Source organism: Monocercomonoides exilis, assembly GCF_001643675.1.
Source record: "Monocercomonoides exilis strain PA203 chromosome Unknown scaffold34-1095894, whole genome shotgun sequence".
Classification (NCBI taxonomy): Eukaryota; Preaxostyla; order Oxymonadida; family Polymastigidae; genus Monocercomonoides; species Monocercomonoides exilis.
The window spans coordinates 1-115060 of NW_027150579.1; the positions used below are offsets into that span (position 1 = coordinate 1).

The 115060-nt window shown below is 39.3% G+C and overlaps 24 protein-coding genes across 24 annotated transcripts; 16 read left to right on the top strand and 8 right to left on the bottom strand.

Moving 5' to 3' along the window:
• Positions 1-2154: 2154 nt before the first annotated feature.
• Positions 2155-14478, bottom strand: MONOS_17845 (uncharacterized protein; the record flags this gene model as incomplete). The annotated part of the gene is made up of 12 exons (XM_067870805.1): positions 2155-2461; positions 2569-4175; positions 4301-4786; positions 4977-5139; positions 5199-5642; positions 5684-6028; positions 6103-6589; positions 6640-8765; positions 8825-10086; positions 10137-12298; positions 12366-13504; positions 13727-14478. The coding sequence occupies 12 exons, from the start codon at positions 14476-14478 to the stop codon at positions 2155-2157; spliced, it is 11280 nt and encodes a 3759-aa protein (XP_067724034.1).
• Positions 14479-15077: 599 nt separating this feature from the next.
• Positions 15078-17118, top strand: MONOS_16225 (uncharacterized protein). Its single transcript, XM_067869138.1, has 4 exons — positions 15078-15276; positions 15374-15572; positions 15623-15711; positions 15782-17118. The coding sequence occupies exons 1-4, from the start codon at positions 15111-15113 to the stop codon at positions 16936-16938; spliced, it is 1611 nt and encodes a 536-aa protein (XP_067724035.1). The 5' UTR covers positions 15078-15110; the 3' UTR covers positions 16939-17118.
• Positions 17119-20572: 3454 nt separating this feature from the next.
• MONOS_6059 (putative [4Fe-4S]ferredoxin) lies at positions 20573-21084 on the top strand. The gene is made up of 3 exons (XM_067876261.1): positions 20573-20620; positions 20674-20844; positions 20922-21084. Exons 1-3 carry the CDS (start codon positions 20617-20619, stop codon positions 20948-20950), a joined length of 204 nt encoding a protein of 67 aa, XP_067724036.1. The 5' UTR covers positions 20573-20616; the 3' UTR covers positions 20951-21084.
• Positions 21085-21579: 495 nt separating this feature from the next.
• Positions 21580-25073, top strand: MONOS_17846 (uncharacterized protein). Its single transcript, XM_067870806.1, has 2 exons — positions 21580-22816; positions 23106-25073. The coding sequence occupies exons 1-2, from the start codon at positions 21607-21609 to the stop codon at positions 24833-24835; spliced, it is 2940 nt and encodes a 979-aa protein (XP_067724037.1). The 5' UTR covers positions 21580-21606; the 3' UTR covers positions 24836-25073.
• On the bottom strand, positions 25010-28207 carry MONOS_6060 (uncharacterized protein; the record flags this gene model as incomplete). The annotated part of the gene is made up of 2 exons (XM_067876263.1): positions 25010-27929; positions 27994-28207. The coding sequence occupies 2 exons, from the start codon at positions 28205-28207 to the stop codon at positions 25678-25680; spliced, it is 2466 nt and encodes an 821-aa protein (XP_067724038.1). The 3' UTR covers positions 25010-25677.
• Positions 28208-28390: 183 nt separating this feature from the next.
• MONOS_6061 (uncharacterized protein) lies at positions 28391-31916 on the top strand. The gene is made up of 3 exons (XM_067876264.1): positions 28391-28855; positions 28944-31022; positions 31197-31916. The coding sequence occupies exons 1-3, from the start codon at positions 28637-28639 to the stop codon at positions 31617-31619; spliced, it is 2721 nt and encodes a 906-aa protein (XP_067724039.1). The 5' UTR covers positions 28391-28636; the 3' UTR covers positions 31620-31916.
• MONOS_6062 (uncharacterized protein) lies at positions 31915-36217 on the bottom strand. Its single transcript, XM_067876265.1, has 6 exons — positions 36205-36217; positions 36016-36108; positions 35689-35950; positions 35481-35625; positions 34544-35420; positions 31915-34468 (listed from the first exon to the last, which is right to left on the bottom strand). Exons 1-6 carry the CDS (start codon positions 36208-36210, stop codon positions 32240-32242), a joined length of 3612 nt encoding a protein of 1203 aa, XP_067724040.1. The 5' UTR covers positions 36211-36217; the 3' UTR covers positions 31915-32239.
• A 40-nt stretch (positions 36218-36257) lies between these two features.
• On the bottom strand, positions 36258-37275 carry MONOS_6063 (putative 40S ribosomal protein S2-1). Its single transcript, XM_067876266.1, has 2 exons — positions 37248-37275; positions 36258-37176 (listed from the first exon to the last, which is right to left on the bottom strand). The coding sequence occupies exon 2, from the start codon at positions 37171-37173 to the stop codon at positions 36352-36354; it is 822 nt and encodes a 273-aa protein (XP_067724041.1). The 5' UTR covers positions 37174-37176; positions 37248-37275; the 3' UTR covers positions 36258-36351.
• Positions 37276-37991: 716 nt separating this feature from the next.
• Positions 37992-41283, top strand: MONOS_6064 (uncharacterized protein; the record flags this gene model as incomplete). The annotated part of the gene is made up of 12 exons (XM_067876267.1): positions 37992-38067; positions 38142-38270; positions 38329-38438; positions 38543-38671; positions 38795-38881; positions 39026-39376; positions 39641-39733; positions 39925-39981; positions 40066-40191; positions 40392-40469; positions 40602-40814; positions 40915-41283. The coding sequence occupies 12 exons, from the start codon at positions 37992-37994 to the stop codon at positions 40948-40950; spliced, it is 1485 nt and encodes a 494-aa protein (XP_067724042.1). The 3' UTR covers positions 40951-41283.
• A 103-nt stretch (positions 41284-41386) lies between these two features.
• Positions 41387-42350, top strand: MONOS_6065 (Translation initiation factor eIF3-like domain-containing protein). Its single transcript, XM_067876268.1, has 4 exons — positions 41387-41431; positions 41489-41650; positions 41769-42062; positions 42119-42350. The coding sequence occupies exons 1-4, from the start codon at positions 41407-41409 to the stop codon at positions 42190-42192; spliced, it is 555 nt and encodes a 184-aa protein (XP_067724043.1). The 5' UTR covers positions 41387-41406; the 3' UTR covers positions 42193-42350.
• Positions 42351-43848: 1498 nt separating this feature from the next.
• MONOS_17847 (uncharacterized protein) lies at positions 43849-44509 on the bottom strand (the record flags this gene model as incomplete). Its single annotated transcript, XM_067870807.1, has 4 exons — positions 43849-43877; positions 43952-44027; positions 44131-44240; positions 44470-44509. The coding sequence occupies 4 exons, from the start codon at positions 44507-44509 to the stop codon at positions 43849-43851; spliced, it is 255 nt and encodes an 84-aa protein (XP_067724044.1).
• A 3887-nt stretch (positions 44510-48396) lies between these two features.
• Positions 48397-50871, top strand: MONOS_6066 (uncharacterized protein; the record flags this gene model as incomplete). Its single annotated transcript, XM_067876269.1, has 4 exons — positions 48397-48691; positions 48968-50205; positions 50328-50445; positions 50576-50871. The coding sequence occupies 4 exons, from the start codon at positions 48397-48399 to the stop codon at positions 50869-50871; spliced, it is 1947 nt and encodes a 648-aa protein (XP_067724045.1).
• Positions 50872-52425: 1554 nt separating this feature from the next.
• Positions 52426-53121, bottom strand: MONOS_6067 (Translation initiation factor 1; the record flags this gene model as incomplete). The annotated part of the gene is made up of 5 exons (XM_067876270.1): positions 52426-52601; positions 52700-52750; positions 52803-52832; positions 52893-53050; positions 53103-53121. The coding sequence occupies 5 exons, from the start codon at positions 53119-53121 to the stop codon at positions 52536-52538; spliced, it is 324 nt and encodes a 107-aa protein (XP_067724046.1). The 3' UTR covers positions 52426-52535.
• Positions 53122-53171: 50 nt separating this feature from the next.
• Positions 53172-54595, top strand: MONOS_6068 (putative Grap2 and cyclin-D-interacting). The gene is made up of 2 exons (XM_067876271.1): positions 53172-53582; positions 53639-54595. The coding sequence occupies exons 1-2, from the start codon at positions 53177-53179 to the stop codon at positions 54535-54537; spliced, it is 1305 nt and encodes a 434-aa protein (XP_067724047.1). The 5' UTR covers positions 53172-53176; the 3' UTR covers positions 54538-54595.
• Positions 54596-54598: 3 nt separating this feature from the next.
• MONOS_6069 (putative beta-amylase) lies at positions 54599-56178 on the top strand. The gene has a single exon (XM_067876272.1). The coding sequence runs from the start codon at positions 54635-54637 to the stop codon at positions 55979-55981; it is 1347 nt and encodes a 448-aa protein (XP_067724048.1). The 5' UTR covers positions 54599-54634; the 3' UTR covers positions 55982-56178.
• Positions 56066-57114, top strand: MONOS_6070 (uncharacterized protein). The gene is made up of 2 exons (XM_067876274.1): positions 56066-56183; positions 56243-57114. The coding sequence occupies exons 1-2, from the start codon at positions 56181-56183 to the stop codon at positions 57017-57019; spliced, it is 780 nt and encodes a 259-aa protein (XP_067724049.1). The 5' UTR covers positions 56066-56180; the 3' UTR covers positions 57020-57114.
• Positions 57114-60934, top strand: MONOS_6071 (uncharacterized protein). The gene has a single exon (XM_067876275.1). The coding sequence runs from the start codon at positions 57145-57147 to the stop codon at positions 60805-60807; it is 3663 nt and encodes a 1220-aa protein (XP_067724050.1). The 5' UTR covers positions 57114-57144; the 3' UTR covers positions 60808-60934.
• Positions 60935-61346: 412 nt separating this feature from the next.
• On the top strand, positions 61347-63266 carry MONOS_6072 (uncharacterized protein; the record flags this gene model as incomplete). Its single annotated transcript, XM_067876276.1, has 1 exon — positions 61347-63266. The coding sequence occupies one exon, from the start codon at positions 61347-61349 to the stop codon at positions 63264-63266; it is 1920 nt and encodes a 639-aa protein (XP_067724051.1).
• A 942-nt stretch (positions 63267-64208) lies between these two features.
• MONOS_6073 (Thioredoxin) lies at positions 64209-65087 on the top strand (the record flags this gene model as incomplete). The annotated part of the gene is made up of 2 exons (XM_067876277.1): positions 64209-64431; positions 64774-65087. The coding sequence occupies 2 exons, from the start codon at positions 64209-64211 to the stop codon at positions 65085-65087; spliced, it is 537 nt and encodes a 178-aa protein (XP_067724052.1).
• Positions 65088-65591: 504 nt separating this feature from the next.
• MONOS_6074 (putative NEK protein kinase) lies at positions 65592-69863 on the top strand (the record flags this gene model as incomplete). Its single annotated transcript, XM_067876278.1, has 8 exons — positions 65592-65637; positions 65712-66022; positions 66083-66309; positions 66389-66578; positions 67097-67472; positions 67795-68623; positions 68885-69062; positions 69310-69863. 8 exons carry the CDS (start codon positions 65592-65594, stop codon positions 69433-69435), a joined length of 2283 nt encoding a protein of 760 aa, XP_067724053.1. The 3' UTR covers positions 69436-69863.
• A 290-nt stretch (positions 69864-70153) lies between these two features.
• On the top strand, positions 70154-71582 carry MONOS_6075 (uncharacterized protein; the record flags this gene model as incomplete). The annotated part of the gene is made up of 1 exon (XM_067876279.1): positions 70154-71582. One exon carries the CDS (start codon positions 70154-70156, stop codon positions 71354-71356), a length of 1203 nt encoding a protein of 400 aa, XP_067724054.1. The 3' UTR covers positions 71357-71582.
• Positions 71583-71813: 231 nt separating this feature from the next.
• Positions 71814-93076, bottom strand: MONOS_6076 (dynein heavy chain, unidentified; the record flags this gene model as incomplete). Its single annotated transcript, XM_067876280.1, has 3 exons — positions 71814-83599; positions 83663-92844; positions 92948-93076. The coding sequence occupies 3 exons, from the start codon at positions 93074-93076 to the stop codon at positions 72160-72162; spliced, it is 20751 nt and encodes a 6916-aa protein (XP_067724055.1). The 3' UTR covers positions 71814-72159.
• Positions 93077-95281: 2205 nt separating this feature from the next.
• MONOS_6077 (uncharacterized protein) lies at positions 95282-104843 on the top strand (the record flags this gene model as incomplete). Its single annotated transcript, XM_067876281.1, has 2 exons — positions 95282-101894; positions 102702-104843. 2 exons carry the CDS (start codon positions 95282-95284, stop codon positions 104363-104365), a joined length of 8277 nt encoding a protein of 2758 aa, XP_067724056.1. The 3' UTR covers positions 104366-104843.
• Positions 104844-107730: 2887 nt separating this feature from the next.
• Positions 107731-114778, bottom strand: MONOS_6078 (uncharacterized protein; the record flags this gene model as incomplete). Its single annotated transcript, XM_067876282.1, has 2 exons — positions 107731-107744; positions 107806-114778. The coding sequence occupies 2 exons, from the start codon at positions 114776-114778 to the stop codon at positions 107731-107733; spliced, it is 6987 nt and encodes a 2328-aa protein (XP_067724057.1).
• Positions 114779-115060: the final 282 nt, after the last annotated feature.

A 115060-nucleotide genomic window follows, 5' to 3' on the forward strand; every position in this document is an offset into this window, starting at 1 on the left:
ATGATTTCAAAACCAATCACCAAACATGAAAAGAATCAAGCGAAGAATAACAAAAAAACAGTGTGAAAAAGAAAAACACAACAACAAATATGTTGAAAAAGGAAATGGATTTTCAAGCTTCTTTTCTTGATGCATAAATATGTCATTTCCTTCAATAAAATGGCAACACCAACAAATTGCAGTGAATCAATCAAAATTTGTCCCATTTGTTTGAAAACTCCATTGATGCAGTAATTTTGTTGATTTGTCTCATTCATTATATATTTTATAAAAATCAATCCATCAAACAGGTATTTTTTATTTATTGTAAATTAACCAAAAAGTTTATCCACAGTGCAGTTAATTTTGAAGAAAATGATTGAAGTGCTATGTTTTTGTCTCAGACGTTCTTCGAAAAGAAAAAAAAAATAAACAAGAAAATCATCGTCAAAAAACAAAGAGTGGAAAATTTTCAGTTATTTCTTCAAAGAGGTATTTTCGTCTTTTTTGAAAATAAAAAGATTTTGTCGAAGTCCAGCTTTTATTAAAAAATCACAAATAATTTATAAAAATATTTTTTTATTGTTTGAATCGGTTTGAATAAAAAAATAAATTAGAACAAGGGCCCCAATGAAAAAAGAAGACAAATAAAAGTACTACACATATTGGTGATTGCCCTCAAACAGTTGAGATCGAAGTTCAACTGCACTTCCCTGTTGTGGGCGCGGAAGCAAAATGTGGTGTTTTTTTGAATGTTTCCATTGACAAATGCTGCCATTGGAAGAACATTTTTCAGCCAATTAATGCTATGACATTATAACAAACACATTGACTGTTGAGGAAGATGTTCTTATCCCATTGAAAACGCTTTGTCAAATTGTCTCTTCAGTTGAAGAAATGGAATAACAAAATTTTGCCAATGTTTTTTCCCTCAGAAGCGATAAAAGAAATTGGAACAAAAATCAATATCATTGGGAACCATCACAAATCCTTAATATTTCAATCCATATTTTTTGTGTGTGCTAATTTTGCTTGGTCATGAGTATTTGTTCCATGGTGTTAGCGATGCAACTCCCACAAAATCAACAAACGCAGCAATCATTCACCTTCATCTGGCATTCCAACGCTCAGTGGCCTTTGACAAGAATCTCATGCAGACAAACACAATCAACCACAGATTCAACAACTCACAATTTTGTGTGTATGTGTGTGTGTGCAATGGCACAAACAACAAGATGTTTTCCTGCTCTGGAAAAAGAATATCCTCTCTCAGCTGGGAAAAGAAGAAGAAGAAATGCCAATAAGAGCATTTCTTTCTTTCTCATGTTAATTCGATTGCATTCTTGATTGGAGCTGCATTTGAAGCAGTTGGATGACTGATGATGGCCATTCATCAGGAGGAGACAAGATGCAGAAAATATCTTTCCCAACTTTTGTGGGAATGTGTTGAGCCTTGCCTGGCTACTCAGAAACAGACTTGGCTGACAGCACCGAAACAGCAGCACGACAGCTCTCCGGCAAATACATCCAAGTCTTTTACCCTCCCTGTGCTTCTTTCGTGGTCAATGGGCACTCCAGACACCAAGCACCACAAAATCATGAATGACTTCGGATGCTTTTACAGATGCTGAATATCGAGTTTTCTTCTTGTTTTTCTTTGAAAAGGAAAAAAAGAGAAATGAAACAGCAGCAACTGGGCAGTACTTGTCCCATCCTGCAAATGCTTCATATTGTGAAGATGGATACAACCATACAAAAATACACATAAAATAAATAAAATTATTCCAACAACAACTGAAAATGGAATATGAAATGTTTTGTCTGAAGCGATGCTGTGCTGATCAGAGTTCGGCCATGTGGGCATTGCCGCTTTTCCCAGCATGCACCATGCAGCATGCACCTGGCCAAGCATCCACAACACAATGGGCAACAACCAATCATTGCTCCCACGGGTTCAGAGAAGCCTTCTGGCTTCACTCGTCCTCCAATGGCCATTGTGTTGTCTGCACCAGGGTTTCTTTTTTCTTTTCATTTTTCTGTTCAAAACCAACTCTGTTTCTGTGCTGTTCAAAAATGTTGAACACATTCAAAGTTTTCCAATGAATGCTCCAACTTCCCTTGTCTGATTTTTTATTTCATTATTCTGCTCTGCTCTGTTCTGCTCTGCTCTCCTCATCATTTGCCATTCGCCTCATCCTTCACTTCCTCTTGCTTCTTCATGTCTCTGGATCTGTTGCCAATGTCTGTCATGCTGGTCATGCTGGCTCCGCTGGCCATGATGGCCATGCTGGTGCTGCAGGCCTCCTCCGACTCCTCTTCGTACCCGATCGCATCTGTCATCGTGAGCACTGCTGCACCCGGAGGAAACAGCTTGATCAGCTCCCGCTTCACATCTCCCAGCGTCATCCGATCCTCTGCCTCATAACGCAGGCACCCACCCACAACCCCTCTCACGCGACCCCTTCGCAACACCCATCCCCACCTTCTCTCCTCGCACAATCATGCTCCCTGCTGCCTCTCCCGAATACTCCCCAAACGGGATCTGCAGCGTCACACACTCCACACCATCATCCCAACAGAAAACACAACCGTCTTTTCGTCGCATGCTTCGTTGTTCCATTCAGCAGCTCTGGCGCCTTCCACCTCATGCACTCCTTCCTGTTGTCTTCCTCATCCTCAAATGCCGATGAGGGCAGAGAGTCTCTGTCATCATCATCATCACTTGTTGATGTGACAACAGTTGATGAAGAGATGGAGGATGAATCAGAATCTGAAGAAGAGCAGTCCGAGTGCATCGCAATGCAGATGACCATATGTTCTGAGAACAACACAATGTGGGGACTCAGATTGGTAAGAGATTGAAGTGGATTGTTCATTTCATCAAACGAGTGGAGTGCAAGATTGGCCACCCAGAACAGGATCTGAGCAGCCGTCACCTCCCTCTCCTGGAGAGTTCCGATTGCCATCTCTTTCTTCTCATTCTTTCCATGAAGAAGCATGAACAGCGAATCCCTCAAGTCGACAATCAGCTTCTCATGGGGAGACGAGCAGGCCATTGCATCCACCAGATTCGACATCGACGATGTGGTTGGGTACAGACTTTCCGATCGAACAAATGTGGATTCTGTGTCTGATGTGTCTGTGGTAGAAGTGGATGAAATGGATGGTGATGGTGTTCGCTTTCTCGATATATCATCTTCTTCCTCATCAACCTTCTCCAGCATCCATTGAGGGATCTTGTCTGAGTCTCTTCCCAAAATGTATTCTGTTGATCCACTCTCGCTCAATAAATGTTCTGATGACTCAGAATGCCCCAAGCTTTTCTCATATACCCTCTTCTTGATCCTTTCATCGTTCTTCTTCTCAGCCTCCCTCTCGGCTCTCCTCCACTGCTCCTCAGGAGACATCTCCATCGTCACCATCTCAAACGCCTTCGGATCCTTTCTGATGTTATCGTTCACAATCTCTCTCAAGTCTTCTGCTTCATTCTTCACATTCCTCCATCTGACTATTGAAATTACTGCAATAATAAGAATGACAAACAGAACAATTCCCATAACAATCACAATAATTGGCCAAAATGATTTTCCATCTTTTCCTCCTTCAACAGTCCTTTCGTCTCCGTTTCCTTTCGGCTCGCTTCTGTTCTGCAAAATGAATGCCTCTGTGTGCGACGGCGCAGACATGTTCCCAAACAGAATGCTCACCCTCACCTCTGCCTCCTCTCCTCCCCATCCCACCTTCTCCATTTCTGCCCAGCGCCTCACCTCCCTTTCGCTCTCGAAATCCCCTTCCTCAAACATGTGCTTCTCCACAAACTCCACATCCCCCACAACCCCTACCACCTCAAACCCCATGGAGCACGGCAGCAGCACCCGTCCCTTGAACCTCAGCTTCACCATGCCTCCCACATCCTCTGTCTCCTCTGTTTCCACCTCGCTCAGATGCGGGATGAAGAATGCCGACTTCCTTTCCGAGGCAAGCCCTCCCATCTGGCACCCCTCTTCCACCATCCACAGCGAGTCATCTTCCTTCCACCCATCTCCTCCTTTCAGACTCACCACATCCACTCTCCCACCTTCTGTGCACACCACATTCCGCCGAGCTGACACATATTTCGCAGAACTCCCCTTATTGTTCCAAAACTCCCTCTTTCGATCGTTGCACTTCCCCTGCAACAGACAGTGCCCCAGCCTCTGAGTTGCAGATTGTCGAATCCTTCACCACAACTGTGCTGTTGACCCCACAAATCTGCGATCCGTTCCACCAGCAGACCTCCTCCCCTTGCTCAAGAGGATTCCCTGTGTTTCGTTGCTCCAACCCCATCAACAACACAACTCGAGCACACAATGTTTGTGCATGATACAAATGACATCACTGTTCCAATATTTGAAGTCGATGAAGAAACTTCCGAAACAAATGATGATGATGAGCATGAATCGAACAAGCAGTTGTCCACACAGATGCAATTGTTGCTGTATGATATGGACAGAATGCTCGGCTTGTGGGCAGCACTGGAAATGTTGCTGAACGATGAGAAAAGGACCGAGAAGTTGTGAGCTGCATCATTGCTCTGCTCACCTTGTATTTGTCCTTGCCCTTGCCCTTGCACCTGGCTGTCCATCACCATCATGCATCCACTTCTCAGTCGCACATGCGATGCCGAATAATTGAACAGCATCATCGAAACATCGTCTGCCACGCTTATCCCATCTGCCTCGATGTCTGTGTTTTGCACAGCAAGATGCGACACATTCAGCGAGCTGTTCCGGCATGCAATCAGCTTTTGCGCCCTCGTGTTTCTTATCTTGCATTGATCAAAAGTGCATCTCGTATTTTCGCACTCCATCAAAGTCATGCATCTCCCTCTGAGATACCACTGCTCGACTCAAAACTGCACAACACCAAAGACACAGTCCCCATCCCTATCCGCATCAGGGTTTCGTGTGCCGACGGGAATGGCACGGGATACGAAAACAGGATGAGCTTCACCCCACTCTCCCATCGATGCTGAGCACATGCTCGCGCGTTTGCGTTGCGATGCTGTCAAATGATATCGTCGAATGCGTCTCCCACCTGGACTTCAGCTCCACATCCCTCAGGTCGCATTCCCCACCTGCTGCACTTTCTTCGTCCACAACAGCCGTCAAGAACATGCCCCTGACAAGTGGCCCAGCCCATAGTCCAGCGAACGGCATGGCAGCTCTGCTGCGCCACACTGCCTTGTGTTTGCCCCTTTGCCGCTGCTCGACGACACAACCACAGTCGAAGAGTAGTGCACAGTAATCAGCGACACCAAATCCACCGGGCTCGTGCTCACTGTGTCGATCCCGTAGATCGCGTTGATCCGGTTGTACACCCCTTCCTGCACATCCATCTTGAACTGGCTCTCGTTGATCTGCTTGTCGATCCGATAGCACTCGATAAACACATCGTTCCCCACATGTGCTGCATTGCCCTTGAACACCACCCGCGAAAACAAAAACGGAAGATCCCCGTGGTTCTTCGTTCTGATGCACACGCCACCGCCCCTCCCGCTGTCCAGGCTGCAGCTGCACTGAAGCAGCGTGCTGTCCCTTATCGTCAGCCTCCCTTCTTCGTTCAGCCCAAACAGCACTGCCCCTCCGTTTTGCGAGCCGCTTGCTTTGCACAGCTCAAACACACTTTCATACACCTCCACACTCCACACCCCTGCCCTCCACACCACACCACACTGCTTTTCTCTCCCTCTGCCCCCACCGACGACACTTTCGATCCGTTCACTCTCACCCCTATCTTGCTGTTCATGCTGACTCCTGCTCCTGCCCCATCAACCGCGCTGAGCACACACCCACTTTGCATCCCAATCGAGTTCACAACTACATTCTCCAGAACACAATCACACCCACCGCCAACCTGCACAACACACCCTTCGAACTTCACTTCGCACACCTCGAGCCCTGCCACATTCAGTGTCCCTCTCGCATCGCCACATAGTTGAACCGGCTCTTGTGCTGGCCTTCTCCCGCGCTCGCCGAAGTCATCTTGCATCTGCGAATCCAAAGGCTGCCTTGCTCGTTCACAACCACATTTGCTTCCCTTTCCTCGCCCATCTTCTGCACACTCATGCATATTCCATCAAACACCAGCTCTCCCTTGTTGCACATGACACCATCCCGCTCGCTGTCTCCCTCCATGTCGAATACCATGTTGCATGCTGCATCTTCCCCTGCCGCGCTGCCCTCGCATTCGACACTGCAGTTCGTCAGATCAAATCCATCTGCAATCCTCAGCTCTCCCTGCACCCTCACCGATCTCATTTTCGTCTCCTTCTCCAACTTCTGCATCCCCATCCAGAATGTGCTGCACGGCTCTGCTGCACTCCCACACCGCATCACATCGTATCCCCCAACTGACGAGATGTGCATCACTGTGCTCATGTACTCCCTCACAAACCGATACAGATCCGTCTCCCCAAACACCCCATCCCTCCCCACAAAGTCATTCCCTTCTTCTTCCCCTCTGCTGCTCTTAAACCCGAACGTTGCTCTCGTTATCGAGCTGTTCAGGTCTCTTGCAACAACAAACGCATTCACACCCATGTGTGCAGCATTCAGGGACACTTCAACATCTGTGAACAAAAACGGCTCATCCTCCTCCGATTCGCTTCCATCCACAAACAGCCCACCCCTTTTCCTTCCTCCGCTGAGCAGCTGCAACTGCTCATCTTGCACTCGCTCATCACAAGTCTCCAGTCTCCTTTCAGAACCGCATGCACAGCCCCTCCTTCCTTGCTCTCGCTGCACTTGATCTCCTTTATTGTGCACTTCAACATTGCCGTGTCGCCACACGAAACAATCGGCGGTGCTGCTCCGGTCACGCGCTCCATTGTGCAGTTGCTCATCGTCATGTGCCCGCCGTTCACTGTGATCAACGAAAACGATATGCACTTTGCATGCTCTGCAGAAAACGAGCAATGACTGATGTTCAATGCGCCAGATGGTGCCGCGCAGCATATCAGTGTTCTGTGGGGCTCACTTAGCGATTGTGGCACACACAAGTGCAACAGGCTCAGAACAGTTTTGCTGCTTGTCCCCAGGACCCATTCCACCTGGCCGTCTGCCCACTGCTCCGAAAACGATAAGGCAGCCTCCACTTCTGCGCTGGCTGATTCCACTGTCATCGCCGAAACATCAAACTCGCCTGCAATCTCGCACCCGTTCTCAACAACCATCTTCCGCTCTTCATAATCTGCTCCCAAGTTCCGATACCCTTGCCAGAACGAAAAACACGGATGCTGCTCCCCTCCGCACCCAATCATGTCGTATCCTGCATTCGACACAGCAACCACACAGCCATCGTATCTGACCAGAAACAGCTCCAGCGTGATCAGCTCAAATGTGCTGTCTGCCCCAACATATCCGTTCCCATCATCTTCCGCTGAGCCCCACCTCAACACCATTCGGTCTGCTGTGACACTCTCGTTCAGGCTCAAGCACTCCACAAACACATTTCTCCCAAAGCATGCATCGTTTCCCTCAAAACTGACATCCCGCACCAGATACTTCTGCACCCGCCCGCTCCTCATGTCCATCAACATCCCACCCCCTTTTCCTTCTCCTTCCTTTGTGCATCGGCATCCGCTCATTTCCGTCTCTTCAACACAAAACTCCATGTCCCCTCCTATCTTTCCGCTCACACATGCACCATCCGACATCGACGAGCAATCTGTGAATGTGCAGTTTGATATCGTTGCATTCCCAATCCCGCTCCAAATTGTCGCAACATGCCCGCTCTCAAAATCGCATTCGGCAATGCTCACATTCAACATCTCCACAATCCTTCCTTCCTTCCCAGCAATCATCCCATTCCCTCTCCCACACACCCCACTCGCACAGCTGTCCTCCATCTTCAGCGACCCTCCACACACCAAAAACAATTCCCCTTCTCCAATCACATCCATCTTCCCGATGTTCACCCTGCTCATATCCAGCTCTCCCCCATGTATCGACGCGATCCTCCACCCGCCTCCCTGCCCTGCTGCGCTCTCATCCACAATCGCGCTGTCAATCACCACAGCCATCCCACACCTCAGCTCCACCAATTCTGCCTCTGCCAGCCCTTCCCCAAGGGCAACAACAACATTCGACAGCATCAGTGTTGTTCGTGCCACACCCTCTGTCACCTCCAGGTGCGCCCCGCTCCCAACGCTCATCTTCCCCTTCTCGCTGTTCCCTCGGATCGTCAGCGGCTCGCTCCCTCTGTTCACTGTCCCGTTCAGCGGCGCCTCCTTCTTGATGTGGATGATCGACTGCGCTGCTTCCATCTGCCCAAGCCCCGTTTCGACACTGCTGCACGGCGTGTCCTCGAACCCGCATTCGCTTTCGCTCCACCCGTCCTTGTTCACAAACACAATTTCTGCAACACTCGCAAACAAGTACTCAAACAGGCTTGTGCTCACATATTCGTGAGGCTCCTTGTCCACCACCCACAGCCGCTTCTGCTCCTCGCTGCTCTCCTCGCTCGACGCCGTCCCGCTCCAGTATATCGCATTCATCATCAGCCGCGGCTTTTCGCACACCACATACACATCCCGCCCTTGGTACGCACTGTTCTCGCTGAACTCCAAATCCTTCATCGAGTACACCGCCTCCAGCCCTCCAAACCACAAATACACCCCTCCCCCAACTCCGCTCGCTCCCGGCGTCTTGCACCACCCCACCTTGTTCTTCTCAAAAATCATCGTGCTCCTTCCGCTTGTCTTCACCCACACCCCGCCTCCCTTCGACCCGCTTTCCTCGCAGCTGCTGTTCCAGAACGTGCAGTTCCGCATTCTCCTTGTCTCCCCTTCCCCAACCATGCACACCACAACCCCGCCATTCCCCTCGTCCTCTGCAGCTCCTCAACCGTCACATTCCACACCTCAACCAGCGTCCCTCCACTTATCTTCAGCCCACTGCTGTCCTCCTGCATACACCCGCTCATTCTCCAGTGCTTCAGCTCCACCTTCTTTGTGTGCTTTATCTCCACCAGGCTGCCTCCTCCTCCTTCTTCTTCGTTTTTCGATCCATATATCTCCAGCCCCTCCATCACCCCTGCACACTCATCTCCGTCAATCACCACAAGCGGCTCTCTTGTGGTCACCGAACTCATGCTCAGCCCGCTGATGCTCAGTGTGCCCCCAACACATCTGATCAGCTGTGCATCCAGCACTGCATCTGCTGTTTTCATCCGAACCGAGCAGCTGCATATTGTCAGCGAAGACCCCGCACACACAAACACACATTTGTGGCCACCTGTGTTGGGCGTCCCTTCGTGTTCCGCTCTTTCTGCTGCAACATCGGTGTGCTGATTCAGCCCCGCACTCGAGCAACGGGCACCTGAAGAACTCACCGAGAAGTGTATTCGCGAGAATGATATGGTGCTGCTCGTCTCGACCAACCACCCCTCTGCCCCAATCCCAGATGTGTCTATCTGGATGGCCTCTTCCGCCACAGCTGCTTCAAACTCGATGCTCCGCTCAGCCAGCGTGAGCTTGCTGTTGAAGACAAACGTGGGCATCAGCCTCACCGATGCCTGTGCTGCCCCAAACCTCAGCGCGCACCCATACCCGATTGTCGAGCATGGATACACCTCCAGCCCGCACATCCGATAATCCACTCCGCTCTCTCCCCCAACATGCACACTTCCTCTGAACTCCACCACAAACACAGCCAGCGGCACAAAAGCGCTCACCTCCCCTCCCTCCCCCACCTCCTCCCCTTCCAGTTCCCTGAACGTGGCCTTCGTCTCTCGGTCAAACTCAAACTGCATCGACTCGTCTGTTATCAGCCGCGACAGATTCTCTCCCCGGACAAACACATTGTCCCCGCCTTTCGATGCGTGGTTTGCCTTTTCGTTCACCCCAAACACAACATCGGCAACAACAAACGACGACAGGTTCCCCTTGCTGACCAGCGCCACCCCGCCTCCATATCCCCCAATCTCATTCCCATCCCTTGCACAGCACCCTTCGAACAATGTCTTCATCCCCACTTTCCCCACTTTCCCAACTTGCACACAGCCGTCTCCCTCCATTTCCACATGAATTCCTCCGCCATTCCCACGCTCTGTCCAGCACCCCACCACCTGCACATCAAACATCTCCAGGGCACAGCCCCCGACACCACTCCTCGCACACAGCATCCGTTCCCCTTTGTTGTTGTCACCTCGCTCATCGTGCAATTCCTCACAACCATGTTTTTCCCCCCACGGTCACATATCCCGCACCCCTCTGAAAGAGACAGCCCCGACATCGTCGTGTTGCTCACTTCACACACACCCTGTGCATCACACAAAATCAGCCCATCAGCATGTGCCTTGCCCACCCCACTGAACAGACACTGCTCAATCGTCCCACATCCTGAATCCTCAACAACAACAACTGGCACCGATGCTGCGGCAATGGCTGTGAGCTCGAACTCCTCCAGCACCAGCCGGCCACCCGAGACGCGCAGGAACGTGTGCTTCAGCTCTCTGCTCTGCTCGCTGCTCCCGCCACTGCAGACACCCACCGAGCACAACCGGATGTTGATCTCCCCACCCGTCGTGTGGATCAGCGCATCCTTCGCCTTTTTCTGCGCTGGAGCCACAAACACCACTTTTTCGATTGTCACTTGTGCGCTGCTCTCCACAGTGCCCTCTGCCCCAGTACCCTCGCTCTGCATCATTTCCACCTCACTGCCCATTCCCATTCCTCGTATTCTGTATTCTCCTTCTTCCAGAACCATCTCTCCTTTCACACATGAAGGCGATGTCACCACGCAATTCACACCTGCTCCTCTGCCCCACAGCCCCACCCCATAGTCCACTGACTGGCACTCAAACCCTTCATACCCACATCGGCCAAAGTCCCTGCTCCTCTCGCCCCCCACCCGTATTTCCTCTGGGGCATCCCGCAAGTACAGAACAACCGGAACCACCCATGTCTCGTCCCCGTCTTCATAACCCCCAATCTCTTCTGTGTTCTCATACGATTCCACAAAACCAAACTTTGCTCTTTCAATCTCCCGCGAAAAGTCTTCCCCACACACAAACACATTCCTTCCCCCAACACTCGCCTGGCACCCGCTGAACCTCAGTCTCTCCAGCTTGAAGTCTCCATCCGACCCTTCCATTCTCATCATCAACCCTCCTCCATGCCCTCCTGCCCCGTCCTTCCTCTGTGCACTGCACCCCTCAAAACCCACACTCTCGCTCTTCCCCACCTCCACACGCCCCCCGCCTTCCATCACCACCATCATCCCTCCCCCATCCCCTTTCTCACACACCCCTTCCAACACGCTCCCATCCACTGTCAGCCTGCACCCATCCTTCACAACTGCTTCCATCACTGCCCCGCACCCTTCCCTCACACACACCCCGCTCGCATTCATCTTCTTCACCTTCATCTTCTTCGCCCCTTTGCTCACAATCACCCCCTTTCTGCTCCCTGCCCCACCCGTCACATTCAGCCCCACAATCGTCCCTTCCGCTGTCTCCCCACTCACCTCCACAAACCCTCGCTCTGTGAACCCCAGCCCATCCAGCACCACATTCGTCACTGTCACACCCCCTCCACTCACACAGAACACCCCATACCCCACCTTCTCCACTGACCCATCTCCACACACTCTGCACTCATCCACCGACAGATCTCCACTCCCCTCCACATGGAACACACACCACTCATCCCCCTTCAGCCCCTCTTCCATCACCAGCTCCACCATCGCCACCACTCCTGTCCCACTCACTTCAACCATCCCATTGCCCCCGCTCCCGTCCCCTTTCATCACCATCCCACACTCCTCACCATCCACTCCCCCAATCATCAGCTCCTCCCCTGGCACAACCCTCACGCTCTCAACAAAGTCGTATCGCCCTTTCACCCTCACATCCCACCTGCTCTTCGCCTGCCTCTTCGAGTATCCCACACTCAGGCACTCATACTCGTAAAACCCACACGCCGGCACATCATGCCCATTGTTCCCCACACTCACCTTCCCCTCTCGCTCCTTCAGATAATACACCAGCGGGATCACCACCGACCCCCACCTCGTGTCAACCCCTTCTGCACACTCCTCACCAAACGGATTCGCCACACTGAAGAATCCAAATCGCTCTCGCATCACACACTCCCCCAGCAACGGCGACACCACAAACACATCTTTTCCATGTGCTGCTTCATTCCCCACAAACTCCACATTCTTGAACCCATATTCTGCCTTCACGCCTGCCACACACGTGTGGATCCCTCCCCCTCGCCCTGTGCCTGCATCTGTGCCAGTGTTTGCGCACTCACTCCCATCTCTCTGCTCGGCATCTGGTCAGCCTTGTTGGTGCTTCTCCCTCCCCAACCACAAGTCTGCTCCCTTCCTCCACCTCCACACTCATCCAGCCTCCATTCCCACACATGGCGCTGCAGTCTTCCACCACAACCCCCGACACAGCCATTTTCCCATTCCCAGACAGCACCCCTTCCACCACCGCCCCGCTCCCTGACACCCTCCCCATCGACGTCATGTTCACCTCCTCCATCCTCATCTGCCTCGCACGGTTCACCCACACTGCGCATTTCCCGTCCATCTGCAGATCTCTCATCGAGCTGTTCCTCAGCACCGCCTCCCCCTCCAAGATCTCCATCACACACTCCTTCACCACTCTTCCTGCCACACCCCCACTGATCTCGCATCCACTCACTTCCAGCTGCCCACTGGCCCCGCTCACACAGCACACTCCACTGCTCGACCCCTCTGCCCCATCATCCACAATCGCCAGATCCAGCAGCCCCAGCCACCCATTCCCAACCCAGAACAGCCACCCTCCGCAGTCCCTCGTGTGCACCACTCCTTTCCTCTCTGCTGGCACACTCCCAATCCTCAGCCTCTTCCCTTCGATCCTCACCCCCTCCTCATAATACTCCCCTTCTTCAACAGACACATTCCCCACTGTCTCGCCGTCTCCTCTCACCACCCCAACCGTGAACCCTATTGTCCTGCACTTCGCATATGACCCTTCATCCCTCCCGTGCCCACATGTCACATGGTCTGTCCCTGTGCTGCTGCTCACCACAATCGGGTTGTGGCACGGCTCCAGCCACTTGCTCTTGTCTCCCAGATCTGACAGATACAGCTTCACTGCTCCCTCACTCACAGACACACAGTGTCTGAAGTCTCCCTCTTTCACAAACCCATTCCAATCTCGTGACCCATACACATCGCATCCTCTCACACTCAAATCTCCATTGTTTCCTGTATTGCTTTCAAAGAAACAAAATTCAACATCAACTGAGCAGCTCGACGATTTGTTCATATAATTTCGAAGGATCACACCACCTCCTCCAATGTTTGCCTGAGTGGTGCACCCTCGAATTATTGTTTCATGAATATTTGAATTGACATTTTCCCCAACCATCAACCCACCACCGCCAATTCTTCCAATGCAACCAGCAAATGAGCAATTATTGATTTCCAAATTCGGAATTGATTTGCATAAGCAAATACCTCCTCCGCAGGCATTTGCTTCACAGCTTTCATATTTGCATTTTGAAATAAAAAGGACCGAATTTATATTCTGAGTGAAAACAAACAACCCTCCTCCCCAGCTTGGATTTGAAGAACAATAATCGAAAGCATTGTTTTCAATAATAATATTTGAACAGTATGAGATGTACAAACCACCTCCGTGCCACCCAGAACATTGATAAAACAAACAGGATTTGATTGAAACATTATTTGCATTTTGAATAAACAGAGCTCCAGCATTTTCACCTGTTTTGATGGAGTTCCATTCGACATTTTCAAAGCTCACTGTTTCGTTGTTTGTAATTCTTTCCATCTTTCCTTCACTGTATTTCTGTTTGCATCTGAAGAATGTCGAGTTGAAAACACTTGTCGAGCCACCAGCATTGAAGTCTGCCAGAATGCCTCCATTGATCGGGTTCCACACCTCTTCAAAACTGCATCCACAAGCAGTTGTGCTTTTGCCCCCACCCTCTCTCCTTGTCCCTTGCTCATCACGCCTCCCTTCCCATGTGATGTTTCTGAAATGGCAGTTGTCAAGCCTCACCCATTCGCATCTGCACGAACCAATCAGCGGCTTGCTGCCTGCCACACAAAACGATGAAAATGAAGTGCAACCCAGAAACAGGCAACTTCCTTCACACGAGCACAGCGATCCCATCTGCCATTGTGCCAAGCCAAATGGCTGCAGCAAGCAGTTCTTCATCTCCAGCAGCCCACCCTTCACATCGAACGGAGGAACATCCAAATGCAAAACATCAATCACACAAGCACAAAATGAACACATCGAAAGCTCATCAAGCTGGGCAATGTGTGTGTTTTCAATCACTGTAACTTGCACATCCCTCAAACAGAGAGTGGAATTGATTGAATCAAAGATGACCTGGTGCATGTCAGGATGGAAAGTGCAGCTGTTGGATTGGATGCGGGAACGGTTGTCTTCAGACAGCGGGGATTGTCTGTTGCCTTTTTGGGATTGCATCACTCCAATTCCAAATGCCGTATCACTTCCATTTTCATTCTGAGAAAGAAACAAGTTGAGGTGTTTTGTTTGTTCTGAAACAACAAAGCCAATTTGGACAACAAGGCAAAATGTGATCATTGGCTGTATTGCTGACACTTTTGAAATATGTTTTCTTTGATCTTAACATAAAATTAAAAAAATACCACTTTTCGATGAAAATAGTTGTTGAAAATTTCTCAATATTTGTTTTTAAAAATACCTGTTCATCATGGATTAATCAACAATTTTTTTTTTATTTTTTTTTGTTAAAATTAATTCTTCAGGGGCATCAATAATATTTTTTTAATCAAAAAATGAATATAAAAAAAATGTGATGTTTTGATATTTTTTATGTGTATGGTTAATGGTAACCTTTTGATTAAAATCAAAAATGATTGTGTGGTTTTTTTATTCAAATTTTAACTACAATGAGACTATTTTCAGACTTCATAAATATGCTTTAATTTCGATATTATCAACTCAAACAATTGCAAACAGCCCTATTATTTTAAATTAAAATTCCGAAAAATATTTTTTTGTGAATTAAAATTTTTAGATGGGATGAGAAAAATTGGAATATGGGTTAATAAAACTTTTTTTATTTTTGTTTTATGAAAAAAGCACAGATAGAAAGGGAGCCTAGATTTGGAGATGCAACTGCTTTTTTTGTTTTTGCAATATGTGCCTTGATAGCATTAATTTTTGGAGTCATTTTTTGTCATGGAGTCAGCCCACTCTTTTTTGCGAATACTGTTAATGGAATTATAATGACGTTTTGTATGTCATTTTTCCTTTCAATAGCATGCAAATTCAATATTTTTCTTTAAAAAAATTGAACAAATTATATATGTGATGTTTTATTTACAAAATAAAGTTAGTTTTTCAGTTGGAATTGGGGTAAATCTTCTGGGAAAGGTTAAAGAACCAACTTTATCCAGACTTTCTCTTGTGATAGCGTCTATTGGTTGCACTGGCTTTTTTTATGGAGTCGCAGAATTTTTGCTTTCGACGTATCTGGCATTTCCAATGTCACTATTTTACCATAGGATTTTTGCTTCGGTACACATCATTGTGTTTGCCACAGATTATTTATAAAAATTTGTTATAATTATTCTTATTGTAGAACTTGTTTTGATACATTTATTTTCGGAGGAAGATGGTTTTCTGGAAACAAAAGCAAAGTGACTATTTACGTTGTGCTTTTGATAATCTGTATGAAAAGCTTTTAAACTTCGTTTTTCTCTTTGCAATTTCATTTTGTTTTGCATGTGTATAATTTTAGCACTTGTATTATCTGTTGTCCTTTACGGAATCGCTGGGATGATCTTCATAAATCCAAACGGTCCTTCTGATATAGCTCTCGGAATAATAAGTGGTTACCTTCCTTGGGTAGCTGCATGGATGTTTTTTGTATGGAAACCTTTGGCCGATGTGTTTGGAGAAGTTCGAGCTCTTATGAAGATGTCACTTATTACTCGTGGGATTGTTTACTTAATTTTGTGTTTGCTTTTTGGAGCGTTATGTTGTGGCATAGGAGTTGGCTTGACATTTGTTGAGAATGCAAAGATGGATATGAGCTCTCTTACAGCCATACCCATTGGATTGCGAGTGATGTTTGGCGGAGTTACAGCGTGGTATAGTTATACGCCTGCACTTTTAATAACTCATTACACAGACAATCTTCTGAAAGAGCATCCTCTTGTTCCTGTTGATTTAAGTGAAAAGAGAAGCGGGAGGAAAGGAATGGTTAAAAATCAAAAACAATCGCAGAAAGGGACGCGATGCTTGAAAAGAATGGGAATGATTTTTTCGTTCGTCGTTGTTGGATACATCTGCTACCATGGAATTCTCGGTGGGTTGAATATGTGCGGTTACGGAGTTCCGTATTACATTGCAGGGGACGAGGCGATGAGCTTAATGATTGCTGTCATCTTGTTCATTCACGCTCACATCACCCAGTGCTATGGACTCAGTGTGATAGTTGATCCTAACGCTCCAGAAGGCTCAAAGACACCGCAAGAGGACAAAAGCAAAACGAACGGCAACGAAGGGATGACACAAATATCGTCAATTCATTCTCAGCCACCAAAGGAAACAAATGTTCAGCAAAATAACGCATCCGGGTGGAGTCTGGGCGGTGAAACAGTTATGCGAGGCAACGGAGCAGGGACTACGAGCGAAATATTGCAGCCTAATGATGCTACGAGCGTTATTACACCTCCTTCTTCTGCAATGACGACTTATTCACAAGGAATGTTGACTCCCAGCCTTGGATATCCCAATCAAAGCGGAACTCAGCTTATGGTTGGATCAGCAATGTCTGGCTTCAATTCTCAGTATAGCTCGGATCCTTCAACCATGATGGGGGGAGGCGCTGGGATGTTCTTTCCTTCTATGAACTACCAAATTGGTAGTCCTTCACCTCAACCACCTTCATAATATTCAAAGCTTCTTCTTGTGATTTATAAAAAATATATTTTGTAGTCATTTCAGATTATTTTTGTTCATTTTATTTCAATTATTTATTTCTAATTTCCATTTTATGATTTTTTTCAAGTTGAATTGATGTTTTATCAAAAAATAAAAGAAAATAAAGAAAAATTGGAAAAAAATAATAAACTTATTTATATTTGTTTTTTGAAAAATGCAATTTTTTTCCTCAACATATTTTGAATTTGAAATAAAAAAATTTTTTTTGAAATGTTGAATTCAAATTATTTTGTGTTTTCCAAACAGTTTATTCGTTCACAAAGATTTTAATATTTTGTCCCTTGAAATCTCAATTAGGTTTTTTACAAAATAATATGTTCCATTTTTTTATCTTGATCATTATACTTTCCTATGACCCAAAAAAGAGATGAGAAAGAAATACAAAATAGTTTTTTATAATCAAAAGAATACTTTATGTGATGAAATCTTTTGCTTTATGAATTTTGTTCCAATGAATAATTTCTTTTTAATATCACAATTTCGACACTTATCTGTAATTTTTGCATGAAATTACAAGACTTATTATGATATAATTTCAGAAAAAGTTTGGAACAAATCTTTGTTTTTTTCACAAAACCTGAAATTTCATCCCAAATCAGAAAAAGTTACTACTGTATTTTTTTTTTTTCATATCGTTTGAAAAAATGAATTATTTTTCATCACATCATCTGAATCATCGTTTTTTACATGAAGAAATTTTCTTTTTGTTTTTTTCATTTCATCAACAGTTTTCACTTCATTTTTATCTTTTTTTTCCGTTTCATTTTTCCTTTCAATATTCATTTTCAGATAATTTTCCCATTTCTCGAAAAGATTTTAGTTGGTTATCACTTTTCCATAAAAGGATAATCTATTTCTGCGAGATGGAAGAGGAGAAATAGAAGATTCCAGCAGTTTCAAAAGATCTGACCCAAAAGAATTGTGAAGAACACCACTGCAGACAAAAGCTTTCTGAATTACAGAAGGAGATAATGCAGTGTGGATGGCTTGAGGCAGAACGTCGGAAATTGCTGCTAGTTTGGAGGAAGATGAAGAAGAAGATGGAGTCTCAAATCTGTTTGTCAGTTCAGATATGAACACAGCAAACACTCCTCTGTCCAGCGGTTGACGGAGGTGTGTGCTGTGTGGCACGAATGTTAAAATGTCGATTTGTTGTTTTTGGAATTCTCGCCAGATCGATGGATATGCGCGAGAAGCATGCGAATCAAGGAGAAGAAGAATGTGTTCGTTTTCAAGTGACATGCGCCTTCTTCTTTCGATGATAGAAGGAAGAAGAACGGTGAGAGCATACCTTTTGAAGCATTCGTTGTCCATCCAGCCGCTTCCATTTGCCCATATTGCCAGCGTTGGAGATTAAAGACTTTTCTGTTCCTCTGGTTAATTAATGCTTGACCATCGAACAACAGAAAGAAAGGAAAATTCTTCAGCAGAAACAGATACAAAGAATGTTGAATTTATCATCCTTGGTGGTTCTTTCGTAAAACCTGCTTTTGTGTCTGCTGTATGCACAACAAGCTGTTTTGAATCTGTAGGAACGCGCGTTGAAGATTCATCGACATTCGCAATCCAAGCTTGATAGATATGATATGTGTCATAAAAGGCGTTGAGTATTTTGTTCCATGGTTTAAAAGACTTCAACATGAAACTGCCATGCGGTGAACGAACATATTTTTCAGTGTTCGCATCCTCAGCTTTGTGTGATGCTTCACAAGGTTATGTGCTGCAAACGGCGAAACTTCATGAAATGGAATATATTCTTCATCATTGTAATCAAAAAAAGTTTTTAACTTGAAAACCATATAAATAAAACATCAATAATTGAAAAGTTAAATAAGCAATTCTCTCTCTTTCTCTCTCTCTCTCTCTCTCTCTTTTTTTTTTTTTTTTTTTTTTTTTTTTTTTTTTTTTTTTTTTTTTATTTTATTAAATTTTATTTTATTTTATTTTATTTTATTTTATTTTATTTTATTTTGTTTTGTTTTCTTTTCTTTTCTTTTCTTTTCTTTTCTTTTATTAAATTTTATTATATTTTATTTATTTAATTATATTTTATTTTATTTTTTTTATCCAAGTTTTACTTGTGTCGGATTTTGCTTCAATTTGAATAATAACAAAATCTCATTGTTCCAATTCTCCGATAACTACAGCAGGTCTTCCTCCTTCTTCAACCAATCTTCCTTTTCTGAGTACTGCAACTGCATTCTTAATCCCTATGTGTATGTATTCTTTGGAATAAAAAGCATCAGTAATACGAACAATTTCTTCTTCAACGATGTGGGTTATTCGCTCCGGCCGACAGTGAAATCTTCCATCATTTTTAGAAGACATTGCACTCTGAAATATTTTCTACACTTCTTTGAAATTTTATTCAAAAGGAAAAAAATATTTTTAATTTATTGTGATATTCTATATGTAATGGAGCAAAAGAAAAATAATTGGACAAAACAAAAATATTCATATTTCAATCAAGTTTATGTTCATACTCACGAAACTTTGCTAAAATAAAAGTTTCATCATGTTAATTGTATTATAGCCATCCCAGGAAAGCTTTATAAGCGGAAACAGAAAATTGATCAAAATATGAAATTGTGATTAAAAAAGAAAATTGAACACTTGCGAATTTTGAAAAAGAATAATACATTTTTGTTTTTCTTTTTGTGAAAAAGAATTAAAAACTTACCTTTTTTGTTCGATTCTTGTTTCAAACAGAAAGAAAAAAAGGATCAATATTTGCATGTGAGTGATTATTACAGAAAACGTAACAATAAACAGAGTGTCTTCAAGAACTCTGTTTTTTTTAACAAAATGTTGTTTGCGAGTGTTTACACATAATCTTCTTTCCAATTTTTCCTAATTCAAATATTACAGAAAAATCAAATTTAACAAATTTCTTTCAAATATTTAAATTTATTTATTTATTATTTCATATTCAAATTTGCATTGTTTTGAATTTTTCAGCAAATAACTTTTTAATTTTTTAACATTTTCAAAAAACCGAGATAAAAAAAATTTTTTTTATGGGTGATTATTTATGAAACCCGATATTTTCTATCAAAAATTTCGGTTTGAGTTTTTGTTATGATAATTCATAAATGAACCCTGAAAAGTGACAGAGCTGTGATGTGATGCCTCTTCTATTTTTTTCAAATCATATTTTGGCTTTTGAAACGATATGAAAACATTCAAAATTTGTTTGAAATTATTAAGCAAATAACAATGAAATTTCTATAAAATCAACACCCCGAAAAAAGTTATGATTTCAAAAAAAAATCACCCATATCAAAAAAATACCTTATTTATATTTTTTCATTTAAAAACAATCGAATATATAATTTTTGTGATCTCCTCCTTTAATGAATTTTAAATTGAACCTTTTTCTTAAAAAAAGAACATTCTTCAAATATTTAAAAAATGTTTTTTCATCACAAAAATATCCATAAATTTGTAATCACAATTTTCTTTTTCTTTTCTGTTATAATATATATAATAAAAAATACATAAACTGCATTATTATCAAATTCGAACTTTTTCTCAACTGATCAATCTACCCAGTATCAGTATTTCGTTGTGTACGATCAGTCCCATTTTGTCTCCTTGTATTTATTGTAGACTAAAAACATCTATCAAATGTGTATGATCGATCAAGTTGTTTCAACATTCATTTGTTCCTTTTGCTTTATATAGCTGAATTTCCATCAGTTGATCATGATACTTGCGTCGGTTGCCAAACCTGCATGAACACTTGCCCAAAGGGTGATGCTCTCTGGGAATTCAATGATGAGGGAAAAGCCGTCTTCAAGATCGACAACAAAGATGAATGCGTTCATTGCCACGCTTGCGGAGATTCATGCCCAGGTTTGTTTTGATTTGTATTTTCCCGTCGATTTTGAATTTTTATTTTTCATTAATTTTTTCGTTTGAATTATACACAGCATCTGCAATTTCCTTCAAAGAACAATAAGCGATGTATATATTATAATTTCCTTGATGCCATTGAAAAATTATCCATATTTTAAATCAGATCATAGCGTTTTCATTTTTAAAAGTATTTATTGAAACAAAAGAATCCAATCAATGAACAATTTCTCTTATTTGAAACAAATATGTATTTATAATTGAAAAATATAAATGATCATCATCAAAATTGAAGTAATAATTTAATTGTTTCTGTTTATCACTTTTTTGAAGTGAAAATCAAGATAATCCATGTTTTTGTTTTTCTTAGACGAATTTATGAATACATATTTGCGAAATTAAAAGGTCAAAGCATAACGTCTATTGAAGCTATAGCATTCTTTTTCAATATGAAACGTATTATTTAATTTGTTCAGTTATTTAATTATTTGCTTTTAGATTTGACTTCTTGGAGTCCAGATGCAACAAAAATTTTTGAGTTTGTGATTTTATCTTTATTAATTTATAAGCTAATCTCTTATTTAAGTTAATCTATTTCTTAAGCCTTATCAGCACGATCTATCCATTCAAGAACAAGTTGAATTCAAGCGTCAGTTGTTCATAATTCCTCAAAATGAAATGCAAAATATATTCTCCAGCGAATTTTTTTTGGAGCTGAATAAGAATATTTATGATAATACTCGTCCGAAGCTTTGTTATAAAATGATATTTTATTTTCTTCGTGAAATCGGAATAATCCTCTCGTTACGCGATATAACACTAACATGTAATGAATTTCAACAAGAGTTTTCTTCATTTTTATTGGCAATGGTTTTATCAAATGAAAAACTTAAACATTTCCTGCATAGTCCTGTTGACCGATATGATAAGGTTTTTTACAATGATGACGGAGACATTGACACAAATCTTATCCTTTCAATCAGCGGAGTGTTTGCTTTTTGCTCAATTTTTGAAAACCGTAGATTTTCTATTCTCGTGCAGCTCGAGAATGAATTCACCAATATTTTTTTCAGTCTTTTCGAAATAAGCAGTTCCGCTGAACAACTCAATTTCACTCATTCAATTTTTTTTGCATATGATTATTTGCAAAAATCTCAACAAAGAAACACATCTTTTGCTGCTGTGTGCCTTTTGAATGACGAGCAGCATTGCAAAATTTGCAATCCATTAATTTTGGGATTAGTGCTGGAGTTAGCTTTAAAGGGAATCGATACATCAGTTAATAATTCAAAGTTATGGAATTGTGATTTCGGAATGCAGCATCTTCTTACAAGACTTTTTCGTTTTTCTGCCACACCTGACAATTGCGATAATTTGTTTTATGATCTTGCATCGTCAAATGAAATAAAAGAATGGAATCAAGCAAATAAAACGTTATTTGAAGACTGTTTGGATGATGCGTTTTTTAATTCGGGTAAACTTCTTTTGTCCTGTTGCAGCGCGCGGCATGATTCTGTTTCGAGGGTTTCTGGGCTTTGCGAACTTATTTCTTCATCAACGATGGTTGGTGCTGATATTCGTTCCCGCCTGAAATTTATGGACGCTCTTGCTCTTAAAGGCACCACAAAAGAATTTCTGCAATTTCTCCAGTCCAGAGAAGCGGTGGAGCCCTTAAAACTTGCATGCGATTTGTCAAACATTTGGATTGAAGCAAAAATGGATTCATTGAATTTTTTACTCCTTTGCGAAGAAAGATTGAACAAGATTTTTGAAAAAGTGAACGAAGATAATATGGAGTATGTGCTTTCCATTTCAAATAATTGGAGTTGTCAATTAGAAGAAGAAGGCTTTTATGACATATTGAATACTGCTTTTTATATGAAATTTCAGGAAATACAAGTTTTGGCTGAAGATCTGTTTATTGAAAAGAACTACGTTGAATTCAAATCATTACAAATGATTAAAGTATTTGGTATGCTTCTTCTTTTGAAATATTATTTTATCGAATACTTCTGATTTGTGGGGGGAAAAATGAAGTATACATTAAAATTGAATCGGATTTGTAATTTATTTAACTGCATTATTCATTGTTCAATTTTCAGATTTTTTTTATCTTTTTCTATTTTATCTTGTTTTCAATTAAATAATATGCGAATGACTGTTTATTTTATATTTATTTTTATTTTTATTTTTCATTCTTTATTCCTTTTTTCTTATTCGATTTCAAACATGTTATCACAATTTTCATGACAACATTAAAGCTTCTATTAATTCGTGCAAACGATGTGATTCGGCTACTGCATTGAGAAAACTGGTGAAGATAAAGGGGATTGTGTCAAAGTTCACTTTCAAGTCTTTTTATGAATCTCGTTCAAATGCGCTTGCTTTGCGTATTATTCGTATCGCCTCCAAAGTGGAAGTTGATTTTGAGGTTAAAGTGGAGCTTTTCCGATTGTTAGAACGTTTATATCGCTTTTGGGCAGTTACAGAATCAGAAATGCCTTCATACCATTCTTGCGATCAGCAGTTACGTTCGGTGCTTAGAAAATTGGACATTGAAAAATTTCAACAACAAACAACTTGTCAACCTGAAGTGAACGAGTTTTCTGCTTGCTTGATGAAAAGTTCTGAGGAATTGCATTCTTTGGTGTTACCATTAGCTCTTTCGTATTGCTGGAGCATGTGTTTACAACATGGGAGCCTCTTAAGATCGAGTGAAATTATTACTCAGCCAATTGTGTCCTCAGTTTGTGAGTTGGCAGTGACTTGTGAAAGAGAAAAGGAGATAAATGAAGAATTAGAAGCGTTGGCAATCATGTTGAATTTAAGTATGTATTGTTTATTGAAATGGTTTGATTTTTGTGAATTTGAATTATTGTGCTTCTTCTTCTTCTTCTTCTTCTTCTTCTCTTTCTTCAAAATCTTCTTCTTCTTCTTCTTCTTCTTCTTCTTCTTCTTCTTCTTCTTCTTCTTCTTCTTCTTCTTTCTCTTCTTCCTCCTCTTCTTCTTTCTTGCATTTCCTTTAATCTCTTTTATCAAAGGAAGCGGAATTTCATTTGGCGACAGCAAAGATAATGAAAACAGATCAAAAGACTGCTTCGAGAACATGGTGATTTCTCTGCTAAATTGTGATGTCATTCAACCATTTCTGAGCACAAATTCAAAGCTGGTGCTCCTAAAACTTGTGAAACAGATTGACAGTTGGAGTGAAATTAATAGAAAGAAGCTTTTTGAAAGTGTTGACGTTGTAACAATTTCCATTCAAGAATGGTTTCATTGCATTTTTCAAGGAAAAGATGTTTGCTCAAATCACATGTTGATATTGGAACAATTAACAGAAGTGCCAATGATGCTTCTTAATGAGCACAACCCAGCTGTTATTTCTCCGAATCAACTTCTGGAAAAATTGACCATTCCAACCGAAGCTGCATCTTTTATTGAAAATGATATTTTTAGTATTTTGTCTAAATGCATTCACTATAATCGTCAGTCAATAAAGACGCTTCTTGCTTCTTCAAGGTTCATGCGGGTTCAATTTACACTTCTTCGCAAAGGCTGCTCGACCGATGATTGTGGGCTGTTGTGGCTTATGAGGCAGTTATTTGAAGATCCAAGCTGTTATGGATTGAATGTGTTTCTCAAAACTTGGTGGGGAAAGGAAATGGTTGAAATTCTTGTTAATCCGCAAATATATTTTCATCAAACAACACAAAGTGTAATCTCCTTTTTTGTTAAATGCTTCGGGATTAACACCGATCATTTTTCAATTAATTATGACAATGAAAATGATATGTTTTTGCCCTTTAAATCAAAATTTCAATTTCAACGTTTCGCTGATTTTTTTGAGGAGCATGGCGTTGGAGATGCACTTTATATGCTTTTGGGCACAAAATGGAGTAATGGAACAAGTTTTCAGTACGATGTGCTTCTTTTCTTAAATTGCATTTGCTACTCAAGTTTAGGTGATAATGTTGATTTGTTCGATTTTTGATGTGATATGATGTTATTTGATGTATTTTTAGATGATGTTATAAAATTTTTATTATGCAGAGCAAAACTGTTTTTGCTTATAATACATTGATTACAATTGATATTCTTTATTTTCTTTAACTATTTTTACAATATGGACTTTTTATGTATTGCTTATTTTTATTTTATTTTATTTTTGCTTTGTTTTGTTTTGTTTTGTTTTGGTTGTTTGTTTATTTATTATTTCAAATGTCTATTACAAAGTTGAAAAGTTTGAAAATAAAAATATTCGAATCAAAAATAACTATTTTATAATTATGCCCGCTTGTCGGGTTTGTATCGAAACTCAAAGAAAAAGTTCGAAATATTAAAAAAACATAGAATTTTGAGAGGAGGAACACCAATAAGTCAGACTAACAAAAACAATAAAAATAAGGCTCACATACAAAATTTGTAAAAATTTGCACAAAAAGGAAAGCAATTGCTTTAAAAAAGCTAAAAGTGAAACACACAAAACATATAAAGAAAATAATAATTCAATAACCAGAAAAATAAGTATGATTCAAAAGAAAAATAAAAAAAAAAAAAGATGAAGAAGAAAAAGAAACGCGAAAATTAAACGGTAAAATGAATAATTGAAGATGAAGCTTAAATGTTTATATGATTAATGCAACAATCAAAATTCTTATCAACAAAACTCTTAAACATGAAATAAAGAGAAAATAAAAATGAAAATGAAAATTAAAATATTAACAAAAATTATAATTAAACAAGGAAAAGGAAAAAGAAAACAAAAGAAAACAAAAGAAAACAAAGCAAAACAAAGCAAAGCAAAGCAAAAATATCTAAACATTTAAAAAAAATCTAATTTCCGAGTATTGAAGGAAGAGTTTTCTGAGATTTTTCTGCTTTCGACAAGCGCAACACCAGAAGCGGAGGTGACTGCAGATCTTCTTCTGATGCTTCTCCATTTTTTGACTGATCTGCATTATTCTGAGTCAGATGGCATATTTGTGATGTTTCTGGAATGAGCATATGAGAAACTGATTCAATGGTGTTAGAATGAGAGTGTGCTGATGCTAAAGATGATGATGACTGGGAATTTGAAGAGAATGAAGATAGAGTAGAAGATTGTATTTGTCCAGTTATTGTGGAAGAAGAAGAAGAAGATGATGATGATGATGATGATTCAAATGAAGATGCAGCCTCCGCTAAATCCTCAGAAACAAGTGATGATTTCTTTGCTTCAGCAGGCAACGCCTCAGTTACTGTTAAGGCAGAACCACCACGATCATCAAGACCATTATCATCATCATCAAATTCTCTTTCTTCTGAATCGTTCAAATTCTGCAACTTATTCGAAGAATGCATTCTTCTTCCATTTTCTGGTGAAAAATTAGTTTGATCCTGATGTGAAGAAGAAGAAGAAGAAGAAGAAGAAAATCCATTGATCCATTCGTCAGATGTCATCAGATGTGACACAAGATGGAAAGCAGACGATTCGGTGCGGCGATGACGGCTGATGAAAGGAGATAGAGAGAAGCGAGTGTATGCAGAGGAAGATAAGGGAGAAGAGGAAGAAGAGGAAGAAGAAGAAGAAGAAGAAGAAGGTGATAATGTCGATGATGATGAAGGAGATGAAGTGAAAGAGGTATTTCGATGCAGAGGGGAAGTGCGAAGAATATTCCGATTTCGATTGTGACTGTGATTGCGACTGCAAGAAGAAGGAGAAGAGAGCGAAGACTCATTCATTTCTGATGCTTTGGATGCTTGCGTGGGTGTGAAGCGGAGCGGAGAGTGAGGTGTATGTGGAGTATGTGGAGCCTGCGGAGTATGTGGTGTGAGAGAGGAAGAAGAGAGGCTGAGTGGGGAAGAGCCATGAGAATTAAATGGAGAATAGTTGGAAGAGTTAGAAATGATGGAAGAAGAAGGTGAAGAAGGGGAATGCAAGGAAGAAGAAGAAGAAGATGAAGATGATGATGATGACGACGATGAAGGTGAAGACAAAGATGGACTGCAAACAGCACTTCCAGCTTCTCTTCTCTCTGAAGGAGAATTGTGATCAGAAGAGATCAAATTCATTGAATGCATTGAAGACATGGAAGATGGCGTTAACAATATTGATGGAGTTGAAGGCGCTGAGCAAGCTGAATGTGCTGATGTTTCGTTACAATGAGAATTCTGCGAAGTGGCTGATGTAAAATATGCAGGTGGAGGTGGAGTAGCAAACATGCTGTTCACACTGGATATGCTTGCATTACTCGCATTGCTTGCAGATCGCGGCCGCGCCTCAAAAGGCAATCTCCTCATCATTTGGTTGTTACTTTCCTTTGGAGAAGTTTCAGCAGTTTGATTGGACAAATCAACAGATTGTGAAGATGGTGGCATGTCTTCCATTGGTATGCTTCTTCCTTCTAGCTGAGTTTTAGCAGCTTTCTTTGCTTTTAGCCTCTTTCTTCTTTGAATGAACGGATTGCACAGACAGCCCAGAAGCAGCTGCGGAGCAAACAGGAAAAGGAGCAGATAGCAAAACCCGCCTATGGAAGATGCCATGATTCGCAGTACATCTCCGAACGGAAGCGGCGACTGGTAATATCTCCTGTTGTATGAGATGATTGAGCATGAGATGGCAGGACGAGGAAGAGGGTCAGTACACACGGATAGCAGCACAATTGGTTGTGGCGTGGTTGATGGCTGAAATGTGGTTAATGGGAGAACAGTAGCCCCTGTTGATGGATGAGGCAGCACAGTTGCATTCAAATTGGGATCCAAGCCAACTTGATCAATTATTGTCACAGAGAATGGCCCATTCGTCAGGTTAAAAGGTTCGTCCGCGAATATCTTGATGAACCCGTCCTGCGTGATGTCGATAACGCGATTATACCCTTTTGATTTTGGGTAGTCTGGCCATCCATTTTTGTCAAACGTTTCGCGAAAAGCAGGTGTTTCATTGCTTTCGTAATAATACTCAACCACAATTTTCGATGGAGAATCCATAGGAATATATCCGATCTCATTTTCTACAAAATGTTCTCCGCTTAACTTGTTATCTTTTGGTCTGATAATTCCAGATGCACAAAATTGTCCAGGAGCAATAACGTCGAATGTCCAATTTTCTGTTTTTCATAGAAAAAATAGGGTTCGAATGAATTTTATTTAAATCTTCAAAATATAGCAAACTATGTCCTAAAGTGATGTCAAGTGTTCTTGTTCTGTTCAATTTTCCAAATTGTTTTCCTTGAGATTCATGAGGAACTATCACAACTTTTTGTTCACCTCTTGTGTCTATTTGTATAGTATTCGTGTTTATGTAATAAATAATCCATGAGTTTGCATAAAACGAGGAACTGTTAGAATATTCTTGATAATCAAGATGAGTTCCTCTCAAAAACATAACCGGAAGAATTATCCACAGAAAAAAGATTAGGTTTAAAAAACATGTTCGAAAAATGATAAAAGGCGTTGGTTTGTACCATTTCTTATATCCTTTACATTAGAAACAATTGTGTTAAAGAAAAGGAAAGCATTCGCAAAAATATTAAAAACTCAAGGTTCATACGAAAATAGTTAATACTGCAATTGCATAAAAAACTTGAAAAAATACAATAAATGTAAGGAGCGTAATAAGCACTATTAGCATACCACATATACAAAAATATCAACAGCAGATTATAAATACTTATTAGATCTAACCTTATTAAAAAATATTTGTCAATTATTTTAAATAGAAGAATATGTTTGCACAAATGAATATTTGTTTGTTTTTCCAACGTATTTCTTTCGTTGAAAGAAAAGCACTTTGACCATAATAAAGTCATTTTTGATGGAACTTCAAAAAGATATTGATAATTCTTCATCAAAAGAAGGAGACACAGAGAAATATCATGCAATTCTGTTGGATCGTAACTTTTACAAGGAAAAATACGAAGAGGCATCAGCAGAAGTTTCTAAATTATCTTCAATGATGATAAAACTCAGGGATGTTGCACTTAGAATGGCTCAGTTGGATAAATTGAGAGGAACCTGCATATCAATAATGAAGGTTTGAAATTAAAACGCGCTTATTATGTTTTAATCAATTATTTGTTTTTATGATAATTTTTATGAAAATTTTTGCTTTTATTTTAAAGGAAGGAGTTTCAACTTTGACTTTTCGAAGTGCAAATCTTGAAAAAGAAAAGCAAGGATATGATAAATATATAAAGGATGCGCAACAACAAGTTGAAAATCTTCAACAACAAATTTTAGAAGAAAAATTAAAAACGACAAATCTTCAAACAGAAATAAGGAAAATTGAATATGAAAAGGAAGAACAAATTACAGAAAAAACAAGAGAGTTCAAAATGACAGAAAATCAACTTCGGCAACAAATAGATTTGAAAGAAAGTCAATGGAAACTTGATAAAGAGTTGAATGACAGAGAAACTGAACGACTCACAACGGAAAACAAACAATTACAAGTGCAATGCGATCAATTGCAGTCTTCAATCAAAAAATTGCAAGTGACAGCTGATGAAGAAAAACATGAAAATCAGAAGAATATTCTTGATCTTCAAAAAAAGATGACTCAGATTTCACAAGAAAGGGACGATGCCATAGCAACCATTGAATACCAACAAAAAGAAAACTCATCTCAGATTTCTGATGTAAACAACAAATTATGCGCTCTCAAAGACGAGTTGAAAACAGAAAAAGAGCAAAAAGAGAAACTTGAAACTGATCTGAAATCGCAAATTAATTTGCTGAGTGACAATTTGGCTGCTTCACAAAAGCAATTAGCAGAAACTAATTTCAAATTGAATGAAACTAAAAGAGAGAAAGAAGATCTTCAAGAAGGACTGCAGAGGGAAAAAGAAGCAAAAGAATGTCTTCTGATTGAAAAAGACAAACTGCTTGAGTCATTCAATTCTTTGCAAGTGGAAAAAGATGAAACTGTTTCAAAACTTCAAAAAATGACAGAGGAAAACAAATTGCTTTCAACAAGTTTAGAAGAAGCGACCAAACAGCATGCAGAACGGGAGAGCGATATGAGCAAAGAACTGGAAGCGCTGAAGCAGCAAACGTCTTCAGAGATTGCGAGCTTAAAAGAAAGCATCCAAAAAAATAACGAAGAGCTGGCTTCAAAGCAGAAAGAGGCAGAAGCGATGAAAAAACAGTGGGAGTCTGTTGGCTCTGAATGGGAGCAGAAGCGGCTGGCGCTTGAAAATGCGCTGGAGATTGCGAAGGAGGCGCTGGAAACCACAAAGACGGAGCTGCAAAGGCAGGTTGAGGCAGCGGAGACGACGAATGCGATGAAAGAAAGCGAAGTGCAGCGGCTGAGCAAGAAATGCGAGGCGATGCAGATGGAGTGGGAGAGGAGCGAGGAGGAGCAGGCGAAGAAGATGGAGGAGCTGCAGAAGAAGATGGCAGAGGGCGACACGAAAGCTCAGAACAAAGTGACATCGTTGGAGCATGTGATTGAGAAGAAAGAAGGAGAAATCGAACAATTGAAGGAAGAGTGGGCGATGAAGCAGAAGATGTGGATGGCGCAGTCGAGTGAGCAGGAGGAGGCGCTGAAGGCGATGAAGGAGGAGAAAAGCAAAGAGCATCTGGACAGGATGGACGAGAGGGCGAAGATGCAGCGGGAGATTGAGGCGAAGACGGCAGAAAACACAGAGCTGCAGAGCCGGCTGGAGGAGGCTGCGAAGATGAAGGAAGAGCAAGAGGAGGAGAACGAAAGGGGGAAAGAAGCGATGAAGGAGGAATTTTCTGTTGTGCGGAGGCAGCTGGAAGGAGAAGTGGACAAAGCGAAGGAGGAGCTGAAGAAGAAAGAGGCGGAGCTGGCGGAGGCGGTGAAGCAGATGAATGAGGACGGGCAGTGGCTGGTGGAGTTTAGAGAGGAGACGGAGAAAGTGGCAGCGGTGCAGAGAGAGAAGCTGCAGAATGCTGAAGAGCAGCTGAAGAGTCTGGCAGAGGAACTGCAGAAGATGAAGAAGAAAGCGGAAGAGGCGGAAGAAATGGCGAAGGAAGGACAAGAAAGAATTCGAGGATTGGAGAAGGAAAAAGAGGAGAAAGAGGCAGAATTGCAGGAGCAGATAAGACAGTTGAAGGAGGAAGACGAAAGAGAAATGAAAGAGAGAGAAGAAAAGATGGCAGAAGCGAAGCAAAGAGAGGCAGAGCTTATTGGAAGTCTGACAGCACTAAACGAGCAGCAGAATAAACAGGAGGAGGTTTGATTGTTGTTATTTTCTATTATGTAAATTATTCCTTTCTTTTTTTGGAAATAAATTATATAACCTTCTTTTATTCCTTTTCATCTTATTATTCAACTTTTCAAAACAACAAACAATTTTTCCCCCTTTTTTGATATTCCAACCTTTAATTAAATTCCATCTTCCCCACAGATTCTTCAATCCAAATCGGAAGAAGTCACTTTCCTGCAGAAGCGCATATCCGAGCTGGAGCAAGCAGCAGCCAGCGCGACACAGGCACAGCAGGAGCAGGCAGCAAATGCAGAGGCTGTCAAAGCGAATGCGCTGGCGACGATTGAGCAGCTGCAGAAGAAAGTTGGGGAAGAGCTGGCGGCATCAGCAGCAGAGCAGCAGAAGGAGAAAGAGGCTCTTCAGCAGCAAGCGGAAATGGCACAGCAGAGAGGGAAGGCGATTGAAGAGGAGATGAGGAAAGTGAAGAATGTGCTGAAGCATATTGCTGCGGTGCTGGATAGGAACGAGAAGGCTGGGGCGTTTGCGCAGAATGCAGACATGCACAAGCTGTGGCAGAAGATACACGAGGCGCAGAACTCGAAGAAGCCTCCGCCGGCGCAATGAAAGTTTAAATTAAAAATGAAAAAAAAAAAAGAAGAGAATGAAATAAAATTAAGTATTTAATGAAAGAAGGTAATTTTGAATTTGATTGCAATGATGAAAGTTGCCTTTTTGAGACAGAAATAGAGGACTTCTTTTGCTTATATGTGTGTTTTTGCGTTTGACGTTGCTCGCTTTCACTTCATTTGTCATGATTTGTATTAAGAACGATTATCATTTCATCCACATCATCATTTCACAACTTTCATTCATTTTATTTTTTTTTTCACTTCTTTATTCAAAATTTTATATGTTTCTATTTTTGTATTTTTTATTTTCTTTTTATTTTGTCTTCTCGTCAAAATGAAATCTCAAACGAGTTATTTGAAAAAAAAAATTGACAGCATCACATTTGTTGAAGCAGACATCTGTGCTTTAAAAGTGTGTTTGTGAAATGCAAAATTCAAAGCAAGCAGAATAATTTACTCGGCAAATCCTGAAATATGAAGTGTTCCAGTTGCTCCCAATAAAAATTTGACAGAAATAAAGTTGCGTTTATTTTTTTCCGCATTTTAACTTTTAATTCTTTTTTGTTTCTTTTTCTTTTTTCCGATTTTTTTCCCTATTTTTTCCTCCATTTTTTTTCATTCAAATCCATAAAACTTCTTCAGCTTCCTTCTGTACTTCGCCTCAATCTTCTGTGTATAGAACGCATTCCACACACCTTGCTCCTCCCCTTTCTTCTTAAACATCTGCAGCACATTCACAACCGACGCCCGCAAAGCAGCTGGCACCTCTTTCCCTTTCCACTGCGCATACATCCTCAGCACCGAGCTCAGCTCTGAGAAAAACACCATCGGACACCTCAGAATCGCCTGCGTAATTCCATCAAACGCCAACGCCTGGTCAGCTGCTGTGTCTGCTGTGAAGTGGGTGAGATACTGCAGCCACAGCCGAATGGGCGAAGGCGCTGGCTGCATCGGCACTGCAGCGCCACCAGCAGCAGTCGACGGCAACGTGGTGGCAGTGGACGACGGCTGTATCTTCGAGCGGTCGGTGCGCGGAGGAAGAGAGCACTGTGACACAATCAGCGCAGTCTCTTCGGGGGAAATGCGGGCGATGCGAGCGAGGCACTCCGCCACGTTTGTCAGGGCGACTGTTGTTGTGTCGCTCTGATGCGGAGTGAAAGGTACCATCACCACTTGTGGCACAGAAGACAGCCCAGACGGCTTCTGCGTGGCACGAACAAACGGGTGCTCGTCATCAACAGTGGTGATGCAGTCGTAGCGGAAGAAGAACAGCAGCTGCTGGATGAGCATGCGCCGGTCAAACGCGAGCGATTCGCCCAGTGCGGTGATGATCTCACTCACACACCACACCACATTCACCAGGGCGTTGTGCAGCGGCCGCATCTTCGGAGGAGCAGTGGACGGAGATGGAGAAGGGCTCTCCTTCGGCGCAGCCTGCGCAGCGAAGAAAGCGCAGATGACTTGCAGAACGGTGGGGAGTGCGTCTTGAATGAGCGCCACATTCACCCGCACAATGTCCCCGATGAGGCCGCACGTGGCTGCCAGCACCTGTCTGTGCTTGATCTGAAGACAGAACACGAGAACACTTCTGAGCAGCTCGCCGTTCACAGCTGAAAGTGCTGCTGCCCCGCCAATCGTCACAACAGTGTCGAAGCATTCCAACGGAAGCACCAGCGGATCAGCAATTGGATCGTCTTCGATTTGAGTAGGTGTGCGGAGTGTGGCTGCAGCGACGGGGGAGATGCCAAGGGCAGAGGATGCTGTGGAAGAGGAAGAAGCAGAAGCAGAAGAAGAAGAAGAAGATGGCCCCAGAGCCTGCTCCCTCTTTTGCTCGCTTTCTTTCATCCAGTTGACTATCTCGCCCATGTATTTGAACAGCACCTCCACCACCTGCGGTGCAAACGGTGCAATGTTCGCATCTGCAATCTGCACAACGCTGTCGAGAAAGTCCACCAGATGCTGCGCAATCTTCTCCTGTCTCTTAGCGACTGCCACGTTCAGCCGGTCAACTGTTCCTTTTAGTGTCACAGAAAGCGACTCTTTGCTGGCTAAGATTTCGGGCGTGTAGACGAAGATCTCGCGGATCGTGTTGATGAGGAAGATGATGTTGTATTTGGAGCACACAGACAGCGAGGCAAACGCACTGGGCAGGATGACGCCTGCATATTGCTGGATGTGCTCTTCGAGGCAGGACGTCAGCTGCCGCAGCGAAAAGCTCGCCACACGCTGCACTTTCTTGTTCTTGTCGCTCAAACGAGCTATCAGCGCTTTGATGGTTGTGTCTGTGAATGTCGCGTCGGGTGCAAACATCGCAACTTCTGCCTCGTTTTGCTCGGAACGCACACGCTGGTCCCACGTCTTCACCAGCACTTTGATCCCTTTCTTTGCTGCAGATCCACCTTCTGCTTCATCATCTCCATCATCCTCATCTTCTTCATCATCATCTGCATCATACGGAAGCAGCCCCTTTGCCATCTTCTCCCTTTTCGCTCTCCTCTTCCTCTCTCTCTCCTTTGCTGCTTCATACAGCGCTTTTCCATGCGGCCCGCTGATCCACGGCGCGAGGCAGCCCAGTGCCCAGCAGCAGCGGAGGCGGAGGATGGGGCGGGTGGCGGTGGTGCTGAGGGTGATGATCCAGTTCACAATGTTCGGCAGCATCGACGCCAGAATGTCAGGGCGGTATTCACACACGATGGCTACAGAGACAATGGCGCTCTCCGCAAGCAGCCAGGGCTCTTCATTTGGTGCGAGGAGGGCGGAGAGAACGGTGGGATCGACGGATGGGATGGAAGGAGATGTGGAGGAAGAGGAAGAGGAGGAGGAAGAGTTGGTAGATGAAATGGCCTATGCAAAAACGGAGAAAAAGAAAGAAAGAAAGAAAATTATAAAAATGATGAAAGAATAAGACAAAGTTCATACAAATAGCAGTCCGAGAATTTGGATAAATGGCTGAGAAAGCAAAGGCCCGTAAGTGACAGCGAATGATTGGAGTGCGACAATGCAGCTTTTCCTGGCAGTCCACTGGCCTTTCTGCTGTCTGTTGAGAATGTCGTCTTCTTCATATCTGTCTGGATTGTCATCGTCCTCATCTTCATCTTCAAATATATCGTCATCATCATCATCATCATCGACAGCAGAAGATGAAGAAGACTTTCCGTATATTCCACTTCCCAGTCCTGTTTTTCCCGCTCCTTTCATCTGCTCTCTGCCCATCACGCTCGGGATGCTCGTCTCAGAGTCCTCCTGTTGGGCATCCTCTTCCAGTGCATCAGACTCCTCTGCCATGTCAAGCACGTTCAGCTTCAGGCGGTTCACCACCATCGCCACTATTTCTCCGAGCCTTGTTTTCACCGTATCTAATGCAGCCAGCGCGCTGTTGTCCACAAGCGTAGACCAGAAGTCGCATGCCGCCACTCGCACAGCGTCTGTGCTGTCGTTCATCATCTCCAGCACGTGCGTGATCAGCTCCCGCATCCCCAGCTGCAGTGTCTCCACAACCATCTTCGCCTCTCGGCTTTCCTCCGCTTTCTCCGGTTTCTCCGAAGACTTCGCAGCTTTCTCCGTTGCTGCCTGGATGGCCACGGAAAAAATGTTCAGCACTGCTTCGCGCACAGTGGGTGATGGTGATGCGCGATGTGCAAACAGCACTTGGACAATTTTGCTGAAGTTTGAATAGAATGAAGAAGGCGCATAGGGAAAGATTATCTGGATGGTCATCAGGGCTTGCTCTTGAAGCACAACATCACTTGAATTGCTTGCATGCGTAAGCAGAACAGGTAGAAGAGGCCCAACAATACTAAAAATTCACAACGAAAATATAAACATAAGCAGTCATAAGTACTTTAATGTGCAATACCTTTCTCTTTGCTCTTTTGTTAGTTCTTTTAAAGAAGAGTTCAAAATGATTCCCAAAGATCGCAGACCACCTTCTACCGCAAGACGATTCTGAGAAGAAAGAACCTGAACAAGCATTTGGAATAGTTCCCAGCTGTTTTGAAGTGCTTTGTTCATTATATGAATAATTCAATACAAATACATATATTTATTAAAAAATAATTGCACACTGTCAACTTGAATAAAAGTTCCAAAGAGGATTGAAGCCGCCTTTTGCATTTTAGGATTATCATTGCCAAGGTTATCAAAGCAAAGTTTTTTGCAGAATTGACGATATTCTGTCTTGAAAGAATAAGTCTCATCTACAATCAAATTCTTCAATTGAGTCATCGCAAACGTCTGGACATTTGGATTTGTGCAAGTTTTATCGAATAGAATCCAACAAAGATACATTGGATAATCTGGAATTGATGTTTTACATTGAGAAAGAGTCTTTTGCATAAAAATAAATAAAATCATGTTTATGCGTATTTTCGTTTTTATAAATAAATGTGAACCTCTAAAAGTTGAAGTTGAACGGCATTATCCCCAACAGTTGATGAAGCTGCTGCTCTTGAAATATTTGCTAAAATCTCAGCATTTGGTGTCCACTTCGAAGTACCCGAGCAAGAATTGAAAAATATAATTACAAAGCAAAAGGCAAAAATATTACTTATTGAAGTTTATCTGTAATTTATCTTGCAAACTGCCATTTTTGTTGGATTGAGATCTAGCCCACTTTTTTTTGTTTAAAATAGAATTTTGAGTTGAAAAACAAAACATTTGAATCAATGTTGCCAATGCTTGTTTGGATTTGGCAATTTATCCAATTTTATGAGATGAAAAATATTTTTTTAGTATTTTGCTTTTGCTTCTTGAGCAAGCCATTGAGAGTATTCTTGGTATGGAGTTTGTGGGAATGGAAGTTTCTTCCAGAGTGATGGTGTGAGATATCTGTATGTTTTGCACAAAGCAAAGAATGTAGCCTTAACGAAGTTGCCCATTGTGTTAGTTTTTCCGTGTGAAGAAGTGAAAACATCTTCGACACCAGAAAGTGCAAGAAGCTTCTTTGACACTGGTGCAGCGACCAATCCTGTTCCTCTTGGAGCGGGAACAAGACGCACCTGGACTGAACCGCATTTTCCAGTAACTTTCATTGCGACTGTATGTGGCTGACCGATATTGTTACCCCAGTACCCAAGACGAACTGGAATCATGGCCAATTTAGCTGCAGTCATGGCACCACGAATAGCACCTGCAACTTCCTTTGAAACTTTCACTCCAAGACCAACGTGTCCGTGTTGATCTCCAACCATCACAATAGCCTTGAAACGAGTTCTTTGACCGGCGTTGGTTTGTTTCTGGACGGCCTGGACTTTCATCACTTCCTCTTTCAGTGATTCTTTTGGAATGTATTGATCAATGATGTCAGCTTCTTTGATTGGAAGGGCATGAAGATAGATATCATGCAAATCGCGAATCTTTTTAGCTTTAACAAGACGGCCAAGCTTTGTGACTGGTACCCATGCTTGTTCCTCTGGCTTTCTTCCTCTTCCTGCTCCACCTCTTCCACGTCCACGTCCACGGCCTCTTCCTCTTCCACCATCGCTTCTTCTTCCTTCACCACCTCTGCCAAATCCTCCACGGCGTTGATCGGACGATCTTTGTCTGTCCATATGCTAGAAATAAAATGATTTCAAAAATAATCATAACTTCTTGAAAAAGGCATTTAATTTAAAAGTAATCAAACAACAACTTATATGATCTATTGATCTTACTCGCATAAGTGTAATCTCTCATTGTTCAAATTAGGGTTATTTGTTTCAAAATGTTGATTTTGCATGTTTTCAAACATTTGATACGAAACACTGTAAACATGTTTATGATTTCAATTAATGATGTCCCTTTATAAAATGGCGAAAGATCCTGCGAGTATTTTTGAAAATATATGTCTTAGCCAGTCTTACCCTCGACCTGAAAGATTGTATTTAAGATTTAAGCAATGTTCAACAGATCCAGAAAAGATATGTTTGGATCTTAGTGAGATTTCATTTGACCAAAATGTTTGAAATTTCATGTTTTGAATTTTTATTGTTGCTATTAATCGATAATATAAAAATCTTTCAATATTTACTTAAACAGATATTAAATACGGTGACTGAATTTTTAAGACAAGTGAAAGTTTCAAAATTGCATTTGAGAGAATGTGGAATAAATAATCATTATCTTCAACAAATTTGCGCATCATTGAAAGGAAATACACTTTTAAAACTTCTTAATTTAAAAGGAAATAGTATTACAGCAGCTTCTTTTCCATTTATGTCGGAACTAATTCAAACAGTCCCGAATTTGGAGGAGTTTGTAGAAAAATTTTTTAAATGATGTTAAATGTTTTTTTGTTCTTAGATTATCTCTTGAAAGCAATTCCATTCAACGTGGTGATATTTTTGGAATGATTCCACAAAATACAAAATTGCAGAGATTAAATTTAAAAATGACACAACTCACTCAAGATGGATTTTCTGCACTTGCCTCATTCATTCGAAGTAATACTTCATTGATTTATCTAGGTATTTACATTTATGAAAGTTTAAAAATCATTGGATTTCATGTTGAAATTTTTTCTCTGCAAATGACAATTTAGATGTGAGTTTTAATAGAGGATCAGTGAATAGTGGCCTATATTTAATAGGTGCAATGAAAGAAAATAAAACACTAAGAGAAATTATTGTTGATGGAAATGATTTTTTACCTTATATTAGAGATGAACTTGGTTTGTCCAAGTGTATTTTTTTTTCCCTGAATTTTTAATTTTTAAATTCTTGGTAAAGTTCTGTTTTGTCAGAGAAATGAACTTATGTTAAAGTGTGACGAACTTGAAGCAGAAAAAAATCAAATAGAACAAAGGAAAGACAAGGAAAGAGCTGAGCTTCAATTAATTGTTTGTGATTGTGTTATATTTTTATCAGGAACTGTACAATGGATGCATTTATTAATTTTATCAACTGTTATTATTTTTGACTATCAATGATGGCGCTGTTGTAGTGTCAACGTCTACATGCAGAAAATGCGCGACTCCAAGCGCAATTAAGAGAAGAACAGCAGAATAAGGCTCTACTGGCTAGGAAAGTTGAGCAGTTGCTTGGAGATTCTGAAGCAAAGAGAAAGCATGCTGTGTGGATATTTTTATTTGCTTCTCTGTTTTTTTTCACTCATTCATATTCCATTTAATTATATAAATAATTTTCATGCGTTTTATAATACTTCTAAATCTTTTTTCTTTTCATTGATTGACAGATGGAAATGAAAGAGTTAGCAGATAGCATCCCGTTGTTTTCACAAAAGCTGAATGAACAAGAGAGGTTACTTCAAGAAAAATCTAAGGTCAGCTTCATTTTCATTAAAAAGTCGAAATTTTATTTTTTATTTTATTTTATTTTATTTTTTTGAAACTTTCTTATTCCATTTTTGATATATTTCAACATGATGATGCATAACAACTCACATCATTGCAAACCCTGTTTGAAGTCGGAAGCAGAGAAAATGAATGAAATCAGTCGTCTTCAAGCAGAACTCAACAAGCTGAAGAGAGAAGCACAGCAGCTGAAGAGCGTGCTGATTGAAAAAGAGAGGGAAAGGGAGAATGCAGCAAACGAGGCAGAGAAACTGGGACTACGCTCGGTGGAGCTGGAAAAGGCGTTGGATGCACTCAGAAAGGAGAAAGATGATGAAGACAGAGAAAAAGAGCAGGAAACGAAGACGCTGGAGGCGGCTGTGCTGGCGCTTCAGCAGCAGCTTGTGAAGCAAAAAGAAGATCAGAGCTTGGCAATTGAGGCGCGGGAGAAGTTGGTGGAAGAGATAAGAGCAAGGGCAGAAGAGGTTTGCAATGAAAAATAAATAAAAATAAAAATTGTTTTGAAATGAAATTATTGATTGAATTTCTTTCTTTGTTTCTTTCATATGTTTTTTATTTTTTTTTTAAAACTTTACGTTTTTTGAATAATGTGCAATTCAATATATATTGTATTGTATTTTCATTTATACTAACTTTCATGATATTTTTTTTTGTTAATGTATGTAATGTGTTGTGCTCATTACCTAATCTCAACTGCCTTGATGAATTTTCATCTTTGCTTTCAACAGGAGATAGACACTTATCAGCGCGAGATGGAAAGGATGAGAGACGAATTCCAGTCAAAAATGCTGGCGAGAGAAATTCAAATCAGAGAAGATGATGTGTGCAATTATTATTTTTTAAAAAAAAACGAGAAATTTTTATTCTTATTCTTATTCTTATTTTTTACAATTTTTTTTTCATTTTTTTATTTTTTTTTTAAATTTTTGATTATACTTTGATAATGAACCATTGAACTTATTTATCTGGTTATTTCATTTATTGACATTTCAATGGACTGAAACATGTGCAGGAAGCAAAGGCTTCAATTATTACAGCAAAACTTCAGAGAATCCAAGAGCAAAGAAAGGTTTGCCACTGTTTATCAATACAAAGTCAAACAAAACTTGAAATGGTTCTTAATGGTTTTGTTTGTGTGTTCATGTTCAAATAGAGATTGGAAGGAGAGATTCAGGAATTGCAAAGGCAAAACTCTGCTTTGGACGATGAGCTGCAGCAGACAATCAGAAGGACTAAAGAAGAAGCAGAATCACACCTGCTAACGATTGATGGATTGAAGGTGTGCAACTATGAGCTTTATTTCTATCAAAAACTTATCTTTTCAATTTTCTTTTTCTTTTTCTTCTTCTTCTTTTTTTTTTTTTTTTTTTTTTTTTTAAATATTTGATAATATTTCAATTTCTTTATTATTTCATATAACTGTTTTATTCTATTTAATTTTCTAATGAAAATGTTACTGACAATGTTTTTCCAATAAAGGATGATGTTAAAAATCGAGATGCCAAAATTGAGCTGTTGGAAAAGGAAAGAGATAATCTGAAGCAAAACGCGCAGCAGGTTGTTATTTGGATTATATCATATTTTTTCTGTTTTAAAATAACTTATTATTATTATTATTATTATTATTTCATCTATCTTTTTTGATGATTGCAAACAATCCTTAAACAATGTGGTATTTGAATCCTGAAGTTGGAGATTCAGCTTAAGAAGTGCAGGAGTGAATTGAGGAAAACAAAAGAAGAGAAAGCAGCGGGGGATGTGATTGCTCAAAAGAGACAAGCAAATTGGGCAACAGAAAAGGACCACTTGAACCAGGAGATAAAGGAGCTTCAGGATGAATTAAAATATAAGAATGCTCAAGAAAAGCAAATGATGGTTGACTTCGAACGCGATATTTACGATGTTTGCTTTTTTTCTTTTTTTTTTAATTTCTTTTTTTAATATTTTTCTGTTATTTGTATTGTGCTGATAATTTGTGTTTATTGAACTGTAATATTACTAGGCTGTTGGAAAGATATTTAGAGAACAATCTCGCTAAGACAAGCTCAGCTGATTTGTTGGTTATTTCATTTTCAAATGATGTTTTTCAATGTTGCATTAGAAAAAATTTGTTGATATTTCAACAAACGTTGGATGTATTAAAGATTCATAAAAATCGGTCAAAGATCATCAACTTAATGCCTCTGACTTATTTAAAACTAATTTGTATGTCCAACGTCTTTATGACATTTAAAAGCGAATTCTATGAATACCCTGTATTAATGTAGCTTGATTTTCGTCAATATTGACTATTTCCATAATTCTATATTTTTTTTTTTTTTTGTTTTTTTCAGTAGAGGAACTTCATTGTGTAAAAAAATGTTTTTTCAAGAATAAATCACTTTGTTATCGTTTTGTATTCTTGATAAAGAATTTGCAGATATTGAAAAATTTTTCTTTTTATTGAGAATAAAAATAAAATGAAATTATAGGTTAGGGATCGTGAATAATTGTAATGTCTGACGACTTTGAGGATTGGGGTTTGTGTCCTTTACAAACATTTGCTTTGCATATTTTATTTTTGATTGCAAACACAGAAAAAGAGCTCGAAGAAGAACTGGAAGAGAAACCTTCAGAGAAACAAGTGAAGCAGACCACGTCAAGCCAAAAAGAAGCGTCATCAGAAAATAAAAGTGATTCTGATTTAAAGAAGAAAGATTCTTCTACCGCATCATCATCGCAGAAAAGTGATTCAAAAGGTTTATTTTGTTTTTCATAGTTATAACTAGCAATTTGATTTTTGCACCTTAATCAAAAATGCAAATATCTGTGACCGGATTTATCTGTTCCTACATTTTATTATCTATATATCTTTAGTTGCTGAATTTGATCCTTTTGCTCCGAGCGATGAAGCAGAGGAAAAGCCTGAAGAAACAAACCTGGAAACCTCAGTTCCTACGACCCCAAGCCAATTTGCGGATTATGCAGCAAAACTTACTTCAAAATTATTATTATTTAAAAAGAATCCGGAATTTATCAATTTTTTCAAGCAAATTGGGCGAGGAGTTTCTCAAGAATTAAAAATTGAACAGATAAAAGAGATAGGAGATATGTTTCATGCAGTTGCAAATGAAAAATTAAAGCAACAACAAAATACAAAACGTAAAAAGGGTTTGAAATTTTTTTTGGAATTTTATTTATTTCAAGGAGATTTCGTTTTATTTCAGGAGGAAAAGTTTCTCTTGCCAAAGAGAGATCGAACATTTATCCCGAAGATTTGGATTTAGATGACCTGATGTGAAGAAATGGACTCTTGTGTATTCTTTTCAATTTATAATATTAATACTTTATGATTTAGATTCATTTCAATGAATTCACTCACTTTTTTATGATATCTAAAATATAAACAATGAAAATACTTGAAGTTCTTCAAAAAAATATTTTAAAAAAATGGAAAAATACACTTTTGTTATGATTATCAAAAATACAAATCGAGTAGTACAACAATAGAAAGACTTTGAACATTTCATTAATTTTTAATTTCATTTCTTTTTCTTTTCATAAAGAAAATCAAAAATTTGATAGTCCTTATATGCATTTACAAAAATTGTATTTTCTCTATCTAATCTCTCATTTGCGAAATTTTGTGAAATTAAAATTGAATCATTAATAAACAAAAATATTTTCAAAAAACATGTTACAAAAGTTAAATTTTTCAATTGCAGACACTCATTCCTTTCAAAAAGAGAAAGAAATAAATTTTTCAAATTTTTATTTTCAGAGTGAGTAAACTTTCATATTTCTTGTTCGTAGTAGATGGTGGTACAGCAATATATCTGTATAATCATTTCCCTGAAATGGATCAAAATTATCCATTTCGTCTTCAGGTAATTTCAACGGCAAAGCATAAAGCAAATCCTCAATTCCTTGCTCTTCCATTTGCTCTGAAACAGAACCCATTGAGGCTGATCTTAGTTCATCAAAAGAGAGTCCAAATGATTCTAGTATCAAATAATTATCTTTATCGATACATCTCACTGGACTGTTCAATACACTGTTAAAAGGAATTTCTTTTCCTCGGTCGTTATTTCTCTTTAAGTCATTGATATTATATTGAATATCTCCTTTCTTATATTTCTTTGGTTCTTTGAATTCAATATTGGAAAATTCAGGTCGCAACAAAGATGATAATGCAAAACGAGCTGCAACAAATACATGTGCGAGGTAAAAAATTGTATAAAGATTGTCCGTCACAATTGAAGTCAGTGCCGAAGTGATGCAACTGAATGCTCCGATGGGAACCAACGCTGGCAATTGCTGAATCACATGATTAAGAGAAGGAATGCGTTGGGATGCATCTGCCATTTCATTTAGCAAAGAGAACGATTTTTCACGGTTTGTTATGGATTTGTCTTGCAAAATTTTATTAGTGATTGGACAAATCAGACGTGCAGTTGACAACATATTGCTCACACTGAACAATTCGCGACAAAGTTTCATAACTGAAATTCGTGCAAACTTCTGAAGCAGCCAAAGCGAATATTGCTCCGAATAGAAAGCATCTTTATCGGTGACAGTTTTATTAGAATTTGAAGGATAAGCAAAAAATGATTCTTGAAAAACAGCTTCAGAAAGCCTTTGCTGCTTGAGTGTTGCGATTCTTTCAGCAATCAAAAAGATCTCCTTTAAATCTTCCGAGCTATTCAGCAGATGCGGTAAAATATGCTTTTCTCCCATAAAACAATAAAATATTAATACACTAAATATTTGTTCGATGGATTTCATTTCCTTCTCGATGTTGAAAACATTGAGACTTTCGTTGCTGTATTCTTCAGTAAAACTTATTGACTGTTCAGAATCCACTATTCCAATACCGTTTGAGGGGACAATTGCTTGTGATATTAAACCATCTGTTTTATCTTCCTTTCTAATATGCTTATTCTTTCTGGGAAATTTTTTATGCTCCTTTAACTTTTGGGTAATCTGCTTCAAAATGGAATTCAGCCATTGAATAGAAAAGTCTAAAATGCGAAAAGACGGAGGAAAAATGTTCTCATCACCAGAGTAACCCATCTCTTCTCGTGCTTTCAAGGCAATTGCAGAGCACACAAGCAAAGTTGAATTATCAGCTGCACACTAAATGAATTTACAGTAATGCATAAATTTTTGTTTATTTTGTTCAAAATAAATTTAAAAAATGCAAAACTTAATGAAATGGAATCAAAAATAATGATCAAACATTCGCGGGAATACTGTCAGGAGAAATATTTAAAAGCTGATCAAATATGTACTCATATTTCCGAAAATCTGCAGTTCCTGGATCAATGCAACCTCCTCCATAGTCAATATCTTTTGAAAATGAAATTTTAAGAAATTCAAAAATTAAAAATAAAAAATAATTATTCGCAAAATGGAATGAAAAAAAAGTTTGATTAACATAAAAAAATAAAATGTCAAGGCCTTGCCTCAAAATACAAAGCAAATTCTAATTGTTTGAATCATAAAAGTTAAAAACTAAATGATGATGAATGAAATACTTCTATATAAAATCAAAAATTGGTTTCTTTCATTGAAATACCTCCAGTTTGTGAGATTCTCCACCAAAATCCAACAAGCATTTGGATTTTTTTATTGGAAGACATTGTATCCCATTGCTCTAAAATAATATCCCCCTGCTCCCCGATTTGATATTCATCCGAATAATTGCAAAAAACTGAAAGAATTAAAATATTGTGCAAAAGCAAATTGGAATGCGCATTTCTGCGTTTCAACATTTCTACATCGCTTTCCTTTGTTGTGTTCATTTTATGATTTTTCTTCACGATCTCCAAGTGACGAAGAACAAGAGACGAAAATTCGTCATTGTCCTCATCCAAAATAATGCTGTCAAAATTTCCATCGGTTTCCGTCAAAATTTGACGGAAAATTAATTCTATTTTAATTTCGTAAAATACTTTTATCTCCTCCGATACACTTTCTAAAGAAACTTTCGAATACATTTGAACAATGCGACTCACATTCTCCACGAAAGATTGAGTTTTCAATAAAAGTCCAACATCTTTTGAAGAAATATTAGAAATATAGAAAAGTGCTTTTTTCAAAAGCGATTCATTTTCTTCGATATTTGGTGAAGCAACTTTTGATAAACAATCAATAACATTATCCCCTGTTCAATCCGTAAAAAATATATTTCATTTTTTTACTGTTAAAAATGTTATCAAACTCAAATTGAAAAACTCTTTGGAGTCAATTGATATAATGCACAAGTTGGATCTATTTTCAATTCTTTTCATAATTTAAAAATGGGTTATCTCTTTCCCTTTTTTTTTTTTTTTTGTGCCTGCTTCAAAATATCTCAGTAAGTTTGTATATAACGAAATGGAGAAGATTTTGGGTAAAAGCAGAAGACAGATGTATCTTTATTTTAAAGAAAATTTTTTGTATGCACTCAAAAATCTTCATTGACAATTTCCACATTGTTTTGAGAAAATGAATGAGTATAGAGAGTGAATTCTTGAGATATTTTGTAAATGAGAAAAAAAATGTTAAAAAAACTCAATTTTCAGTGTATTCAGAAGCATCACTTCCATCACCTGCTCCTTGATTATCGTCCGATGATTTTTCTGTTGTCAGAGCGATATAGCTGTTTGTTTCTGCATTTTCATCACCAAGATCTTCGATTTATTCCTTTAATTTTTCGAATTCATTTGCTGCAACAAAATCATGAATTATTCTAACATACTCATTATTTTGCAAAGGTTCGTTTTTTTCCATCATGAAACTTGCTAAATTATTATCTTAAAATTTTTATCTTGAACATGTATTTGGTGAAAACCTTCTTTATTGACCCCAAAGCACTTCGATAATGTTCGTGCAAGCAGATGTTGTTTTATCTTTGAACCGATACTTATGGCAAACTGTTGAATGTTTATAACCCGAAGAATTCAAACAGGAATACGCAAGCCATTCGTCAGAATAAATTGTTGTCTGCTTTTTTACGATATTTTCAATATTGGGTATAAAAGATACTTTCTTTCTGTTTTCAACACGGACAATAAGACATTTTCATTGGTTACGATCAGTTTTTCGCTCCACCATTCCAAAGATCCATATTTGTTGTTTAGCCCTTCCTTTTTATAATTCTCTTTTGCAAAGAACGGGTTCATCTATTTCAACATTGCACTCTTATCCTCCCAATGTCAAATCCATTTTAGCAACAGTGTTTACATCAGCTGTTCGAAAAACACTTGACAAATATGAAACAGTGTCTCTGGTTATGCCTACTAAATACGAGATTTGTTAGAAATTTAATATCATATATCATAAAAGTGAAAGTTGCAGAAGTTTTGATATCCCAATCTTTAACATGAAAAACGAAGTGTCCTTATTAACATTAATTTTTCTTTTGCAATTTTTCCATATCCTTCAACGTTTCCCAATATTTAGACATGGATTCATTGTTTTTTTTAACAATTCGTACATTTTTTGGTGCAGCAATAAAGAAATTGCGCTCGATACCATATCCAAGCGCAATCAGGGTCCATAAACATTCTTAAATATCTCGAAAAAAATATGTTTGTTTCCATGTCAATCAGGATCAAATGATAACGAAAACTGATCAATCCCATATTTTCTGAAAAAACGAACATAACATGCTCACGTAAATGTCTAAATAAATTTCACTTTAAGTGATGTGAATATTACAAATATATATTTTTGTTGTAGTTAATTTCATTTTTTCTAGGATCAAACAAAAAATTTAGGTACACCTATCTTTTGCATTAATCACTAGTTTAACCTGAACTTGTCACTTACCAATGAAAATTATGATATACTTGTCATTTCAAAAAAATTAAATACAAAATGAATTATTGAGATTAAAATGAAACTTTTTAACTTTTTTTCAAAAAAAGACTGAACCAAATAGAATATATTTTTTCTGTTCATATTGTGAAAATTTCGAATAATATAATTTTTGAAGAAACTTCGTCTTCAGTAATTCTTCTTTCAAAAATGATTGATATTAATTTCTTGAAAAAGTATGAAATAATCGGAAAATGTATATGGGTCATTCTTTTTGAAAAGTCGCGAATGTTTAATTTTCAAATAAATCTAAAATTTCATATTTTGCTCAAATTTTTGTTGACATGCACCAAACTTCTCTTATATGGAATCTATTTCTGGATAACGCTATTTAAAACTTTTTTCAGGAGATTTGTGAGTGGAAACAGAAATTTGAGTAAAATTTGAATATTTGGATTGATTTTTAAATTCAACATTTGCAGCTTATCAAAAAGAATGACCCATATTTTCAATTTTTTATTTTTTATTTAATTTTTTGATTTAATAACGCCATTTATTATTCAAATCTGGTAAACTTATTATTTGAAATTAATTTAATTCAGAAGTTTTTTTTCAAAAAAATTTTTTGTGAAAAATTGATTTTTTGCTGAGTATCGGAAAGTGATTATAATGTTTTGTTTTTTCATTATTCTTAAAAAGGATGAAAAAAAGAACCCAGATTTTTATTATTTATTAATTAATATGAAAAATTTTTCATTTTTCAGAAAAAAGTTATTACTATGGAAATCACATAATATTCAAATAATTTGACCACACATTGTCTGATAACACATCATTCAATCAAAATGCATTATTCATTATCAATAGATGAATTTTGAATAGATTTTTTTTATTTAAATAAACCAGGCTTATTCAAATGAACTCATGATTATTCGAATAGATCAAGTTCATTTGAATAAACCGAGTTCATTTGAGATAGACTGAGTTCATTTGAGTTACGAAAATTAATTTATTAAACAAATATTTTTAATGTTTATAAAATTGATTGCAAAAACTTTCAAATATTATTTGTATAATAATTATGTTATTTTGGAAATGATTTTTGTTGTTTTCAACAAATTCCTTCAAAGATCAAAAGGATCAAAATATTTTAAAAACTGAATAAATTCTTTGTCACCAATACATAATTTAAAACGCATCAACATCACATTCTTTGATTGTTAAACCTTTTGTGAATGTAATCCACATGCTTTAACAGTTTCAAAAATTGATGAAAAGAAGAATTCCACGAATTATTTCATGAATTATTTATTTTTGAATTGAGCGAATAAAACAAATTGGATTGCATCAACACATACATAAACAACTTGTTTTTGATCTTTAATTGATTCGAAAACATTAAAGGACTTGTGAAAAAAAAATATCAGATAATATTTGAAATTGATATAATTTTTTTTAAAAAAGATAAAAAAACAAACAAATGAGTCTTCATTATTTCATTGAATAATGAATAAAGCTCAACCGCTTTTCTCTTTCTATTTGGACGAGCTTCTCACACAAGCATTTCTTGTTTCATCGTTGTCTGCCTGTCTGGAACTTGCGAAATTCTACTCTGCTCAATCAAACCATCAAAACAAAAGATCGCATACACAATGCATTGAATGGTAACAGCGTTGACTTGACGAATGTCTCGACGATCAATATGGAGCTGATGTTCGGAAGCATTGAAGCTGTGTTGGCACTAACGGAATTGCAAGACGGGACACAAGAAATGAATGAAGGTGACAGTCCAATAGTGCACCTGAAATGCTGCACGCTTTTCTCGCTTCGCCAAAGTGCTCCTTCTGAGCCGTCGATCATCAGCTGCTGTAGAAGCGAGCCTTCCTGCGTGCTTGTCCAAAACACGTCGATCAAGAGCAGCGGAAGCAGCCTGAGTGAGAATGGCGGATGCATTGCCATGAAATTGAGCGAAGGCTCGTTGTTCCACTGCAACTTTTGTTCGATCTCTGGATGCTTCTGCTCCGCAACTGGATGAGGAGGTGTCACATTCCTGGATTGCTCTTTGATCACAAGAGATGGCCTGCTTCCTTTCCTGCTGAAAAACACCACGTTCATGGAGAATAAAGCATTTGTGGGAAGAGACGTGTATGTGAGTTGCGCGAATGTCAAAACTCAAATTGGCAACTATCTGTTCCAGCTCGATTTCAGAGCACCGTTTGTTCGGGATCTTGCGATGTGGGGATGCACAGCATAAGACCATGCTGATGAACAAGATCTGTTGCTGCTTGTGGTTGTGTATCAGAACGAGACGATTTTTGCGTCTTCTTCAGTCGACAATGCCTCAGATTCACGCCAATGCGGAGCTATAAGTGCGCCCTGCTCTTCCTTGAATAGTGCATTGTCTCACATCATTCCTTCTGTTTACAGCAATTTGCTGATCGACAAGCGCGCTGTGGTGTCGGGAGAAGCAAGCACAAGCGATGTGACGATCAAGTCACTGGAGCAGGAAAGCGACAAAGGTGTGCTCCGCCTGAACTGCTGCATCGAGAGCAAGACGGGCAGTCTCGTTGCATGTTCGTCGAGAGTGAAAATGGAGTTTCTGACAATTCTGTTTGGGAATGCTTTTTCTTCTTCTCGTTCCAGCTTTGTATCGCTTGCTGATGTCAACTTGTTGATTGACGATACAATATTTGCTCAAGAAGCTTCTGGTGGAGGATCTGAAATTGAACTGAATTGCTCTATTATTGAAATGAGCTGTGGAAGATTGACGATTTTTGACTGCACTTTTGCAGGCCTCCATTTCAGTTCTTCATGCCTGGCAGCAAGTCGTGAGCAATATTTCTCGTGTGCATTTCTGAATTTCACAGATGTTATATCTGGAGTGCTAATGGATTTCCACGATCTGGCAAAGCTGTCCATGCAGCCGGTGCGTGCATCCAATTGCAGCGCTCAGCGATCAGGCCTCATTCTTCGCAACTGCAAAGACTGCCAGCTCCAGAACATTCAGATGAGAGGCACTCAGAATGGATCAAGCGTGATTGTGTTTTCCTCAGACGGTTCTGGAGGGCATTCAAACATCCAGGGCAATCATTTGGAATTCGATGATACTCGCGTTTCAAGTGAATCGTTGGTTTCTGTTGAATGCCAAGATTCAGATGTTGAGATGAATTTCTTGGCTGTTTCTAACACCATGTTTGGCGATGGGTGCTCAGTGAGCGTGACGTCGAATGACTCAGCATCTCGGTCGAAACACTCTTCATTACAAAACATAACCCGAGATTCGCTTGGCCCGTGCTGTTTGGCTGTCTCATCTTTGTCTTTGTTGCTGGAGTTGAAGAAATGCTCGAACAAAATGTGTGCTTCTTCGTATAAAAAATGTTGCATTGCGGCGTTGACAGATTTGACAGATACTTGCATGTTTTTGTGTGTATTCTACGGTGCAGCAAGCGCGTCAGAGCTGAGAACGAACGACAAGCGATCAGAAGAGCTATGCCAGTGGAACGGATCGATGGTTGATCTTCTCAATTGCTCGGTAGCAATTAAAGACATCACAATTACCAATTTGTCCAAGATATGACTGTCGATCTCTGGTGGAAGCATCTCCATGCTATTTATATTGTTTGCTAATAACAGCCCGAACGAAGCTGGCCATCTATCCGTAAGGAGCAGCATCGCGTGCTCTGGCCATGCACTACTGTTCATTCAAAGTCTGAAAGGCGGAGATGGCTTAAAAGAGAACTCATCACTTTGGGTTTTGAACTTGGGATGCAGTCTTTCTGGAATTGCTTCAGAAAGAGTCTCTCCGTTCTTCATTCTGCAGCTGGCTTCAGTGAAATCTCGCCAGTAGGGTGGCACCCTTGCCATTAATCTTGCTGGTTTAGAGTTTCTTCCCTGTGGCTTTGCTCTCCAGATTGATTCATCAGATGGTTCGATTCACAATCTCCAGTCGTATCCGCTGCAGTCAGAGGAGTTTGCAGGAGAAACAGAGTTTCACACAGCTATTCCAGCCTCAATTATTACAACTGCGTTTGAGGCAACAGAAGTGTCCGTGAAGATCTTATTTGGAAGGACTGAATTTCAAGCCTCAACTGATTCATTCATTCTGAAAACAGAAGAAAACATCAATCAAAAGGAGATGAAAGAATTGTTGAAGGAGGAAAGGTTGGAAAATCAATGATGACATTGGTTGTTAAAGTTTTATTCGTTGTGACATTATTAATTGTACTTGTGGTACATACCGTAGCAACTATTTGATGGAGGAGGGCAAAAGAAGAAGCGAAAAAATGCAAGGAGATTTTTAACGATATCATAAAGAAAAATCCAAAGGAAGTCGAGATGATAATGACATAGACATCATTTGATGCTCATTGGAGGAGAGAGGAGAAGAATGCAGTGAAGAAGAATATTGAGAGGCTTTGTGAAATAAATCGATTAATGAAAATAGAATATATCTTCTTAACGGAGAAAGTGGCAAAGATGAAAGCTGCATCAACCTGTCGACTCGACTGAGCGCTTCAGAATTATATGCAATGTTGGATGTAGATCACTTCACGAACATCAATAGAAACAAATTTTTGTTTTTTATATTTTATTATACAGAGATCAAATGAAAAACCAAAAAGTTGGAATGGAATAGAATAATGATAACAAATTGATATGTGCATTCATTTCTTCCTCTTTTTATCAAATAAAATTATCTTTAAACATATCTGAAATATTATTTACGAAAAAAGAAGAATCTCAGTTTTTAAGATTTTTCAATTTTTTTGTTGATAAAGTGAAAGATAATACACAAAAATATTATAATAAGTGTTCACTATTTTTTTATGAATTATTTATTTAAGTGTATCGCACTTTATTCAAGTGTCACTTCAACCATTTAAAATAACATGACTTCATTTAAGAAAAACCCAGTTCATTCAAATAAGTTGAATCTATTCAAATAGAAAAATTCTATTCACAATTCATCTAATATATTTAGAAGAACAACAAAAACAAATGAAGAATCCTGAAAGTGCACAAGTGGATTTATTCACTAATAAAATATTCTTGTTTCCAGTTTGTCAAATTAATGCAATAAACCTTTCTTGATTGAATGATGTGTTATCAAACAAGGACATTGCGACAAAATAAAAATAAAATAAAAATAAAAATAAAAATAAAAATAAAAATAAAAATAAAAATAAAAATAAAAATAGAAAATAAAGTAACGCATGTTGGTCGAAAAACAAAATCAATGTCGAGGAGTTTTTTTATTTTATTTTATTATATTTTTATTTCTCAGAAATAGAAAAAATCCACATTTTTAGGCTTGATTGAATTGTTAATTTCAAACACTTTTATGGATCAAAAAACGGAATAAAGAATTTAAAAAAAAATACTACTGAGAAATTAAGCAACATTTCTTATTGAATATTCGTTGAAAAGGTGTGATTTTTGACTGTGTTTCTTTGGATAAATATCCAAAATTTATCTTTTAAAAATCAAAAGTGATTTTTGATTTTCTAAAAACATCAACTCGCATTTATATCATTCTTGAAGATTTCCTCACTTCATGATTTGTCCTCACTTTTGACTCTTTCATTCAAATAAAATGCTATTTCGCTTATCCTATACACTGAAATACTTTTTAAATGCTAAGGGTATATGAAAAAAAAATTTCTGTGTGGATACTTAGCTTTGGATGGAAAAAATTTGATAAAAAAAATCATCTATTAATTATTTCTCACCAAAATTTTAAAAGTAATTTTCTGCCTTTAATAGATTCATGAAATGTTTTTGTTGTGAAACGTATAAAAAAAATAGAATTTTGAAATAATAAAAAGCAAAAATAAGGCAAGTTTAACTAAGATGTGTTTTAATTTGAGTATCTGTTGCCATTTTGTTTTCAATTAAAAATGTTCGGATCTTGCAGATTCATTTGACAAAATTTAACATGGTAATTGTAAAATATATAATTGAAAATAGATAGAATAAACTGTAATGACAAATGACCTGTAACAAACCTGGTCCCTAAAATCTCCATGAATTCTTATAACCTTGCCGAATTCATCATCCTATATGTCAATTTCATCTCTTAAAAATATCTAATAACAATTAATAACATACCTTCACGATGGCACCTCCGCATTTATAAAGCTATGTGAAATAAAACAAAAATACTTCAAATAAGATTATTTTTTAATTTCGCAATCAAACTTTAATCAGTCGATGGAGTACAGCTTTAAAATCCACAATGTCACCAAGTCCAGTTATTGTTGTAACCTTTTTTTTGCCTTTACGATTCTGGACTCGGATATGGACCAAACCATCTGGTCCAACTGCAGTTTCCTCAAGATCGGATGCGAATGGATCAACTACAAGACCAATAGTTAAATAATTAAAGGCTGATACAACAATAAGTCAAACGCTTTGATGATCGTGACATTTCCCTTCAAAAAGGAGATGACAATATTTAACAAATTGAGATGTTGGGATAGATCATGGAATTCTACTCAAAAAAACCATCTTCTGAGCAGCTCGAGGATTTTTTGCAAATTGCTCAATGCCTTTCAATAACCAATTCTGTGACAACTCAACTTCCTTTAATTTCTCAATCTGATTATGAGGAGATTATAACGACTATTAGACACCAAACTACACAATTTGGTCTTATGTTTTTTGATGATGATCCAATAAAACCTGAACATTGCTCAGAATTATGTACTCCTCTTGCAAATTCTTTGATTGCATTTTCAAGTGCCTTGACTCATCTTATCGTTCATTCACCAGAAAATATGAAAAACACAATCACCGACCTTTTCAATCAACTTATGGCGAATATTGTCGTAATGCTTCGTGCAGCTAAAATACATAATCGGACTGAGAAGAGACGAACAGTTAAAAAAGGTTTTACTTCTATTTTCAAATCAATAAAACAATATAACATAATTGTTTATAAACAGAAAAACAGGCTCCTCTTGTGGCAAAAGTTTGGAAATGCTGCGACGACTTAAAAAATTTAAAGGTTACACATGTAAGTATGACGGCTTTTGCTCTTCAAGGAGTTATCGGAAGATTAGTTGATGCTGTTTCTGAATTCACTGAAATCATCAAACGAAACGAGAAACACATGAAAAAGGCAGATGATGAAGATGATGTAGAATTTGAAGATGATGAAGATGATGAAGATTTCGATGATTTAATTGACGATTTTATTAGCGATGATAACAAAGAGCGCGATACATCTATTAAATCGAAGCTCGATGATCAAAAATGCAGAACAGAAAAACAAAAGAAAGAAGAAAAAGAAAACAAAATAAGAAATTCAAGGATACTACCATTTATAATACCCATCATCAAATTATCTGGTAATTTCACAAACAAATTGAGTCAATTTATTTCGCGCTTTGAAGAAAGAGTTGAATCTTCTAATGAAACTCCAATTGCAAGTTCTTCAACCACTCCTTCACCAATTGAACCAGCTTCTTCTTTATCATCATCATCATCAGCATCTTCGTCCTCTTCTGAGATTTCATCATCCACTCAAACACCTAATTTGTCTTTATTTTCAGAATCATTCTTCAATTGTCTTGATTCGATTGCAATTGAAGCAGAAAAACTAACTGAAATCACAGATAACATCGGAGTTGACTTGCAATTTGATGACGACTGCATTTCAAATACGGTTTTGCTATGCTCTAGTTTGAATTCACTCCTTCAGCTTACTCATAGACTTACTGAATTCAGCTCTTCTCAATCAAAAATACCTCCATGGGTGTCTGTAGTGGAATCTTTGAAAACTTCGTTATTCGAACAACTTCGAAAAGCTGTAAGCGATCAAGGATTATCCATTGCGCTTTGAATGTAATTTATTATTTATTTTTGAGAAATTAAAGATAAACAGAATTTACCATAATTTATTTAGTTTTTTTATTTTTTATTTCAAAGCATTTTGATCTATGCTTTATTCATTGTGGAGATGCTTATTGCTCTTTATTGTTGGCAGTTTTTGTGCAAAATTAAATGTTATGCTGCCTTTGTGGACGGTCAGTAACGATGGGATTCTCAATGAAGCTGTAACAGAGAAGTTTTCTATGTTAAAAAATCTTGATGTTCACGGAGTAATGATTGATGTATGGTGGGGAATTTGCGAAAAAACTCCGAAAAATTATAATTTTGAAGCTTATAAAACCATTGCTGAAAAATGTAAAGAAACAGGGCTGAAGATGCAATGCGTAATGAGTTTTCATCGTTGCGGTGGAAATGTTGGAGATGACTATAATGTGTCATTGCCTAGTTGGGTCACTTCAGTTTCTGGGATTTGGTATCGAGATATTAACAAGAAAGACGATTTAGAAGTTGTTAGTCTTGCTGTTGATAATGAAACTTTGTTTGAAGGAAGAACAGCGGTCCAGCTTTATGCTAATTTTATGGAAGCATTTAAAGAAGAAATGAAAGATTATCTGGGTTCTGTTATTGAAGAAATTCAAGTTGGACTTGGACCATGCGGTGAACTTCGCTACCCAAGTTATCAACTTGATAAGTGGACTTTTCCCGGTATTGGAATGTTCCAAACATATTCAGAACGAATGATTAAAATGTTTAAACAAGCTTCAAAAGATGCAAAACATTCTTGGGTAACTCCTCCATCGGACATTGGAAACTACAATTACACACCCGATGAATCTCCTTTTTTCCGACGTATAAACGAAGTTAATATAAATGAATACGATCGTTTTTTCCTAAAATGGTATTCGTCCATATTATTGCAACACGGACGCTCAGTGCTTACTGAAGCAGTAAATATATTTAGAAACAACTGCAACAATAATGATGGGACAAATGTGGAAATTGCAATGAAGGTCTCTGGAATCCATTGGCTCTATCGACATCAATCACACGCAGCCGAGCTGACAGCTGGATACAACAACGGGAAGTGGTTGGGGCAAAATGAAAAAGATTTCTACACGCAAGTCGCGGAATTATGCGCAGAATTGGGTGTTGTACTGGATTTTACTTGCTTTGAAATGTCGGATATTGAGCAGGAACCCAGCAGCATGTCATCTCCTCAGTCGCTAGTTGAACAAATTCAGAAGGCTGTACGCGTTGCTGGTGCGAAGATGTCTGCTGAGAATGCATTAGAAAGAATGGATCGTCATGGAATGAACCGAATAATAAACAATGCATGCAATAAAAAAACACCTCTTGAAGCATTTACATTTTTGAGATTTCAAGAAGAATGGATAAACGATACTCAGTTATCAGATGAAATTAAGAGATTGGCAATTATTCTCAAAAGGTGCTGAATAACAGATTCATTTCAACCATCATAATTAGTTTCTTCACTCTTTAATTGATGAGGCTGTTCATAAGAAAATAATATATCCCATAAGCAAGTTTTTGATATTTTTATTGACCTCCTGTTTCATCTTGAAATAAAATTTCTTTTATTTTGATTTATTATTTAAGTTATATTTATAATTTTAATACCAACTTACATAAAAAATGGTATGAATTTTTTATATTGATTCGTTTTTTTGTGAATTATAAATATATGCAATTTAAAGTCAGGAAGTCAAAAAAGGAGTTTTAATTTTCATGAAGATAAACTTAGAGAATCAGATATTTCAAGCTACAAAGGAAAGCATCATTCAGAAACAGTACCAACTTTTTCTTCAAGAAGTTCACATTTCAATGAAAGCATTTCACCATCGCAAAAAAGTGCGACATTTTCACCAAAATTATTTAAAGAACAACATGTACAATCTTTGATGGATGAAAAACCTTTTCCATCCCGCGAATTAGGTGGTGGAATGGTATTAAAAAGTTCAATTCCTATATTCGAAGGATTTGAATATGGAGGTCAAGTTACAGAATCATCAGACATACCCCAGCTTTCTTCACAAAACCATTCTTTGATTACTTCTATATCTGCTTTTGGATCACAACCACGTGAATCAAGGAGTGAACGCACTTCATCACTTCAGCTGAAATCAGATTCAAAAAGTAAACATGAAAAGTCAAAGAAACACCATCATTCACATCACCACTCCAATTCAAGACGTCGAAGCGTTTCTTCTTCTTATTCAAGATCAACATCGATATCTTCCACTTCATCAAATTCATCAAGATCCTCATATTCCAAAAGGCACCATAAATCTACAAAAGGAAAAGAAAAAACCGAACATAAAAGAACTAAAAAGCATTCACATCATAGAGAATATCACCATAACAGGAAAAGAGAAAACGAAAGTGAGGATGACAGCGAGATCGATCCTGTTTTAATGAAGAGACTTTCGGTTCAAATCAAAAAATGGATTGAAAAACAAGCAGCAGAACAATAAAAAAATTTATTATTATTTTTTTATTAAATATATTTTAGTTTTTTTGATGAGGAAAATTTTCTTTCTTTGGACAAAGACAATTATACATATGGTTAGATCATTTTTTTGTTTTCTTATATTTCAAAATGCAACGTATAAATGTTGCTAATCCATTTCAAAAAATTCAGATATCATTTATCATGACTAAGGTTGAGCTTGAACGATTAAAAGAGATTGAACGATTTCAACAATCACTTTTGGATCAATCCAATTATTATCATGAAAGTCTTTCCAAAACGGATGAAAAACCAAATACTTTTATGAAGAAAGATAGAAAGAAATGGTGGATGCGTGAACTTATTAAAGCTGAAATGGAAGAAGAAGAAGATGATGACGAACAAAATGCAAACAAAAAAATGCATGATAAAAATCAAAGAAAAAGAATCCAGCATCTCAGAAATAGATATTACAAATCATTTGAATCAACTTCAAGTGACACAGATACTTATTGTTCTTCTCATCCTATTTCAGAAAGTTTTCTAAGAAAAAATAAACGTGGACGATCACCTGTTTCAAAACACCATGTAGATTTTCGTTTTCATAAGGACAGGAAGAAGAAATACAATTCAAAAAGTTTAAGCAATGATTCAACTGAACGGATTTTAACCGATAGATCTGAATCCAGATCTGCTTCTGAATCATCATACTCTTTTGATGCAGAGTCAGATAATCAGATGTCACCTTGCAAGCGTGAGAAAGTAATGACCTTGTCAAAGACTCAAGGTCAAAGTGAACGAAGCTCGCATTCCAAGAAGAAAAATCACGACTTAACACAGGATAATGACGAAAGCTCAAAAGATCAATCTTCATCGGTAAACAAGATTGACAAGAAGAAACCAAGCTCTTCATCCTCAGAAACAATGACCCCTGAGGCACAAAAACTCAAGCCGTCAACGAAAGCAGCAGACAAAAAATCCTCCATGGCCTCAAACTACGTTGACATTGAAGCTGAGTCAGCACCTGTGAAAAAGTCTGAGTTTGGCACGGTGTCTCGGCGGAACACGTCTTTCACATTCAAAAAGCCTGCGCTACCGAAACTGGCGCAGCCATCGCCGATTGTCATCCGGTCGCCCACACTCGCAGAAAGCACAGGGAAGCTGAGCAGCTCAGGATCATCATCATCATCATCTTCGACGTCTACTTCTTCATCTTCTTCTTCACTGTCTTCTATGCTTAATCAACAAACAAGTGGAGATAATTCCTCCTCCTCCTCCTCTTCTGCTGCTTTTCCAAACCCATTTGCATCGTCGTCATCTCCGTCATCGTCATCGTCTTCTTCTGAATCCAAAGAGAAACCAAACCCACTTTCCAATCCTTTCGAAACATTATCGAACAAATCATCATCCTCATCGTCTTCTTCTGAATCTGAAAAATCTTCCTCAACAGACTCCTCATCCGTCATTGCGCCCAACCAATTCCTCTCGTTATCTAACCCAAGCTCATCTTCATCATCATCATCATCATCTTCTTCCACTCCTGCCGTCGATCCAGCATCCAACCCCTTCGCCTCATTTGTGACATCGTCTGCTGATTCTTCAAAGTCTTCCAGTTCATCTTCATCAGCCGACAAGCCATTTGACCCTGCTTCGAATCCGTTCTTAACCTCCAACACGAACAAAGACTCTTCTTCTTCTTCTTCTTCTTCTTCTTCCCCTTTCTCTTCATTAGCGTCATCCACTCCAGCCGTCGACCCAGCCTCCAACCCGTTCCTTTCAGCATCCAATGCAGCAGCAGCACAAACTTCCTCCTCTGCCCCTTCTTCTTCTTCTTCTTCTTCTTCTTCTTCTTCTTCTTCTTCTTCTTCTTCTGCTCCATCTTCCTCAAACGCAGCAAATTCAACAGAAACCTCTGCATCTTCCAGCACATCATCTGATTCTTCGGCACCACCGCCTCCATCATTTTCCAACCCGTTTGCTTCGTTTGTCAGCACTCCCAATACAAATGCTAGTGGCTCATCATCTTCTTCAACATCAACATCATCATCAGGAAACGCAGGTTCTTCTTCTGCCAGTCCATTCCCCAATCCATTCGAGACGGTCAAATCGACTCCACAAGCATCTCCTTCACAAGAGCAACCTGCAAATGCTTCTGCAACTGCTTCTGCTTCCACTCCATTTGCTGCCAACAGTTCTGCTTCTCTTCCAAACACAACGCCAGCAGCTGCAACAACGACAAATGCAGACAGTTCTGCTCTGGCCAACCCGTTCGCTTCATTCGCTGCCTCTAGCACGCCGGGCGCTTCAAGCGCTTCAGCTACACAACCCACAGCTAACACATCTAATGGACTTTTGCCTGGAAACACTGCACAACCATCACCAACAGCCAACACTGGAGCTGCGAATAATAACAATAATAACAATAATGCCATTGGATCTACACCTGCTGCAACGCCCTGGGGAACGAGCCTTCCTGGCAGTTCTCCATTCGGAACACCCGCTGCAGCAGCAACTGCTTCAGCTGCCCCTGCCTCCACTCCCACAACTACCACCACTGCAGCAGCAGCTCCTTCTGCTTCTGCCTTGCAGTCCACACCAGCTCCGCCTTCATTCATCGACCCATCGTCCAACCCGTTCCTCGCTGCTGCCACGAATTCTGCGCTTGCTGCTGCCAATGCCAGCACAACAGGATTGCCGGCAAACAGCTCGTCTGCTCTGCCTCAGTCTACCCCTTCCCAAACACCTGCCACTGCTGCTGCTCCCGCTGCTTCTGTGCCTTCGTCATTAGCACAGCCTCAGCTACAGCCCTCTCCCTTTGGCACGACTGCACCCACAACCACGTTCGACCCCGCAGCCAATCCATTTACTCAGCCACAGACGTCACTCACAAACCCTGCTGCTGCTGCTCCTAGCAATAACACCATTTCTTCCAATCCAGCGGGACAATCGTCCATCTTCAATCCGTTTTCCTCTGCTGCTCCTGCACCTGCCGCTTCCACCACTGCTGTTCAACCACCTTCACTCACCCCTGGCCAGCCCATTGGTAGCGGTGTTGCACCAGCCATTGGAGGAGGGCTGGGAGCGTTCCCAGGCAGCACTGGGATTGGAACAGGGTTTCCCTCAGCCGCAGGCACAGGGATCGGAGCAGCGCAACAGAACATCATGCCGAACCCGTTTGGGAATACGTTTGGGCAGCCTGCTGCGGCGGCTGTGGGTGCTCCGTCAGTCAATGCGACTGCACAGGGGATCAGCAACACTCAACAGAGTGGCAGCATCTTCTCGCTGAATGCGCAGCCGCAGCAGCCGGCGAACTCGCTGTTCACAGCACCCACTGGCGCTGCTGCTGCGATGTCGTCGGCGTTCCCCTCACTCACACAGAACAACAACAACAATAACAACAATGCCAACTCTATTTTCTCCTCTGCCCAACCTGCACAGCCAGCTATTTCGAACCCGTTTTCCAGTTCTGTGGGAGCGCCAGCACCTGCCCAGCAGCCGTTTGGGACAGGATTCGGAGGCATTGCTGCTGCTGGTGTTGGAGCTACTCCCTTCTCAGGCGCGTCTTCTCTTCCTTCTGCAGCTGCTCCTTCTGCTTTGGGCGGTGGCTCAATGTTTGGTGGGGTTAGTCAGACACCTGGGTTTAATAGTGCCAGCAGCTCTGTCAATCCGTTCTCCACAAGCGCGTCGACTTTCTCGCTGAACGGTCCGATTGCGTTCACAGGGTTTTCAGCGGGAAGCAGCGCGGGGGTAGAGAGTTCTGTTGCTAGTCTGCTTGGAAACAACAAAAACTCGAGAAAGCGAAGAAGTAGATGAAGCTGACATTTCACGAATTTTTTAAATGATTAAAATAAATTCACTACAAGTTCATCAAATTTTGTTAATATCCTTAAATATGGACAAATCATTTCATCAAGTATTCAATAGAAAAATAGAATTAAATTATCTGTTTTTCAATAATTTTTTTGATATATTTTTATTATGGCTGAATTTGAAAGAATCTTTTTTTTTTTAAAAAACAATTTTTAGTGGAATTGTCAACATTTAATATGCATTCCGATGAAGAGAAATTTGACAATATTCCAGGAAGTGTTGGTGAATCTATCCTCATTAACACAAATTGTTTCACACAAAATAATCCATCACTTTTTCCATCTGAAAAAAGCAACTTTGAAAATTTCACAAAACCACAAGATAAAAATTTTGATGATGCTCGCGTGCCAATAACAAATGAAGAGAAACAAGAGCCTACTTGCAAAGAAATTAATGACTTTGAACAAACTGATAAAAGCAAGCTGAAACAACGTCAAGACATCAAATATGAAATTTTACAATTAAAAGAATTATTAAGATTGATGAAAGAAGAAGAAAATTTGCTTTCAAGGCGATTAATAAGATCCAAAACAAAAAAACAAGAACAACACGTTCATGAACCTCGAAATTTCAGAGATGAAAAATGCTCATCAAAGCTAACTAATGAGGACTTATGTAACATAATTAAGACATTGACGACCCCTTATAATGCGGCAAGGATTATCGACCATAAGACACAAAACATACCAATTCGACAGATTTCGAATCATGATGATTTAACACCTTCACCACATGAACAAAAGCCATACGGAGACTTTCCCATTCAGAATGATAAAGATGAAGATGAAGATATTTTTGACCAACACGAGAAACGTGTTGCAAGGTCAAAAAAAGAGAGTGCCAAAAAGAATTATTCGACATATGATGATGAAGGTGTTGTTTGTCATAAATGCCATCATGTCCACCATCATATTCATTCGTCTAAATCAAGAAATAGACACAATCATTTTGATGGAACTTTATTTAAAAACAAAAGAATATCTGATAATTGTGAAGTTATGAAAGAAAGTGAGAAAGAAGATATTTACAAAACACAAAGGAGGCAGACAAGAAAAGACTCAGAATTATTGCTCACACCAACACACAGAGACTGCAGAGGAGAATGGGCTGTTCGAACGATTACGAGCAAAAGAAAGGATTACGTCGGAAATGAAAAATTCCTTACGAAAGAAAATCGAGAAGATGAAAAGCGAGAGGAATTAGAAAGTTATTATCAAATAAAAACAGAAATAGAAGAGCGAGGCAACGTTAAAGATGAATATAGAAATTCAGAATATGCAGATGATAGCGATAATAGCGATGAAAATGAAGAGAATGAAGAGAATGAAGAAGAACAAGAAGACGTCGAAGAGGAAGTTGAAGATTACAAAAAAGAAAAAAAATCCAAAATTACGAATGAAATTGAAAAAGAGACACAACAAAAGATGTTGTTTTCTCCAAGCTTAACCAATTCGTGCACATCACCAATACCAAAAAGCCATCCTGATTCACATTTCACCTCTGGGGAAACAGAACATTATACAACACATGATTCAGAAAAGCCGAAGCAATCTGATAACATTCAAAGCAGTATAATGAATCGCTCCCCACAAAAAACATATCCTTTTGGCAGTGATTATTTTCAAAGCAAAGAAAATCAAAAAGAAGAAGGAACGCAAACTGAAGAGAGCAACGAGGCAAAACCGCTGGAGCAATCACCACAAAGAACAGCAATTTCTGTGCAAGAGAATGGAGAATGCTTATCTCCCCATTTGCCAATGGAATCATCTCTTCAGAGCCACTCCCCTCTGGCCAATACAAGATACAAAGACATTTCACAGGGAAGCTGCGGTTCTGCTCGAAAACCTGCGTCTATAGGGCAAATTCAAGTGCCCTTGTCGCTTGAAGACATTATGCCTCTTCAATGTTTTTCTTCTCTATCAATTCCGGTGGAGCACCATCTTTCAAGAAATGCAAGCCCAAAGGAATCACATGCATCGACTGCCTTAAATTCAGCCAGCACTTATTCGGGGCTTTCGAGCCATTCATCGACTCTCACGCCTTTATCGAATTCATCTCCCACACTTTCTTCTTCTCTTCCCTCGCTTGGAGATGATTCTTTGGCCACAACTCTTCCTTCTCTTTCTACATCGCATTCAACACGCAAATCAACAAGTCGTTCGTACCGCAGTTGCTACGCCTGCTCCCACAATTCTTCAATTGGAGAGCGTTCAACTCAGAAAAGATCTGACTCTAGAAACTCTCATTCGGCTCGTTCAACGCCTTCGACTTTTTCATCACGACTCAATTCACTGTATGATTCGACACATAGTTTGCAATCAAGAAAACAGTCTTTAACAAACTCTACATCAATGACAACAAGCTCCTTTTCTTCTCTCCCATCTCTTTCTTCAATTTCATAAGAGTTTTAAATCTAATTTTTGATCAAAGACCTTTACAAATTTCTTTCTTTATTTTTTTTTGATGTTATTTTAATAAAGATGAACGTAGTATCGAAAGGACATAATTTATTATATTCCAAAGAAAGAATTTATCGAATAATCAAACAAACATTTTCAATAGAACTTGATTATGATTTATTTTGTAATGAATGCGAAAAAGGCATTGCAGGCGTGATGAACGACATTGTATATTTTGCCATGAAGATTGTCAAAGGGGAGCTTATCCAAAGTGATAAAGCAATACATTTAATTGAGATGATTTTCTATATTTTTGGTAGATTATCGTTGTTTTCACGCATATATGGTAAATCTCTCGAAAAAGGTTCAAGCGCAAATGAATTTCAGCCTTATGGAATAGACATTGACACATTGAATAAAAATGATAATTTTTGTGTGCTGTCCAGAATGTTTTATTTATTTAATTTGTTTCTTCATTCATTCATTCTTTTTAAATATACAGATCATTTGAAAATCTCATTTGGCAAAGAAGCTTATATATCATTGTTCATATTAAAATCTATAAATCGTGCAAATAAATTGCCTATTAGACAATTTATTTCAAATATATCAAACAGAAACGAAATATCTGATCAAACAGAAACCGAATTATCTACAACACATTCAAGCAACTTGTTTCCTATTTTGTTACAAACTGTTCTCAGCGAGGAGGAGGAGGAGGAAGAAGAAGAAGAGGAAGAAAAACTTAAAATTGATGGAAAAGAAAAAGAATTAGAAAAAGAATTAGAAAAAGAAAAAGAAAAAGAAAAAGAAAAGGAGAAGGAGAAGGAGGAGAATGAAAAGGAGAATGAAAAGGAGAATGAAAAGGAGAATGAAAAGGAGAACGAAAAGGAGGAAAAGGATAAACAAGAGAGAGAAAACAAAAGATTAGAGAATGTTAAGAAAATGCAAGAAGAAGATTTACTGGGCTACAAAATCATCGAAGAGGAGAAAATAAAGCGAGAATTGGACATTGGCTTCGATAGAAATAGAGCTGATGATTATGTTTCTGAATTGGAAGAAGAACTTCAAAATTTAGTTCGTGCATTAGAATCAAATTCTTCATTTCCGACCTCATCTTCTCTATCAACAAGCATAAAACTTGCAACTCCTATTTGTTCTTGTTTAAGTGTGGGTGAACAGGAACAGATTCAACATTTTTTGAACTTTCAACATTTGCCATCGGAAGAACATTTTCATCAAACAGTTGATTCAAAATCAATTATTTCAACAATAAATTCAATTATTGGAATAGCACATAATGCTTTGTGACATTTTATTAACGAGCATAGAATGATTTATTTTATCAATTTTTTTCCTTTAACAATTCGAAAAAAAATAAAAAAATTTTTTTATTTTTGTTGATTATCTCAATTATACAATAAGATCAATAATTGAAATGGTTCGGAAAAATTCTTTTTGTTTTTCTACTATCATCTTTTTCCTTTAAACATATATTTATTTTAGCCAGTCGAACACATTAAATCTGCTGAACAATACGATGAAATTATGACAGCTGCAGGTGACAAACTTGTTGTTGTTGATTACAGCGCAACATGGTGCGGACCTTGCCAAAAAATTAAGCCTATTTTTGAATCGCTTCCATCTAAATATCCAAATGTTATTTTCCTTCATTGCGATATCGACGAACTGCGCGATATGGCTGAAGTTCAAACAGTTGAAGGTGTTCCAACTTTCAGATTCTGGAAATCTCAGAAAAAGGTTGCAGAATTTTCTGGTGCCAATGAAGCCAAGCTTCTTTCATTGATTGATGCACATAAGTAAAGATCTCGAGTATTCTCGATGTATTTCATTAATATGTGATCCATTCAAAACAAACATTATTTTTCCGTGACACTTAAAGATTTTAATTGAAAAATTTTAAAAGACTTATGCATTTTCTATAATTTTCAAATAATCAACCGATTTAAACTTACGTTTTTATCTTTTTTTACTTTTAACAACAAAATATTCCTTCAATAATTTTCTATTCAAACATCGATTAGAGAAAAATATTTAAATATTTGAAGAATTTTAATAATATTAATAGATAAAAATTAATCTTTTTTAAAAATATTGGATGACAATGATTTCTTGATTTGCGAGTAACAACTCAATCCAATACACTGGATATGTTTTATTGAGTTTTGATTTTTTGAAATCAATAGAACTATAGTTTTGCGTATATACAATAATTATTTTGAAAATTAGTAGAAATGCACAAATTCAACAAACAACCACAATATTTTATAAATATTAAGGTTGCACATGGATTCAGAAAAATAGAACATGGCTTCAGCCCAAAAGAAAAAGAATATTCCGAAAGAATCCACATGTATGAACTTATTTATTTTTACTCTTTAATTGCTATCAATTGCATATTTTGTCTTCTTTTTTTCTGATGAACAGACGAAGAAATAAAATATCTAGGAAGAGGAGCTTTTGGAGAGGTTATAAAAGTTAGAAAGGGGAAAAATGGCCCATTTTATGCACAAAAGAAAATGAATTTAAAGTCAGGACATCTTGCAGATGATCAATTTCAAGAAATAACTTATCAAAAAACACTTTCAAACAAATTCACTTCTCCCTTTTTAATTCGGTATTTGGACACTTATCTTGCACCAAAAAGTACTTCTGTAATAATGGAATATTGTGGAGGAGGATCATTACGACAACAAATTAATAAATGGAAGAAAAAGAAGAAGCCATTTACTGAATTTGTTTGTAAATTTTTTGATACAATTTTTTTTTATGAGTTTCCATTGTGAATTTTTTTAAAGGTTGTAAGGAGAATCATTGCACAATTGGTTCATGGCCTTGCAGATATTCATGCTCATGGGCAAATACACAGAGATTTAAAACCTGAAAACATTTTAATCCATGAAGATGGATATCTGAAAATTACTGATTTTGGCACGATGACAGAAGCGGATGCTGGAGATAGAATGAAATGGAAGCCAGTTGGCACACCTTTATATATGCCTCCAGAGGCATTTAATGAAGAAATGTATTCAACTTTTTTTTTAATAAAAACCTATATCACAAGCAACTTTGTTTAATTATTATTTTATTAAAAAAATAAAAAGATCGCCTTCGACCAAAGTTGATATCTTTGCGTTGGGAGTCATTGCGTATGAGCTGCTCACACTTGACTGGCCGTTTGGGTCGAAAGACAGCCGCCCTTCTGAAATGCTCCTGCTTTCGTCACGTGACCCGAAGCGTCCGCCGAATGTGACATCAGAATTTTGGGATCTGATCTGCCTGATGCTGAGAAGAGTGTGAATGAGAGGATGATTTATTAATTTTATTTTATTATTTATTTATTTATTTATTTTTATTTTTATTTTATTTTTTCCTCTTCTTTTTATTTGTTTATCTTTCTATTTTTCTTTTTTTTTTCCTTTTTCTTTCCTTTTATCTTATTGTTATTTTGAAATTTGTTGTGATTTTCTTCTCTTCTCTTCTTTTCTCTTTCTCTTTCTCTTTCTCTTCTTTAACCCACACTTCCAATATCTCAAAACCTTAAATTCACATACACCGACCATCCTCTCTCTTATTTCATCACATCCCTTTTTACTCCTTATTTTCCTTTTCCTTCTTCTCTTCTTCTTCCTCCTTCATTTTCTACCCCTTTTTCTTCTTCTTCTTCTTCTTCTTCTTCTTCCTCCTCCTCCTCCTCCTCTTCTTCTTCTTCTTCTCCTTCTCCTCCTCCTCCTCCTCCTCCTCCTCCTCCTCCTTCTTCTTCTTCTTCTCTCTTCCTCTTCTTCCTTCCTCCTTCCTCCTTCTCCTTCCAGTGCGAGCGTCTTTCCGAGCGTCCTTCTTCTGAGATGCTTCTGGCCCATCCAATCATTGCCACTGCTCTGAACGAGCTAAAGCCTCTTATTCCTGCTTTAGATGCCGTTTATCCGCCGGCAAACACACAAGTTCTTTACCCTCCTATTCACACATCTCATCTGTGCTATCTGAAGGAGAAAAAAAGAGTTGAGGATTTAACTTTGTCTTCTTCTTCTAATTCTTCTTCTTCTTCTTCTTCTTCACCTTCTTCTTCTTCTTCTTCTTCATCACCATCATCATCATCATCATCTTCAGAGCCTTTGATAGAAGATGAGTGGAGCGATGATGATGAAGATGGGCCGCCAAGAATGATCACACCAACATTGGGATCGAAGAGTATGCATTTATGTGTTGTTGGAATTTTTGATTTTTCTTTTCTTTTCTTTTCTTTTCTTTTCTTTTCTCTTTTTTTCTCTTCTTTTCTCTTCTTTTCTCTTTTTATCTTTATCTTTATCTTTATCTTTTTTCTTTTTTCTTTCTTTTACTTTCTTTTACTTTCTTTTTCTTTTCTCTTTTTATCTTTTTCTTTTTCTTTTTCTTCTTCTCTTTTTTTCTTTTTTCTTTTTTCTTTCTTTTTCTTTTCTTTTCTTTCTTTTTATTTTATTTTATTTTTTTCAATTATTTCATCTTTTTCTTCTTTCTTTCTTTCCTCTTTCAGTTCTCCCATGCTTCGATGAATCTGAAGAGCTTCAGCTTTACCCACTCCTTCCTTCTGACAACACATCAGTTGCTGTCACTCCACCCACACCTTCTTTTTATCTCCAGTCACATCATCCTTTTTGTTCTTCTTGTTCTTCAAATTCTTCTTCTTCTTCTTCTTATTCATCTTCTTCTTCCTCTTCTTCTTTATCTTCTTCTTCCTCTTCTTTTTCTTCTTCTCCCTTATCTTCTTCTTCTTCATCTGATCATCTTCATTATCCATCTTCCTCTTCTCTTCTTCATTCACGCCATTCACATCGCCCTCTTTCCGCTTCAAAAGCTACCCCCACTTCATTTAATGATCAACCTTCTTCTTCTTCTTCCTCTTCTTCTTCTTCCTCTTCTTCTTCCTCTTTCTCCTCTTCTTCTTCTTCTGAATCACTTCCATTTCAACACACTTCATCATCATCATCCTCATCCACTTCATCCTCATCCTCATCGTCTCCTTCTTCTTCGTCTTCTTCTCCTTCTCCTTCTTCCTCTTCTTCTAAATTTAATTCTTCTTCTCTTCTTTCCTCTTCATCTTCTTCCTCTTCTTCCTCTTCTTCCTCTCTTCCTTCTCCTTCTCCTTCTCCTCCTCTTTCCCACGGCCTCCTCCTCACCTCTCTTTCCTCTTCCCGCTGCTGCGTCTCGTTCAACAAGCAATTCAGCAGCGGCATATGGAGGATAACAATTCGCTTCAAAAACACAAAATCGTCACGTGCTGTTGGGCTGGTGAACAGCGCACACAAAAATGAGACAGATTTTTGGCTCGGAGGAGCTGATTCGGTGGGGTTTCATGGGGCAAGGTGTGTGTGTGTGGTTGTGTGTGTGGTTGTGTGTGTGGTTGGTTGGTTGGTTGATTGTTTGTTTATTTGTTTGTTTGATTTATTGATTGATTGATTGTGTGTGTGTGTGTGTATGAATGAGTGTGCTTGATAGCATTTGATTGTGTGTGGAATTGTTTGTTCATTTATTCATCTTTTTATTTCTTCCGTTTATTTTATTTTTATTTATTTTATTTATTAATTTTCTATTGAATTTTTTCCCTTCCCTTCCCTTCCAATCAGTGGCAAAATCATCCAGAATGGCAAAGAGCCCCATGCAACAAACGAGCCATTTGCAGACAATCAGCTTGTTTCTCTCGAGCTCAACCACAACACAACACCTTCCACTCTGCATTTCTTTGTGGATGGCAGGCAGCAGCAGGTGGAGCTGTATTCGATCCCAAAGGCGGTGAAATTGGCGGTTTGGATAATATTTTGTGTTTATGTAAAAAAAAAATTTTTTTTTTTTTTTTTTTTTTTTTTTTTTTTTTTTTTTTTTTTTTTTTTTTTTTTTTTTTTTTGGAATTTCTTTGAATGAATGAATTGAATGGAGTTGATTTACTGAATGAATATTTTTATTTGAAAGCCTTTTTTATATTCTTTATATTTAATTGTATTTTTTCAATGTTTTAATTTTTCTTTTGTTAAAATTCAACAATTTCCATCAGATTTATTTCCGTTCTTCTGGTGCTTCTGCTGAAATTGTATCGTTCAACCAGCTATATGAAACTTCTGCCGTTGCTCTTTTAAATCGTATTCGTTTGAAATGGGTTCCATCATATGAACAGATGTAATTATTTGTTGTAAAATGTCTTTTTATATTTTTTTGCGTAATTCGTCTTTCATATTTCTGTTGGAACTTGTTTGAGTGTTAATTTTCTGTTTTTGTGTTTATTTATAAAATTCAATTTTTAGTTGGTATTTTTTTTCAATTTTTTATTTTGTAATATTGGGATCGTTATATAATTTTGTAAATGTTCACTCAAGAAGGTGAATTAATCGATTCATTTGGAAGGTATTTGCTTAGCAATAATATTTTTGTATTCAACACTAATTATTTTAATTTATACAAAAATAATTTAACATTTATAATCATTTACTTTTAATAAAAAATATTTAAATTCTTTTACAACTATTTTAATGAGCTATCGTCCTTCACACGACAGAGACACAAGATTAGCTGTATTGAAACGCGGAAATGCGTTTAGTGAATCTCAACTGGTCAGTTATTTTTTTAAACATTGACCAATAACTTGTTTTCATTTTTGGACTATTTTTCTTTCATTTACCTTTATGTATCAGAAAACTCCACCACAACAACAAAAACTGTCTCAAGACAATGAAGAAGTTGAAACACCATTGGAAGATAATGATGATTTAAATGATTTAGCTCCGCAAAACGAATCTTCTCCCCGCAAGCGTTTTTCTGAGCCAGCTGTAATTCAAGAACTAGATATTCAAGCAGAACCTGAGAAGACTAGAACAAAAGTTCGAAAATCATTCTTTAGAAGAATGGATCCTTTGGAAAGATTAAAAAAATCCATTGACAAACTTAGTGAGAATGATCTTGAAAATCAACAAAAAAAACAGCCAATTCTTTTTAGAATCTTGGACAAATCCTTCAACTGCTATCATTCAATTCATTCATGGATTCGCGCTTTCATCTTCTTACTCACAATCTTCATTTTCTCAACAGTTTTAGTTATCTTCATTTGGTCATTATTACACAGAAACATTTATAAAGACAGCGTTTTATCAAATCAACCATCTGAAATGCACAGATTAATATGCTATATGAAATCGACTTATAACTGGACTTATGAGTTGCTTACGAGGAGATCGAGACAACTGAAAGAGAAGGAATTTGAATTTGAACAGTTGAAAAAGAACAACGAAAATCTTTTGCAACAAATAGAGCAGATCAAAAAGAAGAGCGAACAAGCCGAAGAATTGTTCAAGCGTAATCTCGAGCTTCGTAAGGTTAAGCGGCATGCTCGTCCAAATGCAGGGAATTTGATTTCTTCATCAATGGGAGGCAAAATCGTGAAGACATCAACTCCATACGACCCACTGGCCCACACACCAAAAATACCATTTTCTGTCAATCCCAGAAAGTTTGTTGATTGGCTCGTGAAAGGAGTGCTGAAGGTTGGAAGCCTCGAGTTGGAAGATGCACTGATTGTGCTTTCTCCAACAGAAATTCATGAAGGAGAATGCTTTGCACTGAACGGGAGCAAGGGTGAGATCACAGCACAGCTTTCTGCTCGTAAAGCCATCAATGCCATTTCCATTGGTCATATCCCCAAGTCTGCACATTACGATCAAGACACAGCACCTGGTGAGTTTGAAGCAGAGTGCGTTTGCAGATCCCAAGCTGATGATGAAGACTTCAATTTAGACGGAACTACAATCAAAGAGTCTTGCGCAAATAAGAATTATAAGAAACCAGAGAACTCCACACAATTTGCAGTGAATATGCAAACTAAACAAAATAGTTTGGAGTATTCACAGACAATTGTCACAGGCACATACTCTGCAAAGGAAGGAAAATATCAGACGTTTCATAGAGATGATTACGCAGAGACTGCAATTCTGTGCGATGAAATGAGATTTGTCTTCTATTCGAATGCTGGGAACAAGAACTATACCTGCATCTATCGTCTTGGAGCATATAAGTTGAATCCTAACAAGTTGAACGAAGACTCTCCTCAGTGAAATAATTGCTGATACTATTTTTCTTCCACATTCTTTGCTCTGTTTTTAATTATTGTTTTTTCATCTTTAGACATTCAAATCACAAATCTTTCCTGTGAAGTTGAAGTCTGAGAAATCAACGCTAATTTAATTTGACTTATTTATTTTTAATCTATTTCATCTCACCAATAGCTTTATAGACATCTTATCACATCAGACAAACAAGCAAATTTTTTTCAAACAGAACATCACTTTGAATAACTTTTAATGAGAACAATCTTCATTGAAATTCTAATAAAAGATACTTTTGTCTTTCAGTTCATATCAATCAGATAAGATTTTTTAGGACGGCAAAAATTGTCTATTGCCTTTCAAGTTTTTTTTTCAAAGTTGTTCCAGCAATTGAAAGGGACGAACAGAAGATCATTACTTGTTTCATCATGACTTTTTAACATGGACTTAGACAAATAACAATGGAGCGACAAATCCAACTTTAAATATTGTTCAGAAAATCTTTTCAAATCCTAATGAAACGAAAATACAAATGTGAAATGAACATTTGACAAGTTAAAATTCAAAAGAAAGACTTTTTTTTAAAATTTCATGAACTTTTGAAATGAAGATCATGCAACGTAAATTCTCATAAAATAAATTTAAACGAACAGAAATTTACTTCAGATTTTACAACATATAGAAACACTAATGAAACAATAAGTTTTGTAATTTTAAATAGAAAAAATAAATAATTTTCAAATGAAAAATCGTAACATTGAAGTATTTGCATTTTTGAATCAATTGTGAAAGCATTAAGCCAAAAAACCCCTTTATATGACGATATGAATGTTTGATTGAAGAACTTGCTCATCTGTATCTTGAGACGGAATTGATAGTTTTATTCCAGAATTTTTATGTGAATTTGAAGAAAATAGTGGAATATCAATGAAATGGTTTACAATTTTTGGAGTGATTAATGCTGAATCCTCTTGTTGTGCATTTGGTTGTTCGGATTCTTTCTTGCTTCTTGCAGCATCTTTTGAAGAGCTTTGATTCAAAACGGAAGGATTAACAGCAGAAATGGATGCATTGTTTTTGTAAGAAGATCCTTGCTTGTCTTCATCTTTAGAAGGAGTTATCCATAGAATCGGTAGAGGAGAAAACAAGAATGGAGACGAAGCACTTAAATAATGAGTAATCGAAGGATGTTGAAGTGAACCAAACGAAGTGAATGAAGAAGATTGCAGAAGAGAGCAAACAGGATGAGGTGTGATGGAAAGAGCAGAAGCAGAAGTGTTCCATACTGCTCCCTGCAGACTGAGCGAATCAATAAACACTCCGTGGAGTGGGCGTTGGTGATGAGCAATTAGAGGCGATTCACCGGTCTGCTTAGAGTGAAAATCAATTTGAGAAGGAGATGAAATGGTTGCTACAGTTGAATTATGCTGTGCCAGCTGCTGACTTTGCTGTTGCTTGCTCATCTTTTCACCTTTACCATCAAGCACTTCGGGAGGCATATCATAATAGTTCGGCGATTCATTTCTTTTTGCTTCAATTTGTTGATTCTCTGGCTTCACTTGCATTTTCTCCATGAATTCCGCATCAATTTTGCTATGTAGCTGCTCGTTCATCACCTGGACTTTGATAGCCACTTTGTCGAACGGAGTTTCATTGATAAGAGAATATGATCGTTTAATGGCAGTGAACAGCGAATCAGGGCAGTAAAAGTATTGAAGTCTGAAAGCATATGGATCGCCTTCTTTTATCCAGCTTTGGAAAAACTGAGCAGCAGAAGCCACAACATCCAAAAACACGCACAGATGTTCCACTTTGAAGAACGAAAGAGAGTTCCACAATTTTGGTACAGAACCCGACAAAATATCATTCATTATTTCGATCAACTCCGGAGTCAGCTTCTCTTCTCCGTTCATTCCTCTGATCAACGCCTTTGTTGTTGCACGCATTTCTCTGATCAAGCAATTGTGCTTTTCAACTTCCACCTTTGCCAACTGCACCATTGGATTGTTTGTTGAGTCAAGACGAAGATCATCATCACCCATGTTTTCGGCATTCATTCCACGCATCAGAGCTTCCGTTGAGCTGGGTCTCAGCGCTTTTTGTCTTTGGCGCAACTTTCGCTTTGCTTCAAGTTCTCGTTCTTTTTCTTTCTTTGGATCGAATGCCGAGGGAGTGATGGGTGCCTTTGCAGCAATTGGAGTTACAAGAGGCGTTTGTCTAACTTCAGCAGTAACTTGCAATTCTGGAACGACTGTAAACTTTGGATTAGAATCGTTAAAGTTAATAGGCTTTGGAAGCTTTGATTGCAAAGTTATTAGAAGATTCCTTATTTGCGAAATTTGCATAGAAACAAGTTGAGCGCTTTTTTGCTGTTCGGTAATTTTTCCTTTCTCACTTTCAGTTTTTGATTCTTTCATTTTACTCGTTGTATTATCCTCTGAGTTATTCTTCTCGCTGTTGCTTAATTGGCTATTCAACCGTTTGCTAATATCGGAAACTTCTTCAGTTGCAACTCTGCCTTTACTCGATGGCTTTTCAAGCAATTTATCAATAACGCCAAAGATGGTTTCTTTTTGCTCTTCAGTTTTTTCAGCAAATGGAGACGGTGGGAGATGCAAAATTTGCAGAAGCGATGAATCATCGAGAGCATTAATATAAGAAATATACTTAGATGGCTTAGCTGAAAACGAAGGGAAAGGAGGGACGGAAGGAAGCGGAGAGGAAAAGATCGCTGATGATGATGTTGAATATGCAGACGAATAAGGTGAAACAGCAGAGACCATTGATGCTCCAACAGAATCAGAAGAAGCAAGTGCATCAATTTGAGATTGGAGTTGTTTGCCTTGTGAATCTCTCAGGTTCACCACAACACTCGTTCGTGGTGATGGCTGCATTGATCCATTACGTGAACAGTCTTCAGATGCAATTGGAGAGGCAGCATTGCTGGCATTGACGAATGAATTGAAAATATGCTCGCTAAAGAATGTAGACAGAAGTGATGTCAAGAGCTTCCTGTCAGACTCAGTGCTTAAGCATGCCTCGTATATCTCTTCCTTCAAATATGTGCGAACTTTTGATAGGAACTTGCTGATTTGCTGAAGACGGAGCGTTTTTGCATCTTCACTTTCTTCAACTTTTTCCTTTTCTTTTTCACTTTCATTCTCTTTGCTCCTCTTTTTGGCTTTTCCTTTTGGTGCTTTTTCTTTCTCCTTCTTTGCTCTTTCAATTTCTGCTTCAGCTTCAATATCAACTGGACTAATAAGTGCGTTCTGATCATCCAGCATGTTGCTAAGCTCAATTGCTGCTCTCTTCAGATCCTCATCTCCCCAGAACACCCCACTCTTTGCACAGAATGTGCCGTCCGAAGTGTCCCATCCACAGACGTTGAAGTTGAGGCGAGCTTTGATAGAGGAATGGAAAAGAACGAGCGCAAAAAGCAGCCTTTTCCATTCGAAAGGATGAGATACATGCTCACGAATGAGAGAAGCACACATGTTATAAGACGATACCAATCGCTGCCGGACAGAAGTGACGGTAAAAAGAGACGGATAAGAGGGAACATTCATGAGAGAAAAGGTAGGTAGCTTCATAGAAGGCGTCATAGGTGAACGCGCACGATTGACAGAAGATGAAGGCCGCGATGAACAAGGTGTAGCTGCAGCAGAAGGGGATGTTGAATGAACAGGAGATGCTGTTCTCGATGCACGCTTTTCAAGCAAAGGTGTTGGAGGTACAGTACTAGAAGCTTCAACGAAAAGTTTGATGCTGAATTGCAGTGCAGCTCTAGGAATAGATGCAAAGTACTCAGAACCAGCTGTTGGAAGGCATTGAGGCACAATAAACAACCTGAATCCATTTGGCAGATGTGTTGGATGCAATCTGATCTGATCCAAAATGATCTGGAGCGTTTTTCCATCAGAATTCTTATACGGCTCGGACGGTGTTGCTGCATCAGAGATAGGATGACAACATACACATATCCAACGTCCTTCCTCCTTCGCCGCATCAAATACAGAAAGGATGTGAGACACATCGCTTTCACAAGAAGAGAGCCTTTCAATCTGAATAGGTGTTTCTTGTTTGTCTGATATCTCTTTCAGCACACTGATTGGATTCTTTGATACACAATTCGTTAGTAAAATTGGCTCGAATGGCTTTGAATTCTTAATGATATCTTCAATTGATCCAACAGGAATCGAATTACTATCAACTTCATTTGTTTGTCCTGGTGTTGCAATCTGTTTTGGCAACAGAACCGGAGTCATTGACGATGTGCTATTCTTATTTGAATGTTCTCTGGTACGTTGATTACGCAGAGACTTTGGTTGACTCATAACGAGATCACTCAGCGAAACAACTGTTCCCAGAATGCGATTAGCAAACATATGGAGTGCAGGCATCAGACGATCAGGCCTTAACGCATCAACAACAAGCAATTGCTGCATCGGCGTGAGACAGTTGCTCCACGGCTCAGGCATTGAAACAAGTTCAGGCGTATTTGAAATACACCACTTGCCCCACTCTCCACGGGATGTTTCCGTGATCGATGAAACAATTCCAAGCCAAGGCTTTTCTTCTTGTGTATGGATTACATCATGTTTGGTACTTGAAGAAGCAGAGGATTCTGCCTGGTTTGTGTTCGTGTTTGCTTTGGCTTCAGATAGTGACTCTCGTTCGATGTTGCTTGAATCACGCCCGCCTGAAGGAGAAGCAGGTGTAGATACTCTCATTCCTCTTCGAGATGCACGTGATTGAGAGGCCCTTGTTCCTGTTCTCGGAAGCTTGTGATCGGTGGAAGGATGAGAAAGATCTTGAAGATTTGAATGCACAGGAGTGACTTTTGTAATGACACATTCCTCCAGCTCGTTGATGCGCTTCCACTGTTCAATTGTTAAAAATGTTGGTTTTTCGTTTGAGAAGTTTTGAATCCATTCTCCTTGATCATCATTTGTTTGAAGTTTTGTAGAGGCACTTTCTGAAGCCATTGTTGGAGATGGTATAACTGAAGGAGAAGAGGGTGCAACACCTTCGTCTGACAACAAATTATCTTTTGGATCTTTCTGTGAAATGCGATCAACTTCTTTGCCTTCAACGTGATCATCAAAATGTGTTGGATTCAAATAATCAGCACGATCATCTCTTTCTCCAGCATCCGTCTCTGACTGTGACTGTTCAGCGCTTGAGTGATGAGACAGAAGCCACTTCCATTCATCATCATCAATGCTATGTTCAATCTTCCCAACAAAAGCAGCAGATAAAATTTCAAACACCAATGCGTCTTCTTCAAGCATTCCATGCGAAATGCAAGAAAGAACATTTCTTGTTACACATTGTCCCAATTCCATTTCTGTTACACTGGCCAATCGTTGCTTATCTGAACGAACTGCATATGAAATCTGCTTTCCATCTTCAGTTTGCTCGCCTAACTTGTTCAATTCATTCTCACTGTCTCTGTTAAGATCGGCCAAGCTTCCTTTAACCCTACTCAATTCTCGTTCACTAACTCCGAACAGTTTCACAGTACGTTCGACAACACCTAAAATTTGTGATAATGGGAACTGATATGCACAGCCAGAAGAGATCATCTTTTGCGAAGCTACAATAAGTTGTGTTACTTTCCGCGCAATAGAGCGGAACTCTTCTCGCTCTGTTGTGACTGCCAATGCAGCTGATGCGTTTGATAGAGTGCGATTTCTTATTTCAATGCAATTTGATCTGCTTTTTTCGAATGTTGTAATTGCTCGTTCCCGTTGCTGCTTTATGACCTCCTTTTCTGTTGTTTCTGAATACTTTTCTTCGGTTTTTTTATCATCAACATCGACTTCCTCTTTCTTTTCATCAGCTCCTTCACCAACATTATTCTCATCCTCTTCCTTTTTCAAAGGAGATTCCAGCTTCAACGCATCTGGCGAGAAGGTCAGAGTTTCATCATCACAAAGAAGCGAACTTGTAACCTCTCCCAGAGCAGCTAACATGGCTGCTTGTTCCTTTTTCATCTGAGCTACATCTCTACTCGTTTTGTCAAGTATTGAATTGTGTTCATCTTCCAGTTGCGGGCATCGATGAGATACAATCAACGACAAAATCTTCTCTTCAGCACCGGCTGCTGTAAACGGGAATAAAACCACTGGAGTGCTAACGAGTAATGAAGGTGGTATGTATGGTGCAGGGTTCGTGGTAACCAGTGTGAGCGAGAAAGCTGGAGAAATAGAAATAGTGACAGAATTGGATAAAGCCAAAGTTTTGTTTGCATTCAATGAAGCAGGCTGAGCTAACGCAGCAGAAGAGGAAGAGGACGATAATGTTGATGCAGATGCAGATGGAATTGGATTCGTTTGAAATACAATGTTTGTTAAGTCCTTCGAGAGAAGTTGCTGTATAAGCGGATGAAATCTGTCAATTATATTTTGAGAAATGGCATTTGACCCAGAAAGGTTCGGAGTATCGAATGCATTTGTCTCAATAATCAATGGATAGCCATGCCTTACACATGATTCAATTGTCTTTGAAAGTGCTTCATCTCGTTCATGGCAGAAATGTGCTCCTCGTCCCTTCCACACGCTTTTCATCCACTTCAAAGCCTGCATTTCTGGATCAATCACGATCGAACATCGCTTTGTGAGATTGCTTCTTGTCAGAATAATTGCAGAAGCAATACTAACAGAATCGTTGTTTAGTCCTGCATTGCTTTGAGTCCACTGTCTGATTGTAACAGTATCACCAAGTATTTCATCCAGATAGAATGACCCTTCTCCATTTGATGTGTAGTGTGGCAATCCATTTGCTGTTAGCAGTTCGGCCCAGCCATCCACAAGCGCACGGCGGTGCTCAGCGTTCAGAGGTCCCAAATACACAAGCGATGCTGCAGATAAAAGAGCATCTCCAACCAAAGTGGAGAGAGACGCTGAAACATTGTTCAGCGATTCCTTCCACGATATTTCCGCTTCTGATTCCATTTCTTCCAGCAGATTTTCGCCTTTTTCGATCAACTTATTTGTTTGCGTTATCATTTCAATAACTGCTTCCTTATGTGCTTCAGCTATTGCCAATGCCTCTTGTTTTTCATCTCTCGCTTTCACCGCATCTTCCGAGTTTTGTGTCTTTTCAAGCAAAAGCTTCTCACAATCACTGAGACGAACATCAATATCCTTAAGCAGATCGCGTTTTGGCTGCACTTCACGTGACACTTCAGAATAGTCATACAGCGCACGAACCCACGCACACAGTGTCTTTGCAGCTGTGGAGACTGCTTCTATCACTTCTGGCTGGAATTTTGGTGAGGAAATAAAAGTCTTTCTTAAATGCTTCTTTGTCTCTTCGTCAAGAGATTCGATGTCGAAGTCCTCAAACCTCAGCGAAATGTCGAATGTGAGGAATTTCTTGGCAGAGTCCCAAGTCTGCGGCTCTTTGAAGATCAGACAAACTGCCTGCATCACAAACATCACCAAATCTGGCGGCTTCACAAAGGAGCGTATTTCCTGAATGTCCTGCTTTGATAGTGTCTGAAGTGCTTTAACGCACTGGTTGTAGCGCGGTAAAGCTCTATTCAACTCTTTTGTTATCTCTTCAGCTGTTGTGTTTCGCTCATTCTGGATTTCGTCTCTGTTTCGCTTGACATTTGCCTCTTCTTCTTCCTTCTGTGACAAGTTCTTCTCTTCAATGTCCAATTCTTCTCTCTTCTTTTTCACTTCCTTCATTGCGGCATCCAAAACTGGCGCAAGTTGTGTTTTCTTTGATTTCAGTGCTTCAATGTCGTCTTTCGTCTTATCAATTGATTGAACTCCGAGAATTAGCGCAGACTGTTCTTGTGTGAGTCTCTCAGTTAATTCTCTATGGATTCGCTCAAATGTGTGGAGTAAGTTGTTGAACATGACCGAAGAAACATACGTGATACATGGAGACCGACGTTGCTTCTCATTTTGTCTACTGTTAAAACCATTTACCGAATGTTCATTCGTTTGATTCGTTTGATTTCCATCATTTTTGTGATCTTTATCTTCCATTAATTCATTATTCCGGTCTTTCTCTTCAAGCAATAGTCCGTTAACGATGTTCTTTAATGAATCTATTACTCCATTTAGTAAACACTCATCTTCTTCTTTCGCAATTCTGTCCGTAAACTCAATAACAAGTTGATGCATCGAGACACATGCATTCACAACCAGTGGAAGAACGTGCGTTTGCAATGGCCAATTCATCGCAACTCGCCAAGCTATCTGCAGAAGACTGTCGTTTGAAGGCACACCAATAGAAAGCAGATGACAATGATGAAGAATTGAAGGATAGATCGAAACGGGAGATGAAGGAGGCAAATAGGTGGATGATGAGGTTGAAGGAGATTGCGAAAGCAAAGTAAGAACTTTGTGTATTGACTTGGATGATCCATAACCCAATGATAAATCAGTGTTGGAAAAAGCGAATGCAATGTGAACATTATTTCTGATTGAAAGATGGAGCTTGTAAAGCAAAAGCCCTCTGTCAATATCCAAATCCTGCTCTTTGTCAAAGTCCTGTCCGAACTCAGATCTCGTCTCTCCTCTGCTTCCTGGATCATGTTCAGTGTAATCTTCCATTTGAACTGCCCTCTCTTGCTCTTGTCTGAAGAGAATATCAACGATTTTGTCTTCTTCTTCTGGTTGGAAAAGATTCGAGCATTCACCTTCATCAAGAATTTGCGTGATTTCCTGCATGAGCCAGGAGACTTTGCAATCATCGTCATCAAAAAGGAGAATAAACTTCTGATCATTAACAGCAGCTTCTTTTGCAATGCGCTTCATTTCAGTTCGAAACGCATCGTGACTTTGTTTAACTTCATTGGCCGTGTTTGAATTTGCAATTCCCCTTATGAACCTTTCTTCTGTCTGTTGGCTAACTGTTTCAGAATCACCAATATCACCACCCCTTTTGGATTCGCCCCTCATTTTTCCTAAGTTGTCCACAACTGTCATCCGCGACATGGCTGCACAGAGTCGAATGAGTGTTTTCTTTTCTCCTCCAATACCTCCATTCAACACAATATGTCCGCGAGGAAATCGGAGAATGCGCGAAATGTGGGCCAAATGCATAAGATTGTCTTCGCATAGGTCAAGTGAAATGGGCTGAAGATCCTGATGCACAAGCTGTGGAGGGAATAATGCAAGGGAAATACCCTTTTCTTTCAATTCTTTTTCTTTCTCTTTCAAAAATGCGAGCTTTTGTGGAATCAGGCGATTGTGGTTGTCAATGTGTTTTTCAACAAGCTCTGCCAGAGAGTTATCAATTGGTATTTCTCGATAAACTCGTTCTTGTGCAGCTCCACTGTTCTGCCCAGCTGTGTTCCCATTCATTCCATTATCCTCAAATTCTTTTCCATTTAATAAATCTTCGCTACTATCATTCAAATTGAATCTTCTTTCTTCTTCTAAGTTTTCAGAAGGAATCGTTGAGAAGTCAGAAAAAAGCAATGTGTTTGGATTCTTCAAGTTCAAATCCGCAAGAAAATCGTCTTCAAACACACCAAATCCTTCTTTGACAATCTTCATAATTTGCGTGTCAAACACTTTTTTCTGAGGAAGCTCAATCAATGGATCGCGGAATGAGCGTGTTATTTCGTGTATCCACAGGCGAGCAAGCGATTGTGGCGAGACAAAAGATCTCGGAGAGGCACTTAGCACACCACGCAGTGCACGGAACAATGAATGAGTGGTGACAAGAGGAATGGATGTGGAGAATGGCAGCAGAGGAGATAGTTGTTCCTTCAGTGATGAATAAAGAGATACTGTTGCATCACACACAAATCTCGAGAAAGATTGAACAGACATTCCGATGCCTTTTGATGGGTCAGAGAGAAAAGCGCGAATTATTCCTGACACAGCAACAGAAAGCGAACTGTCAATTGGAGGCATTTGAAGAACATGGAAGTGATGTGCAAGACGAGCAAGCGAGGATTTGTAAACAGAATATGCTGAGCTCACAGAATCATATTCAATATTCTGGCCATAAACTGCTCTTCCATTTTGTGAAGTTGACAATGTTTCCACGAAAATCGTATCACAAACTTCAGTAAATGAATTATCATTCACTGCAAATGCACCTCCATCTTCCAATATTTGCCTTGAAAGCTCCAAAGCCGAAGTAAACGGAGCTCGTTTTGAATGCAAAGACTGATTTAATGAATCACTTGAGTTTAACATTTCAATGTTCTCAAGCAAAACAATTGCTTTTTTCCCTATTGGTGGTCCAATCAGCGAAGTTCTTCTCTGAACGAGCTGATCCCGGAGGCTCAACTTGACATCATTGGCACTTGTCTTTGCAGAGCAAGTGATTGTGACTGGATATATCGTTTCCACCCATTGCTGCGATCCAAAAAGATGTCGCATCATCGAACTTTTCCCACTGCCGTATTCGCCAACAAGAAGCACATTTTGCCCCGCTTCAGCTAAAATCTTTAACACAGTTGAGGTTGCGAGTGATTCGTTTGTAGGAACATAAGCCATTTCAAGAGGGAGTGCAGGCGGCAAACGGAACACTGCGTTGTTTCTTGAGCTCCACTTTTCCCACTGATCCGTCTGATTATCTACGACCACATCGAAAATGTTAACATTTTTGGGAAAAGCAACATCGCCAACAAAACTTACATATTCATCGTCATCTGCAAATAATGCAGAAGGGTGAAGTGAGCTTAATCTTGTGGAAGGTGTCATATTTCCATCAGTTGCGAATGAACCAATTGAATATGTACTCCTCTGTGTTAGTCCAGTAGCACTTGGAGTCGTGGATGTAACCCGTTTTTCGCTAAGGCATACCAATCCTAACAGAAATTGATTGAACTTCTGTTTGCTTTCTTCGCTCAGAACAGAGCCAACAGTCCAAGTAATAGCAAAAATTAAGTGTTTAGCTGCAAGTGACTGTGAATAATCTGTATCAGCAAACTTCTTCGACTTCAACAGCTCAATCCACTTGCTTAGAGAGATATTGAATTGATTTGATTCCGAACCTAACATGCTGGCTTTGCCCAATATTTGCTGTCCTGCTTCTCCACCAGTTCCCTTTTCATTCGCATATGTCCTCTCTGCTCGGTACACACGCGACGTTGTCGGATTGGACGGCTGTGCAAATGATGAAGGTGCAAGAAGCTCACGTTCTGTGTCTGCTCGTGATGTTGACGGAGTGGTTGGTAAAAGCGCAGCCAGTTTCTTCACTGATCCTTGTCTGCGCTGCATCTTCTTTGACTTCATTCGACTTGCACCGCGTTCTTCTTGTGCTGCTTTCCCTTTGAGTTTCTTTCCATCAGTCGAGTTTGGAGTAGGTGCCATCGATGAAGAAGATGCAGTATTGTTTGCCTCTGGCTTTGAAAGAGAGTTAACTCCCCTCTTTGACTGCTCCTCTGACGCAGCCGTGGTTGCGAGGAATGTGAAGAGCTGAAGCGTTGACGAAAGAAGATGAGGCAGAGTCGAAAAGATGCAAAGTTTAAGGCTGTTTGGATACAAATCCTTGTTGGCATCAGACATGTTTGGTGTGGAAATTTGAATGTCTGATGCTGAATATGCTTGTCCTGTTGGAGAAAGAGACAACGACGAATTGATTGCGCCTAACTCTGAAAGATAAGGTGAAGGCGTATTTGGTTGTGTCTCATTGTTGTTTTCGTTGCTCTGCTTATTTGCATTTCTATTATTTCCCATGCCATTTTCAGCAAGAAAACGGAAAATGGGGAAAACGAAGTATTTCAACGCATTTTTCGCAAAGGCATCACGAGAAGGAAACGCACCCACAAACATCTTCTGCCACATTTGTGCAATGCCAACCCAAGAAATGTTGATGTCATCCAAACAAATAATTCCCATTTGAGACAAAAGCGAAGGAGACAATTCAGACGCTGAATTTAACTCGAAAACGAGCTTTGTTGATAGAGGAATGCGGAACTGTTCACCGTTTGGTAAAATGGCACTTGGAGAGAACGGATTGGCAGATTGAATAAGCGAATAGAGAAGACTTGTAGCAGCTGGGTTTGCAGCGAGATCACCGTCTAATCGGAGAATGTTGATTGCTTCTGAATTGTCTGCTGAAGAAGTATTTTCGCTTGAAGATGAAGCAACAACTTGTTGAGTTGAAGTTGATGCAGATGATGATGCAGACGATGAAGAAGTAGAAGCTGAAGCTGAAGCAGAAGCAGAAGCAGAAGCAGAAGCAGAAGTAGCAGCAGCAGCAGAAGAAGATGATGAAGGATTTGTGGCAACCGTACTCTTTGGAATCACAGATTGTTTGAACAGTTGTCTGATTTGGGATGTTATGAGTCCTTCATTCCAACTATCCGTACTGTCTTCATAGCAACCAAACAAACTGTCATAACTTTCAACTGAAAGATGAACTGACGCAAGTTTTATTTGTGTGAAAAATCCATCTCTCAAGTTGTCTGAACCGAATCCTTTATTTTCCTCTGTCCGATTGAACTCTGATGAAACTTTGCTCTTTTTCCCTTTTTCTTTCATAATCGTTTCGCTCATTTTCTCGTTCTTTTCAAGAACTTTCTTTTGTCTCTGTATTTGTACATCGTGCAGATAGCAAACAGCATTGCACACAGCTTTGAGCAGCGTCGTTTTCCCGCAACCTGCTGGCCCTACAATTGCGATTGCTGCCCTTTTCTGGATTGTCTCCCACAAATCTGCGCCTTTCTGGACAAGCTCATCACTGGCTGTGAAGCCAAGCTGCCAAAGATGTGCAGACAGGGCATTTCTCAAGAGTAAAGAGCGATTGAGAGAAGGAGGCGAGGCAGGAACATCGCTCACTTGGAACACTTCTTGCTCGATTGCGCAGAACCTCACAAGAATAGAAGGAGAAAGGCGTGGGAAAACAACTTCGTTCAATGCCTGCAAACACAATGCCTGGTCTGTCTCTTCCTCATTGATCAGAAATGCATCGTCCAAATCGAAGCTTAAATCATCTTCGCCTTCATCAAATCCATAGTCGCTGTTTCTTCTCGACTGGATGGTGCTTCCTTTGCTGCGGCTGGTCTTTTCTCCTTTTATTGGCTTCATCTGCTTGTTGAGCCTTCTGACTCTCCGTTGTTCTCTCATCTTAATTCGCTGAATAATGCCTGGAATTGAGTCAAATATGAGTGCAGGTGTCCAGCTGATGTACGAAGCATCTGGAAGCTGCTCGCGGCAGACATCGATAAAGTGCGAAAAGGCGCTTGCGATGGAACGAGAAGCAGAAATGCCAGCAGAAGAGAGAGAAAGCTCAAGCAAAAGGTTTGGATTCGGTGAAATGAGAGAAATAGGGCGGAGTGAAGTGCCGAGTGCTGTCTGAAATGCAGAGTAGAGGTTGCACGAAGTGTTTGAGGTGGAAGAAATCGAGTAAACAGAATGAGAGCTTGCGACGAATGTGCGGGTGAATGGAGAATTCAAGATAATCATCGAATGTGGGTGAAGTGAGATTGTTTGGTTGTTATAAATAAGTGATGCTTGTTTCTGAGCAGCAGCAGAAGAAAAGTTTGAAACAAACTCTGCGAGAAGAGAAACACTTTCAATATCAAGCAATTCTGTTCCGGTAACATTGACAAACGCTCCAATCTGCGTAAAACAAGACATGAAGCGAAGCAATATTTGCCACGAAATTCCCTGATGTGTTGCCAACTCCCAGTATTCTCTTCCAATCGCCGAAGCAACTGCACGAACTGTTGCACGTTTGCCGTGCATTTCTGGAAAGCCGCTCAGAAGCGCAGATGAAGAAGCAAAGAGAGATGATATGATTGAAGTGAAAGAACTGACATTATTCTCTGTGATCAGCACAATCTCATTTTTTCCTTGTAGTTCACAGCCATACCCAAAACTTGAGTTCCCTTGCTGAACGATGCACTCTGCCTTTTCGGGATCCCATTTCATCCGAAGCTGTCGTGTCCATTCTTGTTCATCGGCAGAGGAAATGCGATTGCGAATGAGTTCATTCACAACGTCACGCTGATGCTGAACGAGTATTATAAGTGTTGATAGAGTTGAAAGAGGCAGAAGAGAAGCTATGTTCTTTGGCGAACTTGCCGTTGAAGCTAAAGACAAGCTATTTGTTGTTGTTGCTGCTGTTCTTGTTGCTATTGTTGCATTCAGATTCACCTCTTCTTCACCCAACGAAGCATTCAGCTGCTTATGTGCGTTCACAAACTCTTCACATAAATAATTAAGAAGCCCCACAATTTCATTCAACATGTAGTTATCTTTGCAACTTTCGCTTGCTCTCACAGGTTCTGAAGCCTTCTCAGATGAGGCATTTTCTTCGCTGTGCGCGGAGTTTCTGTTCATCTGTTCAAACGCATCTTCGACAAGTTCTGTGAATTCGATTTGAAGTGCAGTGATAATCGACTGTGATAGTTCCTGTTGGACTGCTGGCAGATATGCTTCTTCGTCACACAGCTGCAGCGAGTTCTGAAGGCTTCTGGAGATTGTGGAGCGCATTGATGACTCCAGCGTGGCTAGCCAACGATCAATATTAGCTCTCGTGCTGATTGGATCTGCGAAGAATACTTTTTCACCTGAAACACATTCAATTCCAACGATTGATTGCTTTGGCTGAGCCGAAGAAATGGCAGGCACAGCAGTTGGCGAGAGAACAGAAGACGAAGCATTTGACTGGGCAGACTGATGGCGCATAAGAGCAGATGATGTGTGATGGCGTAACAGCTCGTTGGATTTGTTTGAATCCGATCTGCCTCTTGAAAGAGGTGACAAAGCAGAAGGTGTGCTGGTGATATTTTCAATGTCTGAGACAAAGATGAGACGCCGAATGGAATTGTACAGCTTTGAGATGACCTGCTGGATGGTTGAAGGATCATTGGCAGAGCTTGAGAGGATGCTGAGAAGCTCCGCGTTGCTGAGCAGATTAAAGCGCGGGAATGAATTCCTCTTCGAGTCAAAGAAAGAAGTCAGTTTGCGCTCGATGGAGCTCAACAGAGCGCTGCAGTTGTTCAGCGACTGAACCACATTTGGCACTTCAACCACTTTCATGCACAGCGGATTGCTTGACACAGAATCCACAAATGCTTTCCATATCGCCTCTGCCGAGTTGAACTGCTCAGCTTCTTCTGTCAGCTGCTTGTTAACATCGCTCTGGATAAAGAAGTGGTACAGTAGCACATAAAGTTTTTGGCACTTGACTTCGCTTTCTATCAGAGTTTCCAAAGTGGCTAGGTTATAATTCCATTCATCCACTTCCTTCTTCACAATAGCAATGAAAGGCGATGCCAGCATGCTTTGAGCCATCGTCAGATGTTCATTCAGTTTCAACCGAATTTCCTCCTCTCCTTCAATTCTCATCGGTGCCTTGCCCTTCACACCCAGTTTTACTCTAAAGCTTTGCGCCGCCCAGTATGCTTTGATCTCATTCATCTGCTCAATCAGCTTGTGTTCTCCTTTCGCCAGCGAGCTAATCTGCGCAATCTGTTGTCTGTACTGCTGAGCACCAATCGACAGGAACTGCGCCACCGTCAGCGTGGGTGACCACTGCTTCCCCATCTGCTCAAACAGCTTGCGCCAGTGCCTCGGCTCCATCGCCTTGATGCACAGCGCACAGAGCAGCGGGACAAATGGCACGAAATCTGAAACCATCTCCTTCAGACGGTGCACAATTGGATCATCGATCTCGCTTTTCTCCGCAACTGACAGCTGCTTCCGCGCATCAGCAACCACAGTGGACAGCTGCTCAGCGTCCAGCTCCGTCAGCAATGACGCTCGCCATTTCGCGCTTTCTGCAGAGAACGAGGAATACAACTTCCACACCAACTCTCTGTGCTCAAAGCGCGCCACACATCTGTTCACACCCGGAAAGGCTATCTCGCTCACGTTGATCACTTCTCTGCACCGTTCCAATTGCACTTGCCTGTCTTTGTATTGGTCGACTGCCACTCTAATCACATCCAGACGATGCAGAGCGGCCTGCGGATCAGCCGAGTCGTCGATCAGGATTCCGCCACCCAAGTCTGTGTATGTTTGCACAGTGTCTGACTCGAGTTTTGCTGCTTCTTTGTGGAGTGCAGCGACCATCCTGTTGTGCTGGCTGTCTTTCGCTTCCTCTGCTTTTGCCAGTGCCACTTGAAACTCTGTTTGTGCATCATGCACAGCCGAAAGCGCAAGCTGCTCGTCAATCGACAGCTTTGTGCCTTGCAAATCGCACAGCTGCCGCATCTCATCAAGTGAAGTGACAGCCATCCGCAGTGTCATCTGCTTCTCGTCCATCGAAGCCAGTAGCTCCACAAACGCGCAATAGTCAACCAGAGAGCGCGGCAGCTGCATGAGTGTCTCAGTCAGATCTTGGAATGTCTTTGTCGTTGTGACAGCGATCGAGTTGAACAGCGCATGCAAGTGTGCCTTGATTTGCTCGCTGCATGTTTGCGGGATTGGTGTCAGCGCAGCCTTCAGCGGACGGGCATCCATTGAGAGAATCCCCGCCACGCTGCTCACGTTGATGCGGATGATGTCGCCCAGCCACTCCGACATGCGCTGCAGATCCATCTTCAGGCGGTTCACATCCTTTACTTCAGACACATACACTTCTGGATCCCACCTCAAAGAGTGCTCAAATATACAGCCGAGCGAGCGGAAGCGCTCCAGGCTCTGCTCTGCCCGAATGAAGGACTCCTCGATGATCTCCATCAGTTCCTTTCGCGCCTCCACAAAGCGCACGTCGTTTGCCAGCAGCGTAGGCAGGTCCAGCCCAACCGGCGCATTGCGAGGAAGCAGAGGGCGATGCGGCGTGAGGCGCAGTGGGCGGTCGGCAGAACAGAGAAGAGTGATGCATTCGTTGATTGTGGCATCCACAAGACGCAACACTTCCTCCTTTGAGGGCGACATCTGCAGCTCGCAGCGGCTCAGCCGGATTCGCTGGGGCTTCGCAGTAACGACACCGTTGTTTCCCATCCTTCCAAGCGGAGCAGATGCAGACGAAGAAGCCGAGGGAAACATCGAAGAAGAGAAAGGCTGTGTGGAAGATGCGTTGGCTGTTGAGAGTATTGACTGATTCAGCAACCCGTTTGCTTGCGACATATTGGCTGGTCCAAATGCGTTTCTGAGAGATGAAGCAGCTGCCTGTTTATGCTTGCGATGAGGAGAAGTCGTTTGCGAGAAAGCGGAAGATATAGAATTCCTGCGTGACTGACTCTGACTTGCTCCAGTTTTGTGCTTTCTCTTTAATGTGTTATTGTTGCTGTTGTTATTATTATTAGCGCCTTTATTGTGATGACGATGATGACGTCTTGTAGCAGATGCACTGACATCGCCACGAACACTCAGTGAATTATTTTTATTAGCTCTTCTGTTATTGTAAGCATCTGAAGCATCTAAATCACTTTCTTCAGTCTGATTCGAGCGCTTTCTGCTTTTCGCTCCTTTCATCGCACCCTTCCGATTCGATGCGCCAAATCTCATTTCATTACCACTTTCGTCTCTATGCTCGCCTTGTTCATTGAATGCCTCACCAGAAATGCTATTCTCCTCATCATACAAATCTCCTGCATCTGACACAGCTGAGGAATATGACTCAGCATCTTCATCTTCAAAGCTACTGATATTTCCATTGTATTCTTCTCCTTCTCCTTCTCCATCTTCGTCTTCATCGTAACCATCAGATCCATCCTCATCGTCTTCTCCTGAACTTTCTTGATTCTCTTCCACATCTTCATACTCCACAACATCTCCCATCATCCACGGAATGCTGATGTGCCTGTTCTTCATCTTTTTATCCGCATTTCCTGAATTGTTCTCCATCTTCCCGTTTCCGTTTCCATTTCCATTGTTCGCATCGGCTTCATTATTCGCTTCCTCGTCACTATCACTTTCATCGTCATTGTTTTCCACCACATATTTCACCTTCTCCTCCTCCAGCACTTCTTTCTCGCTCCTCTTCTTCTCCACAAACTGGAATGTCACCTGGAAAACTGGCTTTTTCGCTGCCAGCGCCGCCTTGACTGTATTCTTCGTCTCTACAATGCTCTCCACCATCGTGTTGAACAGCTTCGACACACAGATGTTGTCCAGCAGCACCACAAACCTTCCCAGCATTTTCTCCTCCTCCTTCGCTACAGCAATGGCGTGCAGCCTTCCCTCTCTCTCCTTCTTCTGTGCAGCCATCGACTGCTGCAGTGCCGACGACTTCACCATCGACGACAAAGCAACCGCCGCTGCCTCGTCTTCCTGTGCTGCGATGCTCTCCTGTGAATACGCCCTCGACAGCACGTCTGTCACCAGCGCAGCCATTGCCGCTGCCATCGTCGTGGAGGCTGTCTGGATGCGCTCTTTCGTCTCGTTGCGGCAGCTCTCCTCAAACTGAACGAAGGACGGCACATCGAACGGCGCGCCTTTGTCCAGCTGTACTTGCAGTTGAGGAGATTTGGGGTAGTTCACAATAGAATTTGCTCGAGAGACAGAAATTGGCTTTTGCTGAGAAGAAGAAGAAGAAAAAGAGGAGGAAGGAGATGCTGTTGCAGAGAGGGATGAGATGAATGAAGAGAAAGAGTTGATTGATGCGGCTGGAACTGTGCTGTTCAGCGAACTGTTGCTTCCTCCGTTGCTTCTGGTCCCATTCAGCATCAGAACACCTTCATCAGAAGAAGAAGAAGAAGAAGAAGTTCCATTCTTCGCTGCATCTCCGTTCCCACTCCCATTTCCTCCTCCGCTTCCTCCCTCACCTCCCTTCGGATCTTCAATCGCTTTCTCCCTTCTTGTCACACCCACTCGAAACGGGAGTGTTTCACAGACAGCCTCGTAAAGCGAGCCGAGGCGAAGGAGAGCAGCGCAGAAGCAGTCGTGTGCCCAGAAGAGGTTTTTTCTCTGCTGGCTGCGGTTGTGCCGGAATATCTGCAGGCGGATGAGGCGCTTCCATTTGGTGAACGACTTGATGAGAGGGAAGTTGAAGAAGAACGGAATGCGCCGGATGGCTGCGAAGAACGACGCCTCCTGCACAAAACGAGAAATGGACATCGCTTCGAAGGTGGGGACGGCATCGTCTTCGGAGAAAGAAGAAGAGGAGGAGGAGGAAGAGGAAGAAAATGAAGTTGACTGTGAAAGCGGTGTTGGTTTGTCTGTAGAACTTTCGCCTACTGTCTTCTTTTTGAGTGCTCCGCTTGTTTGCAACGAAGCATTTCTTCTTCCTTTCTGTAGTTGTTGTTGCTGCTGTTGCTTTTGCACATTTTTTGCTTTGATATTCTTTCTATCATTGCCGTCGCCTTCGTCTTTGCTGATATATCCTTCATCTTCTGTCTCATTTTCTGTCCTTCCTCTTTCATCGCTGTTCTCATCGCTGCAACCTTCGTCATTCAATTCCATCAAACGTGCATCATTCCTCTTTTCCCCTTCTCCTTTCCTTCTCTTCATTTCTCCTCTTTCTCCTTTTTCTCCAAAAGCAGCCACCCCTCTTGCATGTAGAGGCAGCCCTTGCTTCTGCTTCGTCCTTTGCCTTGCTGCTGAGCGCTGAATGGCCTGCTGCTGCAGCTCAGCCAACCGCCTCATTTCTTTGTTAGACGGCACAACGTGAACAACACCGGACACAGAAAAAATGTAATGCTCTGCTTCGACGGCTTCTTTGGGGACGACAACGAGATTGTACGGGTTGTATAGCTCTTGGCGCACTCGCTCATCGACAAATGGGAGAGAAGAAGAAGAAGATGATGATGATCTACTTGCATTGTCAATCTCTGTATTATTCGTTGTTGCATTCAACTTCAATGCTGTTGGAGAGCGAGAAACGTTTTGTGAAGAAGAAGAAGCTGTTTGTGCGAGTGGGTCGACTGTCAGCTCTGGCGGATGCACAATGTTCATGTAGATGAACTTCAGCGTGTCTGATTTGCCGGCGCCGGCAAAATACGTTAGCACATCGTCGACAGTGCTCAGGATTTTTGCGGCTTCAGAGTCAGGCGTGCTGAACTTGGAGCGAGGGTTGGTTGTGGATACAGCAGCATTAGCAGAAGAGGAAGGAGAAGAAGATGAAATGGTTACACTTTTCGACAGTGTTGATGACTGCTGAGAAGGCGAATACAATGGAGTCAACGATGAAGTTGAAGAAGAACCAGAACCAGAAGATGAAGAAGCATTAGCATTCGAAGACAAAGCACGAGGAGCATAGTAAGTGTTGTGCTGTGTGGTGATTGACGACACAGAAAACGAAGCCGCTGGGGGGAAGGGCGACCTGCGGACGTTTGCAAGCGCTGCAGTGGTTGCATCGGCTGATTGGAGCATTCCTGTTCGGCTTCTGCTGCGCCGCGCAATTTCGTTGACGGAATGAGATGTGCCGCGGGTGGAGTAATTCGAAGTCGACGAAAAAAGAAGCAGCCCGCTGTCGTCTGCTCCTTTCTCGCTGGAAATGGCATTGCTGTTGTTACTGTTGTTATTACTGTTAGTACCAATGGTGGAATACCTTGCTCCTTCGTTTCCTTCTCTTTGCTTCTCAAACGCGGTGTTTCGACTTTCCCGCAGGCGAATGCTTCCTCTCAGAGATTCCTTCAGCGGCTTCAGGGCAGAAGACGCAGAAGACGCTGAATGCCGCGTGGGCGAAGCAGAAGAACGAGGCGGGGGTGGCTGCTCAGCCGAGGCAGCGCCTTTCGCTTTTTCTGCATTGGAAACAGAGAGAGAACGAGACACAGAGGGACTTTGCCCTTCTTTTTCTGTGAAACCTCTTTGAAAACTGCCTTCATCTCCTTTCTCTGCACCGACACTGAGCGAGGCTCCGGCAAAGCTGCCGTCTGAAGGAGCAGGGAGCTCTGTGTCTGTGTACGTGTCTGTGCCTAGAGACGGGGCCACCACAACTGTCAGTCCTCCACTTCTCTCTCTCTCTTTGGCTCTGAAACCTCCTTCGCTCCCAGCCCGCACTCCACTGCTCTCTCCAAAGTGCTTCACGCGGGGCGGGTGCAGCAGAGCCCATTTGCCATGTTGTGGCTCTTTGATCTGTGAGGGCTTCATCGGCAGCGCAAAGGGATCAAGCTCGGCTTCGTCAAACGTTAAAAGAGATTTTAACTCGCTCCTGTCTCTTTCCTGCTCTCCTCCGCGAGATTTTTCTAAGCTGGGTTTCTTTTTGGCTGCTCCACCCGCTGCTTGAATTTTCTTCAGCTGAATTCTCTCTTTTGTCTCGTCTTTTCCAGAATTTTGACTTCTTGACTGCGAGAAATCTCTGGAAGATCTAACTCCATCCCGATTCTTTGGTTCAGAAGACGAGCTTGAAGCTTGAAATGGGCTAAGCTTTTTCGGTTCATTTCCGCCAACTGGCGGAGGAGGAATTCCATGTTGGGAAAAAGGAGATGAGGATCTTCTGAAAATTAATTGTGACTGTTGAACAGACGATGAAACATCTTTTTCAGTATTACTAACTGAATACAACGCTGCTTGTGTTGGAAATGACGAATGAAGTGTAATCTTTGATGCTGAATTTTGCTTTTGAATTTGTCTAATCGTTGGAAACGCTTGCGCTAAAGCAGCTGTCAAGTTTAAAGCACATAGAGAATCATTCGTCTGACTTGCAATGTATGCCCTTCGTACGACGTCAATCAACTAATAAATTGTCATAAATATTGCATTAAATAAAACATAAAAAGAATAGTCAAAAAATGTCATTACACAAAATAATTTTTCAATTTTTAAGAAAAATGAAAACTTCTTTACTCGGAGATTGAATAGCTTTATCCCCAACTAACCGTTGTAGCTCCTCACAAATTAATGTCCATTTTGATACTGAATTTGTTTTAAGTGCATCAGAAAATAAAGTTAACAATTTTGTTTCCATCTTGAACAATTATTTTTCAAATGAAAATTTAATCAAAAAAAGCTATTTAAATAAAAATTAAAAAAAAATAAACAAAATGAATCAAAATACACCTTTCCTGATGCAAGCAGTTAATAAAACAAAAACAAAAAACTTTTAATTTTCACTGTTTCAAACAATAATATTAAGGGGATATTTTCAGGTTCTTTCAAAATTTCATTTCTAACACATTTGACTTGAAATATCAAATAAATTCATTAACATCTTTGAACGTGTGTTACAGATTAAAAAATTTTCGTCTCATCCATCATTAATTGAAAATCCAGGTTTTTTTTTTTTTTTTTTTTTACTTTTTTTTTTTTTTTTTTTTTTTTTTTTTTTTTTTTTTTTTGAACAAAGTGAAAGAATGTTAAAGTTTGTTCAAAAATCAAAACAAAATATATATATAACATTTCAATTTATTTGATGTATTTATTTTTAGCTATCTTCTGATATTTTCTTTGAAGTCTAGTGACAAAAATAAAATTCAGCCTTTTTTGAAAACACATTTTTAAATCTCTCTTTAATCTATTTTTGAACTCATCTTTCATCAATTAATATCTGTTTTTTCCTTTAATATTGATACCCATAACAAAACATTCATTCTTGCATTTTAAATTTACTGTTTTTTCTGTGTTTATGGCTTTAATGAATTTGCATACAGTCAATAGCAAAATTTACTTTATTTTTTTGAGCATGCAGCATCAAAAAAGAAAGTATATTATTTGACCTTCGTTGGTAATTCACGAAGGAGAAAAATGTGCAATTATGAAAGCCGGTTCGGCAAATGACAGTTATTTGATGGACGTTCAACACGCCAGAAAGTGTTTGGAAGACTACAGAAATCCAAAAATATTGCGATTCATTTCGTTTTGAAGGAGTGATTTTTTACCAATTTCATTATTTGAAGCCGTACCAAGCAGTGTTGGATGCAAAACGAACTTGTTTTCTGACTTGAATTCTTTTTTCCAAAGATTCTTTTATAACAATAATATGTTCATCGAGAAAAGAATATATTGCCAGAAAATGGAAAAGAATAACAACTTGGTTTTTGAAACTAAAACTGAACGAAAAGCAAGTCCTACAGCAGTGAAAGCAGCAATGCCAAAAAGCTCAGATGGTCTGGAATTTTTCGTTTTTTTCAAAAATGATATTTTGTAAATTTCCTTCAATGAGACATCAATAAACCTTCAATGATACAATGCTTGATTTCATTTAAATGTGAAGCAAAAAAAGGCTGGAATTCAGGAAAAGCACTGAATCACTTGAGCATTTATTTAAGAGTAATGTCTTCGTTTCAATTGATTTTTACATGCAATTGCCATTTTGCAACACAATCAGGGAAGCTTGAAATCAATCCTTATCGAGGATTCCAGAAAATTTCAACAAAAGAGAAGCACAAAGAAGGATTGACCGAGGAATCTCTGAAGCAAAAACAATTTACACTTTGATGGGACGGAAGATAATCAAGAATAAAGATTCAGCTTGTTGGGAATGTTGAATGACTCAAAGATGAGGTTTGATTGACAAAAAAAGGAGGAAAAGGGAATAACAAGGGCTATCCAGTTGACAAACAGACAAGAAGGAATAAAAACGATGAACATGAAGAGTGGAATGCGAAATAAATAAATAAATAAATATTTCAATGGTTGCTCGAAAAGATGGAATCAAAACAAAGCTTGATTTGATTTAAAATATTTTGAAGGAGAAAAAGCAAGAAATATCACAAAATAGAAACACTTCTCGCAATGTTTTCGAAGATCAACTTGCATCAGATGTTTGTATTTATTTTTGTCCATATTTATTTATTTATTCTTGATATATTATTTTCCATTTCCATTTATTCAAACAGAAGAAATCAGTTCATTTTTATTCTGATAATTTATACCCAACGCCAATATTTCCTTGAAGATATCCAAATTGAAAATAAAACTTTTATATGTTCATCGTTTTTTGGGGTGTTTGCGAAGACAAAGCGATTCAAGGATTGAGAAAAAGAGGAAAACATGTGAATATTGTTTTTAAAGAGTGACTATGAGACTGGTTCTGAATATGACTTTTTTTCAAAGTTATTGATTCAGAAAATGGAATCTGAATGAGAAGAGTTGTTATTGAAAAGGGAATAATAATATTTTGCAAATGCTTCTGCTATAATGGTTTTCTACAACCCATTATCATCTTATTGAAATGATTCCTTTTGTTTTGGTTTTGTGCTTGAGTTTATCATTTTGTGGCAATGATGAAAATGAAGTGCTGCGCAACGGAAAAGTCACCTTTTGTATTCCTGTTGCGAAGAAGAGTGATGCCTTGGCAAATGGAAGTATTGTTCATGTACTCGGTAAGATTTACAATTCAACTGTTAAATTGAAGGGAATATTGGTCGAAAAGCGCGACGGCTGCTTGGCATTCGATATCTTCACAAGATCGCTCCTTGTTGTTGAAAACAGTCAACTTTTGGAAAAGAGTGATTCTTATCATCATTATGTCAAAAATGAAGGAACATGCGAAATGATCAATACCTCCTTGAATTTTGAATACAAAGAAAAAAATGAGTTGATGAAAAGCGTTGTGCAGATGAATGCTGAAGATTCATTGTTGCTTGTGAGAAAATGTGTTTGGAAGAATATTGCATTTTGTGGGAGTGGAAGCCTTTTGAGAGAAGGTTCAGGATGTTTTGAAGGAATTAAAAACTGTGAATTTGTGAATATCACAAAGAAACATAGCGAAAGAGAGACGAAGCAAATTGAAAAAGAGCTGATGATGAAAATGAGCGTTATGGAAGATTGTCAAGTTGAAAGTTCAATGAATGTGCTTGAAGGAGGGATTGTGAGCGGAACGGAAGGATCTGTTTTCTTTTCCTGCAACAATTGCACATTTCTTCAAAACGAAAGAACGAATCGGAAAGTTAAAAATACAGAAAGAAATTCAACTACTGAGACACAGAACTTCATGAACGCTGAATGGAATGGATGTTCTGCTCCATGTGGTGGAGCACTTTATGTGCATGATAATTCGAATGCAACGCTGACTGTTGAGAATTCATCTTTTGTGAAATGCAAAGCAACTTCAACGAGAGGAGGAGGAATATTTGCTCTGAACATTGGAGAATGTTCTGTAAAGCATTCCTCATTTATTGAATGCAGTTGTATAATCACAGATAACTATGGGGGAGGTGGAGCAGAAATAGAAGTGATATCTATTCAAGTCTTTTTTGAGAATTGCTTTTTCAAAGATGATATTTCAGGGGACGATGGAGGTGGATTGGGAATTTGGAGTTCAAAAACAACAAAAACAAATGAATGCATTTTGGATTGTTCATATATTAATTGTGCTGTGCTTAACAATAGTTATTCATATGGTGGAGGACTTCTTCATTGGAGCCCAGTTGATAAAATAGTTACTAGAAATTGTTTATTCCAAAGCTGTGATGCTATTTATTGTGGAGGCGGTGTCGCAATGAGGGTTCAGACTTTTGGAGGAGATATGTTATGGTTTTGCTTTTTTCATAATAACACTGCCAGTTATGGTAATGACATTAATGTTGTTGACGACTACTTAAACCCACAGACTATTTGTTGCTATTCCACACGAACCGAAGGAATTAGGTATTTTGCAGAGGGAGATAAAAGTGAATGGCTTCCAAATGAAGGAGGAAGAAGCAGATTCGTTTCTTCGAAGGAGATTCAAGCCAATGCAAAAGACACATTCAGCTGCGGATTGAATGAATCCTGTGCATGTTTGACCATTAGTCATTGTCTATCCCAAATGATTGTGGGGTTTGTGGAAGAAATCAGGGTGCTAGCTGGAATGGTTGTTGAAGGAAAAGGAATTGATGTTGGAGGGAAAACGATCTCTGTAAATGGAGTTTCATCATCTGGGTCTGCCATTGCAACAAAATTTGAGGCAAATGGGTTGAGTCTGTTTTGCGTTGGAACAGGAGGATTGACTGTGAACGATCTGTCTGTGATTCACAATACATCGTTTGAAAGCAACAAACAATGCAGATTGTTTGAAGTTCAAGGATGTGGATTGATAGATGTGAAGAAAGTGAACATATCCATGGACTCTGCTCATTCAGAGAAGAGGTGTATTCAGAACTCACTCGTGAAACTGGAAGAGGGAGAGTTGAAGATGAAAGATGTGATGTGGGAACAAACATTCAGCTCCACAAGTTTGATATCACTTTCTCAGGAGACAATGATTTCGTTGACTCTGGACAACTGCACATTCACCAACATTGTGAGAACAACAGCTGGATCATCGATGATGAGCGTGGGTGAAGGGTTGTATTCAATAACTTTAGAAGGATGCACGATTGATGGTTGTGGAAGTGATGAATCTAAATTTGGGGGGGAAATGATGATTGAAATGGGAAGTTGGAGTTCATTGACGATAAGTGGAGGCATCGTGAAAAATTGTTTTGCTTCGATCACTCAAGGGAAAGGAGGTGGGATTGGGTTGAAAGTGAGAGATATAAATGCAGAGTTTCTTATTTCACCGGCATTTGAAGGGAACAGGGCCAAATGGGGAAGCGGTATTTTTGTTGACTCGATTGATTTGGAATCAACAGCAACAAGTGGGAAGATCACTTCATTGACAGCTTCAAATCCGTTGTTGGATGAAATTCGAGGATTCGATAAAGGCGATGATTCAATTCCGATTCCTTTGTGCGCTTATCTGATTTCAATTCCAGATGAGATTTATGTGAGCAATGTTGATGCATTTAATCACTTTCTTTGTGGATTTGCTGAATTTCCCTGCATGATTCTGAAGGACTCACTGGAAAGGCAAGAAGAAGAAAAGAAGATTGTTGTCGATGGGATGATTGAAATGCAAGATAAGCTAATATTCGACTCCTTCAAGCACATAATTAGAGGGAAAGATGAAAACAGTGGATGGAAGGTGAGCAATGATCCGAATAGAAGTGACGGAAGCATGATAACAGTCAGTACAAATACGAATATGAGTTCACTTGTTTTCTCTGTTCCATCTGCTCTTCCAAATTACGAAGCATTCTTCTGTTCCACCTCACAGTTATTTTCGCTTGATGGCTGCTCACTGACATTTCAAGACTCACAATCAGAGTTATGTTATGTGTTTTTGTCGGGAACAGCAGGTGAGGTTTCTGTTTCATCGTTGAATGTTTTGTCCTTGACCATTGGCAATTGTCCATTGATTTCTCTTGATGGAAGCAATGCTGCTGGCACATTCACATCCATGAATATTGAGGATATTTGCTTTGAAACAAATGGTGTTTTGTTTGGGGTGGCTAATGGAGCATCTTTGATAAGTGAAGATTCAACACTTTCAGTGAAAGCATTTTCACAAGGAGATTTACCATCAGGATCTATTCGAGTTATTTCCTCAAATTCAGCCATGATGCTAAAGTTCACAAACAATACAATGAGAGGTTTCAGAGGAATTGAAGGAAATGGAGGGGCAATCGAATGCACACTTGTGAGGGATTGCTCTCTGGAAATAGTCGGAGGGATGATGAGAGGGTGTGAGGTTAATGGAGGAAACGGAGGAGGGTTGTGGGTTGAGATGAAAGAAGGATCATCATTCACTGTGGGAAACCTGACAGAGGCAGACTCAGCAAAAACAACATCTTCAAATGATGAATATGATTTATTTCAACTTGTGGATTGCAAGGCAAAGCGAAACACATATGGAGAGCATGGATATGGAGGAGGGATTTATCTTCATTTGGATGATGGAGCTCAGTCATTCATTTTGGAGAAAATGTCATTTACTGGATGTGATGCTCAAGAAGGGAAAGAAATCTTCATCAATGCAAATGATCTTTTGAGTGCGATTAGCAGAAGCTCGATTGAATTTGAAGTTGATTTGAATAACTTCACAAAATTGAATGGGTTTGAGAGATCAACATCAAGCGAGACATTTGCCATTCCACTGGTATTGTATCTGTGGAACAACTTTTCTGTGCAAGCATTTGTTGGAGGATCATCGAGCCATGATTTTTCGAAGTGTGGATTTGAAGAGTTTCCATGCTCCACAATCACGAAGGCAGTGTCAATCTATTTTGAAGGGAAGAAAAAAGATATCTCAATTATTGAGCCATTAACCATAAAGGAGGAATTGAGCTTGAGTACAGATGAATGGAGTATCAAAGCAAAGGACAATGAGATGAAATGTGGTGTTGTTGATCAGGCAGAAGGAGCACAAAGTGGATTGATAGAAAGCTCAGTCAGTGTGTCTGTGACAGGCGTTATTTTTTCTTTGATGAAATCTCTGACCTTTCATGAAAGTGTGTTTGAGTGCTATTCAGGGAAGCTTACACTAAATGAATGTGGGATGGAAGGAGGCTCTGAGGCTATAACAACAGTGTTTGTGAAAGCTATTGGAGGGGTTGTGGAAGTGATTGAGTTTGGATCAAAGAATATGAAAAAATGGGATACGTCGTTTTTCATTGTTGAGGGAAGCGCTGAAACTGTGCCTTCACTAAATATGACGAAAAGCAATTTTGCTGAATTCACATTTGGCGATGGATGTGTTGTTGAGAGCTGCAATGGAAACATTGAAGAGATGTCAGGATGCACATTTTCATCGATTACTCGTTCGAAGGGAAGTGGAGGGTGCATCAGCATCACGAACAAGAATGATAACAATGGAAGAAATTTCAAAGTGGAAATAAATGACTGCACATTTGATGGATGCGCTGTTGAAGAAGAGGAAAATGAGATTGGAGGAGGTGCACTCTTTTGTGAGGCATCTTCGAAAACGAATCTGCTTATTAACGAGTGTAAGCTTTATGGTTGCACAGCACCATATGAAGGGGGAATTGCTGGATATGGAGGAGGGGTGATGTTGAACATGTTAAATGAAGAAGAAGAGGAAGCGTTTGTGATATCCTCACCAGCTTTTTCTTCTGACAAACCAAACAATGCAAAATATGGGCAGGATTTGTTTATTTCGTCTCCATCGCTCGTCAAGAGCATCAAGAACGAAACGCTGCAATTTGTGAAAGATAGACTGGAGAAGCTGACAGAAGATTCGATGAGAGGGTTTGATGGAGAAAACAGGGAGTGTGCAATCCCACTGATCTATTTCTGGAAATCTGTTGGATCTAGTGTGTATATTGCAGAGGAAGGAAACAATGTTGTTGTGTGTGGGTTGTTGGAGTATCCATGTAGGTCTATTGATTATGGGATGAATCGGATAGACAGTTCAACAGTTGAGCAGATGACGATTCATGGAGTTTGTGATGTGATGAGTGTGATAGAGATGAGTGGGATGAAGCTGGAAGGAACAGATGGAAAGTCGGACAAAATCCGATTTGTTCAATCAATTAAAGAAAATGGGAATGCTGTTGTTGAATGCAAAGGAGTTGTTCAATTCAATGAATTGGGGATTCTGATTCCCAGTGCCTTTGATAATGGAGCAAACATCCTCATCCGGACAGGTTCAGATGTAGTCAAAACAAGTATTGTGAGTTGCACAGTTCATAAAATTGAAAATGTGAAAGATGAGGCGTCATTTGTTCTGATCAGTGCTTTGAAAGGAATTTTTTCTATTGAAAAGACAAACATTGTTGGATTCTCAACGATGCATGAGATAATGAGCACATCAGCTGATTGTGTGACAACCATGAACAATGTGATATTTAAAGATATTTCATTGGGCGGGAAAAGTGCAATTATGATGAGTGAAAGTGTGATTTCTGGATGTGGAAATGATTATTCAGAAGAAATGTGGAATATTCTATTTGAGCAATGCACTTTTGTGAATGTGAAGAACAATGAAGCAAGTTACCCTTCGTTGTTTTGCTGTGATATTTCAAATAAAATGAGATTGAAAATGGATAATTCAACAATTGATGGGTGTGGGTCGACAAGTTCAAATGAAGGAGGAGGAATGTTCTTCCTCCTCAATGAGAGGGGGAGATTGGAAATGAATCACACAAATGTGACAGAATGCTTCTGCTCGAACACTGGAAGAGGAGGAGGATTGTTTTTGAAATCACAGAGTGTCTCACAGGAAGCATTGCCATTTGTGCTATCGAACATCACCTTCCGAGGGAATGTTGCTTCAAAGGGGAGAGATGTGTTTGTGAAGTGCACTGACCTTGACTCACAGATAAGTGAATCTCAATTTTTAATTGATTTCAGAGAGCCATTTGTGAAGGATCAAGCGATTTGGGGATGCACAGCAGACAATTATGGGGCTGAAGAGGATCTTCTGAAGAGGGTGTTTGTGTTCAGGAGCGAATTCATATTTGTTTCATCGATTGTGGGGAACAACAGCAACAGCAAACAGTGTGGAGAAATGAAGGGTGCATGTTCATCGCTGTATGTTGGGGTGAGCCACATCATTCCCTCAAGCTATTCACAGCTGTATATTTGGAATGAAACGACTTTAACTGATTCGTGCTCTGCTCAAAAGGTGACCATAAAATCGATGGAAGCGAACAGAAATGCAGAGATAAAAGTGATTGAGATCAACTTGGCTGGTGAAGGAGCTGTGACAACTTCTGAGTTTGTTCGATTTGAGAATATTTCATTTGGTTTTGGTGGAATACAGAATGTTGCCTGCTCGTGTTTATTACATCAGCTGAATGGATCTCTTATTCTCGAATCTGTTTCATTTCAATCTGAGTGGAGAACAACAGAGAATTCACAGACCATTTTTGATTTTTCTCTGATTATTGTTGAAGAAGGGATATTTGAGGTCGATAAGTGCAATATTGGTCATATTGGTTTCTCGAAGCCTATGTTTCAGATATTGCATTCAGAAATGGCAACATTTGAGGATGTGGGAGTGGATGATGTGGATTGCAAAAGTTCGATGATTGAATGCGATGAAAGCGAGAATTTGGGCATCATAAAGTTGAAAGCATCTAATATCACCCTGCAAGATAAAAGCCTGTTGGCATTTGAAAATATCCATTCATCTCTGTTTGTTTCATCATTGGTACAATCGTCGTTCACAAACATCAGCCGATCAACTTCTGGATCAAGCATTATTTGCACAACACATCCAATGAGTGGATTTGAGATTCGTAACTGCTCTTTCCATGAATGTGTGTCAAAATCGCTTAAAGGGAGTCAAGTGGCAATAGCAATGAGTGAGAATATTTTGATGAAGTTGTGCAAGTTTGAAGGAAATGCAAATGCTGATGCAGAATTGAATGAAATAACTAATGAGATCTGTCGGTGGAATGGATCTGTTGTTGATTTTTCGAACTGCTTCGTGATGATGAAAGATACAATAGTTTGTAATTCCTCAAAAGGAGGAATGAGTGTAAGTGAAGGATCAACAATAGTTATTCAAGAAGGAAGATTTGAGAACAACAGCCCATCCATTGAGAATTATCCATCGGTGCGGAGAAACATGTTGTGTTCTGATTCAGCTGAGGTGAATATTATGAGTCTGAAGGGAGGAGATGGAGTGTTGCCAGATTCATCGATGTGGATTCTGAATGATGGATGCACACTGAAGGGGATTGTTGAGGAGCGAGCATCACCATTGTTCATCCCAGTGCTGGAGGATATTTCTGTGAATGAAAATGGAAGAAATGCCATGATAAAATTCAAGGGCACTCTTTTTGTGCCATGTGACTTATCTTTCAGAGTTGTGCATAAAACAGGGGATGTGGAGGTGATTGAGACATATCCTTTTGAAGAAGACAGTTTTGTATCAGAAACGGAAGTTGGTGGGATGATTCCATCAGAAAATATTTCAACGATTGCAGGCGAAACGGAGGTGTCTGTGATGATATTGTATGGAAAGCAATTGGCTGCAACTTCTTCTCAGATACTGAAGAACAGAACAGAACCAAAGACAGGAATTGATAAAGTGGTTGAAGGAGGAAAGGAAGGAAAATTCTCATGGATATTGATTGTTTGCATTGTAGCTGTTGTAGTGCTATTAATTGTGTCGATAATATTCATTGTTCGATGGAAGAAGGTGAAGAATGAAGCAGAAGACTTGAGAGAGATTGTGAATGATAACATCAGAAAAGATCCGAAGGCATTTGAGATGGTGACGATGGAGATGTCACCAGAAGAGCAGTGGAGGAGAGCAGAGAGGGAGGCTGAGAAGAAGAATGATGAGAGGATAAAGAAAAGGGTGTATGAGAAAAGTTTGGGACATTCCGAGTCATCAGAGCATCTTCTCTCTGAGAGTGGATCAACAGAATACATCTTGGGAAGAGATTCAGACAAGATCCCTCAATGGATGCTGGAGAATGTTGATGAGGAAGAAGATGATATATCGAGGAAGAAAACACCATCACCATCCATTTCATCCACTTCAACCACGGACACATCAGACACAGAATCCACATTTGTTCGTGGGGAAGATTTATGTCCAACCACCTCATCGATGTCGAATCTGGTGGATGCAATGGCCTGCTCATCGCCACATGAGAAGCTGATCGTGGATTTGAGAGATTCGCTGTTCATGCTTCTTCATGGGAAAAATGAGAAGAAAGAGATGGCAATCGGAACTCTCCAGGAGAGGGAGGTGACGGCTGCTCAGATCCTGTTCTGGGTGGCCAATCTTGCACTCCACTCGTTTGATGAAATGAACAATCCACTTCAATCTCTTACCAATCTGAGTCCACACATTGTGCTGTTCTCAGAGCACATGGTCATCTGCATTGCCCTCCACTCCGAATGCTCTTCTTCAGATTCTGGTTCATCCTCCATCTCTTCGTCAACTGTTGTCACATCAACAAGTGATGATGATGATGACGACAGAGATTCTCTGCCCTCATCGGCATTTGAGGATGAGGAAGACAACAGGAAGGAGTGCATGAGGTGGAAGGCGCCAGAGCTGCTGAATGGAACAACGAAGCATGCGACGAAGAAGACGGTTGTGTTTTCTGTTGGGATGATGGTGTGGGAGTGTGTGACGCTGCAGATCCCGTTTGGGGAGTATTCGGGAGAGGCAGCAGGGAGCATGATTGTGCGAGGAGAGAAGGTGGGGATGGGTGTTGCGAAGGGGTCGCGTGTGAGAGGGGTTGTGGGTGGGTGCCTGCATTATGAGGCAGAGGATCGGATGACGCTGGGAGATGTGAAGCGGGAGCTGATCAAGCTGTTTCCTCCGGGTGCAGCAGTGCTCACGATGACAGATGCGATCGGGTACGAAGAGGAGTCGGAGGAGGCCTGCAGCACCAGCATGGCCATCATGGCCAGTGGAGCCAGCATGACCAGCACGACATGCATGACAAGCATGACAGACATTGGCAACAGATCCAGAGACATGAAGAAGCCAGAGGAAGTGAAGGATGAGGCGAATGGCAAATGATGAGGAGATCAGATCAGAAAAGAGCAGAGCAGAGCAGAATAATGAAATAAAAAAATCAGACAAGAGAAATTGGAGCATTCATTGGAAAACTTTGAACGTGTTCAACATTTTTGAACAGCACAGAAATAGAGTTGGTTTTGAACAGAAAAAAGATAAAGACAATGAAAAATGAAAAAGAAAAAAAGAAACCCTGGTGCAGACAACACAGTGGCCATTGGAGGACGAGTGAAGCCAGAAGGCTTCTCTGAACCCGTGGGAGCAATGATCGGTTGTTGCCCATTGTGTTGTGGATGCTTGGCCAGGTGCATGCTGCATGGTGCATGCTGGGAAAAGCGGCAATGCCCACATGGCCGAACACTGATCAGCACAGCATCGCTTCAGACAAAACATTTCATATTCCATTTTCAGTTGTTGTTGGAATAACTTTTTCTTTCTTTCTTTCTTTGAAAAAGAAATAAACAATTGTTCCACTATTAAATGCAATTAATGTGAAGTTTTGGTTCAAAAAAAATTATTATTAAATAAAAATTAAAATAAAAATATCGAGTTTATTTATCTCATAAGATTATTCACTCATCAAGAAATATTGAAACTTACAATAAAGAAGAAAACACTTTTCAAAAATAAATATCCACATTGATTGAGAAACAATATAAAACATTATTGCATTGGAATATTCTTCAAATATTGGTTAAATAGAAATAAAGAAAACAAAAAAAGTTTCTTAGTCAGATGCAAAAGCTTCAAAACCTCACATAAAATTCATGAACGATCTCTAAATTCATTAATTGACATCATTCATTGAAATTAAAAATTGAAAAATTATTTAATTAAAAACATGATACACACAACAAGAAAGCAATCAATCAAACAAACATTTCTAAAAAAATAAACCTTCAAGCTTTTAGAAAATAAAGTCAAAAAATATGTTATCTATAACTCGCAAATTACATTATGCTTAAAGCTATGTAAAGCATATTCATATTCAAAGTAACAAAGATCTAACATTGCAAAATGATTGCTTTCCTTTAACCTTTTTTGAAAAAAGTCAATATTTCTTTCTCCAGAGTCACAAAATAGATTCTGATTATTGCATTTTTTCTCATCTTCAGAATGAAGAATATTCTCGTTCTTCAATTTGTTTTCTTCATTGCTCCATTGAAGCGGTATACTTTTGCCTTTTTCAGATTCAAAATTGATAAAACGTGAAAACAATTTTGTGTTGAAAGATAAAGATTCTTGCTTATATAAATGCTTTGCACAGAAGTCAATGGTACAAATGAGAGGTTGCAAGATTGAAATTGACTGAATCAGAGACCGAAGAAGGGATGAGTTATTAGCATGTGAAGCAAGACGTACAAAAAAAAGAGGCATGAAAAGCTTTGAAAGAGGGTCAAAAATTTTTGACTGATAATCCAAAATGCAAACTTTTGTGCGATATTTATTAATTTTTTGAATTGAAGATATTTTATCGTAAAAGTCAAATGGAAGCTTCCCTTTTTTATTTAAAATATGGATTCCATTTCCATCTATGAATGAATATCCAAGCGGATCAATCTGCTCCAAGAAGCTTTCTTCAGCACACGTGATACCCCGATGAACAGAATCTAGAGGTTCTGAATACTTCAGAGGTATATAATCTAACAATGATCCGATGTGTGATGAGATTGAATAAGCATATGTTGAAAACAAGAAAGAGTAACTAACATGAGGCTGAACAATGGAATAAACTTTTTGTTCAGTTGGTTGCAAAGAAGAGGTAATTAATCTGCAGCAGTATGTTCCATATATCATTGCTAACACACGATTTAGCTTTTCTTTTTGTTCAAACTTCTTTATTCTTCTTTTCATGATTGCTTGAAAAGTCTTCGTTTGCGAAATATATGGAAGAAGATAATTTATTTGCGAACGAATTGCATCAAATTCTTTTCCCTCATTTTCATTGTTTTTGCCAAACGCAACATGTACAAAGTTTTCACTTTCTTTTTCAAAGAAAATACAATTGAATTCATTTTTCATGTTTGAATGTATGTCTTTATCACAACAATTGGTTTTTCTTGGAATATGTTCTTGGCTGTTGTGATAGCATTGATGCACTCTTGAAAATGATCTTTTTTGAATTAAAGACTCCAATCCTTTCGAAAAACTCTTGGTCTCAGCCGACGATGATGTTTCATCACCGCTGCATTCAGAAGTTGACGAGTAATCAGTCGAAAATGAACACTGAGAAGAGGAAGAAAAATAGGAAGAAGTAGAAGTAGTAGAAGAAGATGATAATGAAGACGAATGATCAAATGAAGCAGAAGTATTATCAATTGAATGAGAGAGCTCGCTTTCAGAATTATAAATATTCTCACTTGATTGAGTAAATGCACTTGCGGCATCACTTGAAGAAAGCACAGAAGAAGAAATCGAAGAGTCAGTTGAAAACGATGATTCTGATAACTCTTCTTCATCTTTTGTTCTGTCTAGATCATTTAAATGCGAAGAAGGAAAAGACAGAGATTGTAAATGTAATTTATATCTTGCAGAATTCGAGCCTTCAAATTGCAATGCATTCGTAACTCGACTTTTGTGAATCTCTCCTCGATGGAAATACGCTCCATTTGATCCTTGCTTCATTTGAATGGGAATTGAATTTTTGGAAACAGATGCAAAGCTTTTATTTCTTCCTTGAACGAAATGATGCATTTTTTTTGAATTTCTTTCCAAAATCTGAAAATGCTTGGAATGAGTGTTGTATTTTGAAAATGCCCCATTTTTCTTTACTTTTAATTTTTCTTCAAAATCATCATTTTGAGATTCCGAATAAAAAAGACTTGAATTTTTATCCAAATTTTCATTGGATTGCCTATTTCTCCGTATTGAATCATCCTTTTTGTTATCTATCTTATTGAACCTTAATCTTGGCCTTCCTTTTTTATGAATAATTCTTCTATGTTCATTGCCATTTTCATCATCATCTTCTTCTCCTCCTTTATCGCTATTTCCATCATTTTTTCTTTTGCGACTCTGAAAGAGCTGACTCCATTTGCTTCCCTGTGAAGCCATAGCTGCTGCTCTTTCCACATCTCCCATCAAAAGGATGATCAACGACATCATCCCATTCATTCGCAATCTGCTTGATATTTGCAGAGCCAATGGAAGAACCCTCAAACAATAAGAATGTGTAGTTGATTTAGAATTAGATGAGAGATAACAAGATGCTCCTTCAAAAGAAGCAGGAGTCTTGAAGATGTTATCGCAACCCATCTGAATAGAAGGGATGCTTTGCCCATTTACCGTAAATACTGGCATTGCCAAAAATAAAAGTTGATGAACAATTTCAGGATGATCTGGAATAATTCTGGATTTAAGAACAAAAATCAGTTCATTATACCTATTGAAACGGGTGAGAAGCGCAATGTAGAAAAGTGAGAGGAGGAGAAGGCAAGAAGAACCTTGGGAGTTCGATAAAAGCGGAGTGTGATGAACTGCACAGAAATACACACGAAGGAAATGCAACGTTGACGCCAAAAGAGGAATAATGCGAGAAGAACGAGAAGAATTTGTCTTAAAAGGAAAAAACGAGTGTTCATCGAATATTATCGTTTGATTTTCTCCTGAATTCCTTTCAGCTTCAGCTTCAGATTCTTCTTTTGCTTCATGCTTTCTCCAAACATCACACAAAGAATCGAAGATGTCATTTGGAGTAATCACAAACTGAAGCGCCTTTTCCAGAAAAGGAGATGAGAAGAAGTTCACCACATCGTTTGAGGAAGCGATTGTATTTGCGCATTCAGAAGGTGGTGAATGAGTCACTGTTGGAGAATCATTTTCTGTTGTGGACTGGCATTTTTGATCACTTTTGGAAAAGCAATGTGAATCTGGATCTACCTGGTCATCTTTTTGTGCTCTTACAAAATTTGGAGAAACTTTCTCGTCATGTGCATAAATCTCTTCCTTTTGATCGATTTCTAAGTTATTCACATCAGTCCTTTCTTCACTTTTACACGAAGATGTAGCAGTTTCCTTGTTAATTTTATTGTCCATTTCCCCTTTTTTTCTTTTAATTTCGGCATCTTCGTCGAGAAGTTCCTTGATAATCCACAAATACACTGGAGAACGAGGAAACGAATATGCAACTGCAAAACGGCTTTCAGATGCCGAAGAATCGATTGAAGGAGAATCAATGCAATTTTTTGGTTTATCAATTCCAGATGATTGAATGTCATCATTTTGTGTTGAGACTTTACTTATTTCTTTGCAAGTATTCAAAATAACTTGATGATTGACAACATCAACAGGAAAAGAAGCTGGAAACAGAAGAGACTGCCAAAGTTCGTGTGAAGGAAGCGTTTTTGTGTCCTGCATTCCAAAGAAGCTGTCGGACAGCCTCAGAGGAGACGAAAACTCGCGACACGATTTCGCTTTGTTGTTGAATGCGAAAGAAGAAAAAGACGTATGTTGAGAAGATAATGTTTCCTTTCCGATTTCATTTTCTGAAGATAAATTCGATTTCAAAGGAAAATCGACTGAAGAAAAAGAAGCAGGAAGTCGCATGCGGCACTCTGAAATCACACAGCGAGAAAGAAGCTGAAGAATTGGAGAAAAAGACGGAGGATGAGACGAAGGCAAATTGGTATGAACAGACGATGACGATGACGATGACGATGGTGATGAATATCCTTCAATTGGATACTTATGGCTATGATCTGGAGATAGGGCAATATTTGATGATTGCTTTTGAGGAGTAGAAGAAAATGAAGAAGAAAACAAAGATGGCAAAGAAAAAGAATGAGTTGGATTTGTAGGAAGTGGCAATAATAATGAATTCTGGTGTTGATTCAGAAGTTGAGGAGCAAATGTCAGAGATGTTTGAGTTTTTGGAGAGGAAGATGGAGAAGATGGAGAAGATGAAGAAGTAGGCGCTGATGAAGAGAAGAAAGAAGAAAAGATAGGAAAAGGAGGTGAAGCTGAAATTGGTACTGCTTTTACCAAACTTCCATTTTCAAAAGATTTCAAAATAGGTTCATTCTTATGTGTCAGCAAGCCGTTTGGAGAATAATCTATGAAAGGAGGTGGAGCAACTGGCAGATGAAGAGGCGTGGAAGGTGTGAGAGGAGAGCAATTTGCCGACATATTCACTTCTGATGCATTGCTGGCAAAAAACGAAGAGGGCTTTTCATCTTCTGAAGATTCAAGCATCACCCTTTTTTCGAAGGAAGTTAATTTCGAGGGAGAAAGAGAAAGCGTGGGCGAAGAAGTGAATGCAGTTGGAGAAGAGTCGAGAGAAGAGCACAAACGTCGGTTGTGAGAAGAAGAAGAAAGCGAAGAAGAAAATGAAGGCGAAGGGGAGGAGGAAGGTGAAGGAGAAGGTGAAGGAGATTGTGACTGATCGAATAGAATTGGCTCGTTTGTGAGGGAGGACATGGAATCTGATGATTCAGACTCTGAAAGTGCAGATGGATCTAATTCTGGACTGGTTGCATTTTGAGAGTCAAATGAATGAGGCATATCTGTTTGCTGGTTGGGTCGTGCCTGCTGTTGAGATTGAGGGAACATCTCGATCAAATTTGATTTATTGATATTCTTGCTTGGCTGGCTTAGAACTTCTTGTTGATCACCATTGGAGTTGTGTGATTGGTTATATTCAGATCCAGATGATTCAGAAGGATGATAGACAGTTTTGTCTGACAAAGTTGATAAAGCCAAAGGCTGAAAAGAACAAGAAGGCTCTGGAGAAGGGGAAGTTCCAGGAGAAGAAAGTAGAGGTGACAACGAACACGAAATTCCACTTTTTCCTAACAAAGACGATTGACGCACGAAATACAAATCATTAGAATTTTCAGCATTTTGGTTTGTTCTTTCATTTTCTTTTTCTTTCTTTCTTTCTTCGTTTGAGTCAAAGCCGAAAGGTGCGATCTCCAGTTTAAACTGGACTGATTTTGGGAAGCATTTTCTTATTTTGTCAGTTGGAGTCATCATCCAAAGATATGATAACAGATCATTTCCAGCTATTCCATAAAGAGAAGAAATCGAAAGCTTCAAATTTTCGTGTGAAAAATTAAGTTTTTCATTTGAAGAGAACAAATGTTTATGATCTGAGTCAAAATCATTGGCTTTTCTCGATTTTGACAGATTCTTATTGCTGTTCCGAATTTTTCTCATCTGTCGTCGTATGAATTGTTTGTATTCTGTTTCGGTTGTGCCCATGGAGAGAAAAGAGGAGAAGCGAAACAAAAACATTTCAAACATTTGGATTAAAATCGAAGGAGAAGGAAGGGCAGTTGTCAAGATATGAACTGGCTCCTTATAAGTGAATGCTATTTGAGGCTTTTGCTGATCGTAATAACATTCTTTCTGTTCATTTGATAAGAAGTCATATGAAAACGTAGAGTTTCTATCGGAAGAATTATCGTTTGGCGCTGAAAAAATGGACAGACTTGGAGGTAATAAAAGCGGAGACACAGCCGCTGCATCCATTTTTGAGAGCGTTTTATTTTGTTCTGGACATTTTTGTGATTGTTGATTGAAAGAATTTTTCAAGTTTGCTTCTCCTGCACATTTTTTGTATTCTTCATCCTTAAGTGAATATCCATTATCTATTTCATTGTATTCCTCTTCTTCTTCAATTTCATATTCTTCCTCTTCTTCCTCTTCTTCCTCTTTCGCCTCTTCCTCTTCTTTCAAAAAAACTTCACAATTTGTATTTATTTCTTCTGTTGTTTCATCAGAAACAGACTTAGCTGACATATCTTTTTTATTTCCTTTGATTTCATCATTTTCATAATCACAAGAATTCATTGCATTAAACAAAAAAGAACCTGTTTCAAATGAATTTGAAGAATTGAGCAATGCGAATGATGCAGCTGACGTCGGAATATTTGTATTTGTCGCTGATAAGAAGAGCGGAATCAACTGAAGAAGCGAAACTTTGCCAAAACTGCGATGAAGCAAAAAAGACAGCGAAAAACAATCGCTTTTAACGAGAGAATTTGAAGAAGGATAATTTTTGTCGGTTTTTTGTGTTGATTCGGATGTGGATGAATCAATTTCTCCGGTTGATTTGAAAACTGACAGCTGAGTGGGGATTTTGAAAGAATTAGAATTAATCAATGATGAGGAAGAAAAAGAGGAAGATGTTGAAGACTTTGATTGCAACTGCGCTAACATGTTGCGTTTCTGATCTGTATTTGCCATGCTCGCAAAAAGTACTTCACGAGACAAATAATTTTCGTTCAACATAAATTCAAAAACTTTTATGTGATGTTTCAAAGAAATTGAAGTTTCATTCAAGTTGTTATCTGTGTGTTGCTCTTCAATTATCCATTGGACAAAGTTACCATCCTCAAAATAAGAATTGTTTATTCGAATTTTGTTGTTCTTTTGTTTTGCATCGCTTGAAGTTCGAATAATTCCATCTGCTAAATCATTTCCATCTTCTTTAGAAATTTCAATTTCCTTTCCTTTTTCTTCCTCCAACTTGCTTTTAGAATGTTCTAAATCATCTTCATTGGCTTTTTCAGTTTTATCCTCCGCTATAAATTCATTATCTTCTTCTTCTTTTATTTCTTTTTCTTTCAGGCATTCATTCTCATCGGAACAATCACCATCCTTTCCATTCAGAATATTTTGTGTTTTATCATCCAAAACATACAATTTTGATGAATCCTTTTTTGGAATGTTCAGCACATCCACAATCTGAACATAATTTTTATCCAACACCAAAAGCAGTAAATTATCCTTCACTGCAAAATCGATCGTTTTCCAGCCAGCTTTCGGCAGTTCGATGAAAAAGGGTGAAACATTATTGCATTGCTGTGTGGAGTTATCAGACGGATAAACAGGCAGTGGCTGAGAGGAAATAGGCAAACAGTCAAAAGTAGCATGGTTTGGGTCATCTTCATTCATATCAGCTTCTCTTTCTTTTTCCTTTTGATTTTGGCTAAATAACTTGGAATTCATTGCGGAATGCAACTTGGGCAAGTCATTTTGCCGGCGAAAAGAAAGTAAATCACGCTGTTTTAATTCTCCTAAATAAGAACTTTCATCTCTTAGAAACGTGCTCTCTGGCATCAAAGAAGAAGTCAGCCTGTTAAAAAGACTCTGATTGAAGAGATATGCAGAAATTGGCGTGTGAACTGCCGTTGTCGTCTTTGCTGGAATAGTTTGAGAAGAAAATGGCTGAGAAAACGAGGAACTATCTTGTTGGGGAAGATTATTAGCTTTGGCTATTTTTTCAGTCAACATGTTTTTTTTGGTTTTGCTTTCAGATTCATTCAAGATATGGGCTTTCGGATATTTTATTACTAAATACTTTCCTACAGTGGAATTCATCTTGCTTCTAATCTTTGCTTCTTTCAAAGCAATTTGCTTTCGTTTCCTCAAAATCGAAGATATTTCTGGCTTTCTCCATAAATTCTTGAAAAAATCTCGATAAACAGGGTGAATGAGGCAAAGCGGAAAAACTGGTACAGAAAACCTTCCTCTTTCTTTAACTTTTCCAGAAAACGTTTGAATTCCAACAGATGAAGACAAATTCAATGAGTTCAATGACACGTCCATTGAAGATGGCACGATGGAGTTCACGCTTCGCTTGTCTGAGCTGCTTTCAACAGACATGAAAGAAAACGAGGAAGAGTCAACGAGAGAGGATTGAGATGGTTCAGGCACTGATAAATTTTTCGCTTTTGGCAGTGCGATTGACTTCTTGTGAATGTACACGAATCCGTCTTCGCTTTGATGCTTTTCTTCTTCCTCCTCCTCCTCCTCTTCTTCCTCTTCCTCTTCCTCCTCTTCGTTGCTTTCTTCATCCTCCTCTTCTTCCATTTCTTCTTCTTCTTGTACCTCCTCCTCTTCCTCTTCGTCATCATCATCTTCTTCAGTTTCCTCTGCTTCTTCTTCTTCTTCATATTCTTCTTGATTTTCATATTCTTCTCCTTTTTTTATTTCGTCTTTGGCTTCATCTTCAGAAGTACAGCTTGTCTGATATCTCGTTTCTCTTTCTCTATCACTTTTTTTATTCTTCTCGTTTTTTCCTTTTTTCGATGATTTAATCAAATCGATGCTCAAACAAATGTTTTCATTGCACTTTGAATTCTGAAGAAATGAATAATTCCATCTTCCAAAGCAATCACAGAAATCTGACGCGTCAAGAAAAGGCGGAAAAGATAGAGAAAATGGCGAGGGATCTGCAAAAAGCGGAAGCGGCGGTGGAATGACTGAAGAAAACGATGGCAAAACAGGAAAAGAAGCAGAAGATGATATTATTTCTCTGTTTTGCGATGCAGTTGAATGAATATGCGTTTGATTTTCCTTTATTTCTTTCGCATTCTCAGAAAGCAAAGAGGCAGATGAGGTCATTCCGCTGATTGGAAGAACGCAAACGAGACCTGTTTGAGGGTATGGAATAAGAACATAAGGAACGTTATAAAGAAGAACGACTTTGCATGGGCAGCAGTGAGTGAAAGAAGAAGCAGAGGAAAACTTTTGTTCAGAAGTATCTGTATTTGAAGAAGGCAGATCGATGGATGGATCAGATGAATCCTGCTTTCTCATAATTGACTCGACAACTGGTAGTTCAAAGGGGATTGATAGAGAACAAAGATGACGAAGAGGAAATGTTTCTTCAGTTTGATGAGAAAATTCATCAGATTCCGATGAAGTTATTTCACTTCCAGGCATTAAGGAGCTTGTTGGCATTGCAGACGACAGCAATGAAAAATCGCAGTTGTTTGAATGTTCGCAGTAATCGTAGTCTTTTTGCTCATGTTTCTCCGAAGCAGCACATCGCAAAGGAGAAGGAGGGCACGGCGCAACCAAATTGCCTGCAGAATTATTTCTTTTGCTTTTTCTTGCGAAATCAATCTGTTTTTTGGAGTTAACATTTGGTTCCAAGTTGTTATTTGTAAGTAAATTAGTATTTGGGAAAATATGTGCATTTATTGAATGTGGAAGAACGAAAGAAGAAACAGATAAATCAGTGTGATTGTCTGTCTGGCGAGGAGGTGGTGGAATAGGTCGAGAAAAATCTGAACAGCAATACAAAGAAGAAGTCTGTGTGATTTGAGCTGCGACTCGCCGTGTTTCTCCGAAATGCAAAGCATCCGCTTTATTTTTGTAATTCGTTTTCATCTTTCGATCAGAAGGTTTTTTCGAAGACTGTGGAATGAACGCAAAATTTGAATGAAAGTTGTTCGGAATTGAAGGTGCATCTTCATGAGACAACGAAGAAGAAGATTGATGACTCGAATTGTTGGAATTTTGAAATGTTAATTGAGAAAAGGTTGAAAGAGAAGGTGTAGGTATGTAAAAAACGTGAAGAATGAGTTCCTGAAATGCAGTTTTTGATAAATGCAGGAATGACTGGGGCAAAGGTAATCTATAAATGGGTATTGAGCTCACAAATTTGTCTGTAACTGCCTTTGCCATTTGAGCATTCTTCAAAATAAACCGTTGATTATCAATGTCATTTGATTTTTCTGTTTTGTCCAGAAAATCTTTCTTTATTGAGTTATCTTGTTCTCTCAATTCTTTGGACTCACAGATATCTTTAACCAGAGTTACCCAACTTTCATTGGAGCTTTCTCCTTCTTTAAAATTATCCTTTTCACATTTGCTTTCATGACTAATCTCATCGGATTTAAATTGACTTGAACTTTTTCTTTCCTTTTTGCCTAAGATCTTCTTTTCTTTAGTAAATATTTCCACTTC

Bases quoted from the DNA above. Each gene is read 5' to 3' on its own strand.
- MONOS_16225 (XM_067869138.1), top strand. From the start codon at position 15,111: ATGAAAAAAGCACAGATAGAAAGGGAGCCTAGATTTGGAGATGCAACT. The intron at 15,277-15,373 runs GTATGTCATTTT...TACAAAATAAAG, and splicing joins TGGAATTATAATGACGTTTT to TTAGTTTTTCAGTTGGAATT. The intron at 15,712-15,781 runs GTATGAAAAGCT...GTATAATTTTAG, and splicing joins CGTTGTGCTTTTGATAATCT to CACTTGTATTATCTGTTGTC.
- MONOS_6059 (XM_067876261.1), top strand. The intron at 20,845-20,921 runs GTTTGTTTTGAT...AATTATACACAG, and splicing joins TTGCGGAGATTCATGCCCAG to CATCTGCAATTTCCTTCAAA.
- MONOS_17846 (XM_067870806.1), top strand. From the start codon at position 21,607: ATGATATTTTATTTTCTTCGTGAAATCGGAATAATCCTCTCGTTACGC. The intron at 22,817-23,105 runs GTATGCTTCTTC...ACAACATTAAAG, and splicing joins ACAAATGATTAAAGTATTTG to CTTCTATTAATTCGTGCAAA.
- MONOS_6061 (XM_067876264.1), top strand. From the start codon at position 28,637: ATGGAACTTCAAAAAGATATTGATAATTCTTCATCAAAAGAAGGAGAC. The intron at 28,856-28,943 runs GTTTGAAATTAA...TTTATTTTAAAG, and splicing joins CCTGCATATCAATAATGAAG to GAAGGAGTTTCAACTTTGAC. The intron at 31,023-31,196 runs GTTTGATTGTTG...TCTTCCCCACAG, and splicing joins AGCAGAATAAACAGGAGGAG to ATTCTTCAATCCAAATCGGA.
- MONOS_6062 (XM_067876265.1), bottom strand. The intron at 35,951-36,015 runs GTTCACATTTAT...TTTATGCAAAAG, and splicing joins TTCAACTTCAACTTTTAGAG to ACTCTTTCTCAATGTAAAAC. The intron at 35,626-35,688 runs GTGTGCAATTAT...TAATGAACAAAG, and splicing joins AACTTTTATTCAAGTTGACA to CACTTCAAAACAGCTGGGAA.
- MONOS_6063 (XM_067876266.1), bottom strand. From the start codon at position 37,173: ATGGACAGACAAAGATCGTCCGATCAACGCCGTGGAGGATTTGGCAGA.
- MONOS_6065 (XM_067876268.1), top strand. From the start codon at position 41,407: ATGTCTGACGACTTTGAGGATTGGG. The intron at 41,432-41,488 runs GTTTGTGTCCTT...TTGCAAACACAG, and splicing joins TGACGACTTTGAGGATTGGG to AAAAAGAGCTCGAAGAAGAA. The intron at 42,063-42,118 runs GTTTGAAATTTT...GTTTTATTTCAG, and splicing joins AAATACAAAACGTAAAAAGG to GAGGAAAAGTTTCTCTTGCC.
- MONOS_6068 (XM_067876271.1), top strand. From the start codon at position 53,177: ATGGAATTCTACTCAAAAAAACCATCTTCTGAGCAGCTCGAGGATTTT. The intron at 53,583-53,638 runs GTTTTACTTCTA...GTTTATAAACAG, and splicing joins GAGACGAACAGTTAAAAAAG to AAAAACAGGCTCCTCTTGTG.
- MONOS_6069 (XM_067876272.1), top strand. From the start codon at position 54,635: ATGCTTTATTCATTGTGGAGATGCTTATTGCTCTTTATTGTTGGCAGT.
- MONOS_6071 (XM_067876275.1), top strand. From the start codon at position 57,145: ATGCAACGTATAAATGTTGCTAATCCATTTCAAAAAATTCAGATATCA.